At 42.1% G+C, this 108,023-nt stretch overlaps 5 protein-coding genes across 12 annotated transcripts; 2 read left to right on the plus strand and 3 right to left on the minus strand.

Annotated features, from left to right (window-relative positions):
* The first annotated feature begins 20,256 nt into the window (after positions 1-20,256).
* Ndufb6 (NADH:ubiquinone oxidoreductase subunit B6) lies at positions 20,257-30,058 on the plus strand. Of its 2 annotated transcripts, XM_055599123.1 has the most exons (4): positions 20,259-20,551; positions 22,557-22,649; positions 28,159-28,203; positions 29,876-30,058. In XM_055599123.1, exons 1-4 carry the CDS (start codon positions 20,372-20,374, stop codon positions 29,942-29,944), a joined length of 387 nt encoding a protein of 128 aa, XP_055455098.1. In that variant the 5' UTR covers positions 20,259-20,371; the 3' UTR covers positions 29,945-30,058. The 2 variants fall into 2 exon arrangements, with proteins under 2 accessions (XP_055455099.1, XP_055455098.1); XM_055599124.1 differs by lacking the exon at positions 22,557-22,649 and having other exon boundaries at positions 20,257-20,551.
* Positions 30,059-30,151: 93 nt separating this feature from the next.
* On the minus strand, positions 30,152-31,024 carry Smim27 (small integral membrane protein 27). Its single transcript, XM_055599125.1, has 2 exons — positions 30,816-31,024; positions 30,152-30,502 (listed from the first exon to the last, which is right to left on the minus strand). Exons 1-2 carry the CDS (start codon positions 30,858-30,860, stop codon positions 30,380-30,382), a joined length of 168 nt encoding a protein of 55 aa, XP_055455100.1. The 5' UTR covers positions 30,861-31,024; the 3' UTR covers positions 30,152-30,379.
* Positions 30,694-40,961, plus strand: Topors (TOP1 binding arginine/serine rich protein, E3 ubiquitin ligase). The gene is made up of 3 exons (XM_055599114.1): positions 30,694-30,861; positions 31,978-32,175; positions 37,479-40,961. Exons 1-3 carry the CDS (start codon positions 30,859-30,861, stop codon positions 40,404-40,406), a joined length of 3,129 nt encoding a protein of 1,042 aa, XP_055455089.1. The 5' UTR covers positions 30,694-30,858; the 3' UTR covers positions 40,407-40,961.
* Positions 40,962-53,297: 12,336 nt separating this feature from the next.
* On the minus strand, positions 53,298-86,051 carry LOC129670564 (WD40 repeat-containing protein SMU1). Of its 7 annotated transcripts, none has more exons than XM_055599118.1 (14): positions 85,960-86,017; positions 85,060-85,174; positions 84,060-84,270; positions 81,552-81,704; positions 80,569-80,679; positions 78,909-79,037; positions 76,406-76,525; positions 71,586-71,702; positions 70,389-70,516; positions 69,609-69,735; positions 67,558-67,725; positions 66,412-66,564; positions 65,548-65,671; positions 53,298-53,606 (listed from the first exon to the last, which is right to left on the minus strand). In XM_055599118.1, exons 2-13 carry the CDS (start codon positions 85,086-85,088, stop codon positions 65,573-65,575), a joined length of 1,545 nt encoding a protein of 514 aa, XP_055455093.1. In that variant the 5' UTR covers positions 85,089-85,174; positions 85,960-86,017; the 3' UTR covers positions 53,298-53,606; positions 65,548-65,572. The 7 variants fall into 7 exon arrangements, with proteins under 7 accessions (XP_055455093.1, XP_055455092.1, XP_055455091.1 ...); XM_055599117.1 differs by having other exon boundaries at positions 53,298-53,610; XM_055599116.1 differs by lacking the exon at positions 53,298-53,606 and adding an exon at positions 53,669-54,172.
* Positions 86,052-96,109: 10,058 nt separating this feature from the next.
* LOC129670602 (uncharacterized) lies at positions 96,110-101,430 on the minus strand. The gene is given in 7 exon segments (XM_055599176.1): positions 96,110-97,314; positions 97,316-98,282; positions 98,284-98,549; positions 98,551-99,323; positions 99,326-100,011; positions 100,013-100,797; positions 100,954-101,430. Coding segments are annotated over 7 exon segments (5,124 nt in total). The 3' UTR covers positions 96,110-96,144.
* Between the last annotated feature and the right edge of the window lie 6,593 nt (positions 101,431-108,023).

Here is a 108,023-nt window from a genome sequence, read left to right on the forward strand (position 1 = left end):
GAAGGAAGGAAGGAAGGAAGGAAGGAAGGAAGGAAGGAAGGAAGGAAGGAAGACACAGTATCATTTTAAAAGACAAAATGTCCATCAGTGGTCATCAAGATCGAAAGAAGAAACACCAGGTACAACTGAAAAGTGGCTCTCAACCTGCTGACCACACCTGCTGCCCCCACCCAAAATGAAGAGAGATATGATTCCATTTCTCTTCCGTTTACTGAACGTGGAGAAAAACAATCTTGGGAAGCAAAAGGTGAGGAAGCCATCATGCAGAGGGCACAGCATTCTCTAAGCCACAGCAGGTCCCTGATGAGCCAAGAGGCATTGGCAGGATGGCACGATAGCCATTCTCTAGGGCACTGGTCTAGCTGGGGGATTCAACTAAAGCCCAAGGGTAAAGGAATACCTCCCCACCTGGGAAGGCTAGCCTCCCGTAAAGGACTCTGAAGAGAGCAGTGGGCATCCTGGCAGGTATCCCTGGGTGAGCTCCTTTTTCCCACCCTCCAGTTCTCCAGCTACAAAACAGAGGATGCTTGCTAGCCCTGATGTTTCCTGTTGGGTGGTAATTCCTAAGAAGAAGGTACAAGAAAATCTACAGTAGAACATGGAAAACAGACTTGTGCACGGCACTGCCAAAGTGCAAATTAAGCAAAGTGAAAGTAAACATGTCAACTGTGTGAATGGACTACAGAGGAGAGGGTGGGGACAACACTGTCAAGAAATAGAAGAAAACAACCCAAAAGACAGAAGATGGCTCCCTGAGATTACCTTATGCTAAAGAAAAGAGTAATGAGAACAAGATAACAAAACAAAGGCATATATACAAAACGCTGAAGAAAGTAATTGAAAAGCGAAAAAAAGCAATCATAGTCAAGAGTATTACCAGTCAAGAAATAAATTTTAAAATGGACACCTACACTGCTGGAAACAGAAGAAAGTTTAAAAGTAAAATAGAGATGAAATAAGCTGCTCTAACCAAAATGACACAAAATATAATAACTGCTCCTGGAGTAGTCCTCAACAGAGAATTTCCAAAAACCTTTGGAAACACACTGAGGGAAAATTTTCCTGAAGTGATAAACAAAACCTGTTTTTGAAAGAGTTACATTACTTAGCTGAGACTTTTTTTTTTTAACATTAAACAATAGACATTGATTAAGGTATTTAACTTGAGGGATAAAGAAGATTTCTCTGTAGCATCCATACAGAAAATGCTAACCACATACAAGTGAAGAAGCGGGCGAGGCTCTGGTTTTCCACAAAACCCAGGAACATCCTGCTAAGCACTGGCGAACTGGAAGCAGGACTGGGTAACAGGATGCCAAGTTGTCATGCAAACTGGGAGGTCAGAGACAGACTTTTCTCAACACAACAAGAAAGTAACTAACTAGAAGACAAAAGGGAAAGTTGGGGGAGGAAGAGAGAAACAAAAAGAGATAAACACCCTCCCAACCCACACTTTTTTTTTTTGACAGAATCAATTCAAGAGAATTTTAAAGCATCTGTTGTTCCCAGACATTGGCAAGAATTAGATTCTCAAATTCAAAAAGATCTCTTATCAATTTTGGCAGAATTAAGAGGCAGGAGACACAGAAACATTGAACAGGGGTAAGAAAAAACAAAATACCAGGGTCAGCCAGGCAGAGGTTGTGCATACCTTTGGAACCAGCACTCAGGAGGCAGAGGTGGCTGGATTTCTGAGTTCAAGGCCGACCTGGTCTACAAAGTGAGTTCTAGAACAGTCAGGGCTACACAGAGAAATCCTGTCTCAAAAAACAACAAAACAAAAACTAGGGGCAAACTTAAAAGTTTCCTGAGCTCCACAGCATCAGCGGCAACAATAACAGTAATAGCAGTGCCTGCTTGGGATGATGGCAAATGCTTGTAATCACAACACACCGAAGACTGGGACAAGAAGGCCACAAATTCAAGGCCAGCCTGAGGTACATAGCAAGAGAAAAACAACTCTCCCAAGGGGGATAATAAAATGAATACAATACTTCCCACAGACTTTGCTGCATCCTAAGTCGGAGAGCCTGTAGTCTGCATCCTCATCCTCTGACTGCAGCCCTGGGCAATGGAGTTTTTATTTTGTTTGTTTTGTTTTGTTCAACTCAAGCACATTTTAGCTTCTTCTGCCACTGCAGTTTGTCAGATTGAAGAATGTATGGTTTGACACTAAATATTTCTCAGCAAATTGTTCTTTAAACTATTCAGCACTGTGTCAAGGGACACGGTCGTGGTCTTAGAGCCAGGCTTCAGTTCTGTGACTCACTGCTGCTGCTACTGTATGCATGACTTGTGTGAGGCCATGTCGTTTGAGTGGAGACCAGAGGACAACTCTGTGGGGTATTTCTATTCTTCCACCTTTATGTGGCTTCCAGGCTTTGAACTCAGGTGACCAGGCTTTCAGAGCAAGTGCTTTTACCCATTGAGTTCTTTTTGCCAACCCTCAGTTTGTGATAGTGTATGGATTTTATGTTTAATCTTTCTGGTTTTTCTTCTTTCTCCTCTAGATTAGGGGCTCCTTGAGGTAAAATGACTAATGCCATTTTACTTAGGGATGGTTGCATTTTTACATATGAAATAGCAACAATGCCTTCATACCTACAACCATAATTGCTTCCTTAGGAGGGGCTCTTTCTTAACTGAAGTGCATCTCATTTTGTGGGGTTTCCTGCCGATTAGGCTTTGTAAGTTTGAGTTGGATTTGGAGAATTAGCTAAATTACTTGAGCATGAAGGGGAATTGGGAGTTGGAGAGATGGCTCGGTTTTAAGAGCACTTGTTGCTTTTGCAGAAGACTCAGTCAGGTTCATTCCCCAAGTCCACAGGTTGGCTCACAAGCATCTGTAACTCCAATTCCGGATAATCCAATGCCTGCTTCTGATCTCCTCCTACCACAGGCACACCCACAGTGCACAGACCGACATGCAGGCAAAAACTCATGCACATAAAATAAAATAGCTTTAAAAGGGGGAGTAAAGAAAAGTTTGAGGTAGGGTTTGCAGGTTAAGAATCTAGGAGAGAAATGATGGACAGTTAAGGTGTTGCTCAGAGAAGCCAAAGAAGGGGAGCACAAAGAAGGGGAGATTTTTGAAGGTGAGAAGGTAGAATGTGGGTGTTCACCCTTTCTTCTGCTTGTGTGTTGCTGGAGCAGTATGGGCAGATGCGGAGTCGGAGGACACAGAGGAGATAATCCCTAGCTTCTATGTGGATTTCCATGGCTTTGATCTCTGACACACTGTTTATTTAGACAGTCTTTACAGGTTATGAATTTCTCACCATGTAGGATTTCCAACAGTTCTTTGCATGGTAGCAGAAAAGTGGGGACAAGGCGTCAGAGAATCAGGACTGTGTATTTTCCAGAATCTTCCCTGCTGTGCTGCTGTCATCTTTCACCAAACCACATGTGATTTATGTCAACTTTGTTTATTGGTTTAAGGTCTCTAACCAAAGACACTGGTAAAGATGCTCTGAGTCTCCTTCCGACCAGCACCTTGATTCATTCCTTCCAAGAAAGATGCTGTTCTGTTTGCCTAGACATTCTACTGTGTGGCTGTCAGTATTCCTGGGAAATTTCCTCTTTTTCCTGCTTCTGGAATCTTTGTTATTTTTCTCCCTTAAGCACCAGCCCCCTGGGCTGCTAGGAAGTACACAGTATTTTACAGGCTTGCAGACACTTCTTGCTGATCTCTGTTTCAGTTCATGGTCCCATCATCTTCCTAGTTACACAATCAATCTATGATCCAACATTGTTGCTTTCCTCTTCCCGGATTTATTATCCAAGAAACTTAGAGGCAAAAATGCAACTCCTGGGACCACAGAAGAGATTTCTGACAGCGTTTTAGGGGCACCTCATCTGTGTGACTTGATTCTCTAGACTTGTTCACAGACGACACTTATTCTGGACGTGTGTACTCTGCCTATGTGTTATGGCTATGTTTCTGGGCCCTCCAACAGTGGAGCAGGTGTTTCCCTGACTCTTTTGCCTGCTCTTGAGACTTTTTCTCCTATTGAGTTGCCTTGTCTTATTGCAGCGGTTCTTACCCTGTGGGCCACCATCCAAGGACCCTTTCACAGGAGTCTGCTGAGACCATTGGAAAACACAGATATTTACATTACGATGCATAACAGTAGCAAAATTACAGTTATGACATAGCAACAAAAATAATTTTATGGTTGGGGTCACCACATATGCAGAACTGTATTAAATGGTGGCAGCACTAGGAAGGCTGGGAGCCGCTGCTTTAGATGATGCCCCGTTTGCCTCATAAACCTACCTTACAACTTTGTTTACTGAGAAAATCAGCACACACAGCTTGTCTCCCAGACTCAGGCCAGTTTCACTTCACAGCTGCTTCTATCCTTGGTGGTTGTCCCACAGTATTGGCATTCACTGCAGCTGAGGATGCACCTTCACCAGTGGCTTCTCCTTACCTCTCTTCAGGGACTACAGCCCTGCCATTCAGTGACAAGCCTCAGCTACTCTCAATGATTCCATTCATACCTTCAAAAACAGTACCACCTGGGTGATTCTTTTGTTTTATTTTTCGAGACAGGGTTTCTTTGTGTAGCTCTGGCTGTCCTGGAACTCACTCTGTAGACAAGGCTGACCTTGTTCTCAGAAATCCACCTGCCTCTGCCTCCTGAGTGCTGAAATTAAAGGCGTGTGCCACCACTGCCTGGCTTCTGGGTGATTCTTACACAGTACTGAGTTCAGCTGTCAGCATGAGATACAGCCTAGATGATTTCACCTCAATGATGCTAGTCTCTTCTTTGTCATAGCTCATTTCTTGGCTCCAGCTAACCAGTGTTAATTGTCCCAGTAAAGGTTTCACTTTAGCAGTTCTGGTCTCTTTTTAATCACAGTTGATTCTTCAACCCCAGATGACCAGAACTATGGAGTGTTAATTAAAAATTTCATCTAAATGCCCCTTTTTAAGGGATTTTCAAAATTCCATGTGAAACCTCACAGGCCGGCCTTCAACACTGTCTTTCAAATTCTCACCACAGTCCAGTAAGCTCTGAACACTGAATAGCTTTCCCAGCCCTCAATTCCCAGGTCCTTCCACAATCCTCCCCAAAACATGGTCAGATCTGTTACAGAAACACCTCACTTCTGGTACCAGTTTCTGTGTTAGCTAGGTTTCTATTACTGTAATAAAACACCATGACCAAAAGCAACTTAGGGAAGAAAGAATTCATTTGGCTCACATTTCTAAGGAAGTCAGGACCTCAAGGCAAAACCTGGGGGTCAGAACTGAAGCAGAAGAAATGGAGGAATACTGCCTACTAGCTTGTGTTTCATGGCTTGCTCAACCTAACTTCTTGCATAACTCAGTACCACCCACAGTTAGCTGGGCCCTCCCATGTCAATCATTAATCAGTCAAACAAGCAAACAAAAAGTTTCTGGTCAGAGTTGCCTGCAAGGAATCTAATAAGGGGACTTTCTTAACTTAGACTCTTTCCAGATACCTCTAGCTTGTATCAAGTTGACAAAACACCACACTAACCAGGGCACCATTTAACTCCAGCTTGGTCAAACAATGAGTTTATTTGGGTTACATAGAGGAAAGCAGTTGACTCTGGGAGCTGAATCACCAGATATCTCAGCTCAGCAGGTGGACTGCTCAAAAAGACTGCATCACTCCAGGGCCTACACAATTTGCAGGCAGCTCTCCCAATGACTCTCCTTTTCCTCAGCAACTATTTCCTGCTTCCGTAACCTCCATCCTCCTGATGTGTAACTTTCCCCAGAGTTATAATTTTCATATGAATTCCTCCAGCCTCCCTCCTTATGTCCAAAAACACATATTTCCATAAGGAGGAACTACACAATAGACATAATTGCTGCCTGTAACATGTTTACATCAGGGGTATTGACGTCGCTTACTTGACATAACAATGGTAATACAATATTTACAACATTGTGAATAATATTTGAATTAATTTATTTAAGTAGAAGTAAGACAACATTCTGATAATTCCAGAACTTCTGGTATAATAGCAGACTCCTAGAGCTGGATGACGTTGTATTCAATGAATAACATTCATTGTTATTTTATATTTGATTCTAGCAGTATTTTTAGTTCATAGGTTTGCCTTTTGTTTTAAAAGCTAAACATTCTATTTTTCATTTGCATGAGCTAACATTGCTTTTTTCTGAGAAACGGGAAAGAAAAGGAGTCATATTAGTAGTATTTAAACTTTAGTCTTAAGGCTTTAAAATATTTTTTTGCTAATTCCATTATCTATCATTTTACTTTCCTTCTCTTGATTGGTTTCGGGGTATAGGTGTCATTTTCTTACTCTTTCACATGCCTGGTATGGGCTTGTCACTGATGTCTTGGACTCTTTGGCTTCAGGAAGTTTCTGCTCATATGAGCTCTGGTCATTTTTCAGTTGATGACTTGAGTTCTTGTAGCCTTTCCTATCTGAAATGGACTCTAGCTGTCATTGTCTCCTCAAACCCCAGTCACAGTCTCTTAAATGTACTCTGTCTTGCTTGATTCATAAGTTCTCTTCCTGCAGAGCAATCTAGAAACTTCCTGTAGTGCAGAATTGTGATAACTGTGCATTTGCCTTCTTTCTGTCACTCCTATCATGTGTCATGAACCCACACTGTCTATTTTCCGATATCTTTATGCTGTTGCTCTGTGTATTTGGCCTGTGTTCTAGTCTTTTAAGAAGGAAGGCCTAATTTAGTCCCTGTTATTTCAACATGGACAGTGGTGGGAAAACTTACCCATCAGCCTAGCCAACCCTAATTCCCTAACTCTGAACCCCTCACTCTAGCTCTCCATGCAGACAAAAAACAGAGAATTATGCAACTGTTTTTGGACTTAAGTTTCCGTGGGTAAGAAATATATAGAACAAAAATGAAAAGCATTTCCAATAGGCTATCCAAGGTACTTGCCAGAATACAATGTTTTGATTTCTCAGTTAACAGTTGTTGATATGATTAGAAAGGCTGAGTGATATTGAATGTAGGGTAGGGGCTCCATTTAAGTATGTGAAGAATCCCGGGGGGGGGGGGTAGTAGGAGCAGATGCGCTCATGTTGACCTCCTTTGTTGCTGGAAACAAACCAATGTTACTATCGAATTTGCCTGTGTGATGGTGAGAATAGAAATGGCAGGAGTGCCATCCCTGGTCTCTATGGAGCAAGCCAAGGGTTGGAGAAAGGAAGTAAGGATGGAGTCGGGGTCCATTCTCCAGTTCCTCAACTTTCTCTACCTGCTGCCAGGTGAACTCCCCCGCACATCTGCATACCTGCACTGTGTGTGTGTGAGCTGACTAGGCTCAGCTAGACAGCTTGCTATGGGGATGTGCTGTCTCTGACTGCTGACTGTCAGGATTGCCCACAGGCAGCACACCTGCCTGGCTTTTTTCCTTGGGTTCTGAAGACCCAAACTCTGGCCCCAAGGCTTGAATGGCAAGTGTGTTTATCCACTGAGCCATCTCCCAGTTCAACTTCCCTTTTTACTTTATGAGCCAACATCTGGCACACAGGACACCTGTAGGAATGGATGCATAGATGGGAGAGGGTGTGTGCCTGTTCTGTCTCATCAGTAGTTGTGGGTTTGCCTTATGATGGCAAATGAGGCAGCGCTTACTAAATTCTGGGTTTGAAGCTTTTATTATAATTACATTTTAGTTACAGGGAGTATTTTAATTGGGTAGTTTGGACTCATTTGGAGTTGACAGAATCCATATAACTTAGAAGATTACAAAATATGTGTCTTAAAATAGAGCTTAGAAAAAACGGAGAGTAGACTGTGTATTGGCTTGAAAATCCACTTTGAGAAAGGGAAATTTACAGCCTTCTGAGTTCCTGCTGCTGATTCTGCACTTTGGGCGACAGCCTGTCATTTCAGGGCAGGTTTTTCATTTTAAATGATTTGTTCAAAATGAAATACTACTCTCTTTTAAGAAAACTTTAGGCTGAATTATTTTACCAACACATTTTCCACGTCATTCTCAAAAAGGCAGGAAGGGGCTTGACAGTTCATCAGAAAGCCTCACTGCAACCTGAGCTTTGTGACGCTTTTAAACAGCGCCCCCTGGTGGAGTTCTCCAACTATATATGCGCGGTTTAAGGGCACATGCTTTTAATCCCAATGCTAATGCAGGAGGATAGGAGGATCGACAGGAGTTCAAGGAGGACCTAGACTACACAGCAAGACTCTGTCTCAAAATAAATAAATAAGAGGATGGGGGGAGGTTGTGGGTGTAGCTGAGTGGGACAGCAAGTGTCTAGCATGTTCAAGGCCTTGGTTTGGACCCCTCCTACGGGAGTGGAATGGGAGGTGGTAAATTAACTGCTCCCGATGTCATTCAGGCTACTGATAGATGCATTCCAATTCCAATCCCTGCACTGATTATTTTGAATATAGATATATGCTTAATCAGCTTTCCAAAAGTTCAGAGTTATTTACTGATTTCCTGTCCCTCGGATAACTGTCTTTTTGCCTGCCACCTTTCACACTGTCCCTCCTCACCCCCAGCCATAAACTCTCACTGGAGAATTAAGACATAGATAAGCTGCACTTTTTACAAAATGGAAAGTGACACAGGATATATATGCTTGTTGTAGATGCAATTGAGTTTACATTGTTGGCGTCACAGGAAGTGTCAAAATGTGTGTTCATGGGGTTGTAGGAGAAAAGAGCCAATGGATATAGAGAGTTTGTTTTCCAAATGGTCTCACTGGAAAAAAAAAAAAAAAAGGCTAAATTCCTTTTGCCAGATTCTCTTGCAGTTAGGTGGTGTCCTGTGGTTGAATTTTGGAATATGGATAGAACCCGGCTTCTAAAATATTCTTAATATTTTCTTTGCCTCTCTCAAATCCCCTACTGATTGCTGTCATTTTCCAGTCAGACTATGGGAGCTTTTAATGCCTGCATGAAGCTTGCTCTCTTGTTCTAACTCCATGACCTTCAATGGACTGTGATATGGACACAGAACACATTTTATTACCATAAGCTAGAGGTTTGAGGTTTGTTTGCTAATTTCACTGATGAGTGTGGGAGAGAAGAAAATGAAGAAAAGAAAGAACATTCTTTTCTTTCAGAAAGATGCCTGGGCTTTCTGACCCCTCTGTGCAGGTTTCAGAGTGTGTGGTTGATAAATGTTGAAAACATCAACAGCACAGCTGGAAAGCAGAACCACAAACTGCATTCTAACAGTGTGAGTTTGGGAGCCAGACAATTGGGCTGTGATGGAGATCATGAATCTTGAGTAGAAACACTTCCTGCAACTTTAGTTATGACCAGTGCGGGTGAGGTGCCTGCACGGTAGGGTATTTAGGTATGGGGCCTGTCAGCTTTCACAGTGTCATCATACCTTCAGGGTACACAATGTGTGACCTTAGTAAAGTGTTCTCATCTGAGCGATTTGTGGGGTCCCCACTCAGCACACATTCAAAATCTACGGAAGCCCTTAGATGAATAAAAAAAAAGCAGAAGCTAATGGGCTACAGAGGTCAGTGTCTAGAGAGGAAGAATTTGCATAGAACTGTTTGGGTTTTTGTTTTGTTTTGTTTTGTTTTGTTTTGTTTTTAAGAAAGAAAGGCAAGCAAGCCTGGTCTTAGGAGGAGGTGAATGAGCACAGTGACTTTGCTAAACAGCCTTTGGTATTATGGGGAAGCTGAGCAAAGGGGAGGGAGGAGTTGAATAGTCTATCCAAGATGGAGGCAGGATAACAAGGGCTCTGAAAATCAGCACTGAGGATTGAGTTTAAAGCTGAGCCAGAGCTTCATATCAGCTAAGTGCACAGACAAGTTGGATTTTGACAAACACTCCTCTGATAGCTCTTATCTCCAATTCTGCCCAAAAGCACATTCAAGATGGGAAATGATATGACTGAACACACTGAACATTCAGAGACTAGGGAGTGTGGTTTGTGCTCAGTCCTTGAGTGTCCTTTCTTCTTATCAGGCTGATGAAAAAGGACCTTATCTCTCTAGATCAGTGCTTCTCAACCTTCCTGATGCTGGGACCCTTTAATGCAGTTTCTCGTGTTGCGGTGATCCCAACCCTAATTTATTTTTGTTGCTACTTCATAATTGTAATTTTGCTACTGTTATGTACAGTGATGTAAATATTTTTGGAGACAGAGAGTTGCCAATGGAGTGGCAACTCACAGGTTGAGAAACGCTGCCCTAGTTCCTTCTAGATCTTCCATAGCTCTATATTGCTTTTTCTACTGTGAATCACTCCTTGTGCAGCCACAGTATTGATCTATGACTCTGGTGTTTCCTGCTCATTGTAGGTACCTCCCTGGCTTCAAGAATACGAGCTTTGTATTCTTGAAGGCATTGCAATGTGTCATTTAACTCTCTATCAGAAGAATAAGGACAATGTCTATTCCCCATAAATAACAGAATAATATGTGGTAGATACAAGGATGATGGATTTAAAAAGTAGATAAGTAAGAACTGTTCTCTATCTAAACCTTATAAAACAAGATTAGGTCCTAGATACATGGGAGAACTGAGGCAGGAGGATCACAGTTCCAAGGTCAGTCTACCTACAGAATGACTACAGGGCCAGCCTGGAAAACCTAGTGAGAGCTGTCTCAAAATAAAAAGTAGGAAGAGAGCTGAAAAGAAAAGTCAGTGATAGCACACTTGCTTCCATACTTGAGACTCTGAGGCTCTAGGCTCAATCTTGAGGAACACGCGCACGCGCGCGCGCACACACACTCAGACACACACACACACACACACACACACACACGGAGAGAGAGACAGAGACGGAGACAGAAAGAGAGAGAGAGAGAGAGAGAGAGAGAGAGAGAGAGAGGTGAAGCTAAGCTTTATGGTAATTCCAGCACTTGGGAGATGGAAGTGTGAGAATCAGGAGTCCCAGGCCAGCCTGGATTCTATAGCAGAAACTTTCTTTGAAACAAAATGACAAAAACAAACCAAACAGAGGCTCCATTCATGCACCCATCACAGCTTTTATGTGCACTTATCTGTCCATGTGTTTGTCTTATGAGACGTTGAGACTCCTTGAGACTTGCTCATAAACTCATTCTAAGCACAGTTCAAGGTCATTGTTTAAAACACTAAGTATAACACTAAGTAAAAAAAATTATTGAATGAATAGATTAATGAGCTGATGGCCTAACGCCTTGGAAAAAGTTCAGTGAATGAAAACTATAAGAGTTAGCCAGTTGCAGGGACAATGCGTTCAGTCATATGTGGTAAGATTCAAGCTTACATAGAGAAGCATGCTGGTATGTACTTGGATCATGATTGGATCATGGTCAGGACATACTGTTTAAGATTTTTTTAAAAATTAGAGAATGTTCAATGGCCATGAGAATTTATGTTTTGATACCACTACTTTTTGTTTTGTTTTTCAAGACAGGGTTTCTCTGGGCAACAATCCTAGCTGTACCAAAACTCTGTCGACTAGGCTGGCCTGAAACTCAGAGATCTGCCTGCTTCTACCTCCCAAGTGCTGGGATTAAAGGCGTGTGCCACCACCTTTATCCATGACTGGAATAGACCAAGATGCATCATTAGTGTGTTGCTTCTCAGAGTAGAGCCTGTGAGTAAGGAGGTCAATCAAAAATGAGCAGAGATGGGGTGGGGGTAGCTAGAGAGATGGTTCAGTGCTAAGAGCACTGCCTGCTCTGCCGAAGTACCCAGGTTTCATTTCCAGCGTTCACAAGGTGGCCATCAGTAACTCCAGGGTACCTGATGCCCTCTGCTGGTATCTTCGAGAACTGCATATATGTATACAGCTGTACATGGAGACACACCATCCATACCCATAAAATAAAATATATATTGAAAAAAAAAAGTGAGCCTCTGTTTCTGGGGCTGTCACAGTGAAGGGCACTGGTCAGTATGGAGCTGACTTCCCCTGGGCTGATCCCAGCCGCAACAAAGGCTATTAAGGGTACAGTCCATTAGTTCATATGGAGTTTACTGTGACCTTGTGGCTCCTGCTTTTCAGTTATGCAGAGTCCCTGAACTTACTTTTTTTTTTTCAGCCATATTCAAGTCCTGTAGAAAGTGTACGACATTTGGCTTCTTCACATTCTCATCTAATAAAAAAAAAAAAAAAAAAAAAAGATAAAGAGCCCAGGCACAGCAAAGCGTGCTTGCAATCACACAAGCACAGGAAGTTGAGGTAGGAAGGCCTCTTGAGTATGGGATCTTGAGGTCAACCTGGGCAATTGAGGGAGACTCTTTCAACAAACGATCCAAATCATGAGACTGGAGAGATGGCTCAGCCGTCAAGAACACTGGCTGCTTCCAGAGGACCTGGGTTCAATTCCCAGCATCCACATGGTGGCTCACAACTATCTGTAACTTCAGTTTTAGGGGATTTGATGCCATTTTCTGGTTTCTTCAGGCACCAGGCACACACATGGTGCACAGACAAATTCGCAGACAAAACACCCATACACATAAAATAAAACAAAAGTTGCCAAATTAGGAAAACAAACAAAAAGAATAAAAAGGCCTCTTCTCCCCAAGTTTTCTTTTGTTTGGGGGGTGTTGGTTTGTTTGTTTTTGTTTTTGTTTTGATATTTGGTTTTTCCAGACAGGGTTTCTTTGTGTAGCTTTGGCTGTCCTGGACTCACTTAGTAGACCAGGCTTGCCTCGAACTCACAGTGATCTGCCTGCCTCTGCCTACCCCAATGCTGGGATGACAGGTGTGTGTCACTGAGCTTGGCTTGACTCTAGTTTTCTTAAACAAAGTAGAGTCTTTAAATCCTATAGTTTCAGGTGTGGTAGCAAACACTTATAACCCCAGGCTTGAGGATTCTGAATTCCAGGCTGGGTTATATAATGAGACCTTGTCTCAAACACACACACACACACACACACACACACACACACACACACACACCAAAAAAATAGGCTCTAAGGGTTGTTATTAGCAATAACAAGATACATACAAGAATGTTATTTATAAACTGGAAAGATGGCTCTCTTTCTCTTTCTCTTTCTCTCTCTCTCTGTCTCTGTCCCTCTGTCTCTCTCTCACACACACATAAAATAAGAATTTTTAAGACTATAATATTCCCTGTCAACAATAGGTATTGGGACATTTATCTAGAAGTGCCTGCACATTGTTTTCACTGCCTAAGTACCATGTGTAATCAGTGAGTGAACTATTTCTTCCTCTAAATATGCAAAGTATAACTAACATGAAATGATTAGAGCAATGCCAGTAAGCACTATCATAATCTCACCTAAAATAAACATTAAGAAAAGGATTTTACTGGGTTTTTATTGTATGCATACTTCAGATTTGCCAGGTAGGTAAAGTGATGACAGAGGTTGTGGTGTTACCTGAGGTGGGTAGACTTTATCCACACGAGTGTGCATGTGTGTGCACGCATATACATGAGTAAGCAAGTGAGGAAAATAATGACAATTTTATAGTGTTATGGCCACTGCATCCTCCCACTAATGAAATGTCTAAGTACAGAACAAAGGAGGTTTTTATATTCTAATGAATCACAGCTTCATAGAAACATATATGCCCTCAAAGCAGGTATGAGAAATTAAAGACAAATTATGAACAGCGAAAAAACAAAATACATTATTTCGGAAGTATAAGCAAAAAGACTGTCACATCTATGTTGCCAATAACAGCTTAATATCAATTTAAAAATTTTAAGAAATACTTTTTGTATGCTAATAATGATTTTGAGACTCTAAGTCACATATCAATATAAATAAAGGCAAACTATATCAATTATGTAAATTTGTATCACAATTAATCAGGATGCTGTATATTCTGCTTCTTCTAACACCTCCCCCCAATTGCCTAAGAAAGAGAAAATCATGGAAGAGAGAGGGGTAAGGGAAGAGGAGAAAAGAGGGAGGGAGTGGGGGGGTACTGGAGAGACTGGAGAGAGTGTGTGTTTACCTGGGAAGAGAGAAAGCAGTCATCCTTCTGGAAGATTTCAGAAAACATTGGACTTAAACATTTTGCCCTTGGTGTTTCATAAGGTATATCATGATAAAATATAACAAGATTGCAGTTATGGAAGTATTGCTTGCATTTAAGATTACGATGTTTCTCAAAAAAGTTAAAAATCAAAATTTAAAAATAAAATAGAGCCAGGCATGGAGGTACATACCTTTAATCCCAGCACTTGGGAGGCAGAGGCAGGAGGATCTATGTGAGTTTGAGGCCAGCCTGGTCTACAAAGGGAATTCTAGGATAGCCAGGACTACCTAGTCTCAAAAAAATCAACAGCAACAATAATAAATATAATATGATCCAGCTATCCCATTCCTGTGTATACATGGGGAGGGGGAGCCAAAACCACTATGTGGAAGAAGTATCTGCACTCTCAATTCCATGGCAACATTAGTCACAATGGCCAAGGTATGGAATCACCTTGACAGTACATCAGAGAGTACAACAAGTGAGTAAGGAAGTCCATTGGAATATAATATGCACAATGAATACTGTTCCATATATAAACAAGAAGAGAATCTTGTCATTAGTGACAACATGGGTGAGCCTGAAGGACATGCATTAAATGAAATAAACCTGGCACAGAAAGACAAGCTCTAGAAAAGCTGAACTCAGAAAGAATGGTTGTTATCAGGGGATCAAGAAAGGGGGGTACAGGGTTTGGGGAGATTTTAGTCAAAGGACACATTTTAGTTAGATGAGAGGAATACCTTCGAGAGATATATTGCACATAATGGTGATCACAGTTAATGGCAATATCTTCTATATTTAAAATCGCTAAGAAAGCACATTTCTAATCTCCCTATAAATAAATAATTCTCTTCTTATGCATTGTCTTCAAATATCACTTTAAATAGGCGCTCCTATATACCCTGGGCCAGCTGTGAATTTCCTCTGTACCTGAGGCCAGCCTTGAACTCCAAATTCTCCTGCTTCCATCTCCCAAGTGCCACAGAAGCACACCCAGCTTTAGATCTTACAGCATTACTTGTCACTCTAGCCCCCAAAAGCTGGGCAGATCTGCTTACATTTGCATATCCATTCTATTTGTCCTTAGTTCATTCCATGGTGGTCATTATTCTATAGCAAACGAGAAACCCCTGCATGAGATAACAGTGTTTTCAAACTGGGAAGACAGATTCTTGAATATTCCCAATGTGAAATTCTTTTCATTGCACCTCTACTTACAAAGTCAACAATATCAAAATGGGTATATAGTTTGTTTCAACTATAAAAATTAAATTATTGTAAAGTTAATGGCAAACAAACCCACAAGACAAATAAATCTCATGTGTGTGTATGTGTGTGTTTGTATGTGTGCATGCACGCATGAAGGTTCAAGTGATTGTGTGCTCATGTGTGTATATGAATATGGAGTTCAAGGGTTGATCTCATATGTCTTCCACGATAACTCTCCATCTTATTGAGTTCTGAATCTGAATAGGCAAGGTCTCTCACTTGAACGCAGAGCAGACCAGTTCTGCTAGTCTGTCCATCTTGCTCCTGGGATCCCCTGCCTCTACCTCCCAAAGCTGAGATTACATATGGCCACCATGGCAGACAGATATTTGTGTGCATAACTGTAGTCCTTTACCCACTAAGCCATCTCCTCAGCCCTGGTATGGATATGTTTTAATTCAACAAAAACTGTGCTTTGGACTGAGTCATGGGAAAATGTCTTTGGGGGAATCTTGCATTACACTGACCTTTCACCTGCTGGAATATCAGTTGAGTCACCAAAAGCTATTAAGATTTTTCCTTATGAATAATGACATTTATTTTAACCCATTCATTATTTTGCTGAGAAAATCTACTTAATATCAACCTGAAAACTGATATGTTAATAAATATTTAATAATGAAGAGTATAACTTTTCCATTTGGCTTACCTCATTTGGCAGATAAACTGCTTTTAGTGGCTGTGTATAAAAATGGAATTTATGTGCTGTGAAGTATGACCTCAAGTGACTAGTCACTGATTATTCTCTGCTTCTGAAAGAAAGTCAAAACACTGTTCAAACATGAGTCAGTACCACGTGGCCTCCAGCTATCTGTGTGTTTGTAAACACACATGCAGATTTGAGCATTGGGTTATGAGGTGATTATCTGAGTGGTACAGATAATATATACATTAAAAGAAGGGAAGAAAACACAAACCAGAACTTGAGGTGTCCCTTTTTGGTGGTGGTTTCAGTCAGACACTCTTTCCAGGATCTCTAGTTGGCATTTCTCAACCCTGGAGTTTCCAACTAGAAAGAAACCCTTGAGCAAAGAGGCACTGCCTAGGACTCCTAAAGAATGAAGACATCAGACAAGAGCCAGGAATGATGGCTCAGATCTGTAACTCTAGCATTTGGGAAGCAGAAGCAGAAGAACTGCTGTGAGTTTGAGGTCAGCATGGACTACATAATGAATTACAGTCCAGCCTGGGTTAGAGTTACAGTTACAGACTTTGTCTCAGAAAGCCAAACAACAAATCAAACAAACAAACAAACAAAATCCCTATAAGGCAGCTGCTTTTCTAATCCCAAAAGGATATTAAGTCTGAAGCCATGCCAAAAGGCAGTCTTAGAAGGAAACTAACATTCAGCCACAAGAGTAGCTCAACACTCTATTGCTGGCACATACCTTCTGCCTCCACCAGGAAGTTTCTGATTATGTTGGTTTCTGTACATCTCCAAAAAGGTAAGAACATCTGGAAGGATGCTCTCACATCTTCAGAGACTCTCTGACCAACAGGGAGATGTTCCCTCTTTGCCATTTAACAAGTGTGTGTGTATGGTGTGTGCATGTGGAAATCAGAGGATAACTTTGTGGAGCAGTTCTCTCCCATCTTTGCTCGGTGAATTACTTACTTTCCCATCGCTGTGTTTAAAACACTATAACAAGGTAACTTGCAGAAGGAATTTTATTTTGGCTCATGATGCTAAAGGGTTAGAGTCCATCATGGTGGGGACAGCATGGCAGCAGGTAGCAGACATGGCACAGGAACAGGAAGCTGAGAGCTCATTGCTTGAACTGTCAGCATAAAGCAGACAGCGCGGACTAGAAGTGGCACATGTCTTTTAATCTCAAAACTCACTCCCAGTGACATACTTCTTCTAGCTAGGCTGCGCCACCAAAACTTCCCTAAACAGTGCCAACAAGTGATCAAATGCCTGCGACTGTGGAAGGACATTTCTCATTGAAACAAACACATGTGAGTTCTTGAGATTAAATCCAGCCTTGCATAGCAAGAACTGTACCTGCTGGGCCATCTTGCTGGCCTATGGGTGATACATTTTTTAAACTAAAACATAAGATAGAAAAAAATTTAGGAGCTAAAGGAATTTTAAAGTCCACTTCTGGGCTTTAAAACACAGCTGGAAATTTAGGCTCTTTCTCAATAGATCCAAAGTCAAGCAAGCTTACTGAGAGATGCCTTTTCACTTCATTGCCTAGCATATTTCTCTCTCTGCCTTCCAGGCTTTATCCCATTCCCAGGTTGTGGGCTGGCTTCTAAGGTCTTAGACAAAACCCCCATTTTCAACTATATTTCCAACTTTCCAGCAAGTGGGAGTCCCATCTGCTGGGAATGTCTGGCAGATACCCCATTTCTGAAGCCCTTCTGAGTTTGAGTCTGTCTTAATGGCCTCTCTCTGCTTTGCTTTTTACAGCCAGAGGTCATGGGAAGGAACAGAACATGGTAGGTGGAGTCAGTGGTAGGAGACTTGTATTTTGTTGAAAACACTGATCTCATTTATTATTATTGATTATATTTTTAAGTGTAAGAGTGAAATGGTTTCCAAAGAAAGTTGGGGATGATGACCCTCAAATCAAGAAATTACTAGATGTATTTAATTACATTAATATAAGCGACATTTGTGGGTTGTCAGATGCCTTACTGATGGACCTGTGCACAGTAGGTCTTTCTAGCATGGTTAGGCTCCCAGAGACTTGTTATTACTAGACTCTCATTATAACAGAGTTGAGGTCTGTAGGTAAGAAAAGTTTTACAAGAAAAGTAGACAGATTAATAATAGTTTAAATAATGGCTCCATATTTCAAGGCACAGATTTTTAAAACTTGGAGTTTCAAGTGTTAAATAGTTTAAAAGGAAGGAATACAATGAGCCCAAATGACTTATCACACAACAATTGCTAACTCAATAATTGTATTTCCTTCACCCTACTCCTCTTACTGAGAAGCTCTGGAAACAATGCTCTCTCATCTATACATTTATGGGTGTACCTCTGAAGCATAATTTAAAATATAACCTCAGTATCATCTGCCAAAATCTAATACCTCCTTAATACCATAAAATATCACAGTGGTGTTAAAATTGCCCTCTGCCTCTTTATTGGCCCTCATTCTATTTTTCTCCTAACTATATTTTTGTTTCAGAAAAAACCCAGCTACGTAACATCTTCATAATTTGGGCTTATCTGAATGTGTCGTTTTAGTATTGTATGAGGATTTCCTCTGTCCCTTCTGTTTTCTTTCAAATGAGTTGTTCTGGTACCTTACAGATTTCAGTTCAGTTTTATGGACAAGACAGCTGTCCACAAGAGGGCGCAGCTGCGTTCTCTATGAGCAGCGTCCGCTACAGAAGGATGACCCCTGCCCTGATTCATTAATGGAGGGCTGTAGAATGGTGACATTGCGACTGCCAGTTTTTCCTGTGTTCGGTATTAAAATACTTCGTTGAAGAAAACTTACCCACAAGCTCTTTGTCACTGTAAGATGTAATTTATACAAAAAGGCTAGAAAAAATACCTGATTTTTTTCTTCTCAGATTTCAAAATGAGTTGGTTTTTAAGACCATCACAAATGAGGTCACAAATGAGGTTTTAATAAAGTATTTTCACTTGGTGTATGTGATGTATTTTATATTTTAAAATCACTCAGTTCATACTTACTGATGCTGAAATGTTTTCGTCTTTGACCAGGAGAACCTACTAGTCAAGTTTCCTACTTGACTAGAAACTTCCCCAGCTGTGGTAGGCTAGGGAGAGCCTTATGGATCACATTTCTCTCTTTTGGAGCTCCAGAAACCTCACGGTATAACCAGATTCTTCTAACTCAGGTCTTCTGAAAGAGCAGCATTTTTTTAAAAAAAGATTTATTTATTATTTATAAAACACTCTGCCTGCACACCAGATCTTACTATAGATGATTATAAGCCACCATGTGGTTGCTGGGAATTGAACTCAGGACCCTTGAAAGAACAGGGAATATTCTTAACCTCTGAACCAGCTCTCTAGCCCACAGCATGTGTTCTTAATCACTAAGCCCATTCTACAACCCCCTAGCTTCTACTTAATGTCTCCATCCTATCTTCCCTATATAATACTGGTTTGTTGTTGTGTTGTTGTTTACAGCGATTGTTTTTAGTTTGGCATACTGGTGTATCCCACCCACCTCGAGTAGTAGTGGAGGAGAATTAGAAGTTCAAGCCCAGTCTCCCTTAAACAGTAAGTTCAAAGTCAGCCTATGTTACAAGAGACCCTGTCTCCAAAACCAAATTCAAACAAAATTAGTTTTAATTTATATTACTATAAATTTTTCATCAAGCATGTATGTATATAATTATCACCACTACTCTCCCCGCTTTTGGATAAAAGGTAGCATACCATATACACTTCTTTCTACTCAGTGCAGCTGTTTTTATTTTTTGCCTTAATAGATTGTAGAAGTCACTTCACAGTTGTGAATAAAACACTTATTTATACAAGGACAGTAGCAGTCCAATGCTTTGCAGTACTGTAAGCTTTTCCATTAATCCTCTATTAAGGAACCTGTTCTGCTATTACAAATCCTGTGATGAATATTCGTGCATACCCCTGCAAAATTTTCACCATCTCTTTGGGGTATCATACAAAGCAGGGCGACTGGATCAAAGAGTGAGCGAGCCTATGTAATCCTCACAAATAAGGTGCTCTTTATTTCTGCAGTATAGAGGAGGGGAAAAAATAGAGGTAGCCGCCTAAGGTCATTTGACTGGTTATTAAATGACTGGGAGCTGAACTTGGATGCAACTGTCTCTGGGTCAACAGGGAGGAACTCAAGGGGGCGGGGCAGAGGCTCACTAAACTGAAGTTCTTGTCCTTCCGGGTCCCTCCCCTACAAGCCCTTTTTTGAACTCCATCCCCTGGACTTAATCACACTTTCTGTCGTCCTCTCCCTTCGTTCGTAAACCAAGACACCTTCGGAACCCGCACTTAATATGGCTCTTAAAGCCCAAGGGCAAAGAGAGGGTTTTGCGCATGCGCAGATCTCACTTTCCATGAAGCCCTCCCCAGAGGCTGGGTTCTGTGATGTCATCATACCGCGCCGACCCCAGGCGCTTCAAGGTCGCTCTGTGGAGCGGGAGCGCGCGTGCGTGACCAGACCCGGATTCGGGCGCGCGTTCTGTCTTTAGGGCGAGCTTGCGGGCGAAATGTCGGGGTACACGCCGGATGAGAAGCTGCGGCTGCAGCAGCTGCGGGAGCTGAGAAGGCGATGGCTGAAGGACCAAGAGCTGAGCCCCCGGGAACCCGTGCTGCCCCCGCGCAGGATGTGGCCCCTGGAGCGATTCTGGAATAACTTCTTGCGGGACCGGTCCCCGTGGAAGAACATGGTGAGAGATGAGCCACACAGGTCCCGGTTCCCACGCCGGGTCGCAGCCTGGCCACCCCCACCTGCTTCTCTCACTCCCGGAGGTGAACTCGGGACAGCCCCAAGTGACAGTCAGTCCAGGGCCTCAGGTTTAGCAGAGTCCTGGACGGGAATCTGGATTTCAGGAGCGGGTTGGCTTCTGGAGGATGATCCCCTGTGGGTGTCAGGTGTACTGAGAGTTCCGACCTTGGATTTTACAGGATGCCGCACTTGTAGTTCTGTCGACTGTAGATACCTTTCCTCAGGTTAGGCTGGTCAGAATTAACTAGAGTTCACAGGCTGTGATTTTGGCATTTTAGAACTTATGCGATATGTACGGTTGAGGTGGTAGGGACCGGCTAACGCTGCACTTAACTACCTGAGGGACCAGCCGTTACAGTACAGCCTTGTGGGATCGCAACAGAAGACAGGGTTCTATGTGGTGGGCTTTGTCAGACTAAAGCTCCCTTTCTGCTCATCACTACGTACTTCTAACACGCATTTATTTACATTTAAATTGCATTCCGTGGCTTCATCAGGCTTCATTCAAGGACTGCTTTTTATTTTAAGGATTCCGGATATTTTCGTGGAATCTGTTATTAAGTCACATCAGTAATGAACACTATGTGGGAATTGCTTTCAGTTACTTACAATAATAATAATAATAACAATAATAATAATGTAATATTGGGCGCTTGCTTTCTTCGAACTTAGTATTCTGCTAAGGATCTTGCATACATAACTTCACTTTTTTTTTCTTTTTATTCCTAAATGGCAGAAAAAGTTCCCAAGTTTTATTTTAAATGTGAGGCTAGAGAGGCTTATTAAAAAAATGAATGATTTGCTTCTAGTCACATGAAGAAACTCATGTTGAAATCCACAGTACTGTCTTACTGTGCTACAAAGAGTAGTGAAACAGAAATTAATGTAAAATGATATTATATACTTAAGGTGGTAAAATTCAACTCTAACGCAAGCTGACTCTCCCTTCTTTTGTTTCTGATATTAACTGTTGATTTTGGCAGTCACTGGTGGAAACTTGATAACTTGGTGACTTAAAGAAGTAATCATTTGTTGAATTTTGTCTTACCTTGAGTTATATTTTTCTTTTTTTTTAATCATCTGCTATAATACATAGATTCTCAGTTCTCTTTCTCCTGAAAGGGTGTTTTAGTCAAATTGTCCCATTAATAGTGTCTTTTGACTTTCCCTTTTAATAATGTGTCAGAAGAGAGCTCAGTGAATTTAGAACGTCCCCATTTTAGTACAATGTCTTGTGTGTTTGTTTCGAATGCTACTTATTCTAAGCCTTGTCTATCAATCTTGCAGAATACTACTTATCCTAAGGCTTGTTTGCTCTGGATGTTGTCTATGGATGTTCTGTAGGAAGTCCAAGAGTTGGATTAGGTCAGGAAATACTTTCCATTTAGAAGTTTGTAAAGTAATTATCACACTATTGCTTTGTTGGTGGTAGGATTTGGGGGCGAGGATTGTTTTTTGTTTCACGAAGAGTGAAAAATAAGATATTTTATGCTAGGTAGAGTATGTAGTACATGTTGGTAGTCATAGAACTCCAGAGGTTGAGTCAGGAGGATTGCTAGATGTTCAAGGTCAGGCTGGGCTGCATAGTGAGTCAGGTCAGCCTTGGCTAAAGAGTAGGATCCTGTCTCAAAATAAATTCATAAAACGTAAAAATGAGAGATGAGGTGAGGCTGGAGAGACGACTCAGTCAGTGCTTAAGACCACTTGGCTCTTTCAGGGGACCCAATTTTGATTCCCAGCACCCACCCAGTGGCTCAGAACTCTCTGTAACTCTAGTTCGAAGGGATCCAATGTTGTCTTCTGTCTGACCTCTGAGCTCACCAGGCACATTCTGGTACACATACATATATGCAGACAAAACACTTAATTCACATAAAAAATAAATCTAAAAAATAAAAAAGGTAAAAAAGAGGCTATTTGTATATTTTGTGTTTGTTTCCCCACAGATCTTTAAGGCATACCGGTCCAGTCTCTTCACCGTTTCCCATGTACTTATACCTCTTTGGTTTATTCACTATTATGTAAAGTATCATATGGCTGTAAGTATGTTTAAAATGTATGTTTTTCAGAATTTATTTTAATATTATCCAATAATTTCCTGTGGCTATCCTGTATTCCAGAAATAATATCTTAAGCTGATTTTAAAGTTCTTTGAATTCTTTTGGGTAAAAGGTTTACTCTTATATTTATATACAACTAGTTTATAACTTGAAAGGCATTTCCCAAAAAAGGGGGGGGGCATTTCCTTGAAGTAGTGTTTAAATGATCAGAATGTCTAAACCTAGAGTCTTGAGCAGGAGGTAGAAAGATGACTTCTAGTGTAGGTCAGTCAGGAATGTGATATCATTCAGAACAGGTTTTGTCATTGTCTCATTTTCCTTTCCTTTGCTTTTTGCTTTTTTATAATTTTTAAAATTTAGAATCTAGAGTGTCCCAAAATAGGAAACTTTGTGGAAAGATCTGCGTGGGTTGACCAGAGTCACTTGCCATGGTTTAAAGACCAGGGCTAGCAACAGTATGGTTGGTACCTGCAACTGGACCCTAGGCAGTAGGAGAAGGGCATGATGGAGTACCTGGGATGTCACAGAAGAGGGAATAGTGGTGACTGCCCTGTGTGGATTGTGCAAACTCAGATAGTGTAAGGAAGCATTCTCTGTCTGGAGAGGGTTGTTAGAGTAGACTGAACATGCCTACTTGGGGAGCCTTAGTGGCAGCAACCTGGTATAGACTATTGGAATGTGAGAAGGGAGAGTAAGGACATGAGATGGGGTAAAACATCACAACCCAGGGGTGAGGAGGTTAAATATTGCAGGTGTGGTGTTGGTGATAAGACATTTGATCAAATAAGTATGCTGATGGAAAGGAGAACACCTTGGAGAATGGAATTGGAACTGGAAGCATTGATGTGAACTCACAGCTATGACTGTGTATTCATAAATAGATTGAGAAATAGCCATGGATGTGACATAGACATGGCTTGCATGCATGGTCACTAAGTCTGTCCATTAAGAAGGCCTGGGAACAGTACTGTCCCTAAGTTACACTCCAGCAGGCAGCATCTCAGTGTGCTCAGCCATGAGGCAGACTGAAACCATATGCTGATGATAGACACAGCAAGAAGAAAGCAGCCTCGGCTTTCTGATATTCCTGCCCATCGCAAAAATCTGAATGCAGAGTCACCAGGAATCATGAAACAAGCCCAACTGGAGAGAATGTTCCAGTGGAGCAAGATTTATCAGTTTGTTACCTTCAAAAGTATCATGGTCATGAAGGTGAACTGTTGTTATAAAAGAATGAAAATCTCAATTGTTCTATTTTACCAACTCAGGAGCCAGATGCTGAGGTGAAAACCTGCTATTTCAGAGAGGCAGAGAAAGCACCCAGCTGACCTTCCTTTTAAGCTTAGGTCTAGATAGAAAAAACCCAGAAGGCTCACTAGCTCAGCAGAGAGCCCAGGGGAAAAGGCCAAAGCCAAAGGGAGAGCTAAAGCTCCTTCTGCTTCCACACACTAGCTTAAATACCCCTCAACTCAAAGTCCCTCATACTCTTTAATCCCTGTTAGCTAGTTTCTTGCCCTGCCTCTTGACCTAGGGTTAACTATTAAATTCTGGGTATAGCAAGCTCTTTGATTAAAGGTGTTGCCAGGCCTGGGCTACACCATGGTCAGCTGTTTACAATAAACAAAAAGGTTTTGGATTAAAGGTGTGTAATAGGGCTCAACCAAACCAAAGGAACAGGGTTTTACAATTCACAATTTTAGGGTTCACAATGGGATCAAATAACCTGCAACAGTTAATGAATGTCAGAAGGCAGCTTGAAGGACTTGGGTTCTCTACTTCTGCCATGTGCTCTCCAGGGATTGAACTCAAGTTGTTAGGCTTAGCAGCAAGTGTGTGTGCCCTGTGACCCATCTTCCTGGCCAACAATTTGTTCTTTGAGCAACAAGAACAAACTGTTATTAGTATGTCTTCTTTATTGTTCTAGAAAGAATATATAAAAGTAAATATTTGACATCCAGAATATGTATTATATTAGAAGATGGATAGCAAAATTCGAGGAAGATTTTGGAGGGAGCAAATAATGCCAATTGGAAGGAAAGACAGAAAGTCAGTGATGAGCATGTCCATATGTCCCTGACTGAGAAGATGGCTAAAGGGTCTCTCTTGACACAATAAGCTTAGACAAATTTAAGGAAAGTTTTGAAATCTAGGGAGAAGAGGTGAGTTATATGTGTAACAAGCAGTGGGTACCCTTTACTGTGTGTATATTGAGACTGTTTCATACACTCCAAGCAGGTAGCCTTGCTTTCATCTGATTACATCTATTAGCTTCTACACCCACCTGAATTCCCCACTGTTAAATGGGATAAGGCATGAAGATTGTGAGGGAAATGTAGAGAAACAGATTGAAGGAAGCAAAGTTCTACACCAGGCAGATCAGCTGGAGGCTGCTGCAGTTTGGTACACATTAGAAAACAGGAAAAAAGCAAACTGATTGGGAGTTACATTTCCTGGAGGGTTCACATTGCCCTGGCCTGCCTGATGTGTTAGTAAAGTAAGGTTAGTAGGTGCCAGTAGGGATGTGAATGGGGTTGTTTCCATTTCAGAAATCAGCAGAAAACCCTTCTGCAATGATAAAATGGACTAACAGTTTATTTGTCTTAGGGTCAGAGCGTTCTTTATATTTTTGTATTGATTAGCTTGAGAACCATAGTCACTTGCAATTACATGGGCCTTTTCATGTCAATGTCCATCTTACCTATTTCATCCCAGCATGTTTTAGCATGCTGATCCCTAGGAAAGAACACTGCCTTCTGTCAGGGAAGGTTTGAAATTTCCAAGAGTGGCTATTGTACAGAACTGGTCAGAGTGTTGCCTGGGAATTAAACTGTATTTCCTCTGATAAAACAGGAACAAGTTTATTCTGTCCCTAGTGTCTTTAAACTAATTGAATTTGAACTCTTTAAGACAATTCCACTTACAAATGTAATCACATTCTTTTAAGAGAGTTTATAAATTTTATTTGTTCAGTCTTAATTTTAGATATTTATATGGCAAATTGGTGCCCCTAAGAAGCAATTTTTTTCAACTTTAAATCAAAAGTGTGTCCATTATCTAATTTCATTACAATCCTGAGCCTAATCTGTTGGACCCAAATTATTTTATGTATTACAAATACTCTGACAAAAGAATATGAATTGTCTCAAACATTACTTTTTTAGTTAGCTATTTTTTTATTCTTTGAGAGTTTCATACAACTACAATGTGTTTTGTTTATATTCACCCCTCCCCTGACTTTCCAGATCCCACTTCATTTTCCTACTCACTCTTACTTAGATTTTTAAAGATTTATTTTCCATTTTTGTCCATGTATTTCTTTGTGGTATGTACACATGAATGCAGATGCCCATGGAAGCCAGAGGATTCAGCTCTCCTTAGATCTAGAACTGTAGTCAGCTGTGAGGCACACATTGCAGGTGCTGAGAACTGGCCTCTGGTTCTCTGAAGAGCAGTATGCCCTCTTAAAATGTAAACCATCTCTCCAGTCCTGTCCCAACTTTAAAAGTTGGCATTTATTAAATTATACTGAGTGTAGTTTCCTTTTTCATCCCTGTGACCAAGTTGTCTTGGGATTGAAAATACATTTGTCGTCATAAACTGCAGTATTGAGCTGACAGAAAGAGTCGTTAATATGGTTCCTTCTCTGAGAGACTCATGCTTTCTTAGCCACTGGTGGACATAGTTCATCTGTTGTTGCATATAAAAATGGGCTGTTGTACTAAATATTATTTATTGCCCTATAATCATTGTGGTATTATCTAACCCACTTTCATAATTAATAAGACACAGACACCAGTTAGATTTTATAATTGCTTATTTACTTTGGGCCACTGTCTCAAAAACCTCACCATCCACCTCCCAGCTCCCATCCAATGCTATTCTCCTTAACCATCCTCATCTGGGCTATCTCCAATCCCTGATCTTATAAATATTTGCTTTTATTTTTCATCTGGGCCTTTTTAGGCCATTATTGGAGTCCTTCCTCCAGGCTCACCTGACTTCTCCACACTAACCTATTGTGGTGTCCTCCTTCCTCCTCTCTTTCTGTCTGTTTCCTGTGATTCTCTGGAACTCAAAGCCTAGGAACCTTAGCCATGCCTACCCCATTCTTCCTGCCTAGTGTAGGCCATTTAATCCACCAGTCAGGTGTAATGCCTTAGGCAGGTGTACACAACAAGGATCCAGGCAGTAATCAGATCTTGAGGGCCAGTAACTAGCATCCATATACAAGTATCAGACCAACTCCCAACATTCAACATTTCATATTTGGTGGGGTCTGGGCCATTTGTCCTTTCTTCTTTCTCTTAGTTTGTATAGGTAAGTGCATGTTTGTTGCAATAACATTTGCTTCAGAAACTGAATTCTATATCTCTTGGGAGACATTTTAGTATCTTGACTTTGCCACAGTTATTTTTAGAATAAAATTAAATATTTTATTATTATTATTATTATTATTATTATATATGGGGGAACACAAATGTCCCCCATTTACTATGCTTGTGGGAGGTCAAAGGACAATTTTGTGGAGTTTTCTCCTTTTATCTTCATGTAGGTTCTGGAGATGGAACTCAGGTTGCCAGGCATGTGTAGCTTTATCCAGAATCACCTCGCTGGCCCTGGTCACAGTTCATATAATAAAGATATTTTGTTTTCCTTGTATTATAGTCTTAAGTTTCTCTTCTAATCTTGGTCCCCTTGCCTTATATGATTTATGTCTTACATCATGCCAAAAATCTTTTAAATATTTTGGTGTGGTATCTTGTGTAGACATATATGCTTTAGTCTACATTTAAGCACCTCCTATATGCAAAGCACTGTAAACAGGGGTACCGCAGTATACACAGCAGATTGTGTCCCTGCGACATAAAAGCTGATTCTAGTCTTGCAGACGAGCAATAACACAGGAATAAGAGGCATCTGTGGTCATAGGATGTGATCAGTTTTTTAAAAGAGAAAGTGAGCAGGGTAAAGGAATAGAGAAAGACATGGTAACTCCTGTTTTAATTGACCCGTTCTGCAGAAGGGACCTAACTGGAATAAGGTGAAGGAACAAGCAGGCATCCAGGAGTGCATTTCAGGAAGAGAAATCAATAAGCACAAAAGCCCAAGGACATAGCAGCTTTATTGATTGGACTAATAGCTAGGGAGCCATTGCGACTAAAGTATAGTGAGGGAGAGAATGGTAGAAAGTCCGATAGTTAGCTAGGGGTGAGATCATGGAGGGTTTTAGAGATCAGAGCAAGGACTCCATCTTTTTCTTTAAGGATTATGAAACTGAGCAGAAATGTGCTCCATGTTGGAAGGATCATGCTGCTTGTGTTGTTGGGATATGTGCAGAGGCTTATTGATAACAGAATAGACATGATTAATTAATATGGCCCAGTGTTCTGGGGAAACTGGGGGCTTAAGTATAAACTTGGGATAAGATCTACCGTATTTTAGAAGAAATTCCAGCACTGTAACTTACACTGAGTTATTTTTATTGCAGACAAAACCATATGCCATTGTTGAAACGAAGCCCAGAATATTCCCAGTAAGTCTCAAAACTCCAGTTTTTCCCTTGTATGTTAACCCTGCCTCTATTCTACAAGTGATTGCCAAACTCATTAGAATAAAATGATCCTTTCTTACTGTCAGCTTTCGTGCGCTTGTGTAGTATTCTATGGGGAAAAAGGAGAGGTAGCATGAAGTAGCAACTGAAATTGAAAATGAGGAGTAGGCACTGTTTCCCAACCTTCTTTTATGACCTTGACTGCCCTAGAGTTGAAAGCTCCACCAGTGTTTCAGGGGTAAAGGACTACAGCATGAGCCTGAAGAGATATCTGTACATGCAGCTAACAACTGAATTTCTGCTCTTTCCAGATTCTAACTTCTTTGGCTTTGTCCCTATAGTTTTCAGTCTGAAGTTAAGATACATTAGTGTAAATTTATGTTACAAAGATGTGAGCTCTAAAAGTAATTACTTTAATCTCAGCATTCAGGATGTTGAACACAGTAAATGACCGCTAGCATATTTTTACCTTTTGTTAATTCAAATTTAACTTAAGCTGGGTGTGTTGGCATACCCAGGACTCTTTTGCTGAGGCAGGAGGATCTCTGAGTTGGGAGACCAGCTTGGTCTATATAGTGAATTTCCTGACACTCAGAGATATAGAGTGAGTCCCTGTCTCAAAAACAATAACATATATTATATTGGTTTTAACAACCAATAAAAATACCGATTTGTATCATACATGATAAATTATATAATATATAAAGATAATGTTTAAACATTTATATTTACACATATCAATATGTTAAAATGCAATGTATAAATATATGACATCAAAAATAAAATATGGTATAAATTGGTATTTTTATTGGTTGTGAGATTTGTTTAGTATACTAAAACATGTCTCTGCTTACAAATAATGAATGAACCACTGTAACTATAAATTCAGACTTCAATTAAGTAGCATACGTTACAGTAATCTGTTACCAGCTGCAACAAGGGATTTTTAGGGAGAACCATCAAAATTGGAACTACGCTTTAGGAAATAGCAGAAACTTCTGTTATTTACTTACATGGAATTGATGTGTATAGTCTCAAAGTAGGACATTCACTTCCTGGTTTTGTTAGTTGGCTAATTAATATTTATTCTTTGCCTGTCTGGTTAGTTATCTAATTATGTGTTTATTTTATCATTCATGTTCAGAGAACAAGACAGTCTCTTCAGAAGACCAGTCTCTTCAGTGGTTTTGTAACATTCTTTATTTTCCTATTGGTCCTTTCCTGTTTTTCTGGTTTTGACCACTTCCAGAATCTCTCTTTTTTAAGAATCTGCGGAATGGCCAAGTGTTTTAGAATAGAACGGGCCGAGTCTCTGGCTTAAAAGAGCAACTTTCCTTCTAGTATGATAGACCAGTATGAGTCAGGCTGTCCTCCCCAGTCTAATTTCTCAGTCCATAATAAAATGAACACCAATCTCTGAACATGTACTAGCTTACAGTGACCATCTATGCAGACTTCATATTTTTCTGAGGTTGAAAGACTAAGATGGAATGAGTAAAATACTAAATCTTGTAATGGTAAGTACGTTATTATCTTGCTTGTGGCAATAGTCTCACAGGTGTATCCATAAATTTTAAATATGCACTTTATTATGTTTATACCTCTTTCATTTTTAAGTCCTCGTGAATAATTGGATTAATCTACTTTTTCCTAGGGCGATACAATTCTGGAGACTGGAGAAGTAATTCCACCAATGAGAGATTTTCCTGATCAACATCATTGAAGAGCACTTAAAAACTTAAAAGACTTGTGTAACAGCACAGGTTTGTTCCTAAAGTGCTATGCTTACTGGTCTATGTCCTGCAAAAGTAACTAATAAAGCTTATTACTTTCCAAAGGTTGTCTGATTTGAGACTTAACAGTAAAAAGACAAATAATAAACAAAACTATTAGCTATTTTTATCCAGTTTGATAAACAGGATGCAAAACATGATTTAGTCACATGCTATATTTATTTACACACTGATTTGACAGGAGAATATGAAGTCTGTGGAGTACTACGATGATACAAAAAAGGCTGTCCCATCTATTTGAAAAATTAGCATGTTAACAAGTATCACAAAAGACCATGCACAATTTTGTATTGTGATTTTTTTTTTTTTTTTTTACTTTTAAGTCTATATAAGTGCCATTTAAGTAAAAGATCTATTGGTTGAGATTATGAAAGTTCATTTATTCCGAAGAATTTGTCTGGAAACTCCTTCTGCAGCTGTTCTCGTGCAACTACAGTTGATGCGTAGATGATGAATCCCCAGGAAAGCAGGACGATTGCCAGTAACAGCTAAAAGAGGGACGAAAGGCAAGAAGGATAATCTGTGCTGAGTACTCTCCCTGCTCAGGCAGGTTACCAGCTACAGGTGGGAGCTGAGTAGCTCAAGACACTCAAAGGTAACTCAGAGGCAAGCAGGCCCTGCAACCCCTGACGTCAGAGGCGGAAGAGCGTGTCCTCCAGGAAGGGGCGGAGCTGGGGGCAGGGCGTGAACGCTCAATTTAGAAATGGGTTTTGGAGTGCCGAGTGGCGAGAGGACAGTCTGCCTTCGGCTTACAGACCCTGCGATGGCGAACTCTGGAGCCCTACTGCCCCCGGTACCTACCAAGTTGTAGATCCAGTCCAGGGCTCGTCGACTCACTGGCCTCATGGTAAGGGGGCAGCGGGGACGGGGTGGCGCGGGCCTTATAGCCCGCTCCCGGTCGCCGTCCACCCCGCTGCAGCAGCCATTTTTCCGCGGACTCCTGCGGGCTTCCGCTCGGAGTTAGCGCGCGTCACGTGACCTGGGCCTAGCCCGCCTTTCAGGCAACGGAGAAAATAAAATACTAAGATCGCGCCTTTTTTTTTTTTTTTTTTTTCTTTCTTTTTGAGCTTAAATAGACATTCTACAACTGCCTTTTCCCCTTCTGGTCCAGATGTAGTGCGGTTTTGATGCAAAATAGTGTGCTGTCGTGTGCTTGTAAAAGTTAATTTGAAAATAGCCCACGCTGGAAGAATTAAAGTTGCTGCCCCACACCCACATGTTTCCACAAAATGCGGGTAGGCGTTCATGTCTTTATGTTTGGCATTAAAACAATATCACCCACTCCTTTACGGAACTGAAGAATCCTTGGAAACTGCTGAGCAATTACCAAAAAGAAAGATTAATGCTTCTTGCTGGGTATAATTTCAGATACGTGCCACACGGAATACGCATGGTGGATATGTCAGTCAACAAGTGTTGACGAGACGTTTACCGAGTGCTTAGGACCGCAACGAGTGTAGAACAACCAAGTCTCAAGAGGGGCCGTTTGGCAGGCCAGCCAGCAGTTGATCCTGGTGCCCACAGTGGAGGCCTGGCTGACACAGGCTGGCGTCAAGCGTTAGTGTCAGTTTGCAGGAGTGGAAGGGGGGAATGGAGCAGGCGAACACCTTAGCTGGAGAAGACTTGGACGCCTGGTGTCCATCCTAGGCACGGGGTACACCGGGGGCTCGCTCCAATTCTTGTGATACTAGACAGAATTCTAGCAGCTTGTCGAAGGCTTTTAGGTTCCAGCGATACGGAGACGTTTTTCTGCATATCGGGCTGCGGGTTATTGAGTTTGCCCTCCGCCTTCAAAAAGTGCGCTACCCTCGCGGTGGGGGCAGGGCAGGGTCGGCCTTCTGCGCGCTAGGCCCCGCCCCCAGCGACGGGCTGCCTTCTGCGCATGCGGCGGGTCGGGAGGGGTCGGGTCTCTACTTCTCCCCGCCCCCAAACTGCCTTCCGTGATGAGCGTTGTACGTCACAGGGGTCGCAGCCGCAGCCGCCGGGGTCTCCGCTTTCTCGCGAGGAGGTTGAAGCGCCCCCTCTGGCGCCTGCGGAGGAGGGAAGGCACAGGAGCCGCCGCGTCCGCCTCCGCGGATCCTGCCGCCACCGGCCGAGCTTCCCGGGCCGGCGGGAGCTGGCCTCCAGCGGCCCCGCCGGGCCTGCGACCGCGTCCTCTGAGGTGAGTCGGGCGGGAACAATGGGCGAAGGGTCGGCGGGCCCGGGGACCGCGCTGTGGCCTGGGCCTCTCGGCGTCCGCGGGCAGGGTTCGCGACGCCGCCGGGACACCTGTGGATCGGTGCCGGTGGCCGAGCGAGGGGAGTGTCTCCTAGCGCCGCCCGAGGGGCGCGAGGCGGGCCGAGTACTGGAAAGAGCTGTGTGTCCCCGCAAAACAGCTGCCACAGATGGGAAGTGTGACCTTGGCAGGTCCCCAGCAACCCCCGGACCCTGCCTGTGAAATGGGAGTTGCTTTTCAGTTGGTCGTAGTTATGTAACGGACATAGTGTGAGTGGGGCTGGGGGGGGGGGGGGGGGTTTTTCACGGGACGGGGGGGGGGGGGGGGGGGGGGGGGGGGGGCTGTCTTTCCATCCGAGGCACGGAGGAAGCCGCTGAGGCTGGTGGAGTTGTGCGTTATCACACATTGCGGGCAGGACTTCTGTGCCTTGTGACTTCCTTGCGCACCTAGTTCAGCTTTTCTTCATGGCCTTGCTGATTCCGATCCGTAGACTGGAGAGGGACAGTGCAGAGGTGAGGCAGAGATGTAAGGAGGAAACTAGGAAGCGTTCTTTGTGCTTAAGTTTCTACATTAAGAGAAAAACCAAAAAATAAATGCCTTAAGACTTAAGCTAATAATAGGTAGAGGTTTTTGCTTGGGGGGACATGAGGGTTTTAGAGTTTGAATGCAAAATACAAAGCTCTTGCACTCAGCCTTACTCAGTCATTCTTATCTGGAATGAATGGCTTTCCCAAGCAACCTCTACAACCCAACCCCTCTATTTTTGGGCAGTGACTCTTGTAGCCAAGACTGGTCTTGAGTTCCCCATGTAGCAAAGAATGACCTTGTTTTCCTACCATCTTGTCTTGCTTCATCCAGTGTGCAGAGATTTCAGGGTGCCTGGTTCTGATAAAATCTTTTTTTTTTTATTGGGATTGAAATTAAAGTGGTGGTACAGGTCTTTAATCCCAGCACTTGGGAGGCAGTGGTAGGCCGATCGCTGAGTTCAAGGCCAGTCTGGTCTACAGGAGAGCCAGTGGTACACAGAGAAACCCTGCTGGGAAAACCAAAGGGGGGGGGGGGAATTTAAATTTGCGCATTTAGATTGATTAAACTACTCAGATTTACAAGTAGAACCCAGATTGCCTTTAACAGTCAGTCATTGTTCTACATTATTGTAATTTATGTATTTGTGAATGTTGCTAACCACTGTGCTTAGATACATTAATTGTAATTGTTATTTAATTACTGTGGAATTTTTTTTTTTTTGAAACCTGTCAGAGTTAATGGGTGATGATCATTAAACTAAAATCAAACTTTTCTATAACTTGGCCAGCTATGTTGAATTCTTATCAGTACTAAGTGTTTATTGGATTATATCCCTTCACACAGCATTCTTTTTCCTCTTTAAATGGCTACTGGTGTTCCATTTTAGAATTGATAATATTTGAGAAATAACTTTCATCTCTGTCCCAGATTGATCTTTAGGGAAATCATACAAAGAGGTGTTGATTCTGGCTGGATGTGGTGTCTATAATCCTAGCACTCAGGAGGCAGAGGCAGACAGATCTCTGAGTTGCAGGCTAGCCATGGCCACAGAGTAAGACCTTGTTCTTTCCCCCACCCTCCCAAAAGTGACAGTTCTCAGTATTGCCTGGTTCTGCATTAGTTGCCGTTACTATGATGACTGAATTCTTTGCCAGTGATAATTTAAGGGATAATTTAAGGTGACTTTTCTAGAAAGTCTTGACTTTGAAGAAGAAAAAAAGAAAATCCTGAAGTTCATGGAATTTCCCAGACAGTCTAGCTTCATTTGATTTCACTTTGATTCTTTATCTCCACCTATTTTCCCTGGAAATGTTTGACCCTATTTTCTGAAATATCCCCAAAATTTTGGTATAAAGGTGTTTTTTTGTTGTTTTTTTTTTGTTTGTTTGTTTGTTTTTTTTATCTTTGTTAGAATCTGTAGGTTTGAAAATTTAAGAACGGAAAAATTCAGTGCATCAGTAATAGACTTTATTTTGGATTTGGCTGTTTATGAAGCATTGGTTAATCTGCTCTGGAGGAATTAATTTGTAGTTGTATCTCTAGGATGCTAGGGTGGAGGAACATTTACAAGACCTCTTCTAGAACAGGAAATACAAAATATAAATGGCTCTTTCCTGCCTAAATTGGGACCTTTTGTGCAAATCTCCCAGTCTCAGTCTGCTTCCTAGCTTTCCCAGTATTGTTGTTGGTGTAATTACCAAGGTATCTAGTCATCACCCAGATATAATTATGGAACATTTTCATCTTCTCAGAAATCTCATTACCAGCTCAAGTTCAGGTTTTTGGTCATTACATGAATGGTACCATACAGTATGTGGTCGTGTATGTGTGTGTGTGTTGCACTTACAAGAATGTTATGTTGTCACACTACATTATTGATGAGTAATTTTGTGTATAATCTTTTTTATGTAATCTACTGGGTCTTGTTAGTGCTGCCTCTATCCAAATGGCTGTAGGGTCATCCAGAGGAGCATGAGTGGCCACCTCTCAGAAGTCACTCTCCCTCCCCACAGTAGCTGTCACCTACCTATAGATCTCAGTTAAAGATGGGGCTTTGGGAGTTTTTCAGCCATTATTGCACTACACCAGGGTGTTTGATTCTTTGGATCTGGAGTTACAGATGATTGTGAGTCCTTGCCATGGTGGTGCTGATGTAGGTCCTTTGTAACTGGCTTGAACTTGTGCAGGTGACCAGAGCTCCTATGAGTTGACTGTGTGCAACAGCCATGGCGTATCTAAGAATTTTGAAGTGCTCCTCCCATCTTCTGGCTTTTCCATTGTTTCTGCCCCCTCTTGCATAATTTTCTCTAATCATTGTAGGAAGAGCTTTGATAGAGATGTTCCATCTCTGGCTGAGCACTCATAGTTGCTTTATTCTCAGCTATTTGGTGGCCAGTAATAAGTCTGCATCATAAAAACTTTTCTTAACCAAGGTTGAAAGAAAGAAGCATTAGCAAAACCCATCTAGGTTCTCCCCTTGAGCCAGTAACTTCCCATGCTAGGTTTTGACCATGTTGACAGTACCAAGCCGCTTGAAAGTACATTTGAGAAGTCGTGACTTGAGGTGTTGTTTGGATGTATTTTGCAGTTTTGTGTGAATAAGTACCAGAAAATGAAATTACTAGGTCACATTCTACTTCACTTGTAGTTTAAAAGACAATTTAGTATTAGTGCTGATATTTTTGAACATTCTAACTAGAACTGTACTAGGTAGCTAAATATATTGTATGGAAATAAACTAATAACTAATTTTGTGTTAGTTGTTGTTTTCCTTTTAAGTTTCGGGAATAGAAACCAGGGCTGCTCTTTGTATACCAGGCAGGCCTACCTGAACTATAATCATTCCCAGGCCCAAGTTGTAAATTTCCTGTGAAATAGACAGGAATAGTGTGAATAGTGTTCAGTAAATAGTGTGAATAGTGTTCAGTAAACACTAAAATTCTACCTTCCAAAGAAACAAATTAAGAATGTGTTCTGTCTTGAAACTAAACTCTAATCCATTGTGCTGGTTATCAGTCCATTTTGTCTCATATCTGTTATAGCTCCTTCCCTCTTTGCTTTTTGTTTGCTATGAGCACATGATGTCTTTGATCCTACACTTTTTTTTCTTTTTTTATGACCTAACTTTTGTTTTCCTGGATGGTTGATTATAAACAGAAGGAAATGCTAAGAAATGTTGAAAAGGGCTGGAGATATGTAGCTTATGTATGCCTGGCATATTTTGAGACCCTGGGTTCTATTCCCCAGAACCACGTAAATAAATAAGAAGTAAACTGGCCAAAAACCATTAGTATTATTTATTTGTAATTCCACTTTCCAAGACTAGTGAAGAGTTCTGAAAAGACTGGAAATACCTGGACCATTAAAAAAATGTTTGGCTTAGTTGACTTTTTCTTAGGGTGTGTGGTTCATCAATACAGTTTTTTGTTGAAGTATTTCTGTTTTTTCTTCTTCGACCAATGAGTTATTTAGGAAGTTACAGTTCTGTCATTCAACCAACCTAGCATTTGAGTGGTGATGGAGTTTCCTAAGAGAGCAGAAGATGAAATTTAAAGAAAGGAACTTTTAATATGTATAAGATGGTTAGTATAGAATTTAGCATAAGAAAGGATTTTTAGATGAGAAGACTGAAATATGCAGATTTTATTTCAGCTGCAGCAAACTCATTATCTAACACCCTGTGGTTTCACTTTTAGATTCAGCAAAAAAGGACGGTTAGGTCTGGTGGCCTGTACTTATAAAGTCACAACACTCAGGAAGCAGAGGTAGGAGCATTGCCTAAGTTTTGGAGGCCAGTCTTGGCTACACAATAAGACCTAGCCTTAACCAAACCAGGACAACAAAAGAAGCGATGAAAGCTTCTTTAAAATACTTCTAAATGATCAGTGATTGAACATAATAGCATGGTAGTTGCGGTAAAGTATAGTTGCTAGCTGCCCTTGTGGTAGTCACCACGGCTGATCTTTATTCAGCTGTTGGAGCCAGGTGCTACTTTCCAGGGCTTCTGTTTTGAAAGATCATTTTTAGTGAAGCTTTCACCAAAAACTAAAGAATTAAACAGGTGAACTTTCCCATATATAAAGTATTTTACAAAAGCTGATTCAGAAGAATTAATGTACTATATCGTGTATACATTGAGTGTGCCTAAATTGTTTCATGCGCTATTTTAGAAACGTAAGTATATAGTATGTCGTGTATAGAATAAATCATTAGACCATAGTGTTAGAGGCATATGTGTATGACAAATATAAAACCATACATGAAAACAACATTTGAGAACAGAGGATTTTCTTTTTTTCTTTTTCTTCTTATAATCAAGTCTAAGAAAGGAACATAATGGTCATAGCATCTGAAATAATAGACTTACTGAAAATGTTACTAAGTCTGAGTGGGGAACACAGGTACTTGTTTGCTTTTGTCCTTCTGTGTTTGTATGAAATACTTCTTAAAATGCTTAAAGAATATGTAGGCGATATGTGATAGCTAAGCACTTACTGTATATTGCTATTATAATGATTGACCTACAGATAAAATTAAAGTACAGACAGTAACACTTGAGTATAGAAGAGGATTTTATCCTATGAAACTGATCTTGGAGCTTGTGTTTTAATTGCTATGTTATGCTTTTATTATGTACTGAAGTATAAACAAAGTTTTTATGAAGCATTTTTGTTCAGTTATCCTATTATTGAGTTTCTGATACATTTCTTTCCCTTTTACAGATAATGGCTTCAGCCGCTAAGGAATTTAAAATGGACAACTTTTCACCTAAAGCTGGCACTAGCAAATTGCAACAGACAGTACCAGCTGATGCATCTCCTGATTCTAAGTGTCCTATATGCTTGGATAGATTTGATAATGTGTCTTACTTAGATCGCTGTCTACATAAGTTCTGTTTTCGCTGTGTGCAAGAGTGGTCAAAAAACAAAGCTGAATGTCCACTATGTAAACAGCCATTTGATTCCATTTTCCATTCTGTGAGGGCTGAAGATGACTTCAAGGAATATGTCCTAAGGCCTTCATATAATGGTTCTTTTACTGCACCTGAGGTTCGAAGATTTCGCTACCGGACAACTATGACACGAGAACGGGAACGAGAACGGGAACGGGAACGGAGTGCTCTTTACTCACCTAGTAGCACAGTAAATAGAAGAACTACTACCCCACCAGACAGCGGAGTACTGTTTGAAGGGTTAGGCATTTCCGGAAGATCTAGAGATGGTTACATTCCTCAGTTTGTGAGACAAATGGCATTAGGGGCACCAGCTGTTGCAGTTGATAGATCTTTGCGGAAAATCCAAGAACAAGATATTATTAATTTTAGACGAACTCTTTATCGTGCTGGTGTTCGAGTTAGAAGTATTGAAGATGGTGGCCAATACAGGGATATTTCAGCTGAGTTCTTCCGTAGAAATCCAGCTTGCCTTCACAGATTAGTTCCTTGGTTAAAACGTGAACTTACAGTTCTTTTTGGAACCCATGGTTCATTAGTCAATATCGTCCAGCACATCATTATGAGTAATGTTACTCGCTATGATTTGGAGAGTCAGGCATTTGTGTCTGACTTAAGACCATTTTTGCTTAATCGAACTGAGCACTTTATACATGAATTTATCAGTTTTGCACGATCTCCTTTCAATATGGCAGCTTTTGACCAGCATGCTAATTATGATTGCCCTCCTTCATCTGAAGAAGGCAGCCATTCTGACTCTTCAGTCATAACAATATCACCAGATGAGGCTGAAACTCAAGAGCTAGATATGAATGTATCCACTGTTAGGCAGGCTCCATGGGATGATGAAACTCCTGGACCATCGTACTCAAGTTCAGAGCAAGTGCATGTTGGCATGTCTTCCCTTTTAAATTCCTCGGACAGTTCAGATGAAGACATTGTCTCTGGAGGAGCTACATCTCAGATACAGGGAATGCAGACAAGTGATGACCTACACAATGACAGTGATTCATCATCAGATAACTGTGTCATCGTTGGGTTTGTTAAACCACTAGCTGAAAGGACCCCAGAACTTGTTGAACTGTCTTCTGATTCTGAGGAGTTGGGCTCTCGTGAGAAAGTGGAAACCATGAAGACACAAGAACAAGAGCAGTCTTACAGTTCAGGTGATAGTGATGCTAGTCGATGTTCATCTCCACATTCTGTCCTTGGAAAGGACAAGCAAATGAGTAAACGCCATTGTGAGTCTGATACAAGAATAAAATCAAAGAGAGAAGAGAACCCGTCTGCATCGCCGTCAGCTCCCAGGGACAGCTCATCTACAAGAGGAGACAGGGTATGTTCCCCATATAATCATCGACACAGGAAGCGGGGAAGATCAAGAAGTTCAGATTCACGTTCCCAGAGTAGAAATGCACATGATCCGAGGAACCATAGGAAGCATCATGGGAAGAAAAGAGTGAAGAATAGACGATCCAGAAGTAGGGAAAGTAGCAGCAGACCTAGAGCAAGGAAAGACAAAAAGAGATCAAGAACTAGAGATAGCAGCTGGTCAAGAAGAAGCCAGACACTTTCTCTAAGTAGCGGAAGCACCAGTAGGTCAAGGTCTCATAGCAGTGATCATGGCAAAAGAAGATCACGAAGCAGAAATCGAGATCGCTACTATTTAAGGAATAATTATGGAAGCAAATACAAGTGGGAATATACTTACTATAGCAGAAACAAGGACAGGGATGGTTATGAGTCGTCATACAGGAGGAGGACTCTCTCAAGAGCTCACTATTCTAGACAGTCTTCAAGTCCAGAATTCAGAACTCAGTCTTTTTCTGAAAGGACAAATGCTAGGAAGAAGAGTCACAGTGAAAGGAAGTACTACTACTATGAAAGGCACCGATCAAGAAGCATGTCTAGTAACAGGTCACGGACTACACCAGCTGTGCCTGACCGTGTGAGAAATGAAAAACCTGGAGGGAAACGGAAGTACAAGACCCGGCATTTAGAAGGGGCTAATGAAGCAGCTCAACCATCTCGTGAGTTTGCTTCAAAAGTGAAGGACAGTCATTTCCAAAAATCATCAAAATTGGATGAAAATTATAAAAATGAGAGTGACAGTTTTTCAGATAGATCATCAGACAGAGAGACAAAACACAAGAAGAGGAAAAGGAGGACACGGAGCCTAAGTGTAGAGATAGTTTATGAAGGAAAAGCTACTGACACAACTAAACACCATAAAAAGAAAAAGAAGAAACATAAGAAGAAGCATAAGAAACATCATGGAGATAATACTTCACATTCCCCAGTTGTTATAACCATCGACAGTGACAGTGACAAGGATTCTGATGTAAAGCCAGGTGTGGAGTGCAGAGATAGCAGCCTTCCTCAGCCTGTACACAGTGAAGTTTTGGCTCCTTCCTTGGCAGCATTTGAAACTAAAGACATTGTCACGATAGAAGATGAGCTTGCTGTCCTGGACAGCACTGTTACTACACTTCCTGATGACTCAAGTACCAGCCAAACTGTGGGTAACAGTGTACCACTGGCAGACTCAGCTGAACAGACTCTTGATGTAAGAGAAGAAAGCATCTTTGCCTCTGATTTGGAGAGCCAGTCCAGTAATGTGTCTATACGGACTGAGCCATCAAGACCATTGCCATCTCCGCGGACCTCATTATTGTCAGTGTCTCTTGGTAGAGACTGATATGTCTTAAAACTGCCAAAGCATCTCATTGATAATTCAGAGGCTTTAGGAAAAAGAGGTGAAACGTAATCTGGATGACTTAAGCTGGAAAAACTTTGCCTCTTAAAATACTTGTGTGCGTGTGTGTGACTTTGTAAAATTTATTATTTGTTCAAAAAGTTACGTATGTCCATACCCAGATATATGCACTTTTAAGTGAAAAAAATGTTGCTAGCAGTTTATTTAAAACTTGGGAACCTTTTTAAATGAAAATAAAAAAATTCAGAAGTTATTTCATAAAGCCATATGGTATTGACATATTTTTATGCTAGTATTTTTGAAAATTTTTTTTGAGAATTATTCTGGAAATGTGTTACAAGCTGGGATGCCTTTGGACCGTTATTTTTCATAAGAGATTTGTATGATCCAAAACCATTTCTTAGTCATTTTAATCACAGGTTATCTTGACTTCTGCCAAAAGCAAAGTTTAGTGGTTTCTTTATATACTTGTTTATCTGGACTGACACTAAAATGTGTATTCAACAAAAGACAATAAAATAGTACACTCTAAAAGAATTCAGACATTTTCCTGTAACACTGCTTTCTTTAAAAAAAAAAAAAAAAAAGTTTTGCTGGGCTGGAGAGATGGCTCAGGTTAAGAGCACTGGCTGCTTTTCCAAAGGCCCTGATTTCAATTCCCAGCAACCACATGGTGGCTCACAACTATCTGTGGTGAGATCTGGTGTCCTCTTTTTGGTGTACAGACATACAGACAGACAGAAAACTGTATACACTGATTTATATACCATAAAAATCTTAAAAGTTGTGCTAGAGCCATCTACAGACTCAGTTTCAGTGGATGACTCAGTTCTTGAATTTAAGTTTCCTTCTTTGGGCGAATGTAGCTTTAGAGTGCTTGCAACCTGATAAAGGATGTCAGTCTTCAGTGGAAATTGGAAGGCTAGCTGCATGGCAACTTTATATTGGATTTCAGTGGGAGAGCAAGGCAAATAGAATCCTTGCGCTCACAGGTTTTACAGATTGTTAAAACAACTGTGTAAATATAATATTGGATTTCAGTGGGAGAGCAAGGCAGATAGAATCCTTGCGCTCACAGGTTTTACAGATTGTTAAAACAATTGTGTATAACACTATATACTAAGTTCTCTGGAAAGAAGGTATATATGTATTTATAGAAATATGTCTTACAAATAACAGGGACCTGATCTTGGTGGAGGTGACAATTGAATTAAAATCCAGAAAGTAAGCTGACAGCAATAGTGTCTGAGGGAAGAGAATGTGCAGTGATCTAAAGGCAGGAGTGGGGCCTAGCATGTTAGAAGCAGGGTTGCTGAAAGAAAGTGTAAAAACAACTTAGTTAAAAATCATGCTCCAACTTTCCTTGAAAGACAGTAGAGAATGGCTTTTAATTGTAGGAATCTTGATGTTGGCAGTTTGAAGTTCTCATGGGAGAATTTGAAAGACTATATAATTAAGGAGTGGACTTTGCAAGAAGCTTTGTAGTTAAGAGTTCTTTGGGGGAGGGGTTTTCCTCCCTCTGTTCCAAGTTTCCCACTTACCCTCCTATTCAAATCCACTCTTTTTCTGTCTCTTATTAGAGAACAGACTTCTAAGGGATAATAGTAAAATAAAGTTTAAGATGGAAACTAACATCAGAATTAAAGAGGAAAAGGGCCCAAAAGAAGGCATAAGAAACAGTTAACACTTGTTTGTACACTCAGGAGTCCCATAAACACAAAACTGGAAGCCATGTTTTTTACTCAGAGGACCTGGTACAGACCCATGCAAACTCCTGTGCATGTCCCTCAATCTCTGAGTTCATATGTGGTTTGATCATGTTGATTTTGAGGGCCTTGCTTTGTGTCCTCCATCTCTGGCTGTTACACTCTTCTCTTCTATGGGGTTCCTGAGCTTGGGAGGATTTGATGGAGACATTCTGTATAGGGCTAAATGTTCCAAGGTCTCACATTGCATAATGTCTGGCTGTGAGTCTCTGTATTTGTCTCTGCTGCTCTGATGATAGCTAAGCTAAGGCACTGATCTATGAGTATAGCAAAATGTCTTAGGAATCATTCTGTCATTGTGTTTTTATTTTTTAAGACCAGTAGTATGTGGTTTTACCCTAGGACTCTGGGCTATGTAGTTGTAGGCCCTTGGTCACCCAGGCAATGTTGGGTATAGGTTCCATTTTAGGGGGTAGGGAGCCCTTGAGTCAAAGCAGGTACTGGTTGATTGCTTTCGTTAGCTTTGTGCCACCATTGCAGTAGTGTATGTTGCAGTTAGGACATCATTATCAGAGCCTTTGTGTCTGGTTGGTGTGTACATTTCTCTTTTGGTAGTGTACAGAGTGCCTTCCTGTACCAAAGATGCTGGAATGCAGGGTTGATGGCCGTTTTAAGTACCAGCTCTACTTCTCCACGTTGGGTGAGTTGTGTAGGTAATTGTCTTTGGCAGTGAGTCCTTGCCATCATGTTGTGAAGAGGAACTTAAAATTGTCTTGACAATAATGTGAGTTGTTTGCAGCTTCCTTATGGCCAGTAAGTAAAATAGGTAGATATAGCCCAATTCTGGTACTGAAAACTTCATTTGATGCTAACAGATGGCCAGTTGGGGCTCTATCTTCTATTGTTTGGCAGCTTAATTTAGATTGCTTTCATACTTGTATGTTTTAAGAAGCTTTTACTGTATTTTCTATTCTACCCCTCAAATGCCTGTTCATTTTAGCTGTCTTTCCCTGTATTTCCTCCCTCATCCTCCCCACTTGATCTTGTTCTGGCCCCTCCCCCCCCTTCATAACTCATGCTTTCCTCACAAGATCTGTTTGTCCCTCCTAGTTCTGTACTCTACCTAGCCTCTGATTCTGTGGCTTGTAGCTTGTGATTGTCTTAAATAGTCACATATAAACAAATATATAACATACTTGTATTTCTGGTTGTGGGTTATATCACTCAGGATGACTTTTTTTCTGGGTTCATTCATATACCTCCAAATTTCATGATTCTGTTGTTTTGTTTTGTTTATGGCTAACTAATAATCCAGTATGTAAATGAACCACATTTTCTTTATCTGCTGTGTTGAGAATCATCTTGGTAGTTTCCAGTTTCTAGCTTAGCAATGTACATACATGGTTGAACAAGTGATAGGATGAAGTATCCATTGGTTTTATGCCCAAGAAGTGGTATTGCTAGATCTTGAGGTAAATTGATTCTCATCTTCCTGAGAAACCTCTCTGATTGAGTATATAAGTTTACACTGCCACCAACAGTAGATGAGAGTTAGTCCACATTCTTTTCCAGCATGCACTGTCATTATAATAATGAGTGAAAGATGAAAGGTTTGTTTTTTTGTTTTTGTTTTTGTTTTTCAAGACAGGGCTTCTTTGTGTAGGTTGGCTGTCCTGGACTTGCTTTGTAGACCAGGCTGCCCTTGAACTAACAGCGATCTGCCTGCTTTTGCCTCCCTGAGTGCTGGGATTAAAAGCATGTGCCACCATACTCAGCTTGTAGCCCATTTTTTAATTGTTTTTTTTTTTTTTTTTGATACTTAGTTTTTTAGTTCTAAATATATTTTGGATATTAGCCCTCTATGGGATGTATAGTTAATAAAATCTGTAGAGTGCTTCTTTGTCAGAATAATGGTGTCCTTTGGCTGTGTGTATGGCTGTATTACACGGCAGCACACAACTGCCTAAAACAGTTTTCGTGGTGCAAGTAACAAAATTATGTTGGAAGAGGTTGGCAAATTAGCCATGAAATTCTGTCACTCTGATATGTATGTATATATAATGTGGCTTATCAAGTAGATTTTAACAGTTTCCACTAGAATAAAATCCTATTTTAATGTTTTTTTTTTTTTTTCTGGTTAACTTAATCTTCTGTTGCAGTTCATTGGGTATAAATAGTTTAAAGTGTAAATAGTTAAAGTACATGTAGTGTGTGGAAACACGGTATCTTTGACAGTTGAGCATTTTGATTTCCTTCCCCCGTTACAGTCAGGGTATACATTTTTTTATGCATGTGCTTTTCCCCAGTTGTGCTATACAGTCCAGCTGTGTTGCAGACATTGGCCTCCTCAGCTCAAGCTGTCCCGCCAGTCTGATAAGTATTAAACTACAGGTGTATGCTTGTTTCTGTTTTAGCTTTAATGTGTCATATCCGTATTGGTTCCCAGTTGAAGATAAAGGTTTTAAGCATTTTCATGCTTTTTGGTTCCTCTTGCCAAATCATTTCTAGAAGGGCTTATAGGACTCCACTAGAAATCTGCGCATGTAAAAATGATCACATTTGTTTCCAGCTTTAGATACTCTACATATGCACGTTTGCTTTTTTTCTACTTTTAAAATTTTTTATTAGAGCTGGACAGTGGTGCCTTTAATCCTAGTGTTTGGAAGCCAAAGGCAGATAGATCTCTGAATTCCAGGGCTACACAGAGAAATCCTGTCTTTGAAGGAAAATAATATTTGGTGTATAAAAGGTTTTTTTTTTTTAATTTATTTGTATTTTATATACATTGGTGTTTTGCTTGCATGTGTATCTGTGAGTGTGTCAGATGCCCTGGAACAGGAGTTACAGTTGTAAGCTGCCGTGCAGTTGCTGGCTTCTCCAAAAGAACAGTCAGTGCTCTTAACTGCTGCGCCATCTCTCTCCAGTCACACAAAATAGTTTTATTATGACACTTCCGTCCATGTAATGGTGTACTTTGGTCATATTTATTCCAGTGTCCTCATATTTATTCCTCTCCCCTCTTTCACTGGTCCTCTTTTCCAAATAGTCTTCTACTTTGATGCTTTTTAATCTAGATTCCACATATATGAGAACATACCATTGTAGTCTTTTGAGTCTAGCTTATTTTATGTAACATCATTGACAGGTCCATTCATTTTACTGAGGGCATCATCTCGTTTTTGGCCAGCCAATAAGTTGTATATATTTTGGCCAGCCAATAAGTTGTATAAGTTATAATATATTATAACCCACTCATTTATTAATGAGCCTATAGGGCAGTTCCATAACTTGATTGCTTGTGAATAGTGTATGCAGTATTTTTTTTTTCTGAACTACTTGTAAATTTCATATATGAATGTCTGTTGATCCTGATACTCCTGTTTTGCTAAAGGATGGGTTTATGTGGCTGATGTAATCATCAGGGGTTGTGACATTGACACAAGTGTGTGGTTTATGAATGTCTCTCAAGGTGTCCTTTAATAGCTTTTCCTCTCCAGGCACATCCAGTCCAGAAAAGTATCTATTTTTTAGTCTCAATCTGCAACAGTTGACTAGCATGTGTCTGTCACCACATTGGTGCTTTTGTATTTTACAGAATAACCCTGAATTTCTTCATAGTGACTGCATTCAGACTGTAGATGTGGCTGGAATTTTATATACATATATATTATATATATATGTGTGTGTATATATTAAGGGATAGCTATTGGTTGTTGTATGTGAGCCTGTCCCATTGCTTAGATCATTTACTCAGTAGTTTTCCTGTTTAGTTAATTTGTGGGAAGGTTATAAGATAATGTCCTGTAGTGTATTAGGCAGCACTTAGTAAGCAGTGTTTACTGGTAGAGCCCCATGAGTGTGTATTCCGTGACCTACAGCCCCTCCCTGACTTATTGATCAGATTGTGCCCTAGTCATCCAGTCATTTGCAGTCTGTCTTGTATATTCTGTAGCACTGTCCGGTGTAAAAAGAACATTCCCATGTTAACTGTCTTCCTTTTAAGTGAGGTGTTTTCTGAAAGGACCTTTATGGGCACACTGCTTGCATCCATCATTTCTGGAGCCCTTAGGTAATTTTGTTGTCTGAATGCTTTTCAAGCAACCTTGCAGTTATTAAACTGTGCCCCTCACTTGGACAATAATAATAATAACAACAACAAAACAACTAAAACTAAAACGTCTTTGCTTGGTATGTAAGATTGTTTCAAGTCCAAAATTTGGCTTCTCTCTATTCTCCCTTTATCACCCTGACTATTCATTTTCACCACTGACTCCTCCCACCCCAATTCCTGTTGGTGTATTTTTTTTTTAATTTGCTTTATTTGGGTTTTTATATCTATCACCCTTCTCCACTCCAATCCCTTTCAACACCCCAACACCAGGTAGGAGACACAGAAGGTTAGGAAGGGAATGTTGAGATCTTAGACTACTTCCTGCTGATTAGGGGCGTTGAGTTCTTTGGCCCAATCTCCATTTTGTCAGGATATCTCCAGTTTCTGCTTTTCACTTGGCCACTTGATGAAGCAGCAACAGCAGGAGGAACCTTGCCACCACCTCTTTGGAGTACTCTTGTCCCTCTCTGGGCTCTGGCATTTTCCCTCTAGCTGCAGCAAAGATCACACCCCTGCTAATGCATGAGACAATCATAGTTATCAGCTGTGGACAAACTGAAGGAGCCCCATACCCCACACTATGAGTGATACAACTTATTCACAGAATCTGACTGGGTTTTTAAGGAAACCAAAACACTGCACATTCCCTCATCACATAAAATGATTCCTCTGCCTCACTGAGAAAGTAACACTTTGTAAAAATTCTAGCTTCTCACATAAGGTAATTGTTTTTAAGGTCAGTAGATGTTGCAAAGCCTTACCTGTCATGATGTAGATAAATGTCATTCCCTTGTAAATTAGAGCAAGGAGTTATACAACAGTGTGAAGATAGGACCCGCAGGGCTGGGGGATAGCTTGGGGCAGTAAAGAGTTGTACAAGCATGATGACATGAATTCAGATCCCTGAGACACCTGTCTTTAAGAAAAGGAAAAGTCCAGGTGTGTTAGTGCGTGCTTGTAGTCTGAGCACTGGATGGAATTGCTGGCAGATCTGGGCCAACCTGTCTAGATTAAATGGCAACTCCCAGGTCAGTGAGAGACCCTGTCTGAAAAACAGGTGGAGGCTGGGCATCAAGCACTAAGGAGGCAGAGGCAGGCTCTGAGTTAGAAGCTAGGCGTTGGCATAGCATAAGGTCCAGGCCAGCCAGGGCTATTTAGACTTGGTGTCCAAAAAGGAACAGAAGGTTTCTGGAGATAGCTTTGCAGTTTGAGAGCACTTCTTTTCTTGCAGACGACCCTAGTGCAGTTCCTATCACCCACATGGTAGCACATAACCATCTATAACTCCAGTTCCGGGATATCCAATGCCCTCTCTGGCCTCCTTAGATTCCAGGCATGTGTATTGTGTGCCTTGCAGGCAATGTCTCATACACATAAAAATACATTTTAAAAAAATGTAGAAAATGTCACCTGGTGTAGATCATAATGAACACAAACACACACAAAAAAAGTGGCCCTGACCTTAAAATGGAAGGGAGTACAAGAAAGGTTTAAAATGGCCCTCTAAAGTATGTTGAAACGACAGGCCTCAGGAAATGCTAAACAGGTAAGGCTGCCTGTGTTTAGAATCCCAAGGGTAAAACACTGCAAGGAATACAAGGTGGTGAAGGGAAGAGATTTCAGTGTCTGAAGAGACTAGTTATGCAAGAACACAGATTATTAAACACAGGATGTAGTTGAGAGAATTTAAAACTTAAAAGTATCGGGTATATGAAGTGTGATGGGATTTGCTGAGGCTGAAAAGTTGATAGCTGAATATTAAAGCACCAAAGACTGGATTTTTGTAGGAGGGAAGAGGCTTTTTCTTCATGTTACTTGGTTTTGGTTTGGTTTGATTTTGGTTTTGGTTTTTTGAGACAGGGTCTCTTTGTGTAGCCTTGGCTGTCCTGGTACGCACTCTGTAGACCAGGCTGGCCTCGAATTCACAGAGATCTACCTGCCTCTGCCTTCCTTAGTGCTGGGATTATAGGCGTGAGTCACCGCACCCAGCTGGGAGGAGGGAAGTTTTAAGCAACACATGTTTTGTGTTGAAAGATATTCCCACTGCTAACAGGAGGTTGATAGGACCAGAAGATGTCTGATGAGAGCCGTTTTAGTAGACTAGAGCAAGGATGCAAAGATAAGAGTGTTGGGGGAAGCCTCGTAAGGAAGAGTACTGAGTTTAAACTAGAGGTGTTTAAAATTTTAATCAAGGGAGGGGTTATATTTAAGACACTGCCCCAAAGCCCAGTGGTATAGGTAGTAATCCCAGCTAGTCAAAGAGCTGAGACAGGGAAATTGTAAATTCAGATCTTGCTTGGATGATTTAGTACAGCCTTGTCTCAGACAGCTGGGAGACAATTCAGTGGAGCGTTTGCATGGCTTGCATAAAGCCCCAAGCACAAAACTCCAGGGAGGTAAAGACTTGAGTTGGGGAAGGAACCATTGAAGCAGAAAAGGCTGAAATTGAGTGTTAGAAAATCCAAAACTCAGGCAAGTGAGGTAGTTTTGGACAGAAGTGCCAGTGAGTCCATATTCCAAAGTGGCAGAGGCAGGCAAAGGAAGGCAAAGATTTATGGCTAAATATGCTGAGGTAGAACATGGCATAAAGTCTCTCTCTTCTCTCTGAAGTAGGAAACCACAATCAGAACAATGGGTCAAGAGTGGGGCTGGTCCTGAGAAGAGTGAGTGGTAAATGTCCTTTGGAGGGTAAGGAAAGGGGTAAAAACTGATTAATGTTGAGGTTGTTTGCCTGAGATGGAATATTTCAATTTTAGGACACTAAGATTTGTCATGTCTTTTGATCTGGTAAGCATTTAGTGGGAAAAGCAGCAAACAGTATCAGATACGAACTTTGGATTCTGAGTGATTTGTTTGTTTGGGTTTTTTTTTTTTTTTTTTTTTTCAAGACAGGGTTTCTCTGTGTAGCTTTGGCTGTCCTAGACCCACTTTGTATACCAGGCTGGCCCCAAACTCACAGGAATCCTCCTTGCTGTGATTTTTTTTTTTTTTTAATGGTTAAAGAGTGATACATGTGAGCAGTAAAGAACAAGGACGAGATGCTTGTGAGAGCTGCTGTTGTTACTGAACTGATGCATCTGGCCTGGTGCAAGGGCAGGAAGGGAAGCTATGTAGACGATCAGTATAACTGGCCTAGCCAACCCTAACTGTATATTAAGTTCCGGCCATGTAGTCCAAACGGAAGCTGGGAAGTGTAGTTTTTCAGGAGAAAACTCTCAACTAGCAAGGTAGCATCTTACTTTTTCTTCTACCTTTGTTCCCTTGCACTTTGTTTTCCTCCAGTCATTTCAGTGATTAAACACACACACAACCATGTTATTCCTCCTCTCAAAATTCTGAGGTGATGCACCATCATATTTAAGACCAAAGCCCCCAGACTGTAAGGCCTCTACAGCTTCTCTTTTCCAAGTATTCCACTCTAGCAACTCCAACTATCGTTTTTCCTTTTGTCAACCCATGCCTTGGGGGATTTGCACTTCCTGCTCATTGTGAGTAGAAATGTTCTTCACTCAAAAAACTTACTTCCTGTCTTCATAAAGTCTCTGATCCAATCATCTAATAAATGCAGCCTCCATTGCGTCAACCTACTCTATTTCTTCTCACTGAATTAGGTGGATCATTTTTCTGTCCATCTTCCACACTAGAATGTGTGGAGCTTTAAGTTTCTCTTCTCTCTGTCACGGGCCTACCTTCCTCAGGCTGGATGCCCAAAACATATACTTTGTCATCCCATGTTTACAGTCCTTTAATTGCACTTAATTCCTTGTCTTCAAGGCCCTGGTTACATTTTCACTCCACAGTGCCCACAGAGTTACAAGATCAAATACACTTTTTGGTTTTGGGCCCTTTTGTGAGCTTGGCCCCCATATCTGACACCCACCTGTCTTTTCTATGTGTGTTTAAATAGCAGAGTCCCCCTCATTCTTTAAGAACTCATTGAGATGTATCCTAATCAGGGTAGGCATTCCTTTACCACCATGTTGAAAGATATGTCTTTGTCATTTCTACTGGACAGTTACTCATTTCTGTTTGTACATATTTGTTTGTACACCTTTGCTGTTTGTCTTCCTTTGATAACCAGACTCTAAGCTCATAAAGAAGGCTTTTAAATTTATCTATGTATAGAATGGTTTGATACGTACTCTAAACATGTTAAGTAATAATGCCCAGGACAGCCAAGGTTACACACAGAAACCCTGTCTCTAAAAAAGAAAAGAAAAAGAGATGGAAGGGTCAAAGAACCTAACAGATGTCTGAGCTACCATCACAGAGAAGACATTCTAGAGATTGAATCATACTGGTCTGGAAAAGCTGAATAACATTTAAGCCTTTTCTTGAAGGACAAGGAGCCACACTAAAGGTTAAATTCACATTAAGGGCAAAACCAGAACAGAGCTCTCACAATATAAAATGAAGCTTCTGGGAGTTCAGAGTGAAATGATAATTTAGAGGTATGTTAGAACAAAAAGTGACATTCCCAAGATTAAGGGAATAGAATCTAAAGATTCTATAATTTATCTACAAGGCCCAGTATAAATTTAAAAATTATTAAATGTGTGGGGACACAGAGTCAAGAGAAAAAAACAGTAACCAATGATGAAATTTACAAACAAGGATTTAATTTTTTTTTTTTTTTTAGTACTGGGGATCAGATGAATCTAGGGCTTTGTGCATGCTAGGCAAAGGCTCTACCACGAAGTCACATCCCTAGCCCTCTGTTCACTTTTACTTTTGAGAGAGAAGTCACTAAATTATTCAGACTGATCTTAGTATTTTCTGGCCTCAGCCTTCCAAGTGGGCCAAAGTACAGGCCTTCCCCACTAGGCCTGGTTTGGACTTTAAAGATGTTATTAGAAACATACACTGGGCATAGTGGCACACACCTTTAATCCCAGCACTTGGGAGGCAGAGGCAGATGGATCTCTGTGAGTCAGCCTGGTCTACATAGTGAGCTCCAGGACAGCCAGAACTACATAGTGAGACCCTGTCTTGAACCATCATTCCCTGCACTAATGTACATTTATATATGTATATATGTATGTAAACTCAAGAAAAATGTAGTGAATGAGCAGATAGAAGTTTTAAGGTGAGTCATGGGAAATGAAACATAGGGGAGAGAGGAAACCCAATTGAAATTCTAGAACTGTTAAAAAAAAATGTCTGAAAGGAAATGAAAAGTGAAACGACCCTTGATAACATATTGGAAAAGCAGAAGAAATGACACAGAGGAAGAAATGACAGAGGAAACCAGTACCTCCAGGAGTGAATGCCTGCACTGGAGGAGAAGCAGAATGTGATGTAGGAAAGATGGCAGTCTGTTTTCCTACTTAAAAACAGCAGGCTACTCAGAACAAAGCTTTTTAACTGTCTATTGGGAGTTTTCTGCTAGTAGCACAGGGGAGATGAGGGAAAGACGGGATTTTGTGGTTATAAGATCTCTTACCTGACAAGGTACAGTGTCAATTCCAAGTAAATTGAAGTGAGTTAAAGATTAAGTGTTATAATCTCTGGAACAACCCCTATATAAGACAAATATATATGTAGACAGACATACATACATGCATGCATGGAAAATAATGTATGACTAAAAGGTGAAGTAAAATTATATTTGAATCATCTAAATCAAAGAAATGAGATGCAGAAGAATAAAATCAGGTACAACAAGCAGCAAAATCTAAATATAGCTTGCTCTAGTCAGACAGTTATGAGATGGTTTTTTTCCTCAGGTCTGACACAGCCAGAACAAACAGGCCAGTAAGTTGCATTCATCCATAGTTTCTGCTTCAGTTACACCCTCCTGGTTTCTAAAGCCTTTAGTTCCCGCCTTGCTTTCCCCTGATGAAGCACTTGAAAACTAGAAGCCAAATAAATCCATTTAGTCATTCTATCACAGAAACAGAAAAGCAACTACCCACACCTGAAATCCTAGTTCAAGTGAAACTGATCACTTTCCACCAAGGTTAGTGATAGCTCCTCAGTTCTCATCAACTTTCATTCAGTTTTCTATTAGAGGTATTAGGGCATAAAGACTGGGAAAACTATAAGGAATGGAAATGAATAAACGTCATGGCAGGGAGCAGACTGTTCACAAATGACATGATTGCCTACCAGAACAGCTTAAGACATCTGCAGAAGTTACTTTAGCTACTAAGTGAATTTAGCAATGTTCCATGATATAAGGTCAACAAACAAAATCTACCTGTATTTCTGTATGGTAGCAACAATTTGAAAATGAAAATTCAAGAACAATTCTATCTACATTAGTATTAAAGAACATAAACTAGAATAAATTTAATATAACATATCAGATATGTTGCTGATAGAAACCAGAGACCTAAATAAATTTTTAAAATACCATGTTCATGGAGTAGAAGACTCAGTCCTCTGATTTTATCTTCAGTCTCAATGTGGTCTTGATAAAATTTCAATTATAAGTTTTTTGTTATTGAAAAATTGGCATGTTGGTTTGTATTGAATATGGAAACGTTAAAAAAAATGGCATAGCCAATACATTCTTTGTAATGAGAAACAAGTTTAGAGGACTCAATACCTGATTTCAAGATACATTTAAAATCTACAGTAACCCAGAGAAAGTGTTATAAATGTCAGGAAATAGAACAAGATGGAATAGAGTCAGAAGTGGATCTACACACATGAAGTCAACTTTGTCATTTTCTTTTTTTTCTAGGCAGGGTTTCACCATCTACCCCTGGCTGGACTGAAATTCACATATATATCTGCGTGCTGTAGGTTGAACAGCCCCCAACACACCATTGTTTTTTCTGACAAAGTTCTCAAGGCTATTCAATGGAACAAGGATAGGTTATAGTACAATTAGAAGTCTGGAAAAAGTTAGCCTTCTGTATTACAGCACAAAGTTAGTTTTTTACAGCCACAGAACTAAGAGTAAAACTAAAAGTGTAATGATTCTGAAAGAAGCATCGAATAACTTCGAGAGCTCAGGTGTGCTGGAGGATTTTATGTCAACTTGACACAAGCTAAAGTCATTTGAGAGAAGGGACCCTCAATTAAGAAAATACCCCCATAAGGCCTGGCTGTTAAAAGCCTGTAGAGCATTTTCTTTATTAGTTGCAGATGGGAGAAGGCCCAGTCCATTGTGGGTGGTGTCATCCCTGGGATGGTGGCCCAGGGTTCTATAAGAAAGCAGGCTGAACAAGCTATGGGGAACAAGCCAGTAAGCAGCACTCCTCCATGGCCTCTGCTGCCTTCAGGTTCCTGCCTTGTTTAAGTTCCTGTCCTGACTTCTTTCGATGATGATCAGTGAGTGATATGGAAATGTAAGCCGAATTCCTTTCTCCCCAACTTGCTTCTTGGTCATGGTGTTTCATCACAGCAGTGGAAACCCTAGCTAAGACACATGGGGACAGGTAATTTTTATTAGAGGAAATAAAAATTAATAAATGGGATGGGGGGACTGAAAATTATATTTTATTAATACATGTAATGCTCATCAAAAGACACCTTTGAGGAAACTAAAGTGGTAAGCCACAAATCAGAAGGAAGATATTTGGAATACATATAGTATTTTTTTTATCCAGGACACACACACAATCAGATAGCAGTTTCATAAAGAAGATTTTACATGGTAGCTAAACATTGCATATGTGTTCAGAATCATTAATTATATGAGAAATTAAAACAACAATAATTATCATTTTTCTCCAAAGTTAAAAAAGAAAGAAAAGACCATCTGAGTACCCAATGGATGCACATCTTCTTTAGTTCCTTAATTCCAGGAGTGAGGCGACAAACTGCTATGGTCATTTTGAAAAACTGATAGTTTGTCAGTAAAAGAACCAGGCAGCAGTGGTGCACACCTTTAATCCCAGCACTTGGGAGGCAGAAGCAGGTGGATCTTTGTGAGCTGGCGGCCAGCCTGGTCTTCAAAGTGAGTTCCAGGACAGCCAAAACTACAAAGAAAAAAAGAAAAAGAAAACAAAGGACTCTGAGTTTCAAAAGCCGAAGCCAGGCCCTGTGTCATCTTACTCAGTCTGCAGAACAGGTTGTAGCAACTGCTCCAGCACCATTTGTGCTGACATGCTCCCTGCCATGATGATCATGGACTAAACCTCAGAAACTGTGAACCACCACCATATAAATGCTTTCTTCTGTAAGAGTTACATTGGTCATGCTGCCTCTTCACAGCAATAAAACAATGACTAAGACAGACTAAGGAAAAAGGTAAAAAATAGAAATGAGACAGATGAGAAAGCAAGAGACCCAATTTTAATACTAAAATATATTGCACAAACACAAAGCTTAAGATTTCCAAGGATAACTAATTCACAGTGCAGCATTGTTGGGTAATAAATGTGACTTTTTTTTTTAAGACAGTGTCTCTCTGTGTAGCCTTGGCTGTCATGGACTCACTTTGCAGACCAGGCTGGCCCCAAACTCACAGTGATCTGCCTGCCTCTACCCCCCAGAGTGCTGAGATTTCAGGCGTGGGCCACTGCGCCCAGCATGACATTTTAAAACTCAAGAACACTGGGGTGTTACCAGGCATTTTATCGATATTATTTAATTAGTTCATTAATATTAGTAAAGATATAGATACTGTGTAATGTAATAAGAGTCTCTGAGAGTTCACATATGCAAGTTTGTACCCTATAAAATGAGAGTATATTGCCTAGCAGTGGTGGTGCATGCCTTTAATCCCAGCACTTGGGAGGCAGAGGCAATCCGATCTCTGTGGTTGAAGCCAGACTTGTCTACAGAGTGAGTTCCAGGACAGCCAGGGATCCACAGAGAAACCCTGTCTCAAAAATACAAAACAAAAACAAAAAACCCAAACAACCCCCCCCAAAACACACAACAAACAAAAAGTGTATCAATCTCCTCCCATCTGTAAGCATTCTCAAATAGTATACTACAGCTCTCACTCCTTCTCTCTTACACTCTGTCTCTGCCTCTCTCTCTCTCTCTCTCTCAGGGCGCCCCCCTTTCTCTTTCTTTCTCTCTCCCCACCATGCCCTGTTTCCCACTCCCTCCATACCCTCCTAATAAACTTCCTACATAGAATATTTTTTAAAAAAACAGTATACTACATAAATCCTTAGCAAATGTTCTAAAGCATAGCTTATATAAATTTATTCTTTTAATTTTCAGGCTCAAGACTCCAGAAAAATGTTTTAGCTCTTTTTCAGTTTCTACATCTATATGATGGAAATAATAATTATGTCTGGGGATTTTAAGAAAAAAAAGTCCATGACACTAATTATTGACAGGTATTCTATGTCCCCAGAATTAATCATGAAACTTTAAAAATTTATTTAGAACCAATTCTTACGGGTTGTTCTCTGGTCTCTTCACACATCTACCACACACACATCTCTCTCTCTCAGAACCCAAGGGTCAGGGGAGGCACTGGAGAGAAACTAGAGCATCAGGCAAAATGAGGGAGCTGAGAGCAGAGACAAGCACTCGGGCCCAGTACTCAACTAAGGCTTGGAAAAGCAGGACACTTAAGCATTTTATGTAAGAATTGTGTTTTGACTAGTTGGCAATAACTAAAAAACATTTTATCCAAAATCTGTTATCTCTGAAGTATAATTATCCTGTCTTTTAAAGACGTTACACTGTGCACATTCTTAGGAATTGAAGACTAGTATAATAAAAGGATGTAGGCTACCTGAAGAATAAGTTCATGAGAACTTAGACTGCTATCAGGGATTGCAGATCTGTATAAAAATACTTAATATAACACATTTTTAAGGAATGTCTGAATGTCAGTCCTTTCTTAAGTTTGTTCTTCAGCTTACTAAATTTTTGTTTTCTCTTACTGAAATGGGGATTTTTCTGTGTTGCCAAGGCTGGCCTCAAGCCCTGTCCTTTTTGACCAGATAACTTGTTTTTTTGAGGTAGGATGGGACTCTGCAAATAAGCGTGGCCATGAACTCCTGGTCCTCCTGCCCCAACCTCCTAAGTGTTGGGGTTACAGATGGATAGTGGACTTAAGATCAAGATAGTATAGTTAATGTAGTTTAACATTCAAGTTAAGAGTACAATAAAAATGGGGTTTTGAGTTAGGTGGAGATGGTGCACACCTTTAATCTCAGCACTTGGGAGGCAAAGGCAGGTGGTTCTCTGAGTTTGAGGCCAGCCTCATCAACAGAGGGAATTCCAGGACAGCCAGGGCTACACAGAGAAGCCCTGTCTCAAAAAAACAAAACGGGGGAGGTTGTTTGCTTTTTAAGTTTTTAACATTTTCAACAGGGTTTTAGTATGTAGCCCAGACTGCTTCTGCCTCCCTGGTGCTGAGCTCATAGGCCTATTCTCTAAAATTGGGCCGTGGTCTCAGTGGATAACATCAATTTTACATGCATGAGGACCTGAGTGCAGATTCAGGAAAGGGGAAAAAATGTCAGTCTGCCTTGGAGGTCTGGGGGTGCAGACAGCAACACTGGGGCTTGTGGACAGGATACCAGGGTCAGTGAGACAGGACATCTGGCCTCCATGAATAGGTATGCATGGTTACAACACATCAAACCCCTCAAAAAAATGTTAAATCTTTATTAAACTAAAAGTATGTGAGCCAGAATTAGAAGCCAGTAGGAATCTCAGCAAAAACATACTTTTAAAAAATATTCGCTGTATTGGAAAGTATTCAGTATTTTCTATATGGGCCACATGGGCTAAGATAGTATCTAATACTAAACATTCTTTTTATTGGAGGTTGCGGTTTCAAAACTGGCTGTCATGGAATTCCATCTGTAGACCAGGCTGGCTTTGAACTCAGAATTTGTGCCTGACTCCCGACAGAGCACTGGGATTAAAGTCTAAAGGCCTGCAGTCACCACTGCCCTGCTAACAACTTTCTTCTTTCTTTGTTTCTCGATTTGTTTCTCTTTCTTCCTTCCTTGCTTCCTCTCTTCCTTCTTTCCTTCCTTTCTTAAATGAGTCCAGGCTAGTAGAAACCAAACCCAGGGCTTTAACATGTACTGGGTAATTAGTCTGCCAGCAACCTGCCTATTGCACAAGGTTGTGAATTTTTAATTTAGTTCTGAACATAGATATGGGGAAAATGAGAACTGAGAGTGGAGGAGGCTTCAAGGGAAGAATACTTGTGGATATCTAAATAAGCCTAGTGTTCTTACTAGAAATACTGTTGATACAACAGAAAAGTCAGTTGACACTGCTGCTTAGTTTAATGGTATTAATTACAGATTGTTAACAATCAAAATGGTTAACAGTTAGTGGTTATAGCGTTTGCCATTTTCCAAGTGGGTTCCAGCATTGTTTTGTTTATTTTTTTTTGTTTTTTGAAGATTTATGTATTTGTTTATTAGTTTTACAATGTTCTGCCTGCATGTGAGCTAGGCCAGAAGAGGGCAACAGATTTCATTATAGATGGTTGAGCGCCACCATACGGTTGCTCGGGAGAACAGCCAGTACTCTTAACCTCTGAGCCATCTCTCCAGCCCTCAGCATGGGTATTTTAAATCCTCAGCTTCTTGAGTGGAATAAGTCTCGGGAAAGTTGAGGCTTAAAGTTGAGGTTGATATGTAGCAAAGTAGGTAGCATTTCTGAGAGTAGAAGCCTGACTCTTTGTAGAGTTTTGTCATCTACTGTGTGATAGTTTGCTTCAGTGCCAAACTGGACTCCATTAAATATTCCCCACCATTTCTGTGGTATTTGTCATCCACAAAGACATGGACATGATGGAAGATATGTATGTAGAGGTCAAAGGACATCTTGCAGGGATTGCACTGAGGGCTGAACCCAAGCCTCTCTGCATGTGCTGCACCACTGAACTACATCCCCAGACCATATCTGTGTTCTAGTAGCGTTTATCCTGACCTTAGTATCTGATCTGGTATCAGTAAAATACAAAATTGATCTGTTTAGGCATGAAAGATGGTCAGAAGATAACATTCCATGGTGAAGGAGACCAAGAACCAGGACTGGAACCAGGAGACATTATCATTGTGTTAGACCAGAAGGACCATGCTGTTTTTACCCGGTAAAGCCTTAGTCACAGACTTCTTGCATATGTGATTGAATTCTGGCTTAAGTGAGCTTTTCTTCACTTAGAACACAGGTATATAAAACAGGCTGCAGTGTGTTCTGTAAAAGCTTATTAGCTGTTTCGTTTGTAAATGGCTGTAAGTAGAATCAAGACTTTAGCTTTGTGTCTTACAAATAAATTGTTGACTGGATTTTCTATGAGCATAAATGGATAGCAGGCAGGCGTAGAAAGCCATAGAGAACTTTGCTCCCCTTCTGTCTCGGAATAGTCAGTTCAATAGCCTTTCACCAGTTCCCTGTTCTTGATTCATACTGAGTTGTTTTATGTGTAAATACATAAACTATCTTAATAAGAAAGTAAAATTTGGGACTCTGTTAAGATATATTTCCAAATTGAACTTTAAATGTATGTTGGGGGTCAGCATGTGGAAGGAAATTTGTTTAGGAAAGGATACTTCACAGGTGTTTGTGTTAGAAAAGAAGTATACACTTGAGGGAATGTTAACTATTAAAAAAATGCTATCAGGAGAGCTGGGCAGTGGTGGCACACACCTTTAAACCCACCTCTTGGGAGACAGAGGCAGGTGGGTCTCTTGAGTTTGAGGCCAGCCTGGTCTACAAAGCAAGTTCCAGGACAGCCAAGGCCATTACACAGAAACCTTATCTGGAAAAACAAACAAAAATGCTACACTAGGCACAATGCTAAATACATGTATCAAAGAAATCTCCACTGTCCCTTGAAAACCGTCATAATTGGCCTATGTAATTGAAAATCCAGCCCAAGTCTGTTTTGATTTATACTGATTCTTATGTTCCAAATGTGTGTTTGGCTTTCTTTAGTCCAGACTGTATTTTTGTTTTTGCTTTCTCCCTTCTTAAGAAGCCAGATTTAAAATCAGGCAACAACATGGGAAGATTACATTGCTTAGAATGTATGAAAGAACACTGTTCTTTTAAGACCACGGCAGGCCTTGATCTTCTCTGCCTTTACTTTCTACCTCCCAAGTGCTGACAGTATAGGCCTACACCACTGTGCTGGCTGTGTGGTAAGATTTTGAAGCCTTGTTCAACGAACAGCTAGAGGGATCCAAAATAATTTGCTAATCTCAGCAGTTGCTTGGTTTTCAGAATGGTGAAAAAAAAGTTTGCCCACTGTGGTGTGTGTAGTCATTTTGTGATTGGAAAGATGTAACTGTGCCTTGTATTGCTGTAGATGAGGAGAAGACCTTTTCATGTGTATGGATATACAGCTGGTTGAAGCATTGTGTAAGGCTTCCAAAAGCCAATATCCACTCTTGACAACCGAACCACAGTCATCACCTCTCATCCAGGTATGGTAACTAGATGAGCCTGTTTTCCTACTTGGCATTCTCCTTGTCTCCTGATAACTAAGAAGGAATTAATAGTAGATATTGATGAATTCCTTGGCTATATGTCCTTTCTAGAGCTGAGATTTGGATGAATGTTGGTTATATTTTGGAATAGCCATAAATGAGGGCAACAGGTTTTTGGACCAAAGCTCAGAGGTTTTTTGTTTTAGTTTTCTTTGACCATACCTAAGGAAGAATTTAGCTTCAATGTCTTTAGATCAGATTGTCAAGCAGAGATATAAAATGTGTGCTAAATGAAGGTATGCCAATATACCGTCGGCCATATGAAAAAGGACGTCTAATCACTGAGTTAAAGGTAAGCTCTAAAACTCAGGGACATTTGAGCTTATTAAAAATCTAATACAGACCAAGCAACTGTATTTACTCCCTTTATCCAGGAATTGGAACACCAGATGACTTTTTTCCCCTTGGTCAGGGTTAGGATCAGAAATTCCTATTTGTGATTATTCTTAAACTATGGTTACTAATGGTATTGTGACAGTTAACTTCTGTTAGCACCTGGCCTAGGTGTAAGTGCCTGTAATCTAGCACTTGAGAGTTACAAGTTGGAAAGGTAAACACTTAAGTTATCTGATTGGGCACAGTGACACCGATTTAATCTAGGCACTCAGGAGGCAGAGGCTGGTGGATCTCTGTGAGTTTGAGGCCAGTCTGGTCACTGAGCAAGTTCCAGAACAGCTAGGGCTACACAGAGAAACCCTGTCTCAAAAAACAAACAAACAAAATGTCATCTTTGGCTGCATTCAAGGTGGTTCTAAGTAAGAGTTGCAAGGGTACATCTAAAGAAATGTTTTTCTGGGGAAAATAATTCTAATGTATTTAAGAGATCCGATGGTTGAATCAAATTTAACTGCAATTTCTTTTTTTGCAGGTAAACTTCCCTGAAAACGGCTTTTTCTCTCCTGATAAACTCTCTTTGCTGGAAAAACTCCTTCCTGAAAGGAAGGAAGTAGAAGAGACTGATGAAATGGATCAGGTGGAACTGGTGGACTTTGATCCAAATCAGGAAAGACGGCGTCATTATAATGGAGAAGCATATGAGGACGATGAACATCACCCCAGAGGTGGCGTTCAGTGTCAGACCTCTTAGTGCGCTAGTCACTCTCTGACATTCTATATGCAGTAGTGAATGTGGGAAGGACTGTGATCGTTAATACGCTCACTACTTGGCTATTGTTTTTGTTTTAATATTCAAATATAGTAGTGTTTTAAAAGTTAAATGAAGAATAAACACAAATATAAAAGCTCTGACTTTGCCCTGTATGTATAATGACTTCAATGTGCAAGATGAAAGTTTAATATTGTAAAAATTACTTTAAAAGTTCCCTAGCATATGTTAGGCCATATCTTGTGTAACTGATAATAGCTGTGTACATTAGACTGACATGCTAGTTATGTGTTGTATGTTAAGCTATGAAATTAAAATTCTGTATTTAACTGGTAATCAGAAAAAGAAAATGATTATAGTGACATGTTGGTCTGTCTAGTTGTATGAAGTGAATTGTGATGCCTCTGCATTGTATTGCATCAGCCAAATCCTAGAAGGTGGTTTAATATACAATTTCTGTTATTTGTGATAGAAATAACATTCCTAAAGAAGTTTATCATAAGGGCTTGCTCTTTTAGATTGCGTTCCCTTCTGCTGTGCCATCTTTAAAACTACACACACAGAAAACATGGTCACCTTTTTCCCCTCTCAAACCCTTGGTAGTGACTTCCAAAGCCCAAGTAATCTACAGATTAAAGTGACAAGACTTGTATGTGGAGAATGTATAATAATGTATAATCCAGGAAAGGTGTTCCTTAGGTCTGCTACAGGCTTGCTTAAGTTCCAGCGTAACTGCAATTTAATGTTGGTAGTACAGCAAACTGATAGCTTTGTTGTATGTTTTAAAGTCACATGTTCACATGCTTAAATCTGGATATCAGAATTTAAGCAGTTATTGAAATGTATGACTTTCTCCTAATATATTGATTGCAAGTGTTTCCAATGTGTCACTGCAGGCCTTTCTTTCTCAGTTCATCAGAACATTATGAAGATGATGAAACTTGTTACTTTGTTCCCAAAATGTTCAAGTAGTAGACTATATGGGTAGGAAATAAAAGATAAATGTGACCCCAGGTCAGAAAAGAGAACTTCAACCTTCTTGGTGAGAATATGTGAGTTTCTTGCCAGTCAGCACAGTCTGTACATGGCTCTGCCATATTGTCTGTAATCACGAATTTAAAAACATTTCCAACCTGAAAGACTGAAGCTTCCTTCATGAGAACATTTGAGTTAAACACCAAGAGGCCGGGCATGGGGGCACTCTAAATTTGAGGCCAGCCTGGCCTACAAAGAGTGGACAACCAGGGCTACAAAGAAACCCTGGTTTGGAAAAAAGATCAGAGCTCGAGAGACCGCTCTATGGTTAATTAGCATTGTGTTTTTGAGAATGCAGGTTCAGTTCCAAGCACCTACAGAGCAGTTCACATGTCCTCAAACTCCTCTCCAGGGCATCAGAAACTCACTCTAGGCATTAGGCACAGACATATATAGACATTCATGCAGACAGAAAAATTAAAACTTGCCAGAGAAAAGGGTTCCAGGCCTTCATTGTCACTGGTTTGCAATTTTGGCTGTGAATGGAAATGTTTCTTTATGTGCATTTCACATGAAGGTGTCAAATTCCCTGGAACTATAGTTAGTTGTGAGCTGCCATGTGGGTACTGTGAATTGAACCTGGGTCCTCAGGAAGAGCAGCTAGTGCTCTTAACCACTAAGCCATCTCTCTCGCCCAGCCTAGGAACACTGATCAGGTCTCATTCTGTTGGGGGTTTGCCTTCTGCTAGTTTGTGTTCAGTAGCCTGAACATGAAGGTGATTGTGTAGCTGAGGTTGAAGACTACCAATATGGGGGAGAACTATAAGTCACCTGGGACAGCCAGCCATCATGGTGGTACATGCCTGTAGTCCCAGCATTTAGGTGGCTGAGGGCAGGATAATGCATGGGATTTGTATTGGGTTCAAACCCAGTCTGTGCTGTCAAGTCATATGATCACTGCTGATGGTGTTCCAATTTTAGACATCCACCATGGTTGGAGATTATAGTTCAGTTGGTATAGTAGCTTGGTTACATCTTCAGCACTCAACAGAACCAATTTGGCAGGTAGGTGACTGAGCTGGTAAAAGCATAAACCTGGTTAAATGTCAGGCTTTGTTGTTGAGTTTTTGTCTGTTTTTGTTTTCTTCCTTCAAGATGGGGCCTCATTAGGCTGTTCTAAAACGCATTATATAAACCAGGCTGACTTTGAGCTCAGATCGGCTTCCCAAATGCTGGAATCAAAGACATGCACCACAGCATTTGGCTGGCTGTTGAGCGTTTTAAACTCAAACCAGGAAGCCATGTTACCTTGAACATACTGTAGTTTAAGCTTTTCAAATATAGGATTCTAACATGCTGTATAGAACAGAAATGCTGTTACTGTACCTTTAGCATTTACGATGGGACCTTTGGGAAGAGTAAAAATGAAATCACCTACCTAAAGGATGACAAAATGCTGTATGTGAACATGCTTGCTAATTGGTCTCAGTGTAGTAGTTTGTGTTGGTCTGGGGTAGAACCTAAAAATGTCTTTCAAACAAGCTACTGGACTGGTAAATCATGAAAGCAGACTGGAATCTAGCTGCTTTGTGATCAGTCACATGAAGTCAATGTTTAACAGAAAATACATAAATTCTGAGTCAGCTTGAACCTAGAAGAAAACTGCAAGACTGAAAAACTAGCAGTGAAGGAAGAATACTACACCTGAGAATTATTTACACTGGTGGCATTTCTAAAAAACATTGCCCTGAAACATGATTCATCATGAGTTGGGACAGGACACATTTTTTACCACCAGGATTTATGTGGTGGGCCACATAAAGACTACTACCTCTGTGGAATCAGACTTCATATGAAAGTCCCAGGCACTAAGCTTCTGTTAGCCCCTACTACAGGGCCCTTAATCTTTGGTTAGGTGGGTAGCCAAGTTAAAAAGCAATAGTGCCAGCAGCCTTCCAGCAAGTCCCACATCTAAGGAGATTCCCACAACTTGGCCACCTCAATGGGAAATGAGTGCCAGGGCTAGGCGTTAGCCTCAACGCTGCCTCAGCACAGGGTTATTAGGGGAGGGTCCCTACCTTCAGCCTTGGAGAAAACTGGCTATGTGGAGCTTAAGAAAGGGCAGTGGGCATGCTGGCATATGCCTTTAGTCCCAGAAATTGGGAGGCAGAGACAGCCTGGTCTACAAAGTGAGTTCTAGGACAGCCAGGGCTACACAGAGAAACCCTGTCTCAAAAACAAAGGTCAGTCTTAAAAGTTCTTTCCAAATGTAGCTGAAGAATGAACAAAGGTGGTCTGTTAAAACTATCTATACTCCCAGCAACTAACATTACCAGTTTGTCCCATATTTAGCTTACTGATAATACCACACTGCAGTTCCTGTTTTGAGACAGGATCGTACAGTGCAGCCCCAGCTGGTCCTAAAACTGGTTGTGATTCTGGTTTGTGGGTACTGGGTACTTGCCAAACTCCTATTTAACTCTTGGGTTTTCTCCCCCTCTTTGAGTCAGACAAGTACAAGGTCTCCTATTAACCTAGGTTGACCTTAAACTTTTTTCTTGTTTCTCTTTCAAGACAGGGTTTCTCTGTTTAACAGCCTGGTTGTCCTGGAACTCAATCTGTAGGACCAGGCTTGTCTTGAGCTTACTTTAGGACTAACTTGAACTTCTGATCCTCCTGCCTCCACCTCCCAACTGCTGGGATTACAGGTGTGCACATGTATGTGGTACTGGGGAATCAAACCAAGACATGTATTCTAGACAATGAACTAGAGCCCCAGCATCAAATGTGAAACTTGGTAACAACTTTCTCAATAAAAAGCCTAGGAGAAGAAGGCCTCACTTTCTTGATACAATTTAGCAGTTATCTTTGTACATTATAAATGTTCTGTCTTTGGTTTAAATGTGAAGGACATCAACATGGAACACATTTTTAAGAGTTTTGTTTACTGTGAAAAGTTTTTCTGTAGCTAACTGAGAAGTATATACATTATAAGAGCTAAATCGTGGGTCCCTTTCTAATTTTTCTTCACAAAAGTCCATTTGCAAGTGCTCTATCATCCTCTACATAGAAGAGAGAGGTGCCCAAACTTCAAATCCCATAAACAACCCTGTAACTAGTTCCAACTGAAATAAAAGACTAAATTCCCTGAAGTGGGCCTGAACATAAAAGGTAGAGCTCAGAATGAAAGGCTGACAAGCAAATAAGGTCATGTGTCACCAGGGCTTTTTCATGTTAGCCTACCTTATACTGTCCAAGGAACTGACTACCAGACTGGAGGTTCAAGAATAAGGATTCCCTCTCCCACATATGAATATTTGTGGTAAAGTCTTCAGAATGGTATAAATTTATTAAAATCTTTTTTTTTTTTTTTTTTGGAGGTGACAGAGGGCAAAGTGTCCCACTTATACCCAACACTGTAAACATACACAGTCTATATTACATGTGCTTCAGTCTGGTATTTGTAGTCTAGGAGATAGATCTCAGGAGCTGCTACTCTCCAGCCCACCCAGGAAACAGAGCCAAAAGAGGAATGGTTCCCAAGTTCAGAAGGAACAAGCAGCCAAGGCTGTTCCACTCTGGCTCCAGAGTCCTCTATGTGTGTTTGGGTGTGTATGTGCATGTATATGGAAAACCTGTGTCAAAGTATGTACAAAGAGAAAGGGAGGTCACGGTCACAGAGGTCAGGGCAGGCAGGGTTGCTCAAGGCAGGGCCTGCTTCGATAGCTAGCTCACAAGTAAATCCTCCGCAGGTCTCCAAAGTGCTGTGATGGTAAACATGCCTCCATGTAAGTGCTTGCTCCCTGGCTGCAAAGAAAACTGTCTGAATGAGTGAGAAGAATACCGCAAGGCTGCAGTGCAAGGCTGCCTTAGGGTTTCCAGAGCTTCAGGAGTCCATCTTCACTGTAGGTGGCAATCAGGTTCTGGTGCGGGTGGTGGGCAATTCCGATCACATCCTTCTCGTGAACCTGGACCGTGGAAAGCAGTCAGAGTGCACAGACCTTACTTAACAAAGCACTCCAAGAGGCCTCCAGAGTTGAGTGGGGATGAAGAAGGGACCCTAAGAGGTCACATACTCCAAATGCCATTGCTTGAAGAGGGCTCTCCAATTACTGATAATCAGATAGTTTTCATTTTGTTAAATCACTAAGATTTGTGGACTGCTTATTAAAGGAACTGGCATGCATCATTCCTCATAAGCTGGGAGGTGACACACACTTTTAATCCCAGAAGGAGGCAGAGACAGGTGGATCACTGAGTTTGAGGCCAACCTGTTTTACAGAGCAAGTTCCAGGACAGCCAGGGCTACACAGAGAAACCCTGTCATGAAAAAGAAAAGAAAATACTCCTCATAACTCCAATTTTTTGAAACTTAATAGCGGAAAGCTGAAAGTTTCAAAAGCAATCAATTTGGAAGGATAATAGGCAAGTCATTTACCTTCTAAAGGTATTGGAGAAAGCCTGTCTCCAACTCCTCTGCCTGGAAGATCTGCCTAGTTAGCTAGACAGTATGTCCCTCTGCTTTCTGTACAGTCATCCTCTTCCCTGAAGCCGAACTGCATTATCTGAATTCTAACATGTGATACAGTTACTTAACTGTGCATTGGCAAGCACCTCCACTGCATGCTCTCTATAGAGGTTCACACTGACGGTGGTCAGCCTGCAGATGGCTTGTCCTTCAGGGCATGCATCCCCAGTTACTACTCACCGTCAGAGTTCTCTCCAGCTTGCCAGTGACTGTGCTGAAGCAGTAGAGCACAAAGTCTTCCCCAACACAGTAGATCCACTCACCACGGGGCGACAGGGCACAGCAAACAAAGTCACCACCCTCTCTTTTACCAGAACTGAAACTTCTGACAATCTGGAAGGCACCACATCCAAAGAAAAGAACAAGATTTACAGCAGGTCAACTGCAGGCAGCATGCTAAACTACCCCTGCAGCTGACCTAGCACTTAGTAAGGACTGTCTGTTTTGAGACCTAGTCTCGCGTATCCAGGCTGGTCTCAAGCTTGCTTGCTATGCAGTCAAGGCTGACTTTGAATTCCTGATCCTTCTGCCTCCAGCTTCCAAGAGCTGGGACCTAAGTGTGTTCAGGCTTCCACCTGAAAACATTCAACAAATAAGCTACCTAAAATTAAAGAGCTGACAGAAATTTTGAATTGTGCTTCCAAGTCACCACCCCGTCCTCTAGTTTACTATGTTCTCCTGAGGCAAATTCGGTACCTTATATATAACCATTTTCTAAATCAATATACCTCTAGTTTTCAGTACTACCTGAACTTAAAATTCCAGTCCAAACAGATGCAATGCCCATCCCCCACCCGTGATGGACCAAGTAGGACTTTGCTTTATGGTATATAACATTAAACTCATCTTGGTAGTGTTCAGCTTAAGTCCCAGCACTTGGGGGCTGGGGAAAGGACACCCAATTCAAGGCCAGCCTAGGCCACACAGTGAGACACTGATGCTTTCTTCCCTTGTTAGCCTGTGTAGTAGTTACATGTCCAGAGAGAGTAATCCACACCACAATAGGCCTCCCTAAAAGGAAATGCTGCTAGCTAAAGGAGGCTGAAGACAGGCTGGAGCTGGGCACAGTACACCCATAAACCCAGACTGAGGAGCCTGAGAGGAGGGTCACTGAGTTTGAGGGTAGACCAGCAAGACTCTGTCTCAGAAACAAGACAGACTAGATGAAGGAGAAAAAGCATCATATATACACTGCAGAAAGGGTGCACTTCCGTATGGGTATCTACAAATATAGTTCTAAGCTAACACAGCTTAGAAGCAGGCACCTCGTTAGTTACAGTATGGGCCAGATCAAGGCCAGTGCAGAAGCACTTTCTGAGAACTCACCTGCCCCTGCATGTTCATGATGACCACTGTGTTTGACCGGTTGCACACAACAAAGTGCTCTGGGTTTTTAGGAAGCAGAATCACACTATTGACGGTAATATCTGTCCCTGCAGTACTGCCTAGGGACTTAAAGGTATTTGAACATTCTGTGGTCTTCATATTCCAGATCTACCATACGAAAACAAAATATAAACATTTTGAGTATGAGAATCTCTGAAGTTTAAGGCTTAAAAGTTAACAATTAGGTTAATAAAAATGAGTAAAAATGGACTCAAACAAAGCTGCTTGATCTTAAGAAAATCAAATAACCAATACTGCCACATGTAAGCACTCTTCAGCATTTAACTAGCATAATAAAATGAAAACTACAATAAACAATATGATCCAGGATCTTTCCTTATACATTCTTCCTTAGCCAAAAGAACCACACACCTTGAAATTAGCTACGTGTCACTGCTATCTTCATAAACAACCAGGAGCACAGTGGCACATACCTGTAATCCCAGAACTTGGGGAGCTGAAAGTTCAAGGCCAGCCTGGGCTGCTGTTATAGCAAGATCCTGTCTCAAATCAAACAAAATACCAAGCATGATGGTACAGACCTGTAATTTCAGCCATCAAGAAGCTGAGACAGAAGGATCCTTACTTTGAGAAAGTATATTCTACAATGGCTCCGGTAAGAAGGGAGGGAAAAATTACCCAGGAACTGAGGACATGCTCAGTAAAGTACTTGCTAGACAAACATGAAGACTTAAGTTTGATTCCCAGCGCCCACATAAAAATTGGATGCCAATAATCTCAGTACTGGGAAGGAACCAGGACAGCCAACCAGCTTATCTGAATCTTTGAATTTCAAGTTTAGTGAGAAATCCTGTCTCAGTAAGTTGGAAGCTGAGAGTGGCTGTACATGCCTGAAGTGTCCCCGACCCTGCAAGAACCCCTGAACAACATGGAGAAGCAACTGAGGAACACCACCCAAAGTTGACCTCTGGGCTCTAAGTGCGTAAGGAGACATGCACACACCCACATATACAAACAAAATACTCAAATGGCATTAAAACCGAAGGAGAGGTTAGCTTAGCGCCCTATCTTCAAAACTGATTTGGTGAGGCCGAGGTGTAAGACAGAAGCATGGGAATTTTCTTGAAGTTCCACAAATGACGCTAATGTACAGCTTACTGAATATGGTCAAAAAGAAACCACAACATTGGCACATACATGGGAATCTAGGAGGCTGAAGCCCTTCAGACCCTAGAACTACTTATCTTGGTGTATTTTTTTATATTAATTACAGTTTATTCACTTTGTATCCCAGATGTAGCCCTTCCCGCTTTCCCTCCCAATCCCATTATCTCAGTTTTCACCTTGTTCTAGTCAGACACCCTGAAAAGCCTGTGATATGCTTAGAAGAGATGGACCAAGGATTGCCTGGTACTGTTCAGATACCCTCACTAAGGAGGTGGGAGAGCCTCTCCAACATGCCCCTGATGCTTTTCCTATGTGATTAACGAAGCTCTGCACAACACAGATGTCTTCTAAACACCCATGAACAGTCACCACCACAGGCACACCTGCCACCAACTCCTGGCCCCTTGTTTGTCTTTAAAGAAAAGGTCTTAAACAGCAGAGACTGGCACTGAACTTGTGGCAAGAGGGGTGCCTTAGATTCCCAACTGCTCTTATTCCTATGCTTTCTCTCCCTTCCTCCTCTTCAAACAAGGAAAGTTCTAAACTGGAAGAGAAGCACAAGAAAGGAGGACTTGGTCACTGAGACTTCTGAACTGATTTTAAGGAGTGGTTAAGTAGTGGCCTCTAGTTATGGGAAGGGACACTGAACTACTGCATGTATCTATGAATGAAGGAAGCCTCACTAGGTTTAGAAGAACCTCTTTCTACACACGATAAAGCTTGGCCTGTATGAATCTGAGGATACATGAGTGTGTACCATACACAACAGGGAACTTTTGTCTCAGATCACATGCTAGATCATCACCATCCTGACCAACGCTACCTTCATAACATCCCAGAATGAGTCGGTGCTGATACTTCACCTTCACAGTGCCATCAGAAGATGCACTGATGATGTAATGCCCATCTTGTGTGAACGTTGCCTCGTTAACAAAGGAGGAATGGCCCCGAAATTCCTTCAGTGTTTTTCCAGATTTCAAACCATGAATTCTATCAAATAAAATTAAAAGAATAATATTCAGTATGTCATTCTGGGGAGCAAAGTATTGAATGCATTTTAAGTGAACTGCAAAAGTATTACACTATTAAATTAAATATACACAGTATAACTTCATTATGTCAAACAATGAAACAGAAAAATGCAAACTGCACAGCAAGAGACTGAGAGAAATACCAGTAACCACAGGCTTCCGTCCAGACCAGTAAGAGATTAGTAATTAGTGGGTCTTAGCTATGTGCCAGGAATCTGGGTCCTCCAAAGCACTAAGAACACAGGTGGCTCCACAGACCACCTGTTTCCTTTTTCAAGACAGAGTTTCACTGGGAAGTCCAAGCTGGCTTAGACTTGGTCCACCTGTCTCTCCTTTCCAAGCACTGGGAATGCAAGCTTCCAGCTCCACACCCAGCTCCACAGACCATGCACTGAGACATGAAACACCGTTATTTCATCCTTGCAGGTCTCTTCTGGATAAAAACTCAAATGCACAGAACAGTGCTATGCCACCTGAACTTGAGGAAATGAGGCCTATATACCCTTGCAATCACATCACCCCATCCTGAAAACAGCATAAAGGTTCATGAGTAACTTCTCCCTCTGGGGTCCTGTTTTATCACATCTTCACGAGTTCAGGGATCCCTCTTACCTTATTGTCTGGTCAAAAGATGCACTAAGGATCTGACTGCTGTCCTTAGAAAAGCTTAGGCAGGTGACCCCTTTACTATGTGCCCTTTCAAATCTTCTCAAACACTGTCCACTTTGAATCTTCCACACCTTTATTAAGAAAATAAAAGTGTGAATAAAGTGTTAGCAGATACGGCTCCCAACACAGTGCTATTATACCAAGACAGCATGAAAGCTGCATGTGAACGTTTCCATCTGGCATGTCTACTGTAGTAGTATAATGATGTGAGATCCGTTGAAACTTAAAACTCTTTTCTTATAAATTATTAAGATAAAGATTCAAGACTAGGGGCTGGAGAAATGGCTCAGAGGTTAAGAGCACTTACTGCTTTTGTAGTGGACCCAGGTTCAATTCCCAACACTTATATGATGGCTCAGAACTGCCTGTAAATTCAGTTCCAGGGGACTCTGATGCCTACTTCTGACCTCCTCAGGCACTAGGCCCAAACACTGTGCACATACATACATGCAGGCAAAACATTCATACACGTAAAATAAATAAATCTTAAAAACAAAGACAATTAAACCTTTAAAACAAACAAAAAACAAGCCACAGGTAAGAGTATTTGTCTAACATTTACAAGGCCCTGAGTTCAATCCCCAACACCTCACATGCACACAAAAAGAAAAACAATAAAACAATAGCTATGTCCATTAAGCAGTGACCATTTCCATATTTTACCTAGCCCCAGCTCCACCATAAGCAATTAAAAACCAAGTACAGCTAATGGGCTGTATACCATTCCCTTAATACATTACATACAGTGAGCTACAACCAAAACAGACAAGGACAGATTTGAACTGAAGTGCCAGATCTGTAATTTATCAGCTGTGTGACTTTAAACATGTTAATAGACCATCCCACACAGAATTATTAGTAAAATTTAACAAGAAAAAGGAATTAGCATCAAGTTGATGCTTACAAAAAAGTGCTATTTTGATAATGAATGTCAGGTGTACCACACCATTAAAAAACTTGAAAAGGGCTGGGCAATGGTGGTGCACGCCCTTAATCTCTGCAACAGAAGTAGAAGCAGGCAGATCTCTGAGTTCAAGGCCAGCCAAGGCTACAGAGAGAAACCCCATCTCAAGATAAACCAACAACAAAACAAGAAACCTGAAAATGTTTAAATACAAGCACTCTTGGCACCGATCATACCTTGATCTTTCCATCTTGGGCCCCAGTTGCTAACATTTCAGTGTCTCTACTGAAACACATGCAGAGGACAGCATCATCCATCATCATGAAGTTATCCTGGGCCTGGTACTTAAGATCCTAAAGTAAGCAACGATTAACAGTTATTAAACTAACACAAAATCACACCAGTGGCCCCACCCAGAATTGCTGAAATTGACTAGAAGCAGGACGATGGAGTGTGTCTACTTTAAACCTCCAAAGCAAATAGCAGTGCCATGTACAAGTTCCTCATGAACAACTGATAAAACTAGGGATAAATAAATTTACATAACTCAAATTACACTACAGGAAGTACCAACGTAAGGTAGACATGGCAATGCCTCTGGTGACTCACCGAACGTCTCTACGCAAAATGTCTCTCCAGTCTCACATTTTCTGTCTTTAACAAATCTCAATTTACTTATTTGGGGGATAACATGAGAAAGTAAGCAAACATTTGTCTCAACCTGTCAGCTACCTTTCCTAAAATCATCTACAGGAATATCTATGTATGATGTTTCATTTATCATCTATCACTACTCAAATGAAAGGGTTTTTTGTTGTTGTTGTTGTTGTTCTCATTTTCTATTTTTCAGGAAGGGAAGTTTTGAGATTAGAGGCATATATTATCACACACAGAAAATGAGACTGGTTTTTGTTTTTTTATTATAAAGTGAGATTGTTTAATGATTTAAACAAATGGGCCAGAAAGATGACTTAGGTGGCAAAGACTTTTGCCACAAAGGCCTGGCCACCTGAATTTCATCTCTGGAACTCATGTAAAGGTGGGAAGAAGAAAATCAACTCCACAAAGTATTTCATATATTTTTTAAATATGTTTCCATTATTTGTCTTTCAGAAGTTGGTGCTTTTCTTTTTCTTTTTCTTTCTCTTTTTCTTTCTTTCTCTCTCTCTCTCTCTCTCTCTCTCTCTCTCTCTCTCTTTTTCTTTTTGAGACAGGATTTCCCTGTGTAGCCTTGGCTGTCCTGGATTCACTTTGGAGACCAGGCTGGCCTTGAACTCACAGAGATCTACCTGCATCCTTTTCCCTCCCCCAGTGCTGGGATTACAGGCATGTGCCACCACACCCAGTTGTATTCAGTACTTTTTTAAACCAAACATACAAAAAAGTGAAAATCGCCCATAAAATCCACTACCCCAGCTGGCAAGATGGGCTTAATGGGTAAAGAGGTTTCTACTACTGCGATAAAACACCGTGGCCAAAGCAGCTCGGGAAAGAGAGGATTTATTTCATCTTTTACACAAAGGTAACAATCCTTCACTGATGGAAGTCAGGGCAGAAACTCAAGCAGGGCAAGAGCCTGGAGGCAGGAGCTGATGCAGAGGCCATGGACAAACACTGCTTATTGGCTTCCTTCCCAAGGCTTGCTTAGCCTGCTTTTTTATGGCACCCAGGACCACCAGCCCAAGAATGAAGGATTTAGACTGGAAGGTGGGGGTAGCACCACCCACAACGGCCTAGACCCTCTCACATCAATTACTAATTAAGAAAATGTCCTACAGGCTTGCCTACAAACCTATCTTAGGAAAGCATTTTCTCCATTATGATCTATTCCTCTCTGGCTGGAGAGATGGCGCAGCAGTCAAGAGCATTGGTCACAACAGTCTCTAATTCCAGTTCCACGGGCTCTGACACCATCACTCACATGCAAACAGGCAGAATGCTAATGCACATAATATAAAAACAAATAAATCACGAAAGAAAAAGATTCACTGGATACGGTGGCACACACCTGTAATCTCAGCACTCTGGGAGGCAGAGGCAGGAGGGTCTCTGTGAGTTTGAGGCCAGCCTGGTCTACAAAGTGAATCCAGAACAGCCAAGGCTACACAGAGAAACCCTGTCTCGAAAATAAATAAATAAAGGAATGAATGAATGAATGAATAAATAAATAAATAGAATAAATAAAAGAACAAAAAGAAAAAAATAAGATTCCTTCCCTTCAAATAGCCCTAATGACTACTGTTAATTTGACAAAAACTAGCTAGCACCGATATCTGCTATTACTAAAGTCTGATTCCTGAGGTCCATATAAGATCAGTAGAGAACCAACTCCCACAAGTTGCCCTCTGAACTCAGCACAAGCACATTGGAACAAAAGCATCCATAAACAAAAAAATTATATTTAATATTTAAAAATATTTAATATTTAAAATTAAACATTAAATAATGCATTAATAAATTTATCGATAAATTAAATATTAAATTAAAAATATTAAATAATAAAGAAAATCATTATATACGGATTGAAATTTAGTGTAATGAAAATCACACTGGAATGGATGAGTCAATAAACAGTAATCTGAAGGTAAAATAAATTGGATCTACACTTACCCATCTATACAAATTCCAGGAGTAAATCAAAAACTAAAGCAAGGCCAAGTGGTGGTGGCACATTCCTTTAATCCCAGCACAAGAGGCAGAGGCAAGCAGATCTCTCTGAGTTCAAGGCCAGCCTGGTCTATAGATCTAGTTCCAGAACTGCCATGGCTACACAGAGAAACCCTGTCTCAAAAAACCAAAAACCAGAACAAAACACTGGAATTTCAGGCGGGCTGCCAAACCAACCATCCAACATGTACATGGACTCTGGAACCCTGAACACTGGTTCTCACACTTGCAGAGCAAGCACTTTACCCAACGGAGTCATTTCTTCAGCTCAGGAATACCTATTCTGAATTCCCTAAGACAGAAAGCTCCTAGAAACCCAATTTTTAAAAAAAAAACAACAGAAAATGGACAAAGGGGCTGGGGAGTTGTTGTCTTACAAGCATGAAGATCTAAACTCAATCCCCAAGACTCAAGTGGAAAAAAAAGTAGCATGGTCTATATTTGTACTCCCACAGCTAGGAAAGCAGACATGGGTCTGACACCAACGAAGGCCAGCCTATTCGAGGAGTTCCACACCAGAAAGAAACCTATGTCAAAACAAGGTGGGCAGCACCTGAGTAACACCACGCAGGGCTGTCCTCTGGCCTCCACACACACGTGCACAGGCACCTGCACACTCTCATATAAGCATACACACATGGAGTGTGGTAGCTAGAAAGTTTTGGGGGCTATTAACATATAAATTTCATTCGCACACACATAAAGAAACTCATTACACAGATCATGATTCATTCCATACAACGCAAAGCAATTCAGCAATTATTTCAAAAGCACTACAAGAGGAAAGTGAGGGGTACAATACACTACACGGCATGCATGCTGTCACCTGAGAACATTACTAAAAAGACATGTAAGAAACTGCTAGCAGAGAAGCCCTGTCTTGAGAAATAAAATTAAAAAACTCAGAATTTAACCTAAACTGAGATTTTAAACTATAAAATGCAACACCGGTGGTAGTGACACAAACCTTTAATTCCAAAACTCAGGAAGCAGTGGCAGGCAGATCTTTGTGAGTTTGAGGCCAGCCTGGTTTACACAGTGAATCCAGGACAGCCAAGGGTACACAGAGAAACAAACAAACAAAAAACATATGCTGGAAAGGATGTGGAGAAAGAAGAACCCTCCTCCACTGCTGGTGGGAATGTAAACTTATACAACCACTTTGAAAATCAATCTAGCACTTTCTCAGACAATTAGGAATCATGCTTCCTCAAGATCCAGCTATACCACTCCTAGGCATATATCCAAAACACTCTCAAGTATACAACAACGACATCTGCTCAACCATGTTTGTAGCAGCTTTATTTGTAATAGCCAGAAGGTGGAAACAGCCCAGATGCCCCTCAGTTGAGGAATGGATACAGAAATTGTGGTACATCTACACAATGGAATATTACTCAGCAATACAAAACAAGGAAATCATGAAATTTGCAGGTAAATGGTGGAAACTGGAAAAGATCATCCTGAGTGAAGTATCCCAGAAGCAGAGAGACACACAGGGTATATACTCACTCATAAGTGGGTATCAGACATATAATATAGGATAATCATACTAAGGAAGCTACTCAGGAAGGAGGATTCTGGCTAAGATGCTCAATCCCCATTCAGAAAGGCAAACAGGATGGACATAGGAGGAGGGGGAAAACAGGGAACAGGACAGAAACCTACCAAAGAGGGCCTCTAAAAGGCTCTACCCTGCAGGATATCGAGACAGATGATGAAATTCATAGCCAAACTTTGGGCAGAATGCAGGGAATCTTATGAAAGAAGTGGGAGATAGTAAGTCCTCCTGGAGAGGACAGGAGCTCCACAAGGACAGCAACAGATCTAAAAAGTCTGGGCACAGGGGTCTTTCCAGCCACGGACCATTCATGGAGATGGCCTGGAACCCCTGCACGGAGGTAGCCAATGGCAGTTCAGTGTCCAAGTGGCCTCGATAGTAATGGGGACAGGGACTGTCTCTAACATGAACTGACTGGCCTGCTCTTTGATCACCTCCCTCAGAGGAAGGAGCAGCCTTACTAGGCCACAGAGAAAGACAATGAATGCAGCCACCCCTGATGAGACCTGATATGATAGGATCAGAGGGGAGGGGAGGAGGACCTCCCTTATCAGTGCACTGGGAGAGGGACATGGGTGGGGAAGAGGGAGGGTGGGATTGGGAGGGGAGGAGAAAAGAGGTACAGGGGGGGAATAAACTGTAATTAATAAAAATAAAAATAATTTAAAAAATTAGAATTTAACTTAAAACAATATTTTAAATTATAAAATGAATGTTCATTTCAGAAAGATCCTTCCTCAAGTCTAACTCAGAAATAAGACAGCTAATTACTGGAAAATTAGCAATTCTTTCTAAAAGAAAAAAGTTAATGCATTTAAAATACTTTACCTTCCTGATTTTTCCAGTAGTGAAGTTCCACACTTCAATAAATCCATCAACAGAGCCAGTGACCAGATACTGACCATCTGGAGAGAACCGAGCACACTCCACATGGGATTTCTGACCAAACTGTTCCAAGTGAGACAATGAAGACGAAAGTTTTATGTAATGGTCTTAAAATAATACCCATTTAACCTTTTGAGCAATCCTGCCCTTGCATATAATCACAGATGGCCTGTACTATGGAGTACAAGAGGACGTTTCTAAACCTGAATCCTGGTAGATGCTATCTCTGAATGCTTACATCTAAATGCTGTTTTAATAAAAATGAGGGAGACCACTTGGTTTTGTTCTTTCAAAGATGGTTTCACTATGTGGCCTAAGCTGGACAAGAACTGGATATACAGCCCACACCGTCCTCAAACTGGAGATCTTTCTACTTCAGTACCCCCAAGTGCTGGGACTACAAGCAGACATCACCACACTTAGCTGGAAAAAAAAAAAAAAAAATTCTTTGTTTTATCATGAGATGTAGAACAAATAATTCAGTTAGCTGAAACAATAACTTTCTGCCAGAATCAGCTATTAGAATGGCATTCCACTCACAAATTAACATGGCTTAACAGGTTTCTGTTGTGTATCTGGACAGCTCAGCAGTTAAGAGCACTGGCTGCTCTTGTGTAGGACCTGGATTCAGATCCCAGAACCCACAAGGCAAACAACTCACAACCATCTGTAGCTACAATTCCAAAGGATCCAGTGCCCCTTTCTGGCCTCTATGGGCACCAGGCACACCTGTGGTGCACAGATCAACATGCACACAAAACACCAATACATAGAAAATAAAAAGTGAATAAATCTTTAGGGAAACAAAAAAACTAGGAATAATCTGACAAGCTACTCACTTGGTATGTGCCTCAGGACAGTGGACAGATGGCAAGAGAAGACTAATGGATCACCATTAGTGATTTCACTCCTTCTTTAGCGCTGCGGTGCACACCCAGGGTCCACACATACAAGGCAAGTGCTCTACTATTGAAAAATATCCCCAGCCCTCTTTTTTATTTTGAGAAGACAGGGTCTCATAAGTTGCTCACACTGGCCTTGAGCTGAGTCTAGAACTAACGCAGGCCACGATGTCTTCCTGCCTTAGGCTGCAGAAATTACAGGAGTGCACCATCATATCTAGCTATATTTTCAATGCAAAAAATTACAACATGTTCATGCCAGAAAACTTCTAGCCCAGTGACACCAATAAAATAAATTCTGGTTGAATGAAGTCAACCAAGGTAAATAAAGTTACTACTCAAAATTATTATCCCATGCAAGTTAGAACACAGTGCAGAAAAGACAAATGTGAAATACTAAACCAAAGTCAAAAAGTCAAATAGCAGGCAACATCTGTGTGTGTGCATTTATGTGTAGTACAGTGTATGCATGTGTACACGTTTACGCTGGTACACTCACCCACGCATGGACACATGGAGATTAGAGGTCACTATCAGTTATCTTCTACCACTGTCTACCTTATTCTTCAAGGCACAGGCTCTCGCTGAATCTGAAGCTCCCCATATTCTGCTAGAATGGCTGGCTACCAAGCTCCCAACATCTGCCTGTCTCTGCCCCCAGCACTGGGCTTACATATGCATGTTCACACTCAGTTTTATGTGGGTAATGGAAACCCAAACTCAGGTTCTCATCTTTGCACAGCAAGCATTTATCCACTGACCCCTCTCCCTAGCCCCATAAACATGTAGCATTTTTACATCTATGAACTCAATTAAAGCACGAAATTATAGAGAAGCTGTAATATAAAAGAGATGCTAACATTAGCAAACATACCTCTGACTGAAAACTGAACTACTTGACTGTGCCTTTTCCTAGAAGTATACAAACAGGCAGATGGTGGTCAAGTATGCCTTTAATCCCAGCACTTGGGAGACAGACACTGGCTGATCTCTGAGTTGGAGGCCAACCTGGTCTACAGAGCGAGTTCCAGGACAGCCAGGGCTACATACAGAAAGCCTTCTTGGAAAGAAAAAACAAAAACAAAAGTCTCCAAATACAATCAAGATCTGGGGATGTAACTATTGGTGTGCTGAGGTCTAACCCTCAGCACGCAGTCACACAGTAACTAAGTGAGCCTGAAGGTAAATTATCCCTTAACACCACAAGTCAACCTTACAACCCATGTCAGTCCTCTGCCTGACACGCAGCCGACTAAGCACAAATGTTTTAACAGGACATGCATGCAGAAGCCAATACAGTCCCAGATTTAACCAGAGTGGACTATTTCTCCAAATAAAGGACTACGGGCTGGACTTCACATACGTATATAATTGTGTAGACAAGTGACGCGCAGCACTGCCAGGCCACAGCAGTACCCAATGGACACCAAGAGCCCCAGGTACTGTCAGAGCTCTCCTCCCTGGTACCTAGCTCCTGCAGCAGGCTCCGTACATTATGAGCACTCAATGACTGACTACCAACTGTTTACGATATCAGATCCTACCTTAATATGCCTGCTCAGTTGTGTTGGAAACTTTTCTTCTTCCACATCTTTGACAGCTGCTTTGCCTCGAAACAGATCTATGGTCATACCGGGAGGAAGTAATCCCTGGTGCTGCTGCCACTTCAAAGCCTGTGAAAAGAGAAAATAATCAATCTTCTCAGACGCTTTGAAGAGCCAATATTTACTGCTTACTCAGGCAAATCCAAGCCTGAAAGAATGAGGTCCAGAGAGAACTAAGCTTTCCGGTCACCACCATCTCTGACCATGCAAACACAGGCTAGGGTACAATGTGTGCAAGAGCATGGGCTACTCACGGCAGGCTCTGACAGGAGAGGCAAACATTATCACACACCATTATTATCATTTCCCTTTATTATAAACAAAAAATGTGGAAAGCAGGAATTTCCCATACCCATTGGAACTTTGAGTTCCAATACTCATGACCACTAACAACATTTTACGTTAATTCCCTCTAGTCATTTTCCTCTGGCATGATGAATTAAATTGCTCTATCAGCAACTACACTATTCACTATAATCTGCCTTCACCTAATATCATCATACTATGGCATACCTTAATATGCCCATTCATATGTATTAGGAATTGCAAAACTATCATTTTAATGGCTGTAAAATATACTGTTTACTGGATGTTTCTGTTTAGCTAATCACTATATTAGGGAACACTTGAACTGCTTCCAACTTGTCAACTTATCTAATGAATGCTACCTTGAACATCTCCAGACAGGGGTGCTTTGTAATCCCAGCTTGTGCCTACTAGGCAAGAGGAAACCCCATGTGAGGAAGTGGCTCCATCAGACTGGCCTGTGGGCACAGCTGAGGGCACTTTCTGGATTAATAACTGATGTAGGCCCAGCCCACTGTGGGCAGTACCACCCCTGGGCAGATGGCCCAGGTTGTATAAGAAAGCAAGACGAGTAAGACATGAAAGGCAAAACAGCAAGCAGCACAACTAACTGGCTTCTGCCTCAGTTCCTGACTTCATGTTCCTGCTTTGAGATCTTACCCTGGCTTTCCTAGATGACAGTAGAGCATATAAGGAAAAAAATACTTTCCTCCCTAAGTTGTCTCCATCTCCCAAATATTAGTATTTACACACATGCAAATCCTCACAGTAATACCATATTTTTGTGTCAGAAAATAAATCACTGTAGGATTTCACTGGAAGCAAATCTACAATCTCACGCACAAGGAGTAAGCACTCTGTCCTACTGACAGAGCTACAGCCCCAGCCTGACAAGACCAAAGAGCTGGTAAGAGTACGGATTCGCGCTGGAGAGATGGCTCAGAGGTTAAGAGCACTGATTGTTCTTCCAAAGGTCCTGAGATCAAGTCCCAGCAACCACATGGAGGCTCATAACCATCTATAATGAGATCTGGTGCCCTCTTCTGCCATGAAGGCAGAAACCTGTATAAAAATAAACAAACCTTAAAAAAAAAAAAAAAAAAAAAGTATGGATTTATGGGGCATGAACATGGCAGTTCCCTAGCAGTTCCAACATAATTCTAAAAGATGCTAGAGCTTATATCCTGGATGCTTAGTCTACATTGCTACTCCAAGAAAAGAGGAAGAGTGCACAGCACAGCTGCTAAGCAATCAGCTATACAGGTATGTTCTATCCGAGGCAGCATTTAATTACCTGTCCCAGCAATGCCATGAGACGAGAAGGCGGCACCACACTGACTTCCCCAGCTAACGCCTGGGCAATTGCTGCTCTCCTTTTCTCTTTGCTACTTCCATCTGGATAAGCCTGGGAGGAAAAAGAGGTGGTATCATTTCCAAGGAGAAGCATGGCATGAATGTATGTACTTAAAGCACTTAAGAGCAGGTACTACCCTACCAGAGACAAGGTCGATTCCCAGTACCCACATCGGTCAGCTCACAACTTCTTGGAACTCCAGCTTCAGGAGGAATTCGATGCCTCAGGCTTCCTAAGGCATGTGCACACATATCCATACATGCATGTATGGACACACACACACTTAAGTAAAATAATTTTTTTTTAATTTTTTCAAAAGCAACGGAAACAAGAAATTCAAAATGGAAAAATATGAAAACAAAATATCCAGTTTAACAGGTGATGAATTAAACCCAATTAGTCTTTTAAAATAAATTTCCAATCCTGCATTTCAGAAGTATGGGAGAGAACTGGTATATATATCATGAGTCAATCCATATTGATAATCCTGAAGAGCCCACCTAAGCCACAAAGACAGAGGTGTGATTCTAGTTTCTGAAATATTTGCAGGGCCAAAGACTCATAATCTTCAGAAATCTTTTTAATTATCTATTAACCAGATCCTACTACACTCTCCTTTCTTTTATTTTGATAGCCCTCCAGTGGAACGTCATGTGTGAAAGAAATTGAGTGTCTCTAAAATGGTGCTTTTCTTGGTGGATGAGACAGCTCTTTAGGAAAAGGTGTTTGCCACCAAGCACAATGATGACTTTGAATCCCATGGTAGAAGAACCAACTCCTGTAAACTGTCCTCTGACTTCCACACATGTATGTCCTTCCAAACAGATATACACAAACAAACAAAAATTAAGAAAAATTTTTGCAGGATCAGATTATTTACTTTTCACAATTAACAAAGATTCTTTTAACTACTACAGTCATACCTCACGAGGATCAAAGTAAGACCGGGCTAAGAGGTTTTCCAGATGAATATAGCGCTCTGGTTGTGTTTGCTTTAACATAATCATGGGGTCTGTCTGTCTCAGAAGTGACCTGGCAGCACCTAATTCGCGAAGCTCTATCAATTCCAGAACAACCTGGACAACAGAAAGAAAACAAAATTTCAGCATACAAATTTTCAGCACATCCTCTTTATCAATCTTTCTCAAACTTTCTATCTCTCTTGAAGGTCTTCACTTTTTTATTCTTTATGTACAAAGACAAGCATGATCAGTTTCACCCGGTAGAGAGCCTTCAATAATCCATTCATTATCACTTAGACCAACTTAATGACGCCCATGTCCTTTGAGTACTGACGGTGAGAACAAACACAGTAGGAGTAAGAACCCTGGCCAAACTTCTGTGGACAACTCCAGGAGAGCTGCTGGTGACCCAGCTTGCCCTCAGGCAGCCAAGAAGGAAAAGGGTTTTTCTTTCTCTTTTTCCCCCCAGATAGGACTTTCTTTCTCTTTTTTTTCCTCCACATGGCCCTGGCTGGGCTGGAACTTGCTGTGTAGACCCCAGGTTGGCCAGGAACTCAGAGACCCACCATGCCTCTACCTCCCAAGTTCTGACCTAAAAGGGTATACCATCATGCACCATTTCATGATTTACTAATTTCTTTTAGAAAAGGAAATTAATATTTCTTTTTCAGTAACATTTGATACAGATATGGCCTGTCAAAAGTAATTTCCAAAACTAGGAAATAGCACTTTTCTTCATCACTAGCAATTTCAAGTGGTTAAAGCAATAATAAATAGGTATCACAATAGCACAGCAGTCAGCCCATTTGTCTCACAAATCAATAAATAACCTCAATCCTTCAAATTCCACTTTTCTTTTTATTTTTGGTTTTGCTTTGTTTGTTTTGTTCTGAAACAGGGTCTCACTACTATGCAGCCCTGGCTGGCCTGGAACTCACTGTATGCCAGGCCAACCTCTGCCTCCCAAGTGCTGAAATTAAAGGTTTGAAACATCACACCTGATTGTTTTTTGTTTGTTTTTTTTGGGGGGGGATTGTTTGTTTGTGGAGTTTTTAATGTTTTTTATCATAACTAAGTTGATGTTTGTTCTAGGGTCTTGTTTTAGGGTAATAAAATCCTTAGAATTATACTATGACAAAATTATGTTACTAAAGAACCCCTTGAATAACACCCAAGTTTGTGCCAAAATGACACCTGACACCTTCACACAGGAATTGGGGGGGGGGGAAAGCTGGGTGCAGTGGTACACACCTGTAATCCCAGCACTTGGGGAGGCAGAGGCAGGAATATCTGTGAGTTAGAAGTCAGCCTGGTCTACAAACTGAGTCCAGGACAGCCAAGGGTACACAGAGAAATCCTGTCTTGAAACAAAAAGAAACAGAATTGGTTACGAGAAAAGCCATGTCATTAGGTCAAGGTCTTGAGCCAGTGCCACCTCTGAGGATAAGGGCCAGTGGGGAGATGGGGAATGAAGACTAGGGCTGGAAACTGTATGATCAGAGTTATATAACAAAACCTCGACAGAGCCCTCTGGCTGGGGATCTGCCAAGTGGGAGGCACAACCCGATTCCAGAGACAGAACCAGAGTTCTAAATTCAGGTCTCTCTGAGACTCCGCTTTCTGGTTTTCCTCTGACTACTTCCAATCTGTGTCCTTGAGAATAAAACACTAGTCACCTAAGTACAGAGCTTTTATGACTTCTATGGATCATTCTAGGAAATTATCAAATCTGAGCATGTCATGTGAGGCCCAAAAGTTAGTTGGGCAAAAGCTTAAGTGTCCTAAAGCTGGGATGGGGTGAAGCATGCCTCCAATCCCAACACTCAGGAGGCAGAGGCAGGTGAACTCTGAGTTCAAAGCCAGCCTGGTCTACAGAGCAAGTTCCAGGACAGCCAGGGCGACATAAAGAAACTGTCTCAAAAACAAACACACACACACAAACAAATAACAGCATAAGTGGCCTAAATATGGCCCACCCCAACCCACCACCCAAAGACAGTGCAGGAAATATCTGAAGTGAGGGAAATCTATGTCAGACTTAGTAGTGTGTGCTAATTCCAGGTGGTCAGTGCCTGAACTGAATCACATTATATTTTCTGATGCAAGAATATTTTTCTCTTTAATTTCCTTTTGAGACAGGGTCTTGCAATAGATCCCTGGCTTGTCTGGAACTCACTATATAAACCACCTGGCCTCTAACCTCCATGCTCAGCTTTAGAATATTTCATTTAATGACCACCTAAAAGTAATTTCAGTTTCCCTGGGTTTGATCCTCAAAACCACACCAAGAAATAATTTCAGTTCAGGAAAATCTTGAATCTTCTAAAAAGGAAGAAAAAGAATACACTGTTGAGTCTTGACAATGTATACTTTCCAGTCAGTTATAAGCCTTAAGTGCTTGAAGAAAGGCTCACTGATACATCCTAATCAAGTGACCAACCAAAAACCCCAGGAACATCTCAATCTTACCTGTTCATAGAGATCAATGAGGGTTTTGTCTGGCAATTTCAGAGACTGTATAGCCTGTAAAACAGTGTCCCAATGGCCACTATTAATGTCAGCCACGAAACTTTCAATGCTATCCACAGTATTTAGAGAGACAGTAGTTTCTTCCTGTAAGGTGGCCAACGCCCGATGCAAACTGTTCTCCTTCAAGTACTGCATGATAAGACGAATCACACTGAAAGAAAGTCATTCAGTTCAGAGATCTTCAGTCAGTAACCCAAAGGGAAACATTTGAGGTTAATTCTCCTGATTAGTCCTTTTACTACCCACTTTCCATTTTAGCATGAGTAAAACTTTCCAGAAATCACAGAATCAAGGTTCCAAAGGACTTCCATCTAAAGATAGGAGAACTGGGGTTCAGAGAGGTGAAATCATTTGTCCAATGCCCCCTCCCCCGAAAGGAAGTTGGTAGCCATTATTATTCAGAGAGGTGAAATCATTTGTCCACTGCCCCCCCCCCCAAGTAAGTTGGTAGCCATTATTATTCTGATCACTGGATTTACTGGATATTTGTTTAAGATAATTTAAACCTACAATAGTCACTTTTCTTTTTCTTTTAAAACATCTGGCTCATGCTCTTAATTTCGGCACTCAGGAGGTTGAGGCAGGTGGATCTCTGAGTTTGACACCAGCCTGGTCTACAGAGAGAATTTCAGGACAGCCACGGCTACACAGAGAAACCATGCCTTGAAAAGAAAAAACTGGGCTGGAGAGATGGATCAGCGGTTAAGAGCACTGACTGCCGCTCCAGAAGTCCTGAGTACAATTCTCTGCAACCATATGGTGGCTCACAACCATCTGTATGGAATCTGATTCCCTTTTCTGGTGTTCATGAAAACACCACTCACATACAATAAATAAATAGATAGATAGATAGATAGATAGATAGATAGATAGATAGATAGATAGATAAATAGAAAAATAAATAAATAAATATTTTTTAAAGAAAAAAATAAAAAGTCACCTAAATTTCTGTAGGAAATTTTGGTCCATTTAAAAAATGACAACAAGCAGGGTGGTGGTGGCGCATGCCTTTAGTCCCAGCACCTGGAGGCAGACTAAGGCTATACAGAGAAACCCTGTCTCGAAACAAAACGAACAAACAAAAGCAGAAAAATTATTTACATCTAACTGCGAATTAGAAACATATATTTCGCTATGAAGAGCCACATACTGGGCTTCAGACCTTCCTACCCGTCTCTTTTTACTGCTGCAATTTCACGCCCGACTTTCAGTCTTAATACATAGCAGGTTTCAGTCTCAGCCGATTAATAAACCTCCCTTTTCTGCTGCTCTTCGGAAGAGACCTACCTCCCTAACACTCAGAACACAAATGTTTGCTAACTTAATTTGTATTTGTCAGCAAGAAAAGGCGGTGGATGGGTCCTGGAGAAGTCCAGGAAATCTCTTCAGTCAGAAACTCCCCGCCTACCTGTCTCCTCGTCGCCCCGTCTGCGCTAAAGATCATTCTTCTGACCCAATACTCAAATTGTCTCTGTCCACATAGAGGTTCCCAATCTACAAGTTGCAAACCGAAACACAAAGGCGCCACCCTGGGTCTGTCTAATCAAACAGCAGAAACAACTGAGCCTTTACAGTAACCAGAGCTCTGATGAGGAGGAAAAGCTGCCGCACAGGCGGGCCGGGGGGCTGGCGACAACAATGAGTGGGGAGTAGCTGGGCAGAGGAAAACACAGCCGTCAGGTCTGCTCAGTGTGCCTGTGCACACACCCACGCGGGGCCTCGCGGTTCCGGCCTGCCCGCCCCCGAGGCCGCAGCTTCCGGCGCGCAGCCAGCCTCCGCGGACACCCTCCCGCGTATCCTCTGCCACCCCACGCCGCGAAGACGCCACAGCAGGACTCACTCTGAAGACTCGATTTCGATCGACATAGCGGTATCGATCCCGGTCCAGACCCTACTCAACACAGAGCCGATCGCACGGCACTTTGCGACACCTCCGGCGGCCTCTGGCGTCACTTCCGCTCGTCACGGTCAAAGGGCAAAGGGGCGGTGCGGAGGGGGTGGAGCCTCGCGTGCTTGTCAACAGTCGGTCTGGAGCGGGACGGGGGTTGCTGAGAAGTTAAAGGTGCTTGATGCTGCAGGTGACCACCGGAAGTGGAGGCGATTATTTTTCCGGCCTGAGCTGTGGCAGCCTTGCCTGTCCCGGAACTCAGGTCCACCTTTCTCTGCCTCGGTAGCGATGGAATTAAAGGTGTGTGCTGTCACGCCCCGCTGTAGCCAGTATTCAGTTGATAACAGCTGCGGTTACGGGAAAAGAAATGCAACCAATGCAAAGGTACAACAGATCTGCGAATCCTTTCAGTATAGACTTTAAATCATACCTAGCATAGCATAACAGATCATACGTTAAGCAGTTACAGGGCTCAGTGATGGAGTGCTTACCTAGCAAGTGAGCAGCCCTCGTTCAATCCCCACTTATTAAAAAAAAAAAAAAATACATAAACGTTGATGAATTTTATAAATGAAGGCTAGAGAGACGGTGGGACCGACATGCAGCCCAGGGCTGGCTTCAAACTAATTATGTCGTTGAGGATGCTTCTACTTTCCAATTGCTGGGATTACTGTTGTACATCACCGTGCCTAGTTCCAAAAGCGATTTTAAAACTTTATTGACAAAGAATTCACATTTAAATATATTTACTAGCCGGGTGCAGTGGCACACGCCTGTAATCCCAGCACTCTGGGAGGCAGAGGCAGGTGGATCACTGTTAATTCGAGGGCAGCCTGGTCTACAAAGCGAGTCCAGGACTCCCAAGGCTACACAGAGAAACCCTGTCTTGTACAAAAAACAAAACAAACAAACAAAACACAAGCGAAAAACAAACACCCACGTGTATGTATATTTACAAGACAGTGAGAAACCTATCTTGTGAAATTACATATTGAGATATTTAAGGTTTTTTAATGGCTCTCTTGTCTGTTACATATATCTATCATATATTTTTTTTTTTTCAAGACAAGAGTTTTTCTGTATAGCCTTGGCTGTCCTCGAACTCACACGGATCCACCTGCCTCTGTCTTCCCAAGTGCTGGACTCACAGGTGTGGGCCACTCCACCCAGCTTACCACATAACTTCTTTACAGCCTCCTTATATTTTTTTTCACCAGTGCTGGTCATCAAAACCAGGGCCTTTCAGTGTAGCCTCTCATATACTGTTCATGTTTTATTTATTTGTTTGTTTATTTGGGTCTTTGTTTTGTTTGTTTTTTTGACACAGGATTTCTCTGTGTAGCTTTGGCTGTCCTGTAGACCAGGCTGGCCTGAGCCTGTCTTTGCCTCTTGGGTGCTGAGGTTAAAGGTGTGCACCATCATGTCCTCCAAAATTTTTGAAAAGAGAAATGTGGCACTAGGTAGAGAAAATGACTAGAAAATGCTGCTGTTACAATGGACTGGATCGTCTTCCGCTGGTGCTTGTGTTAAAGGGGTGCACCACCATGCTCAGCTCTTTCAGTTTTCAAATCACCTAATTCCCCTCAACTCTAAAGAACACAGTCTCAGCCAGGCAGTGGTGGCATATGCCTTTAATCTTAATACTCTGGAGACAGAAGCAGGATCTCTGAGTTCAAGGCTAGCCTGATTGAAGAATGAGTTGCAAGACAGCACGGGCTACACAGAAAAATTCTGTCTCAATAATAAGGATAATGACTTTTTCTTTCTTTTTTTCTTCTCCTTTTCCTCCTCACCCTCCTTCTTTTTGTTGTTTTGTTTTTTTGAGACAGGGTTTCTTTGTGTAGCCATGGCAATCCTGGAATGATTTGATATTCTCCTTCCACCTTGTGGAAGAATATTGAAGGGAAAGTTACAAAATATTTGGAGGTCCTTGAACCAAATACTCCCGAGAACATACTGCAGAAATCCCTATGAGAAATTGTTCCAACAGTCAGGCCTGGTGATGTAGGCCTGTAATCCCAGGTACTCAGAAAGTGAGGTTGGAAGATTAGAAACTCAAAGACTTCTCAGGCTACAAGGAATTCCAAGACAACCTAGTGAATACTTGTGTAAATATAAAAGGTGAAAAGAGGTCTGGGGATGTAGCTGACTGGTAGAGCTTGCATATAATTAACTTTGTGCAAGGTCCTAGGTTCAGGCCCAGTACTACATAAAAGTAGTTCCAAGCAAATATTCATATTCTCTTAACTTTTCATTTTCTTTAACCTAAGGAAGCTATTTTAGAAAATAAAATCTCTGATAACATTGCAGGAGTCTTTCTGGAATAAGTAGTCCAACACTGACAAGAGTAGAAGATAGGAGGTGTACTTTCACCAAAACCAGGATGGGTCCTCCAAGAGAACCCAGTTTGCATTTTTATTTTATACTCTAAAACCACAAGGCGGGGCAAGTGAGCAGGCAAGCAAACAAACTCGAACCTGGCAGCTAGCTTTGGAGCTTTGGTGTTTTAAAGGCGTGTTTCAGTTAGTTGACTGGTGTAAGCTTTTGTGGTCAAGTTGCTAAGGACAATGACCTATTATTTTAGATATTTATGCAGGTCATTCTGTTCCAGGTAGCATGTGAAATCATGCTTGTCAATAGGCCATACAAGCAGTGTTTTAAGTGGTTCACTAAATACATCAACAAATGAGCATCTAATAATTGGTCTTTTCTCTCGTGTTCTACTTCATTTCCTCCTCTTATGAATCTATTGTGAAGATATGAGTTGGTACTCCTGGAGTATCATCAGTATACTTATGGTTTTAATTCCAGTTTTGATGAACCTGGACAGGGTGTTCAAGATGCATAGTCCCAATAGAAGTCTCAACATTATCATTATAAGAAGCCCCATTAATGCAGCCAGCCAGGGTCCCCGTGTTGTTCATACGGTACTCCATTGGCTCTCCTTTGTACCTCTAGCCTTAATCCTTTAAAATAACTCTTTGTTGTTCCCTTGTGCTATTTTTGACTGATTAGTATAGTAAAGACCTGGCTGTCTTAAACTTGTTGGATGCCTATGCACAGGGCCATTCCTAGCAGGACTGATAAAAGTACAGGAATCTTCTCATATCTTTGCTTTTTTCTTTTTTGTTTGTTTGGTATGTTTGTTTTTCAAGACAGGGTTTCTCTGTGTAGCCCAGGCTGTCCTGGAACTCAACTGTAGACCAGGGTAGCCTCGAACTCACAGAGATCCATTCTGCATCTACCTCACAAGTACTGGCATTAATGGCATACTCCACCACTGCTGTTTTGACTGGTTTGGCTCAGCCCTTTTCATTTCTCACACATTAGCTTCTTCTATGACCTGAGAAGGTGGCCCATGTACCATTGTGGTTTTAGCCAGGCTTTGCTTATCCATTCCTACTCCAGTATAGGTAACTTGGCATGAACACAGTACATGCAGGATGATGACATAGAGATGGGTCATCCCTCTGTGGTCAGTTTCCATATCATTCCTCACAGTTTCTTCCACAATCTCCCTTTGTCCTCTGGAGACTCTTCCACAGGCTCTCACTACCTGGAGCCCTCCAAAAGGAATCACCACCTGCTGTGTGGGTAGTTCTGTCACTGCATGATGAAATCTAAGTGATGATCCAAGGTTGGCCTGTTCCCAAACAGCAGCACCTGAAGGAGATCAGGCAAAATCCCTCAGGGGGGAGGGGTAGTTAATTATATTGATGGGTGTCTAGGAATTGGAGTTGCCCTGTGACTTAGGGTTTTATTGTTGTGAAGAAACATCATGACCAAGGCAACTCTCATAAAGGAAAACATTTAATTGGGGTTCCCTTAACATTTTCAGAGGTTTAGTCCATTATCATCATGGCAGGAATCATGGCAGCATGTAGGCAGACATGGTGCTGAAGAAGGGGCTGAGAGTTCTACATCTTGGTCCTCAGGCAGCAGAAAGGGACTGGATTTCCATACTGGTTGGAGCTCGAGCATTGAAGACCTCAAAGCCCTGCCTCCACAGTGACACACTTCCTCTACCAAGGCCACACCTCCTCCAATAAGGCAACCCCCTATAGCAAAGCATTCAAACACGTGAACCTGTGGAGGCCAAATCTATTCAAACTGCCACGTTCACTTCCTAGTCCCCATAGGCTTGTAGCCATAAACATTTAGTCCAACCTCAAAAGTCCCCAGTCTATAACAGTCTCAACAATGTTTAAAAGTTCAAAGTCTCTTCTGACAGTCATTCAATCTCTTAACTGTAATTCTCGGGGGTGGGGGGAGTGAACAGATCACATACTTCCAATATATCATGGCAGAGGATATAGATTACCATTCCAAAGCATAGGGAAGAGAGCACAGTGAGAAAATGCTGGTCTAAAAGCAAGACCGAAAACCAGCTGGGAAAACTGCAAATTCTGCATCTCCATGTCTGATGTCAAAATACTCTTCAGAGCTCCAGCTCCTTTCAGCTTTGTTGACTGTAACCCATGTCTTTCCACTCCCTGTTAGCAGCTTTTCTCGGCAGGTATCCATGACTCTGTCATCTTTAACCTCTTGGGGTCTCCAAGGCAGTCCAGGCTTACTTTCACAGCTTCTGGAACACAGCTTCCGCTGCTGCTGCTGTTCTTGGTGGACGTCCATGGTACTGGCATATCTAAAATGATGGGGTTTTCTGCAGCAGTTGGGCTGTACTTTCGCCAATAGCCTCTCGTAAGTCCTCTTTATGGTATCAAGCCTCAACTTCTTCAGTCCCAGGCTTTCAACTGCCACTGAAGCTGCACCTTCACCAATGGCCTCTCCTGGCCTCTCACAGTGGCAGGCCTCAGCTGCTCTCCATGACTGCTTCATGCCTTCAAAACCAGCACCACCTGGGTGACTCTTACATACTACACCGTGACCACACTAAGGCTGAGGAGGACCTGAGCCAGGAGTAAACAGTGTGAGCCAATCCTGCCCAGCCTTTGAAACTGACCAGTTCAAAATGACTTTAACTTAGGGATAATGGAGCTGGAAAGATGACACAGTGGTTAAGAGCACTGTCTATTCTTCCAAAGGACCTGGGTTCAATTCCCAGCACCCACACAGCAACGAACATCTGTCTGTAACACCAGTTCCAGGGATCTGACACCTTTAAACTAATGCGCAGGAGGTCTGTTTCTTGGCAGTGTTGGGGCAGTTTTTAAAGTCTTATTCATTCTCTCAACTGAGCCTGAAGATGTGGGTTTGCACCTTGTATGCAAGTTCCAAGTTAATCCTACTGCCTGGGCCACCTGTTGTACCACCTTACCGACAAAGGCCAGTCCATTCTGATGCTGTAACTCACTGGGACCCCAAAGTGTAGGATAACTTATCTGGACAGAAGGTGGGACACTCCTTGGGCCTTCTCTTTGCAGATAGGAAAAGTTTCTGCCCAAGGTGAAAAATGCACGCCATAACCAGCAAGCATCAGTACCTATGCTGGCTAAATGTCAGTAAAGTCCATTGTTAGATGCGTAAATTCCCAGGACTCCTATTTTTGTGTCAGCATGAGACCTTGGGTCACCGCTTGAGATTGTTCTGAACCCACTGCTGACAGCCTTTTCTACCCTGTGGGTCAGTGTTGGCAACCTTGGGACCACCAAGTATCTTTGCAACATCTCTTGTGGGCACTTTCTTTCTAGGTGGATTGCTAGACTGGAAACTGTCATCTCTGGAATCATTATTTTTTGTCTGTGGTAATCAGCAATCCCTGCTGATTTTCAGTAGCCCCTTCATTTGTTGCTCTTTTTCTGGTTTATATGAGGGCAGCTCGGGGAGCAGTGGGAGTTTAAACGTATCTTCTCGGGGCTAATAGGAGGGACTGCAAGGCCCTGTCTTCATGGAGGGCAGCCTCTTTGGCTGCCTGGTCTCCCACTTGGCTTTCCTAACTCATTCAAATTTGACTCTTTGTGTAGCAGTGCACCAGTGCCACAGTCAGGGCCCAGACAGCTTCTAGGAGCTGAAAGGTTTGGTCTCGGTTTTTATATTTGTTGTTGCCCTCTCAGGTAAAGCAGTTCCTTTCCCTGTGTGTTGTTTGTTGCATTGAGTCTCTAACTGTGAGGGGCTATTTACCAAGTGTGTGTTTCAGCTCCCATCAGTAAAAAGTTCCATATGTGATTTAGGGAGCAGCTCCTCCCTTAATTCTGGCCTTGAGGAGAAAATCTTTTATACCTTCTCTGAAATCATGGAGGAGCTTTCTTTCTTCAGACAAGTAGATGACCAGGTAACAAAGCTGCCATCTTGTTGGGTGAGGGGAGGGCACTGAGAAGGACAGATGCCTTTGGAGGGACAGGATCTTGCGACTGCCTCAGTGCTGTGTGGCACTGGCAATTGGAGCCTATTGGGATCCACGAACATGGGCAAAATGTCATCCTCTGGCGAAGCTAATGTGGTGCACCCTTGGTGTCTTAACACTCCGTTGGCATCCTTTTTAAACTTTTCTTTACACTTCATCTTTTTCTCCCTACTAACACCCCAACACCAGGTAGGATAGAGAAAGGGCTAGTGAGAGAGGGTCCACAGTTCTCTTAGCTGCTTCCTGGTGGTTAGGGTTATCAGGTTTCTCGGAGCCAATCCAATCCTTGTTTCAGGAGATCTCTAATTTCTTGCCTTACAACAGCAACCAGGAGCAGCAAGGGGAAGCAGGACCAGCCTTGTTCTTTCTCAGAGCTCTCCACACTCTCTGGGCTCTGGCATTTACTCTCTCTCTCCAGAGTCCTCAGATTTAAACTATCTGCAGCTGGCAAAGAGCTCCTCTCAGAGACGGCATGAGGCAAATAGTCTGCTGCTGTGGACTGTCTGAATCAGTCCCACATCCCAAACCTGGGACCAAACAAAGACATATTTATATCGACAACACTGTTAATCCCAAGGATTGGAAGAGAAAGACTTCTGACCCAAATTATCATGGCCAAATTAAAGCAAGTTTTTAAAAATTTGTGTGCATGGGCTGCTGGCTTTCCCTAAGATGGGGTTCAAGAAGTCATCAGTGGACATGGGAAAAATAAAGGCTTTTACAGTTCAGTAAGTAGGGGGTTCCAAATGGGGGATTTGGCAGGCAAGTAGGCACTGTTACAGAAGCAGAACATAAGCACAACAAGTTGGTCATAACAACCTGAAACAAAGGCATAGTTGCAAAGTGGTCATAAAGTAGCCATAACAACAGGTAGTCTAATAACCTTCTGAGATAAAGGTGTGGTTGCCATTTCCTGGAACAGGCAATAGTTGAGGTTGCAGTTGTTAAGGTTGTGGTAGTTAAGGTTGTAGTTAAGGTTGCAGGTGGGGCCTAGCCCAGTCTTTGAGAAACAGAGGCTTAATCATAAACTGGAATGACCCTAATTTGTCTTTACTGTAAGATGGCTTTTTAAGCCTAAGATGGAGGCAGGCTGGTTCATTAGAACCACAGTTTGGGACCCCATAAGATACCATAGCCACATGGCTACGGGACCATGACAAGCATTTACATACTCATTCACCATCCATTCAAAAGTTATACATTCCCATTTTAAATTCCTAGTCTGTCTATTTCTAGGGAGACCAATCTACCTTTGGTTATCCCTTCAGACTTTAGATGCAACCCCCTGTGGGGTGATCAAGCTCCCTTCCTGCCTATCTCCCCCGGGGTTCTTACCTGCTGTGGATATCAAGTCTAGTCTCCTACACAGACTCTGGTCCTGGCTCTCATGGTTCTCTTGGCCACTGGAAGGGTATTCCGAATCCCATACAAAACCTGCACTCTCGATGCAGGGGCACCGTACCGCTCCCTCCCCAAAGAGACTCACAGACCACGGTTTTGATGCAAAAGCAAGAGGCAGTTTATTCCAATCGCGATGGGGGTCGTCCCTTCAAAGCAGGAGACGACCCTGAGCATACAAAGCACAGAGTTTTTATACCTAAAGATCAGGCCTTTACATTGACTAGTCAGCAGAAAAGATAGCAGTTTTGCAGTTGGCAGCTTACAGCTTCAAGGACAGTCTTCCCAGTCCCAGGTTTCTTATCTTAAAACAAGCTCATCCAGTCTTTTGAGGAGGGCCATCTGGTCTGGCCTCTGCTCAAGGTTTAGTAGCCCTTAATTGCCTGACTTGTTTTTCTTTCTTAGCTGGCCCTTATTCAAGGCCCAGTTGTTTTTCTTTCTAGTCTGGGATGGTCCCATTTTTCATTCCCCCCTTTTTCTTTGGCATAATTTTAACCCTAAAATTACAGGCTAGATTTAGCCTGCACCTCTATTTGTTGATACTGCTATCGAAGCATAAAGACCTGAATCCATTCTCTCATGAAGTTAAGCAGCTTGTTAAAAATGCAGGGGCCAAAGGTTACATACAGTCAGGAGAAGAATTAGCAAAGGGCCGAGCAAGGTGGAGATTAAAGTGGTCAACCATGGAGAGGAATTAAACCATCCTAAGCTTTGGGCTCGTTTTTGCTTTTTCTTTTTTAAGCCCTCTTTGACCTTATCTAGGGTCTCAGTGATAACTCCAGTATGGTCGACATAGAAACAGCATTCTTCTTTTAGGGCAGCGCATAAACCTCCTTGTTGCAGAAACAATAAATCTAAGCCCCTTTTATTCTGTAACACCATCTCTGATAATGACTGTAAGGAATCTTTGAGCTCTCTAATTGTGCTTTTTAATTTTTTTATGTCCTCATCAACAGCTGCCCTAAGCTCATTTAACCCGCTATGCCGGAGGGCTATGGCTGACCCTCCAGCTGCTGTCCCTGCTGCTCCTAGCCCCATCCCAAGCATTATGGCTAGGGAGATTTCCAAGTTTCTTTTTGTTCGTATCAGCGGTTCCCCCACAGAGTCCCAGTATTGGAAGGGCTCTTCATACGGGTGATAGGTAACTCGGAGGATTACCTGGACCAGGACACAGTAGTCAGATGAATTGACAAGCACCTGAGTACTGACACAAGTAGTAATTCCTGTCGCACAGGCCCACCATCCATTGATTGGTGGTATGAGGTACCCAGACAGACCTGCAACATCATAGGTTTGGTTGCATAAAAACTGATGACTGGGGGGACTTTACCTACACAGAGTCCTTGCCCTGAAACGGCAGACAGGGAAAGTCTAGCCTCCCTTTGCGTCCAACGGCAGGCTGTCGCTTCTTGGGAGTTACTTATCTCATCTGTAAAGGCAATTTCTTTATAATATGGGGGAGCAATTCCAAAGCATAACCAACAAGACTTAGTAACCTTCGGGTTGGTGTTATTTAGGGCCTGGAAGGCTCCCTGTGCTAGGGAAGTAATGTATGGTCCAGGAGGCTTAGGGGAAAAAGAATCTTTACCTATTTTTGAGTTAGGAGTCAGTGAGGGGGTTGCAGGATGTGGGGCCATAGTCTAGGGGTCTGATTTTACTGGGGGAACTAGATGAGGGCCAGCTTTATTTGGCCCTACTTCAGCAGATGGGGCTGTTATTTTTAATTTGATGGTGAAAAGTAACCCATCATTATATATATATATTTTTTTATATATTTTTAGGCCCCAAGTGAACCCCATCACCCAGTTAGTTGAAATCCGTTTTCCAGCGTCCATGAACCGGATTAGCACCAGGTGGCACCAGGTGGTACATATTGGCTGATTAGTCCACCTATTGTTTGGTCCCCGATCTGGGGGCTTGGCATGACTGTAATTAGCTTTAGCAATAATGTAATCCCAACTGGAGGTAGGCTTCCAGTAAGTATCGCCAGTGGTTTTACACCCCCAATTTTTGCAGTAGAAGTCATTTCTTTCCCCACATTTGTTTACTAATTTAGGTTGCTGGTGGGGTCCTGGACATACATAAAAGGGCAGGACTCGAAGCATACTGCGGTGGTTGGTGGTCCCGCAGCCCCCCAGGGATCTAAGCCCTTTCTCTCACTGAAAGACCCATGTCTATGGTCCCCAGGAACCACATTGGGGTCTAGGTGGCTTTGCAAATCCCAGTTTGTAGGTGCTCCTAAAGCCATTTTACAAAGGTCAGGGTACAAGTCCGGCCACCATGTGAAGGGTGGGGCTATCTTTGATACAGACCAAATTATAATATGTCTCTGATTAATTACTTTCCAAGTCAAAAGTTTGGGCTGGTGAGGACTGGCACCCAAGCAAGTATTGTAAGTGCTTAACAGAGCCAAAAGCACCAGCAGTTTGTGGATATCACTCACGGCTAACATTCTTAACAAGCTTAAGTTTTAAGGGATTGTCACTGGGCTGGATTTTCCAGTCAGAAGTGGAGTCCTCTGGAGCGGGTTTGACGTGTGATGCGTGGATCCAAGCAGCAATGCCTTTTACCTTTACAGCCGTTGGGGTGGTGAGTAGGATGTAGTAAGGACTTTTCCACCAGGGTTCCAAATTCTGACTACGGTGTCGCCGTAGGTAAACCAAGTCTCCAACTTGGAACTGATGTGGCACCTCTAAGGATCCTGGCGCATATGCACTGTCAACCTTGCTCCAGATTTCTTTCTGAATAAGCTGCAGTCCCTTTAACCTGGACAACAAGTCAGAGTTACTACTAGTTATGTCAAGAGGGTCTCCAAGGAGAGTCAAGGGAGCAGGAACTCCATACAATAGTTCAAAAGGCGTAAGATTCAACAAGGAAGGAGTATTCCTGACCCTAAAAAGAGCCAGAGGGAGGAGTACCACCCAGTCACCGCCAGTCTCCATGGTCAATTTAGTAAGGGTTTCTTTTAGAGTTTTATTTTTTTTTTTTACCTGTCCTGAACTTTGGGGTCTATAAGCACAATGTAATTTTCAATTAGTCCCCAAAAATCTGGCCACCTCCTCACTTACCTGAGCAACGAAGGCCGGCCCATTGTCTGACCCGATTACCTTTGGAACACCAAACCGGGGAAAAATGTCTTCTAAAATCTTCTTGGCTACAACCAGAGCAGTCTCTTTCTTGGTGGGAAAAGCTTCTACCCATCCTGAGAAGGTATCTACAAAGACTAGAAGATATTTATTTCCATACCTGGCCGGCTTGATCTCGGTAAAGTCCACTTCCCAATACATTCTAGGTCTAGTTCCTCTTAGCCATTTTTTTGAGCTTTGGAAATTCTTCCCTACGTTTACCTTTTGGCAGGGGGTACATGTCTGAGCCACTTTTTCGGTTAGAGCAGTGAGGTTTAGTATTTGGTAAGGAGATTGGAGAACAATTTTAGTCAATTTCCTTGCCCCTAAATGAGTCCATTGATGCATTTGTGCTATTAGTCTCTTAGCATCTTTCTGTGGCAAAAAAATCTTACCTTTGGAGTTAACCCATGCTCCCACATCAGCATCGAATGTCCCTTGTTTTCTCTGTATTTTTTTCAGGACATCCTCTGAGTATTTTAGTTCTTGGCAACTTCTCTGGCAACTTAGCAGTTAATATTATTGGAGTAGGACTTCCTCTAGCAGCTGCTTTAGCCTCCTGATCAGCCATGTTATTTCCCTTTGCCGCCTTGGAATTTCCCTTCTGATGTCCTGGGCAGTGAATTATGCTTATCTTGGTGGGCAGTAGTAAGGCATTGAGCAAGGCCAAGATTTTATTTTTATTTTTAATTTCTTTATCGGCTGATGTTAGTAGGCCTCTCTGCTGGTAGATGGCCCCGTGCACCTGGGCCGTAGCAAAGGCATACCTGCTGTCAGTGTAGATGTTTATCTTTTTGTCTTTCCCCAAAGTTAATGCTTGAGTTAAGGCAATTGGTTCTGCCCGTTGAGCAGAGGTGCCTTCTGGCAGCGCCTGGGCCCATATTACCTTGTGTCCATCCCCCCCCGCTGCTCCCGCTTTTTTTTTTTTTTTTTTTTTTTCATTTTTTAAAAAGCTACTCCCGTCTGTGTAATATGTCACCCCTGCATCCGGCAGAGGCTGGTCTTTTAAGTCCTTTTGCCATCCCTGATTTTCCGCCAACACCTGTAAGCAATCATGCTCTGGGGGTTGAATCTCTGGATCCGGTAACAGGGTGGCAGGGTTTAGTCTCGTTGCTGGGGCAAAAGCAATCCTGTCATTATTTAAAAGCAAAGTTTGGTAATGAGTCATGCGAGCATTTGTGAGCCAGCGATCAGGTCTGACAACACTCTCAAGGGCATGAGGGGCATAGACGGTAAGATCCTGTCCCAAGGTCAGCTTGTCAGCATCCTTTACCAATGCGGCGACTGCTGCTATTATTGCTATTATCCGGAGGCAGGTCGGCCATCCTGCCGCTACTGGATCAAGCTTTTTAGATAGATAAGCTACCGGTCTCTTCCAGGGTCCAATCTTTTGAGTTAACACCCCTTTAGCCATCCCCTGGTTCTTGGCCACATAGAGATGAAAAGATGACATCAGGAAGTCCCAAGGCTGGAGCTGACATTAAAGCCTGTTTAATATTATCAAATGCAGCCTGTTCATCTTTTCCCCAGGAAAAAGAGTCATTGCTCTTTGTAAGGGCATACAGAGGGGCTGCCATTTCAGCGAACCCAGGAATCCATAATCGGCAAAACCCCGCTGTACCAAGAAATTCCCTCAGTTGTTTAATAGTTCGTGGAAGGGGAATATGAAACACAGTCTCTTTTTTAGCCTTCAATAACCATTTTTTTTTCTTTTTTTAGTATATACCCCAGGTAACTGACCTGTTTCCGACATATCTGGGCCTTCTTTGCTGATGCTCTATAGCCGAGTTCGCCCAATTCTTGTAACAGTTGGCCAGTGGCTTTGAGACAGGTCTTTTGACAATCTGCAGCTAGTAAGATGTCATCCACATACTGGAGAAGAGTTACCTGAGTATTTGTGGCCCGGAAGTGTGCCAGGTCTCGGTGCAGGGCTTCATCAAATATGGTAGGAGAATTCTTAAATCCTTGGGGAAGTCGAGTCCATGTTAGCTGGCCCGAGACCCCGGAGTCGGGATCTTTCCATTTAAAAGTAAAAATGTCTTGGCTGGCAGGGCTAAGTTGAAGACAAAAGAATGCATCTTTAAGGTCTAGAACAGTATACCAGACTCTATCAGGGGGAAGGGAGCTCAGTAGGTTATACAGGTTGGGGACTGTTGGATGTAAGTCCATAACCTGTTTGTTAACTTCCCTCAGATCTTGTACAGGCCGATAATCATTGCTCCCAGGCTTCCGGACCAGCAGTAATGGAGTATTCCAAGCAGATTGACATCTTTTCAAAACCCCTAGGTCAAGGAGTCGCTGTATATGAGGGCGAATCCCATCATGGGCTTCCTTAGACATTGGATACTGCCACACTGCAACTGGGGCTGCCTGAGGTTTTAGCTCTATCTGGACTGGCGGTTGCTTTCTTGCTTTTCCTAAGCCAGCCGTTTTAGCCCAGGCCTCAGGGTATTTCTTTACCCACCAGTCAATGTCTTTTTCCCCTCTTTTAAATTTTTAAATAGCCGGTATTCATCTTCCAAGTGAATTGTAAGCACGTGAATAGGATCCCCTCTTTTATCTGTAACCTGTGGGCCTTCTGGGTTAAAATAGATGTGGGCTCCTATTTTGGTCAGGATATCTCGTCCCAGCAATGGGTATGGGCAGTCAAGCATGACTAAGAACAAGTGGGATACCCGGCCCACTCCGAGGTCCACTGTTCTTCGGGTAGTCCATGTATATTGCTTACATCCAGTGGCCCCTTGAACCCATGATTTTTTTTCTTTTTTAGCCCCTGAGTCTTGTAACAGAACTGAATGCTGAGCGCCAGTATCCACTAGAAAATGGACTGGCTTCCCCTCCACCTTGAGGGTTACCCTGGGCTCGGGGAGGGGAACCGAACCCCGTCCTCCCTAATCGCTGTCATTGTTCAAGGTTAGGACCCGGGTCCCCGTGGCTCGAGAATTCAGCTGCTTTTTCTTTCTTTTGGGGCAATCTCTCCTCCAGTGTCCCGTTTCCTTGCAGTAGGCACACTGGTCCTTAGACAAAGGGCCCTTATGGTTGCCAGGAACTCTCTCCCTTTCAGTACGACTTTCCTGAACTACGGTGGCCAGAATCTTAGTCAATTTTTTATCCTGCCTCTTGTCTCTCTCTTTCTCTCTTATCTCCTGTTTTTTCTGTTTCCTCTCTTCTTTTTTTTTCTCGACTATAGAAGACTTTCTCTGCTACTTGCACTAAATCTTTTAATGACTTATCCTGCAGACCTTCTAATTTTTGAAGTTTCCTACGAATATCCCTGGCTGACTGATCTATGAAAGATACAGCTACTGTTGCCTTGTGCTCATCTGAAGCAGGATCATAGGGAGTAAACCGGCGGAACGCTTCCATCAGCCATTCTAAGTAGGCTGCAGGAGATTTCTCCAGCCCCTGGACCACTTCTCTTACCTTAGTCAAATTGGTGGGTCTTCGAGCAGCCCCATGGAGACCTGCCATTAGAGTCTGGCGGTAAACCTTCAAGTGCTGCCTACCCTCTGGTGTATTGTAATCCCAGTTAGGACGCGAGAGGGGAAACCCATTATTAATCTCGTCGGGGAGAACTGTAGGCCTCCCATCCGCCCCCGGGACATTCTTTTTTGCTTCTAGAAGAACTCGTCCCCTCTCCTCAGTAGTCAGGAGTGTCTGTAAAAGCTGTTGGCAATCATCCCAAGTGGGCTGGTGAGAGAAAAGGACAGATTCAAACAAGTCAGTTAAGGCTTGGGGGTTCTCAGAAAAAGGGGAATTGTGGGCCTTCCAATTGTAGAGATCAGCTGAGGAAAAAGGCCAGTACTGAAGAGGTTGATTCCCATCCCCATCTGGGAACCCATAGTCTCATAAGGGGAGAGCCACTGAGTCCAGCTGAGTCGCTCTGTGGCTCCGTGTTCCAGCTGCTGGGCCCCCTTCATTCTGAGGGTCAGTTGGTGATTGCAGCGGGACTCCTGGAGGTGTCTGCGGCACCGACTCTGGCGGCATCTGCGGCGGCGGCGCTGAGGGACTGACAGCTCCTGCTGAAGGACCTATAAGGGGACTAGGAAAACTGCATGCTAACCCCGCCCTAGGCCCCGAGGGAGGACTGACAGCCTCCGGAAGACTGACAGGGGAAACAGTCGGAGGTCTGACAGGAGAACCGGCCAGGGAACTGGCAGGGGTAGGGGCCATGGCTGGTGGATAAGGGGGCGGAAGGTCAAAAAGGAGGAGGTCTGCTTCTGGAGAAGTGAGCACTTTCTTTTTCTCCTCTTCCTTAACAGCACAAACAGTTGTCGAAGGAGTCTCTGTGGGGAAAACAAAGGGGCGCGCCCAGGGGGGTGGATGGCGAACAATGTCCTCCCAGGTTAGGACATAAGGTACCTGATCAGGATGGCCCCCCTGTGGTTGGAGAGTCTTAGCCTTAACAGCAAGAATCGTGTCAAGGTGAAAGGTGCCCTCCGGTGGCCATCCAACCTGAAAGGCAGGCCATTCCGAGGAACAAAAGGCTCGCCACTTCGCTTTTCTAACTTCCACTGAGAGGTTCTGTGCCCTATATCTCACTTCTGAGAAATGGTCAAGGGTGAGGGATAAGGGTGTAGTCACAGTCTGTCCCATAATGAAATCGTCCGTCAGAAAAGTCAGAGAGGCAACAAGAACAGAGACAAAAAGAACAAAACAAGGACGCCCTTGCAGGTGATACCACAGTGCCCTAACGGAAAATCAGACTCTACGATCTCTACGAAAATCAGACTTGGATGGGAGGAGGACCTTCTCCGATCCAACCTCCCAACAAACGGAACCTGGAGCGTCCTCCAGCTTCCTGCCAAGCGATATCTGACACGTCCGTCAATCGCAATGGCCTAATCAAACAACCAGGACGGTTCAGACAGGCGCCTAACCAGAACAAAACAAAATTTGCAGAAACCTGAAATCTGACAAAATGACTGACCTGTTTCAGCCTGACCTCCGAGCCTGGTCTGGTGAGAGTCGGGGAAGGGCTTCCTGGCCAGTGCACCACATGCAAAACCTGCACTCCCGATGCAGGGGCACCGTACCGCTCCCTTCCCAAAGAGACTCACAGACCACGGTTTTGATGCAAAAGCAAAAGGCAGTTTATTCCAATCGCGATGGGGGTCGTCCCTTCAAAGCAGGAGACGACCCTGAGCATACAAAGCACAGAGTTTTTATACCTAAAGATCAGGCCTTTACATTGACTAGTCAGCAGAAAAGATAGCAGTTTGCAGTTGGCAGCTTACAGCTTCAAGGACAGTCTTCCCAGTCCCAGGTTTCTTATCTTAAAACAAGCTCATCCAGTCTTTTGAGGAGGGCCATCTGGTCTGGCCTCTGCTCAAGGTTTAGTAGCCCTTAATTGCCTGACTTGTTTTTCTTTCTTAGCTGGCCCTTATTCAAGGCCCAGTTGTTTTTCTTTCTAGTCTGGGATGGTTCCATTTCTCACCCACAGGGGGCCATGATGAAGGGTATCTCCATGTGGGAGGGATGGACTCCAGAAACATTGCGAACATCTCTCTGGAAGCTCTCCAGCACCAATGGGAGCAGAAGAGAGGAGATGTGTTCACCAATGGCTGAAGCTTTTCGAGAACTACCAAGGTAGAGGAGGGCAGCAGTAGCAGCATCAGCCTCACTCAAAGCAGGAAGTGAAGGTGGGCAAACAACATCTTCCTTTAGACCTCTTTATACCTGGCCTTCAAATGGTAGGTACTGTACACTCACAGACCATCTTTACTACACCAAAGCAAATCCTTTCTGGAAATGCCCGCACAGACCAGCATGTCCGTAAATAATTGAGATCCCCTCAAGTTAATAACTGAGATTAGCCAGCCAGGCACAGTGGCACAGGCCTGTAATCCAGCACTCTGGAAGGCAGAGGAAGGTGGATCTCTGTGAGTTCGAGGATAGCCTGGGCTACAGAGTGAGTCCAGGACAGCCAGGGCTACACAGAGAAACCCTGTCTCAAACAAAAACCAAACAACTAAGATTAACGATCATGAACTGGGCATGGTAGTGAACACATTTAGTTCCAGCAGAGACAGGCAGATCTCTGTGGATTCCCAGGCCATAGCCAGTCTGGGACAGCCAGGGCTACGAGAGAAACTCTGTCTCAAAAAAAAAGAAAGATTAGCCATCATAAGAGCTTTGATTGTGTTTGTTTATTGGCCACACACCTATCCCTCCAATTTCTGTTTGTATGTATCCAAAAGGGCCATTTGATGTTCGCCTAATAATATCATGTCAATGATGGGATTTTTAAATTAAAAAAAATCTATATTTTATGTGTATGGGTATTTTGCCTGCATGTATGTTTGTGCACCTCATGTGTGCCTGGAGACTAGAGGAGGGCTTCAGGTCACCCTGGAACTGTAGTTACATATGGTTGTGAGCCACCATGTGAGTGCTGAGAATGAAACCCGGGTCCTCTGGAAAAACAACTTAACCACTGTTCCATCTCTCCAGCCCCTAGGACGATGGGATGATGATGATGATTATTATTATTATTTTATTATATGTGCATTGGTGTTTTGCCTGCATGTATGTCTGTGTGAGGGTGTTAGATCGTGGAGTTACAATTGTAAACTGCCATGTGGATTCTGGAAAAAGAACCCCAGTCCTCTGAAAGAGCAGTCAGTGCTCTTAACACTGAGCCATCTCTGCAGCCCTGAAAATGATGGAATTTTAACCAATACTTATTCTCCTCTTTTTTTGGCATCATTAAAATGTTTTTTTATTTGCTTGTTTGTTAGTTTTTTGAGACAGGGTTTCTCTGTGTAGCTTTGGTGAATAAAGTGAGTCCAGGACAACCAAGGCTACACAGAGATCTGCCTGCCTCTGCCTCCCAGGAGTGCTGGGATTACAGGTATGTGCCACTATACCTGGCTGCCATTATAATGTTTTATCATGAGCATGTAAAAATAAAATCTTAGGCCAGGTGGTGGTGGCGCACACCTTTAGCTCCAGTACTTGGGAGGCAGACATAGTGGATCTCTGGGTTTGAGGCCAGCCTGGTCTACAAAGAGAGAGAGCTCCAGGACAGCCAGGGCCACACAGAGAAACCTGTCTCGAAAAAGAAATCCAAAAAAAAAAAAGCAAAAAGCCCAAACAAACAAAAAATTATAGTACTAAAAGTTGTGTCAGTTACCTAAAAACTTATGGGGAAAGTCCAACCCCTCCTGATTCTAAATTCAGAGGTGAAAAACAAACTCCCAATAAACAGAAGGAAGGGAGGAAGGCAGGAAGTGGGGAGGGGGGAGCAGTAATTGTACTCTGCTTCAGGGTTTGCTACTTGGTAAAGTCTCTGGGACAACCAAACTGCTGCAAGTCAGAGGGTGTTATTCAGCAGTACCTGAAGTTTATACATGCTCATCCATCAGATCAGACTCCGCCCTGGAGACATGAGATAACATCAACCTATTGTGGCGTCAATCTTGAGGGAGAGAAGGAGAGAAAGAAAGAGAGGGAGAGGGAGGGAGAGAGAGAGAGAACATCATTATCAACAGTCACAGTTGAAACCTCATTTGCTTCTAGGAAATACTGGATTTTGAATCTCTCATTGACATTAGTAGCCCTACCGTCCTTATCCATGTTTCCCTCTAACGACAGAAAAAAAAACTGTGATGTTTGCTGGCGTAGGTACTGAGACCGACTGTGGTCTCCAGCCACAACCCATCCTGTGGTGCTGGAGAAGACTGAGTCCTTTATGAATACTAAACACATACATCATGGAGCTAATCCATCAGCCCAGGAATTGTAATCTTTGCCCAGTTAAGGGGCTTTTTTTTTTTCCTTTTTAACTAGTTGTTTATGTAAGTATCCCAACTACATATAATTCATCAACTTTATGTCCTTTCCACTCCCCGAGAAAAAAGTTCTTGTCCCCTTGCTAGCAGCATGATAAACTTTATCAATTGTTAAAGATCAGATTGTCTGGAAATTTTGCTTAGCTATAGAATGGTATATGCCTTTCACACCTCTCCATACATACATAGAGAAAGAAACCCAAATAAGCCAGGTGTGGTGGTGTACACCTTTAATCCAGTACATGGGGAGGCAGAGACAGGTGGATATCTGTGAGTTCTTGATTTATGTAGCAAGTTCTAGGATGGCCAGGACAAAGAAAAATCTGCCTTAGAAAAGAAAAAGAAAGAATGGAAAAGAAAAGAAATTTAAACAGGCAGGACAGGAATAGCTCAGACTTATAAATCTAGCACATAAAAGTTGAGGCAGGATGATGACTCCAAATTTGAGGCTGACCTGGCCTACTAATTTAGAGCCTCTTCAACATGATTTGTATAAGACAAACGAGAGAGCCAGGAAATCCTGTTTCCTACTCATGCCCGTTTCTGGGCAGTTAGTTGTCCTTTCCAGAAATCCACTTAACTAACGTTCTTCTTGATCTAGCAGAGGGCAGGTTCACTGCTGTGAACCTGGCCTTCAGATGTCTTAATGTTAGTAAGGAAAAATGAAGCGAAGTTGACCTAGGCCAGCTTGTCCTAACGTGATGCCAAATCTAGAGAAAAGCCATCACACAGTTCTACCAGCTCATGGCAGAATGTGACTTTCTCCTGCTTTTAATGTTCTTTTCCCAGCCCATGGCTGGAATCCTTGACAAAGGATCCTCATCTATTTTGAGATGTCCATGGATAAAAGCTATCTGCTTTAACTTGATTGAAGGACTCTGGTAAATGGAGTTTTGCCTCCTGGCCTTGGCAGACATGGATCTAACCTAAAGTTCAGTTTCTCAGAGACTGACCTGGGCAGCTCTGGGAGGCTGACCTTGGCAGTCTTTGCAGTGGAGTGTTCTGTCCCTAAAAACTAGATAATAAACTCCATGCAACCCTGGGAACTAGATAGCAAACTTTGTGTAACTTTGAGTGAATACTTGGATGCTTTGCCAAGATGAGCTGTTACCATGAGAAAATTGCTTGTGATCTTTTGCTTTATAAGTGCTGCTTGTATGCTTAGTAAATGGGGCCTTGATCAGAAACCTGTCTTGGTCCTCATTCTTCAAGCCTCTGCCTCTATCAATTCCCACACTCTCTTCCAGGTAAACTTTGTTCGACTAGCCCACAGGTTGGGTCACTTGATACAAAATTTGCTTTCCTGTAACTCTCAAAAACCAGGCCTGTTCCCTTCAGAAGTTGCACAGTGTCCTGATCCCAGAGGGAAAGGGGGGAGTTTCTTTGCACAGATCAGTTTTTATCAAGGCAAAGCTTTTTCCCAGAAGTCTCTCTCTCTCTCTTTGTCTCTCTCTCTCTCTCACACACACACACACACCTCGTTTCTGCTGATCCACAGGCCAAGGCCAGGCTCTTTGTCAAGTTGATGACATCACTGGCAAAGGGAATGGAACTACTGTGTTTGACTAGGCCACATGGCTATACCCCCTGAGGACCGCTTTCCTAAGCATCTCCACATAGCTGATCATCTGGCAAGGAGCAGCCAGAGCCTGTGGATTGTCATACTGATCTGCCCTGTGAGGATGGTAGGGAGCACTGAAGAGCCTCACCTTTGAACTCAGGAGAGAGGAGGAACTAAAAAGCCCTGTTCCACTCTCACTGTGAGGGACTCTGAGCTCATAGAAAACCAGTGCAGCTGTAGGACCTGGTTGGGACTTGTTGTTACTGTTCTTTGGTGGGGCACACATGATATATGAGAATGTTTGGACAAAGGCACATTGGAGTTGGGAGCCTTGAACACCTCACTGCTAAGGATGCTGACTACAGTGCCTTGCACATGCTTGCCAGGGTCCTCCACCATCGCTCATCAGCCCCAGGGCACGTCCTTCCTTCCTTCCAGAAATATCCAGATCAGTGGCTGGATATTCTGTCCTCATTGTTGTTACAGAATTACGAGATCCTCAGAGACTACCAAGAGATGACTCAATGCAAAAGCAAAAGAGCTTTATTACGAGAGCAATCAAACTCAGGACCCAAGTCTCACTAATGCAACAGTAGAGAAGCAGGATCCCAAGCCCTGGGTGAACAGGGTTTTTAAAGGGAAAAACCAAAAGCAGGGGGTTTCCTTGACAGCAAGTGGGGGGGGGGGGAGGGGTGCAGGGGGGGGAGGGAGGTTCATGCCATGGTGTTACAGGATTGGGTAAAAGTCATAAGGGCGAGGTGACTCTCTAGCTGAGGCACATAATCACAATTGCCATTCTTCTAAACTACATCTGGAACGTTGGGGAGAATTTTCCCAACCAGTTCTCATTCATTGTTGCCAGGGAGATTGTTTCTGTTTACTACCAAGTATTTATTCTGTGATATTTCCTGGAAGCTGTTGCTAGGAGAGTTAACTTTGTTTTCTGCCAAGTGCACATTCTGTTATATTTCCTCGTACCTGAGTTCAGCTCCCGATCAAGATGGCTTCTCATTTCAAAATGGAGTCACCCAAGCTAACTTAAACTCTTTACTCTCCTTGTAGTTAGACCCATGGGAGGAGAATAGGATGGCAAGAAGCCTCTCTCAGAAGACAAGGAAATGGGATTGGCAGAGAAACTGAGGACACAATGCTTGGACGGGACATGCATAGTTCATAAGGACATGCACAGTTCATATGCATGTCTATCAGGTGGTGCGAGGCCTAGGGATTGTATATGTCTTCTTATCACTGGTGATGCTGCTTTACACCTCATAGTTTCAAACCTCACAGTGGTCCCGACATGTTGGATGAGTGGTATGGACACCAAACCTAAGAACAGACGAGCCATGAGCTGACCAGAACCTCACCTTTTGCACTGGCTCACAGTCACAAACCAAGCTCTTTGGTTTTTCAGGCTTTGAAAGCTGAGCAGTTGTGGTAGGGGGCAGGAGGTAGGGACACCAAGAGACTTGGGAACAGGCCCTAAGGTCTAAGGCAGCTTTAGCTGAGAGGAAAGGTGCAGTTGAAGGGGATCAAGCCTGTGAGGGCCCATGAGAGGACACACACAACTCTGTGTCCATAGCGACAGGTACAGGGGGAGCCTTGGTGTCTCTCTGCTGACAGGAATGTGGAGCTTACTGAACTCCAGAGAACTTCACTTTCCAGGCCTGGAAGAGCTCCTCTGATGGTATTGCACACCTTTAATCCCAGCACTGACATGGATCTCTTTGAGTTCCAGGCCAGCCTGGTCTACATAGAGCATTCCAGGGCAGCCAGAGCTGTATAGTGATGAAAGACCCCAGCCTCACCCTAAGTTAAACATAGCTAATGCCATT

This window comes from Psammomys obesus, unplaced genomic scaffold (assembly GCF_907164565.1).
Source record: "Psammomys obesus unplaced genomic scaffold, mPsaObe1.curated_primary_1811, whole genome shotgun sequence".
NCBI lineage: Eukaryota > Metazoa > Chordata > Mammalia > Rodentia > Muridae > Psammomys > Psammomys obesus.

What these genes read in the sequence shown, in the direction of transcription:
- Ndufb6 (XM_055599123.1), top strand. Translation starts at nt 20,372, where the DNA reads ATGTCGGGGTACACGCCGGATGAGAAGCTGCGGCTGCAGCAGCTGCGG. An exon ending in GGTCCCCGTGGAAGAACATG is followed by an intron (nt 20,552 to 22,556) that starts GTGAGAGATGAG and finishes GTTTCCCCACAG; the next exon opens with ATCTTTAAGGCATACCGGTC. An exon ending in CGAAGCCCAGAATATTCCCA is followed by an intron (nt 28,204 to 29,875) that starts GTAAGTCTCAAA and finishes ACTTTTTCCTAG; the next exon opens with GGCGATACAATTCTGGAGAC.
- Topors (XM_055599114.1), top strand. An exon ending in CTGCGACCGCGTCCTCTGAG is followed by an intron (nt 32,176 to 37,478) that starts GTGAGTCGGGCG and finishes TCCCTTTTACAG; the next exon opens with ATAATGGCTTCAGCCGCTAA.
- Smim27 (XM_055599125.1), bottom strand. Translation starts at nt 30,860, where the DNA reads ATGAGGCCAGTGAGTCGACGAGCCCTGGACTGGATCTACAACTTG. An exon ending in TGGACTGGATCTACAACTTG is followed by an intron (nt 30,503 to 30,815) that starts GTAGGTACCGGG and finishes TCCCTCTTTTAG; the next exon opens with CTGTTACTGGCAATCGTCCT.
- LOC129670564 (XM_055599118.1), bottom strand. Translation starts at nt 85,088, where the DNA reads ATGGACCAAAATTTCCTACAGAAATTTAG. An exon ending in TCTTTTGACCAGACAATAAG is followed by an intron (nt 69,736 to 70,388) that starts GTAAGAGGGATC and finishes TTTATTTGATAG; the next exon opens with AATTCATGGTTTGAAATCTG. An exon ending in AGCTGGAGAGAACTCTGACG is followed by an intron (nt 65,672 to 66,411) that starts GTGAGTAGTAAC and finishes TCCACGGTCCAG; the next exon opens with GTTCACGAGAAGGATGTGAT.